At 31.0% G+C, this 126,333-nt stretch overlaps 5 protein-coding genes across 13 annotated transcripts; 4 read left to right on the plus strand and 1 right to left on the minus strand.

Moving 5' to 3' along the window:
* Positions 1 to 9,428: 9,428 nt before the first annotated feature.
* LOC143251646 (cell adhesion molecule DSCAM-like) lies at positions 9,429 to 20,831 on the plus strand. Its single transcript, XM_076502909.1, has 12 exons — positions 9,429 to 9,432; positions 9,888 to 10,175; positions 11,678 to 11,797; positions 11,891 to 12,051; positions 14,408 to 14,510; positions 15,275 to 15,559; positions 16,631 to 16,750; positions 17,184 to 17,366; positions 17,898 to 18,078; positions 19,460 to 19,518; positions 19,756 to 20,160; positions 20,623 to 20,831. Exons 1-12 carry the CDS (start codon positions 9,429 to 9,431, stop codon positions 20,829 to 20,831), a joined length of 2,118 nt encoding a protein of 705 aa, XP_076359024.1.
* A 717-nt stretch (positions 20,832 to 21,548) lies between these two features.
* On the plus strand, positions 21,549 to 28,770 carry LOC143251647 (uncharacterized). The gene is made up of 5 exons (XM_076502910.1): positions 21,549 to 22,204; positions 23,165 to 23,449; positions 24,748 to 24,890; positions 25,883 to 26,011; positions 28,735 to 28,770. The coding sequence occupies exons 1-5, from the start codon at positions 22,144 to 22,146 to the stop codon at positions 28,768 to 28,770; spliced, it is 654 nt and encodes a 217-aa protein (XP_076359025.1). The 5' UTR covers positions 21,549 to 22,143.
* On the plus strand, positions 24,692 to 48,011 carry LOC143252860 (dynein axonemal heavy chain 6-like). Its single transcript, XM_076505642.1, has 6 exons — positions 24,692 to 24,890; positions 25,883 to 26,011; positions 28,735 to 28,847; positions 32,756 to 32,899; positions 33,754 to 33,962; positions 37,633 to 48,011. The coding sequence occupies exons 3-6, from the start codon at positions 28,830 to 28,832 to the stop codon at positions 37,652 to 37,654; spliced, it is 393 nt and encodes a 130-aa protein (XP_076361757.1). The 5' UTR covers positions 24,692 to 24,890; positions 25,883 to 26,011; positions 28,735 to 28,829; the 3' UTR covers positions 37,655 to 48,011.
* A 7,271-nt stretch (positions 48,012 to 55,282) lies between these two features.
* Positions 55,283 to 66,009, plus strand: LOC143252861 (uncharacterized). 2 transcript variants are annotated; one of them, XM_076505643.1, is made up of 6 exons: positions 55,283 to 55,614; positions 60,888 to 60,950; positions 61,135 to 61,296; positions 62,748 to 62,865; positions 63,285 to 63,717; positions 65,357 to 66,007. In XM_076505643.1, exons 1-6 carry the CDS (start codon positions 55,314 to 55,316, stop codon positions 65,726 to 65,728), a joined length of 1,449 nt encoding a protein of 482 aa, XP_076361758.1. In that variant the 5' UTR covers positions 55,283 to 55,313; the 3' UTR covers positions 65,729 to 66,007. The 2 variants fall into 2 exon arrangements, with proteins under 2 accessions (XP_076361758.1, XP_076361759.1); XM_076505644.1 differs by lacking the exon at positions 61,135 to 61,296 and having other exon boundaries at positions 65,357 to 66,009.
* Positions 66,010 to 66,274: 265 nt separating this feature from the next.
* On the minus strand, positions 66,275 to 114,093 carry LOC143252862 (anoctamin-2-like). 8 transcript variants are annotated; one of them, XM_076505646.1, is made up of 15 exons: positions 114,040 to 114,093; positions 113,731 to 113,826; positions 107,095 to 107,243; positions 103,265 to 103,389; positions 98,436 to 98,589; positions 95,518 to 95,589; positions 81,085 to 81,181; positions 79,535 to 79,685; positions 78,038 to 78,090; positions 76,868 to 76,975; positions 74,845 to 74,950; positions 73,815 to 74,018; positions 72,966 to 73,108; positions 67,348 to 67,474; positions 66,275 to 66,826 (listed from the first exon to the last, which is right to left on the minus strand). In XM_076505646.1, coding segments are annotated over exons 9-13 (468 nt in total). In that variant the 5' UTR covers positions 78,040 to 78,090; positions 79,535 to 79,685; positions 81,085 to 81,181; positions 95,518 to 95,589; positions 98,436 to 98,589; positions 103,265 to 103,389; positions 107,095 to 107,243; positions 113,731 to 113,826; positions 114,040 to 114,093; the 3' UTR covers positions 66,275 to 66,826; positions 67,348 to 67,474; positions 72,966 to 73,060. The 8 variants fall into 8 exon arrangements, with proteins under 8 accessions (XP_076361761.1, XP_076361760.1, XP_076361762.1 ...); XM_076505645.1 differs by having other exon boundaries at positions 66,275 to 67,474; XM_076505647.1 differs by lacking the exons at positions 66,275 to 66,826; positions 67,348 to 67,474 and adding an exon at positions 69,186 to 69,325.
* Positions 114,094 to 126,333: the final 12,240 nt, after the last annotated feature.

Below are 126,333 nucleotides of genomic sequence, written 5' to 3' on the forward strand. Positions count from 1 at the left end.
AAAGGCACCACAAGTTACTATATTTTTATCTGAATATGTACTATTCTTTTATGCTTAAATACTCTTTATGTATAGTATAGTATTATGCAATGTTGTTTCTTACAAACAAATCAGGATTTCATGTAAACTTTAGTTCATCAAAAAGGTCGAAACATTTTACTGCAGTTTCACATTTTTACATATTATTACGCCTTGACTACATAAAGGTTCTCATTGTAAGTCGAAACTTATATTAAAACACAACTCTGATAAACTCTGAAAATTAGGGGAGGATATATATGAAATATAGGATTCCACAAATGGGCACAGTCTGAACATATTTATTGCATACCTGTTTTATGCTTAGAAATAATGCATATTAATCTGACAAAAATGCTTAGTCAATTTTCTTGACCAGCTTCTTGAGATTTAGGATTTAAGATCTATTATAAATGTTTGTGAAATTTTCTGATGTCACACAGTCGAGAAAGTAATTTGTTGATATTGTTTTCTTTCTTTCTCTCTTTTTCCTTTTCTTGCTTTATTTTCTTTAAGTTTTTATTGGAATTTCTATAAAATCTTAAGTAAGACAGAAAAGAAATCATTTAGAGTGTACTATTCAACAGAAAAATGGTTTGAATTGAACATAGTTCAATTATATTTTTAACCCTCTATTTCTTAGTGCACGAGTAGCATAGTTGGATTGAACAAGAAAAGTCAGTGCATAATGAATTTTTTATGTTTTAGTAGTAAAATAGTTGGTTTAGAATTAAATTAATTGTTTTACCCTTATAAACAGTGTTACATATTATAATTTGTTTCGTATGAGTCTCCGATTTATTATGTTATGTACGTTATGTATTATTATTTCAGATCATTTGAAATAGTTTGAATTTGAATTTAGAAGTTAATTAAATGTTAATATGTATTAAATTTGTACTACTTTCCAACACAAATTATACACATAATTTCCTTTTTTAACAGAAATATATTTTAATATACACACAAAAACAATATAATTTATAAAAAAGATTACTTATAGTTGTTACAAATGATGGTTTATATACAGGAGTTTTACAAAGTTACAAAAATACTGAGTCTTATATCCGCTCTAAAATTGAATATTTTATCGAAGATTCAGGTCCACAACAAGCAAATTAATTCTGAGTTGATTTTGTCACACCTCGCCCAAGCTAACGATGTCTTTTCTTGGATAGCCACAAACCGAGTACAAGCTGACTCCTTCCAGCTAAGATATTTAATGTTTTTATAAGTATTAACGTTGAAAGTAATTAACTGAAGTTGAAAGGTTTGTAATGTTCGAAATATATAAGCGTTCCTGTTCCAACTCTGCAGTTTTTCGAGTAATAATCGCCAATCACAATTATAGCTTACTAAGCCTATAGCACACTGACTGTAGCTGTCTGATAATATTTTTTTTCCATCTCTCGGCTAGCCGCTTTTTTTATAGGAATCACGCGAGTTTGTAGACATTTCGGCATTGTTCCAGCGCGCTTTAGACAAACAAGTATTGTTGATTTTTACCCTCAAGAACGTTGTACAAATTTTGAGAACAGATGGTACTTGCACAATACATTCAAGAATATACGTTATATGCAAAAAAGAAAATTATACAGAAACAAACGTGGGTGCTAAAATAAATGTACCACACTAAATCTGTTACAAGAGTTTGTAATCTACACATTCCTTAAAATAGAAAGGTATGAAAAATCTTTACGAAATCAACAATTTCCACGATAACTTTCAGATCTATTCAAACTAGTAAATTATTAACAATTCAAACAGTTTAGCTCGTTATACTTCAGTATTTACAGACATTTGAGCTGGCAATTTTTTAAAAAATGTTTAATTAGAAACTTAGATAGGGTGTAATATAGTGATTAGCATGCTTCTACAATGAATCAGTGTTTATGGTTTCCAGCTCTCTGCCTCAAAACAAGTCACACTTTAGATTTGTGAGTGCGCTATAATAATTGATGGCTATAGAACACTATTTGTTCGAATAAGAATATTCCCAAGATATTCAACAATTATCCCAAGTGGATGGTGTTGAATATCCACCTTTCATCTAGTCATTGTATGGTATACTGTGAACATTCTGAAAGAAATGGACAGATTAATCAACTTTAAATTTCTGTTATGGAAGAACATGTAGTTAACACAGTCAATAATTGTTTGTTTTTTTTGTTTTGAATTTCGCGCAAAACTACACAAGGAATATCTGTTTAGCCGTCCCTAATTTAGCAGTGTAAGACCAGAGGGGAGGCAGCTAGTCGTCACCACCCACCGCTGACTTTTGGGCTACTCTTTTACCAACGAATAATTAGAGTGACAGTCCCATTATAACGCTCCCACGAATGAAAGGGTGAGCATGTTTAGTATGATGGGGATTTGAACCTGCGACCATCGAATTACGAGTCGAGCGCCCTAACCATCTGATCATGCCGGGCCGATACAGTCAACTAAATGAAGTGGAAAGCTGTTATTAGAAAGAATCAAATGGAAGAGGTTGAAATACAGCATGCTATAGCGATAAATCTACACATATGTTTTAGTTTCCAAATAATTTCATTAACTAATTGTACATGTATCTATTGTTTATCAACACGAAAAGGCCCGGCCTCTTTCTAAAATATATAATGCCGACATAGTATGATATATGTTTATGCAAAAGAGAAATAAAAGGTTTATATTGAATTTTGTTATTAGGTTCTTTTTTCAGAGACACATTTGATCAATACTTGAGTAAAAATATTTTTATTGGTCAGGGACAAATAGTGCTCTCTAGTGAAAACTTACATCTTGTTATGGGGGACTCCATCTACATAATATGACGAGTGTAATAATTTTTCGGCTTTTATGCTATCTTTTAATGCTAGACTGTGAAAAATTAAATAATCTGTAAAATGACACTGGCCTTCCTCCTACGCAGCATCACATTAATACAGATGAGCATTAACCAACTTTTACGTACATTGTAAAAAGAACCTAAACTTTAGAATATGTTGAATCTGAAATAAGAAAGAAACTTTCCATTGTTTATTAACCTGTAAAATTTAAAAATTCTAAAGTGAAATGCACAATTGTTGCTAAGAGGTAACAAAACAAAGAGGGGTAATTTACTTAAATTATACAGGTTTAATCTTAGAAGCTCTTTCTGTCAAGATAGTTTCCATATTATCGCACTATAAAATATAAAAATATATATCAGAGAAAAATAATTTATGCTACTCGAACAGTTTATTGATATCTTTTGATAACAAAAAGAACTATCACCATAACAGCACGAAATAAAAATTAGGACTCTGAAGTGCTTATTTGCTAAAATAAAATTGAAAAAGACCAGAAAAATATTATTAGTAGTATTTATACAAAAGTTTAGAAAGAAAGAAAATTCGCTACGGACATCAATAATTTGAAACTTAATGTTGTTGTTTTAAATTTTGTGAAATTAATCTTACCGTTTTTCACGAAAGAAACAAAAGGTAAACATTTCAAGATAGCATCATGTATGGTAAAAAACAAAAATATTTTGTAAAATAGCATTATATGTAGAACTAAACGATAATCCAAGTTATGTTATCGGCTTGGAAATAAACAAGGATTCAACCCTAAATCCTGAATTTACAATTACTAGGAAGAAAAATATCTTTACCGTGAATATTGTAGTAGTATTTTGTTAAAATTCCTTTATTGATAAACGCTTTCATACACGAATAATTTGCTTTGATGTAAAATACATTTATGTTGCTCAGATTATGTGTTAAATGGAGGTTGATATACATTTAGATCACACATTATCAAATTAAAATTATTATTGACATTGGCATCGGAACCGTTGGTACTGCAGCACCCCACTTTTACGTATTTGACTTGTACACAAACTGTAAATTGTATTACATTATTATTTTTTTACGAAACTTGCCCTAGATTTCCCTTGGTTGAGTTGCCTATGGTAACTCTTTATACTTTCGGTGTCTCTTTGTAAAATCTGCATATCTGGCCAAACGCCCTCGCTTTGCAATTCTTTCTTACACCATTGCTTAGAGATACAAAAGAGAACGATGTAAATCATAATAGCATGAAGCCTACTTCCCATAAGTATTATTAAAGATTCTAAGAAAATGCTAAAACTTTAACTTTTTTCCAGTCATGATAATTTTGATTTTAACAATGTGTAGTGCTGCTGTCACTTGTGGTAGAAAATATAATTTTGACGTCATTACGTTATTTAGTTCCCTTTTATAGCCAAGGAGAGGCTAAGAAATACTTAACTGTATTTGATATAAAACTGGGTATCCTCAATACGATAATAACCATAGGAAAAAACTGATTAATTTGATTAGTGATTGCACTGCACAACAAAGTTTTTGCTTCTTGAATACTATTGGGTGCTCCTTATAGATTTTTTGGCTGCTGATCATGAAAATCACGTCCAAATTTGCCCATCACGTACCGTTTCATTGTAATCTTGTTTTGACATATTTTTTCTTATATTTATGTCCAAAAATTTTCGTTTCTGTAAGAGACCTATGAACAATGTTTTTTGCAGTCTGGGTATGTTCAGACATGAAATCAGGCTAGGTTGGAAGCTGTTCTGTGGAAGTATGCAGCCTGGGCAGGCCGAAGCCAGCTTGACACTATCTCAGCAGGCTATAAAAGTGGCTTGCATATACAAATGCTGCTCATTGGATTAATATAGACCTTATAGTGTGTCTATATTATTTCAGAATATAGCATTACCTCAGTAGCACTGTAAAAAGTAAGTTAGGTGTTATAGACGTTTCACAGGACAATTGGTGTCAGTCAATATGTCTCGTCAATGTCGTAGCAGCCTCGATACATTCTGCTATATTTGTGGCGAGTATACGATTGTTCATCAGAGACGCTCAATGACTGCTCTTGTGAAGAAAGCGTATTATCTGTAATTCGTCTGTAAAATTGGTGATCAAGACCAGGAATGGGCGCCTCACATTTGTTGTGCGACATGTGCTATCTGTCTGAGAGCTTGGCTCAGAGGAACTCGAAAGACAAGTGTCTTGTCCCAATTTGCTGTCCCGATGATATGGCGAGAACAGAAAGACCATGTGACGGACTGTTACTTCTGTTTGACTAATATGTCTGGTTTCTCTGCCAAAAACAAGAAGTCAATTGAATACCCTAATCTGCCTTCAGCAATGAGACCCGTGCCACATGACGACAGTTTTCCAATTCCGAAACCACCAGAGGAATGGACCATAGACGAACCAGATGAAGAAACTGCAATGCAGGGAACTAGCAGTGACATTGATCCGGATTTTGAACCGTGCTCCTCAGGCGATCCACATCTCATAACACAGTCAGAATTAAACGATCTGGTCAGAGATTTGGGTTTGTCAAAAGCAAAAGCCGAATTGCTGGGTTGGAGACTGCAAGAATGGCGTTTGTTGTCACCAGGTACGAATTTTTTTTTTTGAAGCCGCCAAGATAATATAACCAAATTTTTTGCACAAGTTGACAGTCTCTGTTTCTCTGTTGACATCGAACGATTGTTCTCTGATTTGGATTGTGACCATGACCCGCAAGAGTGGCGTCTCTTTATTGATTCATCAGTGTTAATCCTCAAAGCTATTCTGTTACACATTGACAACGTTCACCCTTCAATACCTGCAGCAAACATGAAAGAAACGTACGAGAACATGGAAATGTTGCTGCAGCATATCCGGTACAGTAAGTACAACCGGAATATCTGAGGAGATCTGAAAGTCGCTGCTCTGTTACTGGGACTGCAGCTCGGCTATACAAAGTATTGTTTTTTCATCTGTGAATGGGACAGTTGTACCAAAGAGTCAAATTATTCTAGACAGAGCTGGCCACTCCGTAAAAAGTTAGTTCCAGGACAGAAAAATGTGGCGCATGAACCGCTTGTCGACCTGGCAAAGATTATTTTGCCTCCTCTTTACATAAAATTGGGACTTATGAAAAATTTCGTGAAAGCAATGAACAAAGAAGGCAAAGATTTTCGTTATTTAAGACAGATGTTCCCAAGAATAACTGAGGCCAAGATCAAAGAGGGCATTTATGTTGGTCCTCAAATCAGACATGTTGTGAGTGACAAGCGGTTCGAAGATCTGTTAGTTGGGCCGGAAAAGATTGCCTGGAAAGCCTTCAAAGACGTTGTTGACAATTTTCTTGGCAATTACAGAGCCCCACATTACCTTCAGCTGGTAGACAAACTTTTCAAAGCATACAAAACAATGAAGTGCAACATGTCACTCAAGATTCATTTCCTTCACTCACACTTGGACATCTTCCCCGCAAATCTCGGTGCTGTCAGTGACGAACACGGTCAAAGGTCTCACCAGAACATTGCTACAATGGAAAAACTATATCAGGGCAATTGGAAACCGTCAATGTTTGCTGACTACTGTTGGACACTGCAACGTGATACACCGGACATTGAATAAAAACGAAAATCAGGAGCAACACTTTTAATTATGTTGAACTTAATAACGTATTAGAAACATAAACGCAATTAAATACGTTATTGCCGGTTAAGAGTTAACTGTCTATTTCTCAGACTTCCGACGTGATGAAGCAAAACCAAAACTATATTTGTGCATACCCCCCAGGTACCTGTCACAATCAGCAAAACCTTTTCAGGAAGCAAACTTTTTAAAAAAATTGTTGTGCAGTGTTGTTAGAGGTTAAAGAGGCCTGGCATGGCCAGGTGGGTTAAGGCGTTTGACTCGTAATTTGAGATCATGGGTTCAAATCCCCGTCGCACCAAACATGCTCGCCCTTTCAGCAGTGGGGGCGTTATAACGTGACTGTCAATGCCATTATTCGTAGTTAAAGTAATAGCTCAAGAGTTGGCGGTGGGCGGTGATGACTATCTGCCTTCCCTCTAGTCTTACACTGCTAAATTAGGGACGGCTAGCGCAGATATCCCTCGTGTAGCTTTTTGTGAAATTCAAAGACAAAGTAAAGAGGCTAAAACATATATTTATAGAATTGCTTATGCAGCTATTGTAACTTCACATATTGTTTTATTTATTATTTTAAAACTTAAAACGAAATGATAATATTTTGGTCTTAAATACCGAAAGAAAACTACTTGCCCTTCACCCTGGCTCAACGGCAATTTTGAAGACTCATGCCCCTGAAAATCAAATTTCGTTATTTGTGGTGAACAAAAACAGATAGAATATTGAGTAATTTTGTACTCAACAATGAATAAAGATTACTGTAAGAACGTCATAAAAATCTGTGAAAAGTAGTGAAATTGTTGAAGAAGTACATGCTATCAAATTTTTCTTTACGTTTCAAACGTTTATATTTATTTGTATAAGGAACAGAACAGTTTATCTCATTTGATACTTCAGAAAGGAAAATGATACCTCTTGGTTTTAAAGTACAAAATTGAATAAAATATGTCTCAAGAATAAGTAATATGGATTTCTTTAAAATTTAAGTATTATTTTGTTTGTTTAGAATTAACCCAGTTTTTAGTAATGCGAATCTGCAGACACACCGCTGTGCCACTTGGGTACCAGTATTATTTAAAACTATTAATCTAGACAATGTAACACCACAATTTCAGTAAAAAATAAAGGAAGCATATGAAGATTCTGTATAAAAGTACAAATGTTCATTCTCGTATAAGCTATTATGCCATTATCAATAGTAGGGCTGGACAGTACTTTAACTAAACAAACTCACTTGTAATGTTAAACAGTTTTGCTACTTGAAGTGAAGCATGTGTACTACCAATAACATAGTATATAACTTTTTTTTGTGCTGTGCATTGACGTAATGTGTAAAATTATCCCAGTGATATTGCTGCTAATATATCAGTAGCTAACTTTTTTAGATTTATCTGGTTGAAAACTATGTCAAAATTTTAAGGCGTAAGTGGAATAGAGTTTCTGTTTTAGATAAAACATTCGTTATTGGTACAGAAGGAGTATATGTGAAATACAGTTATTATATATTTATAATATTCTTATTTTAAAGAGGAGACTACTTTTATAATGACTACTAATCTCCAGACATTAGATTTAGAATATTATTTATGTGTTGATATTAAAATATTACCATAATAAAGAAATAAAATGTTTTATATTAAATGGTATTTTATTCTGAAAAGTGAAAGTATCGATATTGCCAATAATTTTCTTAATGTAATGAAAACTACAGATCTATAGTTAATTATTTATCATGTTGTGTACATTATTACCATTATTTTATTATACTAGGTTTGGTGTTATTAAGGATGTAATTGTACTTTGAATAAAAACACGCAAAGAAAAGTCAAATGAATAGATTTTACTTTTAGCGCCATCTAGTATTAATAGATAGAACACTATCTCCACGTCATCACGAAATCAGAATTAGGAGTTTGAAATGTTTATTTGTGTTAAAATACATTTTGAAAAAAAACAACAACAAGAAAACGTGATTATTTTTTATGCCGACAAACCTAGAGGAAAAAATGAAATATGCCTGAAGTTAAAACAGTTCGAAGCAATCATTAGTAATTTCAAACTTGAAGATGTTTGCTGTAATGCTGTGAAAACTAGCTTTGTGGTTTCATGGAAAATACAACGAGAAACTACTTTTTTTTTAAATAACAAAACAGATAATAAGACAGAATAAAAACTGAAAACTTTGTAAAACAGTATATTGTGTAGTAATATATAGAACCAAAGTATTATTTAATTACTTTTGCGTTTGAAAGTAAACAAAGACTTGACATTAAATCTTGCACTTACAACTGCTATTTCTTTGTCGGCAAATATGATAGTAGTATATTGTAAACATTTCTTTATAAGATAAATATTTTATTCCACCAATACTTTGTTATTACATAAACCAAATTTTCGTTGCTCTAAATCTGTGTTAAAAGATGTTTGATATATATTTAGATAACGTATTTTTAACCAAAGATATCGTCACAGATTTCAATAACGTTGATAGTAACAGAATACTGCCTAACGACCCAAAAAGTACAAAAGTAAGTTTCATCTGTCTGGTAATAAAATCAAATCACATTTCCTAAATAATTCTTAATATATCTGAAAACGACATAATTTTTTTAAATATCGTCCGTCAAACATAGTTTTGACTTCTTACAATGTGCGGCGCTGTTGTTATAAGCGTTAACAATCTATCATGAATACCACACAGTAAATTTTGACGCCATTAAGTCATTTAACATCCTTTAGCATAAGAAGAAGCTTAATACCATATAAGTACGTGTTTACAGGAACTGTTTTGATAATTTGTCTTGATTTTACTTATATGTTATACACTTTTTTTTTACGATTTCATGAGCAGTCTTATTCGTTTTGAATCGCAACTCAGCTGCATCGATGGACATCACTATGACAAAGGAAAAATATTGGTATATTCTTATTCTAACAGTACTGTTTTGGACAAGAGTTATGATGGGTAAGTAGCATTTTTGTATCAGTATAGTATTAAATGTTTATATAAGTTGCCAAAGCTTAACTGCTTCTAACGAAAAAAAACTTATTAAAACACCTTAATTAAAAAATAAATACAATATACTGAGTTCAGAAGTTTCAGATATGTCTGACTGTGTACTTTAACGCAACATTGCAGTTTGTATTTTAATGGTTTTCAAAACTTAAATGAAATAATGTTAGAGATTGAAAAACACTCAAAGGCATTAGTACTTAGTACGTGGTCCTAGGCCAGTGTTGTAGGTTATTAATATCACATAACTGATATTCTTGTTAATTTCTGAAAATTTTTATTAAGCAAAATATTGGCGCTACACTTTTTCTGAAGGTACAAATTCTATCATTATAATGTTCTGTGCCAATTTAAGAAAACTAAGATTAACTCTTTTAAAATTTTATTTTTAATGCTATTCTGTATAGGTCCTGTGAAAATACAGCCAATTAGATTTCCTGAACAAATTAAAATAGGAAGCTCCATAACCATACTATGCCAAATAGAAGCAGGAACACGACCGTTTGAGTTTCAGTGGTTGAAAGATAATAGAACAATCAACAAGAAGAAAGATCATTTAAAGATCAACTCTCACAATCAATTCTCAACGTTAACACTAGATCCTGTGAACATAGAAGATGAGGGACAATATACTTGTGTTGTAAAGAGTTCTGATAATACTTTTGCTAATTCTTCTGCAAGACTTTCAGTTTCATGTGAGTATTGGTATTAACATGTCCTAAAGTAGCGATGTACGTAAAAGCGATGAGATACAAACAATATTTTTAATTACAAGTTATAGGATCTCCCCAAAAGCACTATGTCTGGCTTTGGCTTCCCTTGAAAGCTGTGTTTAATATGAAAGGAAGTTGTCAACTAATATTTAAGTAACATATAGTAAGATGAAATAAATGTTCTCGTCATATATTTCTCTTAAAATCTTAGGAAAATCTTAAATACAAAATCAACAATTACGTTTGTATGAAGTGCTGAAATATTATTACAACGTCATTTAGTTTGCGAATAACTGTACCTTAAAACATGTTATTTACCGCCTATAAAACACAATTATTATGTTAAATGCATTTCAGCATATATATTAGAATATTCATACCACACCTGTTACGTAAAATGTAAAACGTAAGTTGAACTAGTTCCTGTCAAAAATCTAGGATTTCTCAAAAATATTGGTCTTTCTAAATTGGTAAATGAATGGTTAGGTGATTAAGTTATCAGTTAAGACATGAATTATTATCCATTGTAATTTATCAAAAGAGTGGATTTGAAGAAATATTATTAAGAAAAAAAAGAGAGTTTGTTGTGTAGAAATATACATTGACCGTGCTTTACGTACACATAAGACTTTGTGACTTTGTTCAGACGTTTTTAACTATAAATCATAAACTGCTCTTAACATTTGGTTTATGAAGTTCTCTTAGTTGATTACATATTTTGATTTTTTTTTGCAGTAACAGATTTAGCATTATAAGCATTATATTTCGAAACGTTCAACAGCAAAGAAACCGTCATGGTGTTGGTTAACTTTATGTTGGGAATACGCACGATCTCAAAATTGTCTGATTTCAGAAACAAACATTCGTTAACCTTTGAAAGTTGAGCATATTCTTATTTAACGAATTCTGGATTTTGTGCGCTAACTTATTTCTAATGCTTATAGTACTCTCACTAAATAAGTATCTAACATTAGTTTTTTTAAAGAAGAACTTGCTTAACTATCGAAAGCATAAAGTTTTGAAACAACTACTTGCTCTATGTGAATGTGCCTCACTGTTAAAGTAACGTTGTACTGAAATAAATCTATTGCACCACATATAACTGTTTCAGTACTTTATAAATCCATCATTAGATTTTTATATGTAGAAAATTTGGCAAAACCTGCACTTTAACAACAAAAAATTTTCCATGATTGACACGGCTTTCTTAAAATGATTTATAGTTGCAGTGTTTCAAAAACAACTGCTTAAATTAACATCTTATTTAAATAAAATATTTACATGTGTTTTTTGTAAACAAGTTTAGAAACTAAGCTGATAAGAATGGTATATAACTTAACGGTGACTAAGTAAAAACCGTAAGGACTAAATGACACTTTATACCATATATATTTGCTTATTTTGACGTGGCATGTTTATCAACTGTTTTAACAAATAAGATATTTTTTATAATTAAGAAGAGTAAAAATGTTGTTCATCTACAGCTTCCCCAAGTTGGGTGAAAAGACCGAAAGACAAGAAAGCAGTAGTTGGTAGTCAGGTGATATTTTCCTGTCAAGCAGAAGGGTATCCTGAACCGCGTGTTTCTTGGACTAAAGTTAGTGGTAAGATTATTATAAGTTTTAAAAAAGGTGTTATTTATTGAAAGTATGACTCCTATTGTTTTCTTGTTTATTTTTTACGATCTGGTCTTTTAGGGTCCCATTCCGATCTGTTACAATTCGGAGGCATCCAGACACGTATTCTGTCCAATGTTTCGTTTGTAATCCACGATATCCGTGTTTCTGATGCTGGCCACTACAAGTGTGAAGTTGAAAATGGTGTTGGCAAAACACTCTCCGCAGTAGCAACATTAACCGTAATTTGTAAGAAGTGTTTCATTAGTCAGTTTTCTGTATTTATTAAATAATTGCTTTTACACATAAGATATACTAATGCTTTTAGTTTATTTATATCTAGCTAAATTGAAAATAGCTAATCTACGAACAATAATTAATTTATTAAAGTTTTCTTCATCAGAAAAGTAGCTGTTGATATGGTGACTTTATTTAATAAAACAAAGTATATTACTAAACAAAAATATTTCTGTTAATAAACTCTTAATATATTTTCACAGTGAGAATGTAAGAAATAACCAAACAATGAAATTTGTAAGGTTTTTAACTTCAATCTATTGTTTCCACAAAATCTAAGTATGTGTATTTTTATTAAGCATCAATTTGTTGTTTTAACATGAAAAAATATACATACAATGAAATTTGTAAGGCTTTAACTTCAATACATTGTTTCCATAAATTCTCAGTATGTGTATTTTTATTAAGCATCAATTTGTTGTTTTAATACGAAAAAAGAGTAAAATAGGCCCTTTCTAAAACCGTAACCTAATGACAGTCAGTACAAGCTTTCATACAGCTTGTTCTTGATTATTACTCATTTGTAAACAATGAATGGACTTGTCTGCAACCAAATCTAACTGATTAATTTTTAATCCATAAAATTAATAAGGGTAATTACATCAATATTATCTAGCATATACAACTATAATTTAATTTTAATATTGACTTGTACTTGTAATATCTTAACATAAACAGTTCATTAAAATATTTCACAACAACAGATTATCAAATCAGGACACAAATTACAAAAAAAATATTAAAAATGCTTGGTAATACATGACAAAAATCATCATTATAAAGTAGTCATGCTGTAACGAAGTTTCCAATTATATTTTAATAATAATGTTAAATAGTAATAATAATAATAAATATTACATTATTTCTCGTGTTGCAAAAACACATATTTGCAGGCATCCCATGGAATGTAATTTTTGAAGTTTTTATATCTAAAGTGTATGATTACAAACTTTTTAGATAAAATGTTATTTACCAAGTTTCGAATCACTCATTGTCCAGATCTCTATTAAAGATATAGAGATGCATATTACACTACTGCTAACCTCAGATTCTCAGTACCATTTGGTGAGTGAAGAAAAAAGTGTTCATAAATCTTAGTTTTGTTGAGCACAAAGCTATACATTGGGCTATCTATGCTGTGTCAACATTTTAGCATTATAAGCCCTGAAGCCGACTGATGACCATTGAAAGGCCATAACTTCTTCATTAATTTAACCATCTTGGTACTCACAATAGTAGCTGAGAAATATTTAGACTTCTATCATTGTTAACCTCATCAACTGAAAAATACTCTAATATATATACATATATATGTGTCTATGTGTGTGTGTACTTATCGTTGATTGTAAAGAAACACCTGACGCAAAACTTCTACAAGTTTACGAAGTTCACTGATGATCAGCTATTGTTAATAAAATATCTCTTCTGATTGTTCCGAATTCCGTGTACATTCTTAAGACCTCCCATAAATAAATTTTTATCTATAAAGAGCATTGATCTCGCTACAAGTAATCAAGCTTTCTATCCTACCGTTCAAATGCTAAGACTCTCTTACATTAGCAAATAATAATTCTCTTACACACAAACACTGGGAAACTGTTCTGTAAGTATCTCAGGTGTAACTTATTCTGGCAGAGCATATCATTGTTCTTATAATTCTGAAATATTACGTATTTCATTCATTATATTTCATGTATTATTTTTAACAAATCGGACGCTTAAGGATAAGTCTACAAATAATTATTGAAAATTCTTATAAGGAATTTATCAGTTTATATGTTTCTTAATTTTCACTCTCATTCAGGCATGAGTTGCATTGATATCTAGTAGTTAATATTACCTTCTCTGTCACTTAGAGAATTGTCTATGTTCCTGATATAAGTGTGCCTTTTCCACGATATTTTGATGTGATGACTTATTTCATAAGCTAATAATGGTTTGCACTTAAAATAATTCCTACACGGTGCGTTATAACAACACTTAATGCTTCATGAAAATAATAGGATTTTTGATAGTCGTTTGTGGCGCTTCAGTCGGATTTTGCTTTGTGTATTTTGCAGCACAGACGCCATCATTTCCAAGCTTTATGTTGGAAAGCCGCATTTTGGAGCCGATATATTTCCTGTGAACTAACTTTGTAATGCTTGTCCTTCGAGGTTATGATGTAGAAACGGGTTAAATAACCTACGACTCTGACGTTATATGTTTTTCCAGAGGTGTCCAATGTTCACTTTGAATGTGAGAAAATTTCGGCAACCTGCTATATATATATATTGTGTGTAACCTGTAAGTTTTTTACAGATGACTAATGGCAGAAAACTTCGCGTTTCTGTCATGACTGTTCTAATGCACTTGTTTGTAAACATGGCCGTTCTTCTAGTTTGGGTTAATGACGTAAAAGGAGGTAAGTCGGATAGTTTTGGTTAAATTCTAAAATGCTTAATGTAGAATTAAATGTCCTAAACATAATCATGAGATCTAAGATACGTAATGTTGCAGTAACTTAGGAAAATAAGGTCCATTCTAAGCTAAGATAAAGCTGCTTTGAATAATAGAAGAGAATATTTTCATTTCCTTAAAGCAGACACGACTTCTTGATTTAAGACTTAACTCATAACGATATCAGAAAGTCATATTTTTTTCGTAACTTTTCACAGTGTCATAACAAACTTTACTTATCACCAAATGAAAAAGTTACGACAGAAATGCTTTGTTTTTGGACTACCAACTGCAACACATTTTTTGAGTTCAGTTTTTGAGTTTCGTGTTCAAACATTATATCGTAAGGGAGAAGCTTGAACTAAGTTAATAATAAAAACTAAAACACTTTGGTTGCTTTAAAAGTGCCAAAACTAAACAACAAATGTCAATTCCAGAGTTGACTAAACTATACTTGTTAAATGAATATAACAATTTATAAGAATTCTGTAATTGCTTTACATAATGATATATAAACTTTTAATTTTTATTCTTAGCACAATGAATGGTCAAAATAATTTCATATTACTTAGCTACATAGCTTACATTTATTTCAAACCAAAGGCACATGTTGTTTTTGGAACATTTAATAGTACTTAAAATGTTCTACATCTAAACATATAATTATCAAAAACTTATCCTTATCGTGCAATTATTTGTTTTTAATGTGTTTGTTCCCCCTTTCTTTAGAACTGTTTGAAATAATCCCCTTTTCCTTTCCTGACAATGTGAGAGTTGGGGGAAGCACTACTGTTTTATGTACTGTGAACGAAGGAAAATCGGGGATTCAATTCCAATGGTTTTATGGAGAAAAAGAAATTGGAGCTAAAATGCATAAAGTGAAAATTGTAAATTCAGAGACATTTTCAGCATTGGAAATAAACCCTGTTGAAGTTCAAAATCAGGGAAATTACACTTGTGTTGCTCGTACTGCTAAAAATGTCAGCAGATACACGACAGTTTTAGCCTTGAAAGGTAAGTGTAACAGCAGTTTGTTAGATATTCCAGATATTCATTTATGCTAATGTTTTGTAGTATTGAAACCGTTAACCCTATAAACAGTTATTGATATAGATAATTCGCTACAATTGGAACAGTTCGAAAAACTGTATATCTCTAACAGGAAAGTACACACATCTCTTGTCGGTAAAATTATGTTCTTTTATGTTAGAGGTTAAGGTAAATTTGTAACAAAGAAATCTTTGTATTCCAAGTACTTTACTGCCACTACAAAAAATGTGTAAATGCAACTTTTTAAAATAATAGAAACAGTTAATCTGAGGTCAAGTTCTGCTGCTAAAATATCTATCTGACTACGAAAAACATAAACGTACAAACCAAGACAAGTTTACAAACAAAATAATCACCCGCATACAATATAATGTACTGTATATAATGTAATCGTGTTAAATGATGATAAATTTAGACATCCCATGATGACGATGAATAAAACGCAGCCTTTTTTAAAATTAGTTTGGACAAAATCTGCTTGATAATCATTTGATAAAAAGTTATTTTGCTTCTCGAGTAGTGTTATAACAATATATTAACTAGTGTTGTATGATAATACTAGAAATAAGTGGCCTTCTGACATCAAATCGTCGTTTTTATTTAAGTAAATACTCAACGTTTCGCTTTACAGCTTCTTGAGGAGCGTTTCACTAATACAAAAACCGTAATTGACAGTAAACAGCTTCAAAAAGCCACTGAAGAAGCTGTATAGTGAAACGTTGAGTCTCTAATTAAATAAATTCAACAATTAGGTGTTATAAGATATTTTATTTCTAGTATTAAAATGTTTTCTGTATTCCAATATGCTCTACAGAAATCAAATAATTAGTTTTGTATGATTGCATCTGATTCTGTTAAGCTGTTGAATGAAAAAATTAAGTCTGTACTACATTTTTCTAAGGATATTTAAACTTTTTTTTCTCTACTTATAGTTCTTAACCTTAGTTTGGCGTAGTTTAAATATATATATGAGAAAAGAGCCATTTAGGTTTCTTAGATGTAACGAATTATAGTTTTGTTTTGTTTATATACAAGCATCACCAGAATGGAAGCATGAACCTATGGACGTAAGGATAAAGCAACTTTCACATCTACGATTAGAGTGTTCAGCGACTGGTTATCCTATTCCTACTGTTAGATGGACACGTAACAAAGGTAGGGAAATGTAACAAATTATTGTCTCCTTACTGTATTTTGTCAGTGTATATGATGTTAATTGTACGTTTCTCCTTAAATATTGTAATTTGAGAAATATTAACTTAAAAAACTCTAAATAACTCCATTAATAAAAAAAATCACTATGAAACTAATTCAGATATGCAATTGATGTTAAAAGGCCTCTCTTGTTTGTTCTAATTCCTGGATTGCAAAAGTAGGAGCTAAAAATAGTTTTTGCATCTATAGATTAAAAGAACAAAAATGCATTTCTCAAAATGCCTCTCAGTGGCTCAGCGGTATATCTGCAGACGTACAACACTAAACACCGGGTTTCGATACCCGTGGTGGGCAGAGCACAGATAGTCCATTGTGTAACTTTGTGCTTAATTAAAAATAACAATAACAACAATAACAATTTTTCAAAATATAGAATCTTCCTTGGAAAATCTTTCAGCGACAAAGTTTTCTGAAGAAAATTTGGATGTTTCGCACAATGGAAAGGCAGTTCTAGAGGTTAAAAAAACGACAGAAAAAGATGAAGGATTTTATATCTGCACAGCAGACAACGGTGTTGCTGAACCACTACGCAAAAGTGTGAGAGTAACTGTTATAGGTAAATTATTATATATTCATTTAGAAATAAACAGACTGATTTTTATTACTAATTTTAAAATTTATACTTACGAATGTTTCGTAAAATATTCTAAGAGACACTAGTATGAGACCTAACGAGCAAATAAGCTCTTTTTTTGTGATTTGTTCAAAGTCCACAAAATGCAAATTTTGAAACTGGTCAAAAAGCATTGTGCATATTTCAATATCTAAGTTTTGAATTTATCAATGGTACGTTCAACAAATTAATATTTAGTTGTAATGCTTTATGCTTTGAAACATAGTGTATAATCACTATTGCGTATAATGTCTAAAGAATATCCTCTTTATGATTTTATTTCTAACCAACGTTATTTATAATAATCAAAAAGAGACTATTTGATTCCGGTTGGTGGTGTTACCGTCGAAAAGAAGCCCTTTGCTTTGTTTAGTGAACCAGTATGTATAATTCTATGAAAGACAGTTGCCGAGGGGAAATATCATTAGGCAATGGTATTTTGAAAAGATTTGAATTTATTTCTTACTAATGAAGTTTCAAAGTTTTTAGAAAATATCGAATTTATCACTCCACCAAGGTTGGCACAGAAGTCGTACTCAGAATATGAGAGTCTGTGTTCTCTTGGTTACAACGTATTAAACAATGGAGTTCGAAACGATTCAACAAACTGTGCTAATGGCGTCTGTTTTACTTCTAGTTGCAGCCCCAGCAAAAGGTAAGCATTTAAAGTTGAAAAATTAAACAAGTTTCGTTATGTAGCTGTTTTATAGAACTTTAAAGTAAGATAATTATATTAGAGTCGAAATGAGTAAATTAGTATATTTTAAAAGAAAAAATCGGTTTATTGTATAATTATTTATTTAAGTGGCTGTATTTGAATAAATGTATATAAATATATTACTGTGTATTTACCAAAGTATATACATTTACTACTGTGCAGTTTGTGTTTTGTATAACACTGCCATTATACGTACATTCATAAATTTTTGTGTTCATTTGTGTTTATTTTATGTAATGCATATGAAAGTGTGTTCACTTTCTCGAAATAAATACAATTTTGAAATTTATTTACTCTTTACCATTTATTGAAAATACTTTCAAAGTTTGCTTAATACTAGTATTTCTATGTTAGTAAAACATACTTAAACAGATCATTTTCCATCATACAAATTATATAAAACCTATATTACCAACTGTTACCTATTATAGTTAACATGCCAGAGTTCGTAGTTTTTCGTCATTGCTGGTTTACTTAAAGCAGCAAGATATATATTACACGAGTCGAAAAGCTGTAGGGCTGAAGAACACATCAATAGTTGATAGCGGAAGGTATACTATGGTAAGAAAAGGGAAAGAAGGGGTATACATTTAAACTAGTTTTTAGACAAATGAAAAAATAGGACTTAAGACTTTGGTAACTAATCAAAAACCATATGATTTCTTGTTCACGAATCTGGGCATATTACACTGGACATCAGAACATAGTGCATTCAAATTACACCTGCGAAAGGTTGTAAAACTGGGTTTAATATCACATCAGTATAATTTATCACAAAATAATGAACCTGTTCTTTCGAAACAGCATTTTTACAGTCACTTATTCGATAAGAAATTCACACTCAAAACAGTTATATTGAAGGACGTTGCACTGCACTAGCCGTATGGTTTAATTTTGACTCTACAAGCTTAAAATAATGAATCATTGGTGTTTGGATTAAATGCGACCAGTGGTAGTGTTACTGACTTCAATTATATTTACGAAAATAAAAAAGTCATACAAATTGTGTGGTTCTTATAACTGGATATTGAAACCTATTCTTTATCACATGGTCATCAACAAGCATTCTAGATGCTGTCTTAAAATTTATTTCGAGTCCATAAATGATTCGCAATTATGATGATGTGCTATAATAACAGTATTTGGTAACACTCCACGAATTTGTTCAAGTTCTGATAGTAAGTCCACAACCATCCTAGAACTAACTGCTTAAATAAAATGCTCCACTTCTCATCTTTTTGTTTCTGGTTTTCAATGTTTGGACAGCTTGTGCTTTATTTCAAAGCAATTGGCATACACTTCTATCACCATTCCACAGCCAGGTAACACTAAACTATGGGGAACAAGAACAAGAACTGAAGCCAGAACAGCAAATAAGTAAATGATTGATTTCTAAGATGTAATATTGGTTTACCATCCAGTTACATCTAGCTTAGGAGCTCCCTGTTCTAAATAGTAGTAGTAATATATTTTTAACTCTATAACACATATTAAAACAAGCTACATGTAAGAGGTTTAGAAATGCAAACGTTTTTTTTCACAAACAAATGTCAATGGTATAAATATTTTATATAAATGAGACACCTAAGTTACATAAAATGTTTTATTTTTCAGAGATCCCAACTATCATGCCATTTTCCTTTCCGCAAAACATGACTGTTGGAGGATATGCTAAAGTATTTTGTGCTGTACAGATCGACACAAAACAGCTTAGTTTTAAATGGATGAAAAATGGTGAAGTTTTGACTAATGCAAGAGAAAGGGTTTACATTACAAACAACTTTGATTACTCAGCCTTAGAATTAAGTAATGCCCAAATTGAAGATAATGGAAATTATACTTGTCAGGTGAAGAGTCCTGGTGGCATAAGTCAGTTTACTGTCGCTCTGAATTTGAAAGGTGCTCCACTATGGATAAAAAAACCAACAGACAAAACTGTAGAAAAAAATTCTGATGTTTATCTAGACTGTCTGGCCCGAGGTTCTCCACAACCTTCTGTTACATGGTTTATAAAAAAAGGTAGGTTCTACCATGGTATTGAAAATGATAAATAAGGTATGTCTGATAAATATTAGAAATGGCTATTGATGTTTAACGTTTTTGAGTTATTTATGAACAAAATAAACGAGAGTATTGTCAGACTAACAAAACCTGAACCATTCTTATCCTGATTGACAGCAAAGCATAATTTTTCGTTTTAATTACAATATGTACATGTATATATGATACAATTTCATAATAAATGGCAAAATTAAAAGTCCAGATTTATCGAATATATCTGATGTATTAATTTGTTAGAACTAAATCTAGAATTGCTTAAATTGTTTTGATCTCAGTTATAGCTCTTGCAGTAAATGCTTGCAGGAAGAATATCATTTCTATGTAAAATCTTAAACAAATAAATGTTTGTTTACCTTAAACGTATTTAAAAATAAAAGTTAGCTAACATAATGTGGATACATTTATTACTGTTCTTTTAAGGAAATTCCTCCATAAAATTTTCATCCTCTATCACAAATCTGAGGACAAGGTGGAAGATATTTGAGAATGGCACCCTTCGAATACGGAATTCCCAGAAGAAAGATGAAGGAGAATATTCTTGTATTGTGAGAAATGACATTGGAAAAGATCTTCGACAAACTGCAGTTATCAGAATCAGTGGTAGGAAAGAACTGTATTTAAGTGTCTAATTCCAAATTATGTAGCATCGTTGTAAAAGAAGTAAGTTAACCCAATAAAGTTCCAAAAAACAGTAAAGGAAAAATGCAGTTATTTGTTATTTAAATACTACATTCAGCATTTTTAAACTTTTACATCACAAACAACCCTCAGAAAATGAAATACATACCATTTCAGTTTAAATCATTTACAATGATTACAAAATTCATCGTGAGTATATTGAAGGAAGTATTTAGCAGGTTGCTGATACAAAGGGCTGTTCTCCATCTTTGTTTATTATATTTTGTTACTTTATTGTTATTTAAAAGCGAGTTAGGTGTCTAGATTAGAAATACTCATTTCAGATATTATACATCTGAAACGAAACACATTGCTTTGTACCTGCAACGAGAAACCTTTGTATGCCCTACAGTAGGGAGGTATATTTGTTCGATTTTTTTGATGTGATGAGTATATTGTAATAAATTAGATGATTATGTAATCTTGCAACTCTCTCACAAAAGTACTAATAAAACCGAAGTAGTATAATATCATTAAATGTAATATGTAATAATTTGTTGAAACTATTTCTTTAAGAAATATCTTCGTTACATTGAATGCTTCAAAGTAATAATAATGTTGTTTCTTATAAGCTTCTCACTCTAATAAAGGAACCAGTATGAAAAAAAAACAACATAACATAAATGTAATTAATATAATATCACTTACGCTCTTTTTAATATTCAAGGAATTCGCATGCCAGATTTTTCTTTTGTAAGTCTCATAAGATATCTTGGTAGTCTTTCAAATCAGCAAAAATTTAGTTATATACCTATTTTTACTAAAGAATGGTTTATTCATTTGTAATATTGTTTTGATTTTTGAAATATAACCTTTTGTTTAAGAAAATGGGAAAAGGAAGGATGTATGTCAACAAAATATTTCATATGGACAAAAGAGTTGTGGACTAAGTTTAAATGCTTGTCGTATTTTGAGTGATTTTCTTTCTCCGCTGCGGGGCACGCAAAACGCTGAAATATAGTAGCAGCCATTTTTAGGGCTTGTGTATGTGGGGGATACGCTAGTTTTCAATAGACAATACTCGCATAACAACGATGGTAGTTTAGTTTTTTTAGAAGAATTGTGTGCGGGTTCAGATAGTGGTCTCTCTTTTACTATGAGTATTTAGTATTGCATATTCGAGTTTCAACTAAAACCGGAAACTACTGTATATAACTAACTAAATCATTTTTTCTTCAATTACAAATTGTCGACGCCATTGTGGAAATAATGAATCGAACTGTTTTATAGAGCAGATGTGCTTTTCAGAAATTAGCGAAAACGATGACAGTAAGGATTGAAGTTGTCTGTCTCTTCATTGTGTATTTTTTACTTCAAGGAAAAGGTGAGTAATATTACATTTTTAACGTATTGACTAACAATATCTGCCATTTGCAGAATATTACTAAACTCCTCTAACTTTGTTTAAACAAAGTTATTCACCATTGTCCCTTATTTTCTCTAGTGGTTTTACTCTGTTTTATTTATTTATTATATGAATTAGTTTCTAGCAACAAGTGATGATTTTAATCTTCTGTATAGCATTTGTGAGGTCATAACACTTTGGACACAATAATCACTAAAAATCTTGAATATTTTCAAAATAAATGATAAGTACATGATAATGATTCCGAAATACATTTATTTGTTTGGTTCGGTTGTTGTTAAGCACAAAGTCATACAATGGGCTCTCTGTGTTCCGCTCACCATGAGAATTGGAACACGATTTTTAGAGTCATAAACCTGAAGACTTGGCGCTGAGGTGCTGGAAGGGGAAAAATTACGATAATATAAATTTTGAAAAAAAGGTTTTATTTTCTTATTCGAAAAGGAAAAAATAATTAACAAACCGAAGAAAATATTTTAATTTTAAATACTTTCATGAGGTTGAACATATTTTTAACAGAAACAGCTGGCCCCTGCTAGTACAGTGCTAGGTCTACGGATTAACAACGCTAAAATCACGGGTTCGATTCCCCTCGGTGGGATCAGCAGATAGCCCAATGTGGCTTTACTATAAGAAAAACACACACAGAAACAGCTGAAATTTAAAACCATTCGAAAAGGAAGAGGAGAAACTCACCATAAGATCAAAATAGATATTTATTCTTCCATGTTACTTTTAAATTTATTTCTCGTTATAAATTGACAATAAGTTAAATATATATATATATATATAAAACACATATTTAAAGTTACTCAGTGACTATAACTTTATTTTTAATTGCTAAATATTTTGGTAATTTCATAAATTTTATTCAATAACCTGCACTGACTTGTGTTTAACTTTTTTCTTTTTCTTCAGCTTTTCCAACTATAAAACCCTTTGCATTTCCTAAAAATATAACTTTAGGTAATGGATACCAAGTTATGTGTGCTGTTGACACAGGAATATCACCTTTTCGTTTTGAGTGGTTTAAGGATAGCGTTTATTTAGACATTGAGGACAAAAACAAACGTGTTATCACTGATGAGAAATTTTCAGTTCTTGTGATTGATCCTGTAACCTTGTCGGACCAAGGAAACTATACTTGTAAAGTAAAGAGTGAAAGAGGATCAACTAGTTTTTCAACGGAGTTGTATGTTAAAGGTAATTGCATTCATTGAACAGTTAATATTGTTTTCAGTTGACATGTAACACACTTAACGAGGAGCGTATGGAATACTGATATAGTAAATCGAACAAAGCAATTCCATCAGAACAGTAGGAGCCTAATACATGAATCTCTTACATTAATATGCACACCACCACTTCTGAATTCTGATAAAGCTTTGCTCGAGTGTTTTGGACTGAAAAGAAGAAGTTGTATAATTTACCTTTACTTTGTCTTCAAACTGACTGTGACCTCTTGACATTTGAGGTTGTATGTAATAATTAAAACTGCCTTTTTTTATATATGCCTTTAAGGAAACAAAATGAGAGAAAATGAGAAAATGTTATGTTAATAACCCTAAAACGTTTTTGTCCCAGTGAAGAGAGCATTCCTGCAAGAATAGAAATATGGTTAGAAACAGCAATGTTGAATATGTTAAACAAACCTTGACCATTAATCCAGCCAAAAAGAAGTATGTCACTTGAGCCAGATGGAAGAAAAACTATATCAAAGATAACAGCAAAAGCTAGGAAATGTTGAGAGATAGTCACAAGAAAAGTTACAAGAAGGATAGGCCTAGGGCTCAGTCGCTTTTGAGACTTAGTACAAAAAATGCCACAAGACAAATATGAAAAGTTTTAAATAAAAAGATTAGGAGGTAGAAATGGGATCACCAATAGAGTAAGAGAACAAATTAGGAATGGATGGGATAACATTACAATACTTGGTGGTTCTTGACATGGTGCAACCTAAAAAACTTAGCATGGTCATTGTTCTGCTTATATTTTATGTTTTATTGTGAACTTTGATCCAACTATAGGCATGAATTGGGTTTTATCAGTGACTAATTCTTTCTAAACAAGTGTCAAAAAAATTTAAAGGAAAAATTAGGAAGTAAGAATGGGAGCACAAAAAGTAAGAAAACAAGGCATCACTTTTAAAATAATTACTTTTAACACTTTTCTTATGAAAATTAAATAATCATTAATTATTAAATCACTAAGTTAGTTAAATAACAACTATTAAACTAAACAGTCTTGTATATCCAACATATTTACTTGATTTTTAATGCTGTGTCCTGTGACAGAAGACTGCCTCATTGGAGCAATAATTATTTTATAATGTAAGAATACTCAATCTGTATTGTTAGTGAAAAGGAATAACCAAAAATAAAAGAAAGAAAGCATAATTGAAAATCAGATGTTGTCCTTTAGAGCAAGATTTGTTATTTCAGGATTGCTGTGTGTTTGTAATCTAACTTAGGATGTTGTTTATGTTTTTTTATAGGCTTTAGGTGGTTTGCTCTGTCACTTGCAGAAAACTATCAAAAATGAATCATCAGAAAGAGAGACATATAAAACAAATTTGAATACATCACTTGTTAAAGATATTGATAAACTCAAGCAAGAGGTGAAAGATTTAAAAAGAGATGTTGAGGTAAGAAGGGTCAGGCATTGTAGCAAAGTCATGCATGCTCTACACATTATGGTTAGTGGTGCAGCATAAGCGACAGTCAATGCCTACTACTTGCTTGTAGCTCAAAGGTTAAATTTGAATGATATTGACTATCTGCCTTCCCTCTAGTCTTTCAATTTAAACATTAGAGATAGTTAGTGCAGATAATCCTTTTGTATCGATATCTGAAATAAACAAACCAGGAGAAATAAATTTTTACAGATGTTTTTTACTGACTAAGACAAGTCAAAAAGTAAATATTATATGTACAGAAAATCAGATTTGTCAGTTCTGTTTGCTTGATAAACAGAAAGTACTAAAACAATATACTTAGTTAAACAGATATCAAGCACAAACATTCATCTTTCCACCACAGTAAGGGCTGTTCTGTTATATGTTGTTATGTGACTGCTTTTATAATGTTATATGTCCTTAGTCTAATAAGCATGCTCTGAATGATACAAATTTTATTATTACAATGAACAAATGAAATATATTTGACAAAAATATCACTTTTTAAATATTTTTTATTGATTAATCCAGAATATGACACTCAAGTTCACACATTCTTCATATCATATGTTAACATTTTATACTAACTTGTAATTAAACCACAAGTTTCAGAACTCAAGATGATTTTAATGTAAAAATGTATGTTTTTAATTATTAGGTTTTAAAAATGAAATATTATGGCTATAATATCATCAAACACCTTCTTGCTGTTTCTTATATTATATATCAGTCATTCCCATAGTATCTCTATCTGTGTCAAAGTGAAAGAGTGGAAGTGTGTGTTTTGGGTGCCTGGAGATAGATTTTTGTTTGTATGTGCAACAGTTTTGGAATTGTGAGAGTCAATGACAAAATAAGTGCTTGAAGTATTATAATTTTCTTTGTTGTTTTTAACAAAATAAAATAAAAACAATTGTTCTTAAATACATTGTAGTTATTTTTGTGGAATGTATATATTTTAGGAGTCATTTCTTATGGACGTGAACTCTGAACCTCGGAAAGTTACAGACTTACTTTCTTCCTTGGCTGTGAGGTTAGAACAAATAACAGAACAGGCATCCCAATATAAACAATACCAAAGAGATTTTCAGGTTTGAAATTTAAGAGAAGAGAATGTTCACAATGACAGTAAAAATGGTAGCAATGAAAATGTTGTAGTATAAAAAACTTGCATGAAAGTGTTCATACATGAAATTTTAATGTTTTAGTTTCTAGATTCAGACATTTTGATATTTTAATTTCTCAGAGAAACATTAAACAGTTAAACATAGCATAAGCAATATCAATTTTACAGTTGTTTTTTTGTGTGTGTGAGTTGTGATAGTTCATGTGGGGTTAATCAGCCACACAAGTATTGGTATTTCTGCTTAGTCTATTGTATATTAGAATTGAAACTTTATAGCCTGCATTCTCATATTTATTCATACAATATATTACTATTTTTACAGCATCATTTATCAAATTTGAGTAAACACTTAGCAAGAAGAAAATTTAGTATTTTAAATCAGCTAATATGATTTTTTTTCTCTTCTCATCTCCGCCATAATAAATAAGTTCAATGTTTACATTATTCTTTATTATTGGTGTATTAATGTTAACTTATTCATAACAAAATGTATATCACCATTAAATCTAAAGTTGGACATGGTTTACATGAATAGCACAACCACTATTCCATGCTTGTAATGTGTTTCATCATTTTTTTATTTGTGCACTATTGTAGCTTAACAGCAATGGTTAGTGTTGACAGAGTACAATAAAGGCATAAGAAAATGACAAACAGCAAGAGGTGCAGCATATATCAGGTCATCCCATAAATAATGTCCAAAAATTTAATACAGAAAGTGCATCATCATTTCTGTCTTTGTAGAAGGCTTTAATGGCTAAAATATGTAATAGGATGTGTATAAAATATTCAAACAAATAAAAGAAACTAACCCAACTCCACTTTTTCAGATCATTAATCAAATGAACACTTATGAAGATGGATGTGTCTGGGTAGTACCTTAGGTATATAATGCTTTACAAATTTAAAAAATGCAATAGTGAAGCAGAAACTACCTGAAACATTCAAGGTGTTTATGGTGCAGTCTCTCTCAATGAAAGAAAATGTTGTAGGTGGTTTCAGAAGTTCAGATCAGATGACTACAGCTTAAGTGATGTGCCCCGTTCATGTTGTCCTGTTCAGTTTAATGACAACTTGCTGCTGGCTGCACTTGACGAAGATTGTTATGTAACAGTTGAAGAACTAGCACAGAAGCTTAATTCAACCCATTCAACAGTTCACCATCATTTGCAACATTTTGGAGAGGTGTTAAAACTTGGAACATGGGTCCCCATGATTTGACAGAAACCAACCTTTGAGCAGCGAGCTGACATTTGCACTTTTCTGCACTCTTGTGAATGTAACTTACCTTTTTTTTGGGCAGGATAGTGACTGGAGATGAAAAATGGATATTTTATAAAAATTTTAAGCATCGCAGACAATGGCTCAGTACATGTAAAATGGCTAAGGCACACTGCAAAATAGGAATGTCTTGTTAAACGTTTGGTGGGATATTGTTGGTGTGATCCACTTTGAGTTGCCCCCACTCAATGTAACATTCACACCAGACTTCTATTGTCAACAGTTAGAGCACTTGAATGTTGCACTAAAAGAAAAGAGGCCTGCTTTCATCATTTGTAAAGGTGTTGTGTTACACCAGGATAATGCACAGCCCATACAGCAAGGATCACATCTGCAAAGATTGAAGAGTTTGACTGGGAAAAACTTTCACATCCTCCTTATTCTCAGACCTTGCCCCATCTGATTATAATTTATTTCAAAGTACTCTCTCTACATTATTTTCCTTCAAACCCCAATAATTTTATAGAAGTGGCATTTAGAAGCTTGTGAATTGTTGGCAGGAAATAATTAATAATAATGGAACATGCATTATTGATTAAATAACAGTAAAAGCATTTTAAATACTTTCTCTTTTTCTGAACCTAAAATTGGACATTACTTAAGGGGTGACCTGATATATATATATATATAGAAACCACATTTCTATTTAGATGAACCTGACATTTTACAATCTCACATGAGTTTTGCATGTATTTGTTAGATATTTTATTGGAAACTCAATCCACTACACAAAAATTTCAACCCAACAGACCAAAATAAACTATATGATGACATTCACTTTCAATGATATAATTTAATGTGACTTTTATGGTTACTAGATGACATTCAGTTGTGCTATAAGTACAAACCAACTACAGTCTGCCCAGGACAAGTTACTAGTGTGAAAGATTTCTAATAGCATATTGGACATTTTTAACTGCAAGAATCACAATTAATCATTTATTTGTTTTAACTTATTCTAATTGCATTTTTCTTTTATTTATTTTTTGAAATGAAAACATAAATGACATCTAAAATTATTTTTATCTCCACTGAATTAAAATAAAAATATCAATGTGTGACCCTTTTCCACAAATTTACTGTTAAATTCAAAAGAATACTGCTCAATGTTTTTATTTTATTTATAGAATTTTGTATGATATTTTCTCAGTTATTCAATCATAATTTCTTTGTGTGGCAACAGAACAGAAGTTGAATATAATGATTGTATTACATTTTATTAAGCTTTTATATGATAAAAGTACAGGCTGAGAAATATTTTCAGTCATTTTAATACAGACAATAGTATAATATGCTGTCTAACCAAAATGTTTAGAAGTTATTAATTTAACCCTTAAGTATCTTGCATTTAGTAGTTTGAATTCAAGTTTCTTAATTTCTAATATCTTATAAATTTTTTTGTTGTAGTTTGAAGTCACCCACTATGAAGAACTGGAAAAGTAGCTTCTGAACTTCGTCTAAAACAGTTACTGTGGAATTCTTTCTTTACCTGGAATGCTTTAATGCAGGAATGGAGAGAGGTTTACACTTTGTTCTATTTTTTAAGAATGTTTTTATGTTTTATAAGTTCTTTATTGAAATGTGCTTGAGATTGTCTGAGACTTCTATTAAACTTTTTAAAAAAATTAAAATTGTTAGTTGTTTTAAACAATGCACATACGAATGTGTTATAAATAACAAAACATTTACACCAGTTTAGCATATAAACTTCAAATACCATAACATCATTTGATATTTGATACTTTTATATATTTTTAGTATTGATGGGATTGGTTTTAGTTTTCTCTGTGTATATTTTGTAATATACTTGACTGTTAAGGTTTATATATGTGTAATATTTAAATGAAATAATTTTTATTCCAAAACATACCATCAGCTGACAAAACAGCTATTCTTTGACATCAGCTTTGTCTATCTAATCATTGGTCTTGTATGCTCTTGTCTTTTACAACGCATTTAAATGCTTAGCAATATCTAATTTGCAAATTTCTCCTCCCTCTTCTATGCATTTTTTATCCTGGTACTGTATACAAGTACCTGACTTAGATAATTTAATCACTTATTCTTATGACAACAATGTGTTGCTTATCTTCCTATTGTGGAATGTGATTTTCACACCATCTTGTGGATTTCAGTATAATTATAATTAAAAAAACAGAAGTGATATTTACAGGTATGAATTCCCATATTACTGTTGCCAGCAAGGCAGCTAATCCAACTTTCCATACTCCTCCTTTGTTATATAGCATCTCTCTTTCCTTTGGTATGCAGTTGTCCATATTTTTATCCACTGAGAAATGGAAACTTTTATTTGTCCTGGGGTGTTTTATTTTAGGGCTTCTAAAATTGTCTTTTTGTTGATCCTGGAGAGAATTTGGATTATGTTTTCTGACATTTTTCTTTACTACATTGGCTTTTGAAGTCTGATTTGTAGAACTTTCTCTTCTCTCTGTAGGACTTTTCTTTCTAAGCCTGTGGCAACTATGGAAGGGAATACATCTATCTCAGCAATTCTTTTACTATCTATTTCTCACATTTCCAATTGATTGTAACCTGAAAATTTGTTTTGGTCTATCAGACCTGGAAGTGTTATGTGATTCACTTTTTTTTCCTTTTGTAGTGATCTTCTTGACTTCTTGAATTTCCCCATTTTTTTAGAGGTGGATTCCCAAATATTTATTTTGCATATTTTGGTTTATACAGATGAGGTATCTTCTGAATTACATCTCAACAGATTCAGCACATGTTTTTTGCTGGCCATTTCATTCATACAGTGGGGGACTTTTTACAGGCCAATATTCAGACTTCTTCCATTGCTTTTCTCTCATCTTCTTTACATGCTTGGGCAGCTTCCTTCTGGGTATTTTTCCTTACCCCATGGCTGTTTTTAACATCTGCTGGATTATAAGGAGGAAGGGGGTATATTTGTACACTCTTGTATCTTTATTTTCCAGGGTCCTCTACATATTGATTTCACTGGCTTCTACTTTGTGAAGAGTGTTGCCAAGACAAGTATGCTTCTCTCAGTCCATTTCTATACTAGCAACTGATTTGGTAATTCTTACTACTGATTTCAACAGGATCTGTAGAAATGATGTGTTCAGTAAGACCATCTATGTGCTTTCTAGATGATATTACTATATTATCATGGACAATCCTGAATAAAGCTAAAGGTGATTCTGCCTGTCCCTGCCGAACATCAGATTGAATAAATTGGGGTTGGTTTGTCTTTAAAATTTAGGGACCTATTGCACTGTTCCTCATAATTCCCACCTTACATTTCCCCACCCCAGATTTTACTAATGGAGCTAGGGAGTTCTTACCATACACAGTTTACAGTCCCTGTGGTATTGGACAGAGGCTTTTCCTTCAGAGTGTTTGATCTCCAGAAGAGAGCAAAGTTGGGGGTACTTCTACTTCGGTCCCTGGATGTTTTTCAAATGTCATTTAGAGTGGGACCAATCTTTGCAGGAACCTACTCATAATTTCAGTTCATAGTTGACATGAAGCTATCTGGTTGGGGGTGCATGGACCTTCTTTTTTGATCAATGTCAATTTTATATATTATTTATGGAAGTAGATCCACTATCTCCTCATAATTCCAAATGTGAAGTACTCTGATCTTAGGTCTTTAATTGAGCACAGGTTCCACATTCTCTACATAATTCCTGGGGCAAGCCAAATACTCCTTATCCATTTGGTTATGGAGAGAATGAGTGTTCATAATTCCATACTAGATGATTTCTGTTTCTTTGATTGAGTGTAGCATGCATGATCCTGTGATTCCAAACCTGGGGTGTTGACTTCTGGACTAGTTCAGGTGGAAGAGAAAGTTTGTCCACTTCAGTGTTGCTTACTTTTTTATTGTGGTTTTGGTGGTGCAAAACACATCATTCTATAACTACAGGTTGGGATTCAATCAAAAGTATATATATATATATATATGACATTGCAGTCTTATAGCCTTAGGTGCCAATGTGAGATATAGGAACCAAGACCCCTTAATTCCAACCCTGAGTTGTTGCAACTTTGACTGTCTGGTTGAGGCTGGCTTGTAATAATTACTCATGTACTATTCCACTCTTGATATAGGAGCTCAGTTCTGGGTGAAGAGCATACCTGTTCTGGATGTAGTGTAGTTTCCCCACTTGTGTTCCACTTTTTTCTTCATACACCACTGTTCTATGCAGACACTTTCTGTATGGATCATGCTCACACTGGCCCCTCTACCTTCTCAGGGTGGGATTCTAGTTATATTGTCAGCTGATGGTAAGTATGTTTTGGAAGTTAACATTTTCCTAAACGGAAAATGTATTTCCAATAATATTACCTTCATTGACTTCTCCTACCCTGCTTCCCCACTGAAAGCCAGTGTCAGTCTTGATAAAGTGATTACATTATATAAATCAGATACTTATATATATAGTACCAAGATAGAGGACACATTGACAATGGTGGAGAAATTTGCAAATTAGATATTGCCAGGGACATTTACATGGGTTACAAAAGACTGGAGCATGTGAGACCAGTGCTTAAAAGTGCTTGGACAAGCCGATGGCAAAGAATGACTAAATTGTCAGTGGCGGTTATTATTACTGAAAATACATTTTAAATTTACCAAAATGTTAACTTAAATGACTATGAGAACAAAATATCAATTTCAGGCAAAATGTTTTATATGATCATCTCTTCAATGATCTGCCTTTACCTGTTAGAGTGCAATTTATTTTCATTAATTTCAATTTAAGATAAAACAATAAGATTATAATATTTCAGGAGATCTTATTGTTCATGAAAAAAAAAGGCCTAATAACAGGTATACCCTAGTGGGTCAGCAGTAAATTTACAGATATGCAGTGCAAGAATCTGGGGTGTGATTACTCAGAGTGCAGTTAGCTCATTGTATTGCTTTGTGCTAAGAAAAACAACAAAGGCTAATACCTGAAATTAAATTTCTACTTGACCCATTATTTTCTGTAAATATGTATAGTAGTGTTATTATTTAATACAATATTTTATATGTGTATATATACTTATGTATGAATATTATTATTATATTGAAACCTTTAAGTTGAAATTTTACACTTATCATTTTATAAAACTGCTTTTACAGTTAATTTTTAACTTTCACTGAAACTTATAATCAGTTGTGTGTTGCAGGTATTCATACCTTTTCTTTTAAAGTTCTAATGTATCATATGATTAGGAGTTGTAGATAAATACAATTTTTGTTGAATATTTTTTTTGCTTTCTGTAGTAGATGAAGAAGTGGGAAAAGAAATATTTTGAACTTCTTTCTTAAAACATTTACTTGGATGATATGTCATCTGGCCATCAGGATGTTAAGTTAGATAACTATTTATTAAAATACAGATGTATATGGACTTCAACAGTTTTTATATATTTTTTTCTGGGTTATTTTTAACAGTGTGATTTTGAAAACATTAATCCAGAGCATCTAAGAACACAAACAACAGAGTATCTGAAAACTATTCATCAGATTGAAAGAGGTTTACCGGTTAATAGTGTTACTTTATCTCTGAAAGAAAAAGTTGAAGAAATGAAAGAAAAGGTATAGTCTGTTAGTTATATCATGAAAAATATAGAGATTTAATTTATTTGCCTTGTTTGTTTCACTGGTTTTTACGTGCTTTTTCCCTTCATTTATTACCCCAAAAAAAAAAAAACCTTCGAAGATTTTTTTTTTATCATATATTTTATTGGATGTTTTGTCTCTTTATTATTCTAAGAGTGCATACTAAAGAGCACATGAATTGAAGAGTATCAGATGTGCAGATGATATTATATGTATTGCTATAAAGATTTTAATAAGCCAGAAATATTTTTTAAGACTTTAATATTCAGTGTTGGTGGGAGGATAGAATCTTGTTAGAAATTATTTAGGTAATAATATTAATGAAACTTCTACTTAGGTTTTCTTATGTTAACTTTGCTCATTTCCAATTTGAGTTATGCTTTCAGATTGGTGGATCATTTTACTTCAACTCTTTACAATTTATTATATAATCATAGCATTTTATAAAATGTTTGTTACTTCTTGTTCATTTAATGTTCTGTTCCAGTAGCATATGATGGCTGTAAATATAACTTATATGATGAAACAAAAAGATTAAATTACATACAACACCAGATTCTTCAATTATGTAACATTTTGAGGTAAGTTATAGGCTTGAAGGAACTCTATATCAACAGCAATAAAAAAACAGCAAGGTCTTTTAAAAGGTTTCCCATTCGTTGTGATATTTTTGTATTTAAAATGTATATTTTAAATTACCTTTGAAATTTTGAAAACTGGTCCCACTTGTTGCTGTATTTCTAAGTTAATGGAAATAAACCTGCAAAAAGTGGATTAAAAATAAAGCAGTGAATTTTATTATAATTACTGAATACTTGTTTTATTTTTAGGTTTCAGTTATAACTTACCTACGTAGCCCAGCCATGAAATCGCATCATTGGGATTTGATTGAAGGTGTCCTACAACAAAAAATAACTACTGGTGGACCTCTTACTTTAAAGATATTAGAAAAATTTAATGTTTTTACTTTTCATGAGGCTATCCAAAAAATATCTAATCAAGCAAGTTCTGAAAACAAACTGGAAGTGATTTTAAAAAGGTATGTTTAAAGATGTTTCTCTGATAATGCATATTTTGGAGTATTAATTCTTTTAGTATTATTCACATATGCAAGTGTAAGTCTCCATGCTTAACAAAGAATTGAAATTTGAAACTACAAAATAAAGTCACAGAAAAGAGAACTGATGAGATTGGTGACCAATAATCAGTATCAGAATTGGCATTTAAGTAATATCTTATTACAAAACACAGAAAATATATAATTATTTGACACCAATTTCTGGTCAGTGGGACCAACAGAAATGAAAGGTTGGTGATTGTATTTTATTCTTATAGGCTGATTTTGAAAATAAAAAGTACACAAGTAAGATTATTATAAAAAGTAATTTTAATATGTACACTGTAATTTCTAATGGTAAGAAAATGTCATGTAGATTATGTTTCTGTTTCATTGTTTTGACTTTTTTAGTGTTATTTGTGATTAAAAACAAAACATTAATTTATTAATGAAAAGCAAATAATCCCTAGAATTTTCTCAGCATTTACAATAATACCAAATCTATAGTTTTAAATGTTCAAACTAGTTTCTTTAGCAAAAAATATCTTCTATGATTTAATTAAAATATGTAAGCAATACAAAGTGATGAGGGTTTGAAATACAAGAATCCAAGGTCAAGAGTCCTTTGTGAAGAAATAACACATTGCCATTACAAAATGGTTATTTCTATGAGATACAGTTAGAATACTAACTGTATTAGTGACTGTTAGTCATTGATCTTGCTGTTCCTCTTTTGTTTACATATCTTGATTTACATGTGTATAGTTTCTAAATACTTTTATGTGTAATACATTTTTCACTTGTTTTATTTTAAAATTATACTTCTTGAAAGTCACAGAAATCACTACTTTGAAACATAATTATTTTTGTTGTATAACATAATGAATAAATAAGTATTGTAATTAAAACTTCTGTATTTTATCACTTAAATTTAGTAATTCCAAAAAACAAACATATACAATAAATTAATTCTTAGGTTTACAACCTGAATACAGTAGTTTAGGGTTCTTGCCAAACTTTAATTTGTGGATTTCATCATGTGGTGACTTAGTTGGCTGAACATCTGCAATATTTGTAGAATTCTGGGTTTAAATTTCTCTTCTTAATTGAGATTATTATTTTTTACTAAAATTTTATTAATTTTCATAAAGTGTTTGTAAATGTTAAGTAACTGTCATCCCCCATCTTTGCTTATTTATATTGTTTTTTAGTATAAAATTGGGAAAATAGTTTGGTTATTTTCCTGTTATATGTTTTTCATAAAGTTATGAAAGAAAATATAGTATAATCATCTACAAATATATAGTAACAACTCATGACTGTCTTTTAGACTGTTACCATCAGGTGTGTAGTAACAATGTATAATAGTTTTTAGATTGTTATCATCACAGTAAGTGGTTAGTTGTTCATTTCCCACAAGAATATGTGTTAAGTATGTTTTAACTTACCTGTTATGATTTACTTTCTTGTGTTGTAGCCCTTTAAACAAACATTTTGAATTTTGGTCGCTCAAAGTAAGATGTTTAGGTGAATTGCCTTTCAGTGTAGTCACGAAGAAAATGTGTTCTGAAGCAGAAATTACAATTATATTGAGGTTTATTTATATACTGCTACTGTTCAGTGTTTAAATTACAACATAAAAATAGTACAGAAATGAGAAAGGAAATAACTACATTTTTTTACATAAAATGCACTAATTTGAAAATAAAATCCTAGAGCCTTGTTATAGGAAATTAAAAACATCAAAACAGAATTAAGCTGTGATATTCATACATAATGTTTGAGATACCGGAATAGAGGACGTAATATGTTCATAACTATATAAAACAAATATCTAGTTTAAGTAAACTTATGATGTGAAAATTCAGGCATAATCTGCTACATTAATTAAAGGTATCTTACATTGAGCTGGTCAGTTGAAAATATATTTAAAGGTAATTGAGAAAATTACTAGTGATAAAATCATCTCATAAACTTTGTTTAAAACTATAATGCCATAATAAATGTTGAGTGATGGGTACTTCTAAATAGATTCATTTGGAAGCATAGTATCCATAATTGGCTACATGTGTGTTACTATATGATTTAAAAATTGAGCAAATGTTGTCAAATTTTAATATTTAATTTTTAGTTTCTTTTGATCAAAAGGAAAATTAATTATGAGTTGTATTAAAGTGGTCCTGTTTTAATGTTTAGTTAAAATTAAAATTATTTTTGTAAATATATGTACACAAATAAAAAAACTGAACATAGCATTTAATATTTTTAATCAATAAATTGGAAACAAGTTCCAATAATGTTTAAAAACAGTTATTATAGTATCTCATTAACAGTAGCAAGCACAAAAAGTATGATTTATTTCTCTCATATTCTTCTAACTGTAAACCTACACTGGGTCAGCAAAGAAATATTTCTAAAAAATCATCAGTAGTTGTATTGTGTGTTGCTCAAAACCACCAGTCTATAAATCACTGATATAAATAGCATTTTGACTGAGGATAGTTGTGTCTCATGTCCAGATGACCTTGTGGGCCTTTGTTTTGAGTTAAAAAGCCTAACAGGCAACAGTGTGCAGCACACAAATTGTACTGTTGAGATGCTTTGTGTTTTTCTTACTGGCAAGTGGAAACCCATATAATGCCACCAAACAAATATTTGTTAAAATTATATTTTATTTTGTGACATAATTTTGCACAAACTACCAAACTGTAAATCATTTTTAAAATCTTTATAGAATTAGCTGCCAGTTTTATATAACTACAATAAAATTCTGTACAAACTGTAATTTTTTTTTCATACATTTAAAATAAAGACACATTTAGTAGTTGTAAATACAGTATCTGAAATCAGGACATTAAAAATTCTGCCCTAATGAGAACATGGCTCACACTCCTGTACTCAGCCTGATATTCTAAAAACAAAATATTCATGTCCCCATAAGTAATTCTGTTCTCACATAATAATTCTTCACTCATAAAAGGCTCATTACACAATACTTCATCTCTAGGTCACAAAAACACAGCATGTTATGACAATCTTGCATACTTTCATCTCATATACCACAACAAACCAAGTGTTGAGCCAAGTAATTACAAAGATGGTTTAATTTAGTATCTGCTCAGCTCAGATGTCCTTCATGAGGAGGAAGAACATATTGGTCACTATATTATGCTTTGGGAATAGTACCCCATCAAGTGAATTACCAGAATTCAAGTCAGGGAGATAACACCTATTCTGACCAACCACTACAACAGTGATCATGTTTTTCACCTTATTGATTCATGTGATCTGTTAGAACTAAGAAAGCTAGGCAAGAACCTAAATAAATCAATTTTCTAAAATATTATCATTTAGTTATATATATGTTTTAGGTTAAAAAAAATCACCAAAATGCATGCAATCACTGTATGTTTTAAAATTTTGTCAGCTCAATATATTACTTTTCATACTTATTTTTTATATTTGTGCAGCTAGTTTTGAAAAATACAACTGAAAACTATACAATTAATAAAAATGTATGTCAATATTTCAAATTTACAAGATTTTAAATTTCAATATGACAAATCTTGAATCTAAACAATATTTTTGACTTTAGGAATTAATAATGTCTTCTTTAGGCCTAATTTTAATCTTTCTTTAATTTTTTTCTTAGGTGTAACAACAGATATGTTTGAAGATTTTGAAGTGAATTCTTCATCTTTGTGTTTACTAGGAACTAATCTGATATTCTTGCACTACTATTATGCTTGAAAGTATCTACTGTGTGTATTCCTATACATAGACTGTGTAAATATATTTGCTGGCCTCTCGTGCATATCCCTGTGAATAGTGACTGCTATCATCTTTTCTCTGTACTTACCTGTGAAGATCTGTACTGTTTTCTTCAAAGTGTATGTTCTTCAGGTAAAAGAACTAACCATTTCCACATGTGCTGATATCAGGAGGCTACAGACTCTTATCTGTCTTTGTCTTTGAAATTCAACACTAAAGTTCTAAGCTAATTTTAATAATGAGTATACTTTGAAATATCTACATTTATTTTTTAATTTAATAAAATGTATGTTTATATTTACTGCATATAATTCTACTGTAACAGTGGATTTTAAGATAAAGGTTTGTATAAGTATGTACTTTTTCCATAGCTTTTAAACATCCTTACTTAACTATGTTCTCTATTTTAAATGTCTTTTATTATAAACTGTAATTGCACCAATTTCTTCTTTAAAATTTAAAGTTGCTTATCTTGCATTAATTTCCATACTATTAAATTTATTATAATATTTTAAATTAAGTGAATAAAATACATGTGGATAATTATTAATCTGTTTCAGAGTTATCCATAAACATCTTCACTAGAAATAATAGTAAAATTACTTAGTTTTCAGACATAAATATTTATCACAATTACAATTAATGAGTAAATCAAAATTGTAGTATCCAGATGTGACTAAATTGTATTTACATTCTGTGATTATGAGTAAATCAAAGTTGTAGTATCCAGATGTGACTAAATTGTATTTACATTCTGTGATTATGAGTAAATCAAAGTTGTAGTATCCAGATGTGACTAAATTGTATTTACATTCTGTGATTATGAGTAAATCAAAGTGGTAGTATCTAGATGTGACTAAATTGTATTTACATTCTGTGATTATGAGTAAATCAAAGTTGTTGTATCCAGATGTGACTAAATTGTATTTACATTCTGTGATTATGAGTAAATCAAAGTTGTAGTATCTAGATGTGACTAAATTGTATTTACATTCTGTGATTATGAGTAAATCAAAGTTGTAGTATCCAGATGTGACTAAATTGTATTTACATTCTGTGATTATGAGTAAATCAAAGTTGTAGTATCTAGATGTGACTAAATTGTATTTACATTCTGTGATTATGAGTAAATCAAAGTTGTAGTATCCAGATGTGACTAAATTGTATTTACATTCTGTGATTATGAGTAAATCAAAGTTGTAGTATCCAGATGTGACTAAATTGTATTTACATTCTGTAATTATGAGTAAATCAAAGTTGTAGTATCCAGATGTGACTAAATTGTATTTACATTCTGTGATTATGAGTAAATCAAAGTTGTAGTATCTAGATGTGACTAAATTGTATTTACATTCTGTGATTATGAGTAAATCAAAGTTGTTGTATCCAGATGTGACTAAATTGTATTTACATTCTGTGATTATGAGTAAATCAAAGTTGTTGTATCCAGATGTGACTAAATTGTATTTACATTCTGTGATTATGAGTAAATCAAAGTTGTAGTATTTAGATGTGACTAAATTGTATTTACATTCTGTGACTATGAGTAAATCAAAGTTGTAGTATCCAGATGTGACTAAATTGTATTTACATTCTGTGATTATGAGTAAATCAAAGTTGTAGTATCTAGATGTGACTAAATTGTATTTACATTCTGTGATTATGAGTAAATCAAAGTTGTTGTATCCAGATGTGACTAAATTGTATTTACATTCTGTGATTATGAGTAAATCAAAGTTGTAGTATCCAGATGTGACTAAATTGTATTTACATTCTGTGATTATGAGTAAATCAAAGTTGTAGTATCCAGATGTGACTAAATTGTATTTACATTCTGTGATTATGAGTAAATCAAAGTTGTAGTATCCAGATGTGACTAAATTGTATTTACATTCTGTGATTATGAGTAAATCAAAGTTGTAGTATCCAGATGTGACTAAATTGTATTTACATTCTGTGATTATGAGTAAATCAAAGTTGTTGTATCCAGATGTGACTAAATTGTATTTACATTCTGTGATTATGAGTAAATCAAAGTTGTTGTATCCAGATGTGACTAAATTGTATTTACATTCTGTGATTATGAGTAAATGAAAGTTGTAGTATTTAGATGTGACTAAATTGTACTTACATTCTGTGATTATGAGTAAATCAAAGTTGTAGTATCTAGATGTGACCAAATTGTATTTACATTCTGTGAGTATGAGTAAATCAAAGTTGTAGTATCTAGATGTGACCAAATTGTATTTACATTCTGTGATTAAGTGTTGTGCACATTTTTCTCTCTTTTTTTTCTGACAGCTAAATAATCCATTATATATCTAACCACCAATCCATCCAGTCACAAATATATCATATAACTTAATTTCTTTGTTTAATAATAATCTAAGATTTTAAAACATATGACAACAATATGTTATTAATATAGATATGAACGATTTCCACTTGTTGGGCAAAATTCACCAAAGCAAGTCTTCTCTGAGAAGAATATTATAAATTTGTTGATGAAATAATGAGATTTGGTGATAATTATTTGGAAGTCAGTTCATGGTGGCTTCTTTTTCTTCTGTGATCAATATTTAGGTTTTTCTGAAAAATGTCAGGCATATTTTAAGCCACTTATACTGACTGGAATATAGTGTACATTTCTGTGACTGTAAAAATCAAATAACCTTTAAATCTTAAAAGATTTGAAAATCTTCTAATTTTCCTAAAAGTTTGGCTTTTAGTTTATATATATTGTTATGATCCTGCATAATACTAATAATAAAAACATGATAATTCTGCAATTTTGTAGTTTTATAAATATATACTATAATATTAAAAAAATCAAATATTAATGTATATATAATGATTTACAAAAGTGTATAATATATGAAATCATTCTTTCTTGGTAGATCCACATAGAACTGTATCCATAATTCATTGTAATTACTTTAAATGTAATATTTTGTAATTCAGTTTCAGGTTATAAATTCAAAGTTGAAATTCTTACTAGATGTACAGTTACAAAAGTTAACTGTTCCAAGATCAGTTGCACCAAAACTTGTTTATATTTTAAAAATGGTTTTCAGCAGTTCTAAAGAAGAACAAAGCTTACAGAAGTTAAAACTAATTATTAACCTTAAACTTACTAACTGTTTAGATTCATAAAACAAACTAATAATAGCTTATAACAGAAACCTACAATTAAAATCTGGTTCAAAAACTTTTTTTAATTTGATACAAAAGATGTCTGTTTGAATGGCCACTCAAACTAAACTAAAACAAACTTCTAAAAAAATACTTTTTTCTCTCTCTTCCTAATGGAAATTTGAGACCTTTTATATTGGACCCCAGAAAACATTATAGAGAGTGCATGTGATAAAAAAAAAAACATTAGTTTTACATCAATGATCAGAAAATACTTCAGTGTCTCTTGATTAACTACTTACAAAAGTACGGCATCATTGCAATATTGTTTCCATTACTGAAAAGGTACTTGGTTACCTGATCTCTGTATGTAGTAAATATAAGTTTCACAACCTAAAAGGGACACTAAAAGGTATACTTACACTGTCTTATCCACTAAATTGAACTAAACACTTAAAAAAAAATACCTGAAAGCCAGACACTTTTATTCAAATATTTATCAAACTTTCTCTTAAACTCCAATTAACTACATCCATCACATCTTAAGGTAAACCACTCCAGAGGCTAACCACCCTAGTATTCCCTAGTCTCAACTTTTTCACTTTTAAATATGAAAAATGAAAATGCACCAGCAGTATGAATTTGTTTTACAATCTTAATTATGCTCAATAAGATCTTTGAACATGTATTATAACCTCTTTCAGACTTTCACTCACTATTTTTGTAGATGCAGTCTATAATCCTATTTGCCCTGCCACTGATTAGCAACAGTATATTGTGATGTTGTTAAGTGATGGATCAGCCAGAACACAAAGAAAATAAAAGATTTTGCGAGAATACAGGCAAAAACAAATACTTTTTTTAACTAAAGGTGAACAAATGGTATACTATCTGATGGTGTTATTGTGTTATGATTTATTTGTTTGAATGAGTGTTGTTCCATTAGTTGTTGTTTTTCTAGGGTTTTTGTTCAATGTTTTAGCTGATTCCCTTCATCAGGCAGTAAAGAACATGTTGCAGTAGAATATATATGAATAATGTATATATTGTATTTTATATTGTGTCATATAAACTATCAGTAATTATTAACATATTACTTATTTTATAACAGTTCCTGTGTAATCTAACCTGAAAACCTAATTATCATAGTTTTTTCAGGGTGTGCTATTTGAGGTACTTTCAGAACAGTTCACAACTATTTACAGTTGTTCCAGTTTTGATGTATGTGTTGAAGGTTTTAACATCTGACTTCAACTCTCTTCATCAAATACTTTTAATATTTTGTACTGCTGCCTTGTGTATGATGAAATGTGGAATATAAAAAAAAACTGGAGAATAAAACATTGGAAAATGTCCAGAATAATAAGTTTTCATTGATAATTGATAAATCACCAACCAATAACTTTAAAAATTGTTGGATGTTTTAGTTGATTATCTTGCCCCTAAAGCTAAATATTTAAGTGAAACACAATGAACCATTGAGTATGATAAAAGCTGATATTGAGTCCTTGTATTATGAAAGTATTAAGCTATGGGAAAAGCAAAGATTTATACACATGGTAGAACATAACATTATTTATAGGACTAAAGAATGTATTAAAGACAAGGTTATAAGGTTATATGAGTTTATTTACAGTAGGCAATAACTTTCAACAACAAACAAGCAGCACACAGTCCACTTGTTTTAAAATAATGTATTAAAACAAGTCAAACATATATACAAATGTTCAGTATACTCTTGCATTGCAGTTGTATTCAATGCTTTAAATAATTGTCCCTTTTTAATCATAACTCTACACAAGCTGGTTTATTTACTTTAGAACATAGTTTGACAAGATGCATTATTATTGTCTGAAATTTTTACAACTAATAGAATGACAGATTTTCAACAAAAGACAATTTTATCCCAACCCCATGTACACATATTCATAAAAATCTTGAATCACACCTGTGGAAAATATATTTTATTTGTCAATAACCTTGTGTGTATATAAAGCATTTTATAAATCTTTTATAAAGATTTGGTTGGTTAAAGTAGTGGCTGTACACAAGGTTTAAGGCATTATGAGAAATGTGATGAGATGTTCCTTTGTAATTTGTGTGTTGTTTGGAGTCAGTAATCAATATGTAAATAATATTTAGGATATAAAAATAAGGGATAATGAACATATCTTTATTGTTCCACCATTTTCTGTAGTCTTGTACCCACTCTTTAAAAACAGTTTTTCAATTTTTTAAATTCTTGAACACTTAAGATAGTGTGCTAAAGTTTTGTAGGCTTTTTATGTAAATTAGAACATTTTTCTAGATGTCTTAATCATATGTAGAAACAAAAAATATTATTGAATTTTGTTGTGTATTGATTTCATAAATTTCGTATTTTATTTTAATGATGAGCATATAAGACCTTATTTGGAAATTAATATAACGACAGTCAATGAACTTTTGTACAAATGTTTTGTCAGCTTTGTTTAAGTCATTAAAAAAATTAGTATTACATGTATGATTTTTTTTAACATCAAATTATGTACCTTACTTTAAAATAAAATTGTTTAGTATTAATATTATTTATTTAAAACTAGTATATTAATATTGGATTACCTAGGATTGAATTAATGAATGTGATATAGCTTTTTTTTATTTAGTTTTTAACATACAAAATAGTAATATAGATGCATGTAACAGAATTTAACAAATACCATTACCAAATTAAAGTTTCATTATTTTAGAAAACCTTTTTAATTATGAAATAAAATTACGGGAAACTATTATACTTTTAAATTTGCAATGCATGCTTGAAATAAATATTAAGAAAGAATAAAAACAATTAGCTGTGCAAACTTCATGGTTTATTTTATGTGAGTATTGAAAATTACCTTGTAATTTAAATAATTCAGTATGTATCATGTAAAAAAAAAATTAAACACTGGTGTAGGAATCCAGATTTTAAAGGCCATTTTCTTAGCTTAGAATATGGATAATCCACCTAAAATGTTGCTTATTCTGCTTTCCCAGCTTCTGTCCTTAGAAATTGTTTTGTAATTTAAATGATCCAGCAGGTATAACATGTGTAAAAAAAATTAAATAATATCCATGTTTCCTTGAGATCATCAGGAATGACAGTTTTGAGTGGTTGAAACAGTTGAGATACTACTGGGATGTGTATGCTGATATTGGAAGTGCAATATTCCAACATGTATCTCTTGTAGGTCATCATGTATCAACTCTTCACTAGTAAGAGTATGACATAATCATGTGATGCATGTGACTTCCTCTGCATTCATCTACTGTATTATCATTTCTTGGTTAGCAGCATTTGAGCTCAGGCATGCTCACTTGTTTGTTTATTGCTGTATGTACAATTTTGTTTTTCTCATGTAGTTATTCTTTGCCTTAATCTTATTTCTTCAACCTGATTTTTATGTTCATATTTATCCTATACCTTTGGTTTTTCCCATACTGTAGGACTTTTACTTTCCCTATTCTTAACATTATTATGCTTTCTTTCTGGATACATCACCCTCCCAGACATCTTATCCTTCTAGATTGGGGCATTAATGTGGTTCAAATTTCCTTTACTCTACCCCTGTTTAAACCATTTTTCTCATTTTCCAGGTTTAATTTTTCCCTTAAATCATATTTCCTTTTTCTCCTATCCTGTGGATGCTAAAGATCAGATTTGTTTACCACTGAAGTTTCACCTATCCTTTATTAACCTACCTATATTCTCCTTTATTCAGATTTTTTTTCTCTCAAAGACTTTAGCAACTTAGGAGAGATGTTCTTTCTTTTCTTCTATTCCCATCTTTGTTTTTGACCAAAATTAAAATGTGCTTCTGTGTCTGGTCAAGGCTCTTCATTCTTATATAGCCTATACTACTAACTTGCAGAGTACAGTTTCCACCTCTTTATCCTCTGACAATCCTCCACCCTTCATATCTTTCATCCTCTACTCTTACCAGTTGGGTCCACCCTATGGTTAGGTTGGCCTATTCTTCCCTACCTCCTTCCTCCCAGACTTTGTCCTCATTGTTCTCTCAACAGATTTGACATCTCACTTTTTCCATTGGTTTTCATCTGCATTGTCCAGTGGAGAAGAATATCCAATCTGACATATGGACCATTACCTGTACAGGTTCACCTCTCACTATCCCTATCATATCATGTTTTTCTCTTCACTGGCGTCTTGTGTACCACTTGTGGCTGTTATTCAGGCTTTGGTGCAACTCTAGCTGGTAAGTATTTATTCATACTTTCTTTCTTTCAAGGGGACCTTTATTTACTTTTTATCACATGGATTCAACTCTGTGGTGAATGATGCCTAACAAGATATTCTTGACTCTAAATCCACATTGTACAGCCATGTTGACTTGCACTTTATCTTCCATGCTTTGCATACTGACTGCAAAAATGTGTACCACAAGATTGCTTAAACGTGAATAACTTTGCAGTATTTTGCTTTGTAGACATGTCTGTCTCGGACTGGTACTATCCATGGACTGTGTGGGTAAAGCAGAAGGAGATTGTAGTCCATGCCTAGAGGGAATGACTCATTATGGTCTGTTTTTGAAAATAAGGTTTTGTGGTCACCCATCACAATGTTTCCTGTGATAACATTCCTCTGGACTATCTGATGCATTGTCACCTTCCTTTCTTCAAGTGGAATATGGGATTCATTGACACATTCCAGTTCCAAGTTGCTGGAATGGTTGTGGATCCTCACTGTGGAGATGGGGTGTTCCACAAGATTGCTTGAAGGTGAATATCTTTGCAATATTTTGCTTCATAAACATGTATGTCTCAGATTGTATTGCCAATAGACTGCATGAGTAAAGCAGAAGAAGATTGCTATCCATGCCAAGAGTGAATAACTCATTATGATCTGTTTTTGAAAGTAATGCTTAGTGGTCACTCATTGCAATGTTTCTTGTAATAAATTCCTCTGTACTCTCGAATGCATTCTCACCTTCCTTTCATCATGTGGAGTATTAGAATCTTTGTCACATTTCAATTCCAAGTTACTAGGGTGGTGGACCCTTGAGCACCATGCTGAACAAGCTTTGCACAATAACCATCCAGTTACAGAGTAGGTAGGTGGTGCTTTGCAGGTGTTGATGATATAATAGCACCAATTTTGCAATAATCCTTACAATTGAGTGAGAAGTCAAAATGTAGTTCACCTGTTTTGATTGGGAACCATCTTTTTATCCTAGTGTGGATGTCTGTACCCTATGAACAGGTTTTGAATTTAGAGTGAATCAGTCAATGTAAGCCTTCATACAGGTTTCAGGTTGTCTTTCTTCCTCACTTGATTTCTTCCGTATGTGTTGTGGGTCACAGCAGTGATAAGTGGGATTGTTCCAGAGTATCCCTTGTCCTCTCTTTTATAGGGATGTTATTGCTATTTGGATGGTCTCATTCTGTTTCACAGTTGGAGGAGTTGATTACATGCAATAGACATCCTTTTGATACCAAATGTCAAGTATCTGGACTGATAGCTCAGAGCTAACCCTTGTCTCATACCCAAGAATCAGAGTGGTTTTCACTCTCCCAGTTCTTGGGTTTGAGATGAAGATGATATGATCCTCTCCTTACCCTCACATAAATATCTGTACCCCACAAAAAGAATTTGGATGTAGTGGGCTTACTGAGTATGGTCCACTGTACCATAGCCACTTTTACCCACTCATCGTGGGATTGAGTTACAATATCTTTTGCTGGTTAGGATCACCTTCCTACAACATTCTGTCCCACTTGGATGTGCTCTTCTTAATTTCCACCCTTATATCTTACACAGTTCACACATGGGTGAAAAGTATATGTGACTCAGAAATGGTGTGCTTCTCCTCTTCTAGTCTTTAAATCTCTCATTTTCAGGGGTATACATCATATGCTTGCACTGATCCTTTTTTTATTTTCAATATGGATTCTAACTTATTTTGTGAAAGGAGGTATATAATGTATCAGAAGTTATAATTTTCGTACACTGAAAATGTATTTCTTATGAGTAATTACCACTTCCTCCACACTTTTCTCCAGTGCTGACATTTCAAAGTGGTAGTTTGTTAGAGGACTGAAGAGAGAATCACACATGTCATGTGAGCATATCATTATCCTATTAGTGAAGAGGCTACACATGATGATTTTCATGAGACACATTTTGGAATCATGCAATGTGAATATGGAAAGGAGGGGGAACAAAAGGCTTGTGGCATGCATTATTACCTGTGACCCTTGGAAGTCAACGTGTATGCGTTTTGTCTGTTTTTGTCACACTTAAAAGTGAATGTTTATCTTGTTTAGGTGAACAAGAATAGCTAATCTTGTGAGAGAAGTATAAGTGTGTATCAGAAGAACATTTTCAGAATAGGAAATTATAACTTGTAACTATCATGTGTGTTGACAAAAACAGATACAGCTTTTTAAAATATTTAATTAGAGTTTGATTATCAGTATCTAATAATAATAACTTTTAAGACCACCTATTATTAAATGATCATAGTTTATGTCTGTTCTTTCCTTACATTTTTACAATTGAAAATATAGTGGCACTGCTATCATTTTTTAGTAACGAGCTCTTATTAGCTAACCATCTCTCCACTGACATTTTTTACTTTGCATGTCACAAGATGTTAGGAAGTTACAATTAAAATGTAATTAGACTACATTTTTTCTTGGTATAGCAATAAATATAGCTTAAAAATGTAGCTCATAATCCATATTTTAATAATGTAATAATACTTTCAAGTTTTTAATTTTATAAGGCAGTATTAAAAAAATTTCTGAATTTCTCCATTTGTGATAATTGAGTCATTTTCTTTCTTGGCATTCTTTTATCTCTAATTTATTCACCACCTCTGGAAAAATATGAAATTTAACTTAAATTGCTTGGTATAACATTGTTGTCATTCAGGTAATGCATAACTTTTAAAGCTTTCAATCTTATTTGATTACAGACCACAAAATAAACAATCAGCCTCTTCTTTCAACACTCACCTATCACATCCTCTTCTACAGATATTTCCAAGAGTTCTCTCTGGTGTTCAGTACTATATTTTCTTTAATCAGTAGAAAGCCAAGGGTTTACTTTATCAAACAATGCATTATATTATCTTCTTTACTGTAAATTATCAATTTTGCTTTCAATTAAAGTTTCATTTTCAAGGAAAACATACTGACAAGCTTAAATGAATTTTTAGTGACTTTTGTCACATAGTTAGCAAGCAAAAAAATTGTGATTGTGATAGTTATAGGGCATTGACTATTTTTTGCATGCTATTATTCTGTGTTATTTGGTGCGTTATTTAGAGTAATACTATTGTTACCATAAAAATGTAGAGTTAAATATCATTCTTTTACTGTGTTGTGAAAGATATATAGAGCTATTGAAACTGTTTATAGGAAGTAATTCTTGATGACAAGAAACCAACTTGAAATAAAAATGTATCTAAGAACAGCTGGTATGAGTATTAACACTGTTATTGATAAGGAGAGAACAGCATTTTGACCTTCCTAGGTCATCTTCAGGTTAAGAAAGAAAGAGTTTGAATGTGACTGTTGACGGACACGTCTTAGGGACGAGAGTATAAATGGGTACAGGATTGTAGGGGCGTTGCACGTGGATGTTAGGTTATTAATTAGTATAGGTATAAAGGTTTTCCTTTATATTGGTTTAATTTTGGTTTTAGTTGCTGTACAAGTAGGGCATCTTTGATTTTGCATTTGTTTATATTTGTAAATGGGTGTTTTCTATGGTTATGTTGTGTTTATTTGATTTGCAGTGTTCAAAAACGTGTTTTGTTCTTTGAATCTAATTTCCATTTTTCTGCTTATTTCTCCAGTATAGAAGTCATGGAGGTTGTTGCATTGTATTTTATAAATTATGTTGGTGTTGTGTTTGTCAGTGTAGTTTTTACATAGTATGGACTTTAGTTTTGTACCTTGTTTTTGAATAAATTTGGTGTTTACTGAAATGTTGTGTTTTGTTATAAGTTTTTTCCAAATGTTGGTTATTTTTTTGCTGATGTCTGTAACATATGGTATGCAGCAGTACAAGGTTTTGTAGTCTGTTGTATCTTGGGATTTATTATTGTTTGTTTGTTGTTGGTCTAGGTGTATGCATATAATTTTTTCCACAGTTTTTTAAGGAAACTTGTTGATGTTGATGAAGTGTTGTTTTATTTTGTTTATTTCATCGTTAATTTTATTGGATGAACATAGTTTTGTGGTTTTGTTTAGTTGGTTTCTTAATATGTTGAGTGTTTGTTTTGTTTCATGTGCTGAGTCCCAAATTACTAGAACTGATACACAATTCAAAACAGAAATCCACAGAAAAATCACCCATACTGGATTATACATTATACCATTCAAGGAGTAATAAATAATACACTTAAGTAGATGTATACTGTTACAAGCTATAAGGTATTTAAAATAAACATACTTACTCCATATACTTATGGAAAAATGTTAATAAAAATACTTAATTGAAAATTCTGATTTTTTTTTTGTCTACAAAGGACTTGTATATTCTTTGCCAAGTTTTGTGAAGTCACGTTAGGTACTATCACTGTTATGGTGCATATATATATATTCCTAGTTACATGATGGTTACAAGTTCATGTTAAATACACAAACCAGTTATGGAAGCATTAATTTCAATTTCTGCATTATATCTTGTGTAACAGTATTCTTCTGTAAAATCTGGCAAAGAATTTTGATTTGAAGAGATTTTAATGTAGTATTTCTACTTCTTATAAAGCAGAAACAATATACTTGAAATTTGTGCTATCCTAAAGAGAAATTTTGAAAGATATAAATGTATGGGAGGAGTGGTTGTATCATGATTTAAGGTAGTTTTACCTTTGTAGTTTTAAGTGTTGTTTTTTCTCGTGAATTTCAGTTCAGCTTTATTATTTTTCATATTTTTTTACATTCATTTACAGCTATAATCAGAATTACCATATCTCTCTGAATATTTAAGATACACTGATTTCAAAATTAAAGAAAACCAATAAGAATCCATTGTATTTATTAATGTACACCAGGTGACAGCTGTCTTGTTCCAGGTAAATGGATAAAATTATAATTGAGTTTGTTTTTAAGTTAAATATGGAAAGAAACGTTTTGTACAAGTATAAATCAATTACAAGTAAGACATCAGTTAAAAACTAATTCTGAGGAAACTCTAGCATAGTTATATTATTCAGTAAAACATTTGTTTCCCTGGTTAATAATATTTCCCCAGTGCAAGAATATGTCTGTGTTTACATATAATGCATGACTAAACATTAAAATAACAAAAGTAACATGATAAACTTTAAAACAATGTGGTCTTAATGAACTAAAAGCCTGTATTTCTCTTAATTCTATAACTAGTAGTGAAAATGAACCTGTTTACATTAAGTAATCTGTCTTACCCTGTTAACACAATTATAGTTTTATATTTAGTTCAAGAACAGCACTGTTATTGACAATTTAAAAAATACTAAATGTATTTGAAATGTGACTGTTTTGCACTATTTAACATACAGGAGACATGATTTCTGACAGTTGAAAAATTTACGAAAGGATATTTTTAGTGTAATTTATGGTGTGCATCTTTAAAAAATATTGTTAATTGTTAAGTTTTAGCATGGAGGCAGACAGTTATCTGGAATTTACTTGCTTTGATTAATCATAGAAAGACATTGCTATAAAAATTGTATTGGCTCTTTAGACCACCATTGTAAATGGTATCTAACATGGTCCATCCCCATGTCTATTGTGTTCCAGTCTAGAGTGCCAGTATTATATTGACCTTCAATGTTTTTTTCCAATCAGTAGAAAACGTATATAAAGAAATTATGTTTCTTTTATTTATTATACCATATATTTTACTGTCTTCTGTGTAAAACGTTTTTAATTTTTAATATGGAGTAAAGCACAGTAGAATGTGAAAATCATATCCATTACTTTGTTATATTACACTAGTCTTCCATATTGATATTAAGCTTGGAGCCTGAAGCATGAAAACTCATTATTTTAATTTTAACCAGTACAATCTGGTACAGAACTAACATATAAGTCATTTTTGAGTTAAAGCTCACATTATGAAACCAATCTGTAAAATGTTTTGTGAATTTTTTCTTTCAAAATGAATTTTAAAACAAGTGCATTTTTGAAGTAATATTGTCATTAGGCCAAAATATTTGATATGTGATGATGATAAAATTAACTTTAAGAAATATGAAACAAGGCCTGAAAGTTAGGAGCCATATTTCTTGCCTTTTGATTTTTGGCATCAGATAAAATCCTTTGTAAATTGATATCAGTTGACACCACAGTTTACACTGCACAACAAAGTTTTTGCTTCTTGAACACTGTTGGGTGTTCCTTATAGATTTTTGGCTGCTGATCACGAAAATCACATCCAAATTTGCCCATCATGTACCGTTTCATGGAAATCTTGGTTTCACCAGGACATTGTTACAATGTAAAAACTTTGTTGAATTGTAACATTTCCTAAACAGAATTGCCAATAGATATTTACCTTTACAATTGATTGTGGTGTGATTTCAATACTGAATAAAATCCAAGAACTAGACTAAGAACCAGAGTCAGTTTATCATTTCAAGTTTTGTGTGAACTGTAATTAGGGTTTTTTAGATCAGGAGGTTTTATTTTATTGTTACCGTATAGGTGTTAAAGAAAGACAAATTTATATGCCTATTAATCAAACACTTAGTGTAAAGTAGACTAATTAGGTTATAAATGATTTTAATAAATAACTTTATTAAACAATACATTTTAGATTCATCAGTTCAATTCACTTGTTACTTATTTTCAGCTAACACTGATTATATAGTTTTGTGTGTAGGAAAAGTTTTAAAAGTTTGATAGTAAAGATTATTATAGTGAAACTAGAACATAATATTTTCATAAATCACTGTGACAGCCTCAGAGACAAATATATCACAGCCATACTCAGGTTCACATGTTAGGTCAGGTTGGTTCAGTATCTTAATAAGAATTTATACATTCATCTTAAAAATAATATAAACAAGGTTAATCATATGAAACATGGTATGCTAATTATCAGCAGAATGCAAAAAAAATAAACTGATAAATAACATAATATTATGCAAGTGTGATGCAGTAATAATAACTTTGAAGTTTTCTCTCAGAAAAGTCTGATTGTTGAATCTGGTAGTGTTAATTCTTTGTTCAGATAATAAACAAACAGTTCATTAAGAAAAACAGTAAATTCTTATAATTCTACATACAGGTATTAGTATTTGTTTATTGAAATTAGGTATGGTAATTTTTTTGTTAAGATGGTGTGGACAAATGTCACCAAAGAGAAACAGTTGATACTTATAGTTCTACTTATTACTGTGGTCATCTGATTGTTGAATCCAGGAGTGTTAATATTTTATTTGGACTACATGCAGACAATTAATTAAAGAGAAGCAACAGATACTTACAGTTTTACATACTAATGTCATTTTAAGAGTAATGGGGACAGACTGTTACAATTTTTGCAGAATACTGAACAACCATTAAAATCATTACTATAGAACTTTGAATCATAAAAACACAGGCTCAAGAAGTCTTGATACAAAATGATACTAATTTTGATTTCCAGTTTGCTCCTGAAGAAGGAAGTTCCACCTTTTAAAAGTGCTTTGATTGTAGGGTTTTTTATTATTTTATAGAGCTTTGAGTTTATTATTTAAATTACTGTTCTGTATACTGAGAATCATCAGTTAAGTATGTAACAGTTATAAACACTTATCGTAAATCCTGTAACACCTCTTGAACTTAGAAATACTTGTGACGCAACCACAATAGTTCACAAAGTCTCAAGAAAATGAACTATTTCTATTAATATGATTTGTATATTTGACACTGGATCAGTCTGTACACTTACAGCCTTCACCATTGTTTTTGTACAGTATTTATATTTGTAAGTAACATTATTTTAATTTAACTTTACATTGATACATACTACTAAAGATACTTGTATAAAATACATGTGAAAATCTTCTTGTAGGCAGTTATTTGTTATATTTGAAATCAATTTTTAAAAATGCACTAAATGTGCCTAAGGGTGATGTTGTCATGAACAACAAAAACTTTATGTTCCTTAGATCTGCTATTTAAATGTTAATATTAAAACAGATTTCTAAATATTGGTGTTTGTCACATAGTTCACTGAATGCTTATTTGGCTTAAATGAAATGTTTGTGATGTTTAATAGCAAAATAAATTAGTTCCTTAAGAAATAGAATTTCAAATTACCAATATCAACAAACTAGAATATAATATCAGAACCTCTTATTTTATGTATTTTCTGAGATATATTTACAAAATCAAACTAGTTGGCCCTGCCCATCTATTATGTCTTTGGAAGTGTTTGTTTACATATACTTACTTCACTGTATGAAGTGTTTATAACCAATGAAAAAGTCAGAATTTCCCTTACATGATTTTTATGCTTTTATAATGGGTTTACTCATGAAGATACTTTATTTTTGTGTTGTAGACGTGAAATAATTATTTTGTTTTATATACTACACTTGCATAACTCAAAAGGCTTAGCAGGTTGTAACATGTGAATACAAATTATGTAAAGAGAGAATATCATTGTTTTCTATGCTTATTTATTGTTCTGTGTTTTAAGACAAGTGACTGAAATTTAAAGATGTATTTGTGAATAATGATGATAATTATTATATAAATATACATGTGTAATGTAGTACAACTGAAATGTGATTGTATTCTACAAAATACTGGTCATACGAACATTATGAAAACCAGTGTTTTTTTTTCAAACGAAAGAACCAATCACGGCTTGCCGAAAATATTTCATTAGTTCCCCATCGTTCTCTTTTAAGGCGTTTAAAAGACTCGTAGCTTTCGTTTGAATTTCCATTTAAATTGAAGGAATTCGCTTCTGATTGCAATCTTCTATCCATACTGACAACAGACATTCCATATTTACCATTAGAGAGCTCCTTTTCTTTACGATTGCTTTCGAGGCAAAACAGTTGGTAGCCATTCAACATTGTTTTAACTGGTTCTTTTATTTTTCAGGCTTACAGATGATTCATTTATTCCTTCGTCTCGTGCGGGTTAGGTTTCTTTGGCTCGGTATCAACACACATTCTTTTCTCACGCAAGATGAAAGGTTCTCTGTAAAAAGTATACACCAATATACTGAACTGCCGCTGACAGCAAGTGATGCTCAGATTTATACTGTGCAGTATATAAATGTGCATGCGCATTGTATAGGCTTGCAGAAAGATCTAGAATAAGCGAATGACACAAATTCGTAGACATCTTTTTAGAAATATTTATTAAAATGTCAGCCATAATAAAAATGACCCAAAGACTTATACGAATATAAATAAAGTCTCCCTATAGAGAATCCCATACTGTTAAGCTGCATTGTGGACCTCCTTTAATATCCAAGAACACATTTCAAAGACGAAGAGAAATACGTAACAAGGTATTTATGAAATTGAACATTTATAGAAATATAAATCTACGTTTCAAAAACCGAAGTGTCACAGTAACAAGAATTACATTCAACAAAGGATTTCATTCATGTACTATCTTGTAATTGATTTATACGTTAGTTTTGCATGCTATTCTTCTCAGTTTTTGGTAGATTAACTGAGAAATGAACAACTTAAAAATCTAGAAGCAAATGTATCTTAACGTCAAATTAAGAGATAGGTTTGTTTGTTTTTGAATCTCGCGTAAAGCTACGCGAGGGCTATCTGCGCTAGCCGTCCCTAATTTAGCAATGTATCTATTCATCATCACTTACCGTAACTCTTGGGTTACTCTTTCACCAACGAATAGTGGGATTGATCGTCACATTATCACGGGGATTTGAACTCGCGACTGTTGAATCGAATGCCTTAACCACCTGGCCATGCTGGGCCTGAGGGGAAAGTAGCATTTGCAATTTATATATTATTTATTATAAATCTTAGGCCTATCATATTAACTACTCAATTATAATTTATATGTATCATGAGACATCTGTTAGCAGTCTTATTATGGTTGAAATCATAAATACCGACTAAGACTTGTACAAGTATTGTCAAAAAAAATTGCAAAGCGATATTTCGTATAAATTTTATTTGCTTTCACCTAAATTTCAAGTTGAAATCTTAGGCAAATGTTGTTATTGTTTATTAAATCTAAATTATGCATAACATAAACATGATTATAATTTCTCAATTCAAGCGTCTTTCACACAACAGAAAGCAATAACCTTTGCAATCATTATTGTTAGTAAAACTTTTTTCCACCTAACAATGTCACTTCAGTTCATGACGTCATTCAAACAAGAATACTTTGTGCCACGGTAACACTGATATTTCACCTAGAAACAATACAGAAAGTGATTTACAAAGCGTACAGTGCAGAGAGAATTCAATGGCTAATTACACTCAATTATTTTATATTTTCGGTAGTTTCCTGCTTGTTTCAGGTTTTAGATTCGTCTACGAAACTGAACGTGGTTCTACTCTTACATTAATTTGTTCAAACCAAGCTTATAAAAGAGCGAGAGAAGAACCAGTAATTTGGTTCTCAAATCTCAATGAACAAGTTATTAATAGTGAGAGAACGCAAATAAAATACGGTGGCGAATTAGTGCTAACCAACATCCAATTTGAAGACGCGGGAATTTACACATGCAAAAATCGTGAAGGTGATTACAAACATGATGTCAGAGGTAAATTCAAAGTTTTTTTTTTAGGCCATATTTTCATTTATTAACCGATACTAATTTAACAGATATAACATCTAAATCGAAATCGTCCATCTTGCTTTTAAATTTCTTTCAGCCATAACCTTTTCGTTTGATATTTCACCATGTGTATTGATTATAAAAATAATTGCCTGTGTATACGTAAGATTACACTATGTAACAAAAATTTTACCTTTTCTTGTACCTGGGCACAAAATGTTATTTCCTAATTGCTTATGCCAAGAGTAAATGGAAAAGGCTTATTCTTCTCTTCAAACTTTAACGTATAACGAAATCATAATGGGAGAATATATTTGGGGGCTGATACGTGAAAGGGATTGATATTACAGTCGCAAATCTCGAAAAAGTACTTCATTTTAAATATTTTTGTATAACTTTAGTATAAATACATGTAAATCATATGTTGTTTTATTCAGACATTATGTAAATTTGCCCGTTTCTACATGTGTATTGACTACAAAATTATTTATATTGCCCATGTATACGTGAGATTATGATGACAATAGTATCACTTTTAACTTAATTATTTCACAATAAAATTTTATATCAATGTGTTATGTTTTAGTAAACAACCAAGCCGGATGTTCATACAAAGAAAAAAGAAAATTAATTCTGTCATTAATTATCGTTTGTAAAACATTTGAAATATACTTTAACTGCCACTAAAATTTCGATAACCAATATTTTATCAATCTTACTGTATGTTTGTGATATTTATTTGTATTCATTGGTTGGAGCTATGGAATTCCTTATTTTTCCCTTACAGAGAGAGCTTGGTAGTTAACGAGGCTAAAAGTAAACAAGATACTCTCTGACAAATCAGCCTTAGGAATTCAAAGATTTGGTTAGAAATTTGTAACCGTAAAGATATCTTACTGATACACTACACTTTCAATCTTTTTAAAGTTTCTGTACAGTAGTTTCAAACTGTTAATACCACTGCTGTTCGATTCTTTTTTTTCCTTCTGACTTAGCTCTGCCCCACTCTAGTACAGAGGTAAGTCTACGGGTTTACAATGTTAAAATCAGAGGTTCGAATCCCCTCTGTGAGCTTAGCGGATAGCCCGATGTGGCTTTGCAAAAGAAAACACACAGACATAAACAACTCAGCTCTACATTTATTTTTACATATACAAATTAGATATTTTCGTTCTTACCATAAACGGATATTTATTTAATAGTATAAGGTTTTGATGGGGAGTGAAGAGGCAAGTGAAGCCTAATAATTATGTTTAACGTTACATTTGCTCGCAAATATTTCTGCCTCATTTTTCTCAATTTGCTCATTACCGATTTTTAAGTCAGTGGTGTGCGAAAATCTCGTTTTAGATTTCTTTAATACTAGAACCCGTTAATCGGTCTTATCTATAGCGATCAAAAATATTTTTTCTTTATTCGTTGTAAAATATGTATAGGATGGGTAGAAAATGTTTAAGTTGGAGAAGCAATGATATTACACTCCCGATGATTTAATGTTTAAACTGGAATAAATGCGACTGAATAATTTCTTTGGTTAAAAGGAATTTTGATTAAAACTTCATTTGTTAAAACTGGTGTTTTCTTTTAAATTGATCCTCTTATTCTTGTGATTCAGTATTTTCAAATGACTTGCAAATACGTTGTTTTTTTCACAATCTTTATGAGTAGATTTAAATCCAAGTCATATAACTTATAAGTATGTGTTTAGTTTAAGTAGAGTGCATATTTACAGAGAAAAATAGAAACAAAAACTCACAGCTTAAAAAACGTGTAGTATAATCTACTGTACCATTTAATCATTCATTAAAAAAACGTTATGATTATAGCCTTATAATCGAACTGATAAGCAACCAGTTTTGAACTGACAACAGATAAAATCAGTTAACACTTAACATTAAATAACTATGATCATGGAGTTATTGTTTTAATGAAATAGTCTCCCGATGGGACAGCGGTAAGTCTATGGATTTACAACGCTAAGATCAGGAGTTCGATTGCCCTCGGTGGACACAGTAAATAGCCCGATGTGGTTTGGCTATAAGAATAACTATGTGTGCTTGATCATTCGAAAAGCTTTTCATTCTCTACAGTTAATTAGAAAGTTAAGTTCTTGCTTTCTTCTCCAAGTTAGCTATCAAATATATTAGACAAAAGCGAAAGATTACATCACACTTACAGTTTAAAGTCCCTACATATAGTTGTCAGATTTTCATGTATTGCACGTGGACTGGTATTAATACAGCTACAATAAATACATTTCTATATAATTTGTCTAAACATTTTCAAGGTATCTCTTATTGTAGCTGTATTAATACCAGTCCACATGTAATAAATGAAAATCTGATAACTATGTGTAGGGACCACAAACTGTAAGTGTGAGGTAATATTTCTCTTTTGTTTAATAGATTTGATAGCTTACTTAGAGTAGAAAGCAAGAACTTAACTTTCTATTTGCAGTCACATACAGTGCTTGTACTAACTCAGCTAACTCCCATCTACTGTTTTCCACTGTAAGAGCTAACTACTGTCAATTATTCTGAATTTTGTCATTGAAAATATATTTTATTTTGTTTTTCTCTGATATATATTGATATATTAGTGATACTTACCAATGATCTGGATACGTTTCTAATCATGGTTTCCTGTTGGTTGAGTCAAATAATTCATATTATTCGTTTGTTCACCTACAAAGTAAATAATTTCTTCATGGAATTGTCTCTGCTGATTAAACTGTTGTTACTGCACCAGATAGGAATTTTAAAGTACTCCCATCTACGTTAATTAAACTGTGTTTTTATCGCTTTCGTTCAGAAAACGATACGTTATATTTTATATCATTTAATCATAATGAAAATTGAACTATCTTATTTTTATATGATAGTTTTTAACAACCTTCGTGTAATTTCCTATTAATACTATCTGCATTACTCTTAGTACTCTCAGAATATTTTGTAAATTATAAAATCTTGTAAATTATAAGTATCATCTTCAAATCATAATACATCGAACAAGATTTTATAACAATATAGATATAAAAGTGTTTCTTTATATTGGTTTAATGTGTTTGCTCTTGTATTACAAGGAATTATTTGGTTTATTGTCTGGTGATGTTGGAATCTCTGTTTAGTATTTAAATGTTACCTGAAGAATATTTATTTGAGTTGCAGTGTTAAATTTAAAAACGTGACATTCTATTTTTTTTGTGTTACATGAATGTTGTTTTGAGTTTCGGGCTTGTTTCTCCGACGTAAAATACGTGGAAGTTGCCATAAAGTATTTTATAAATGACATTAGTATTGTATTTGCTTTATTTTTTTACAAGAATTTAAGTATTTTGTTTGTTGTATTTGGGGTTTTTGACTGGGTGAGTATCGTGTTGTTGACTGAGGTTTCTCTATATCACCGTTGTTTCAAATCTCCTTCCTCATTGCTTTATAACCTAGAGACGTCGAATTGTATATGAATTCTGTAATAAAACGTTTTAAATTACCCATTGTAGAATGTCTGCAAAATTTGTTAGCTTCAAGTGGGTTCCTCAGAAATATAAATGCATGAAATAGATTATGACAACAATGTTAAAAGTACTTACAATGAATTATTACATTAGAGATAACATGAAATCAGTTTTTCTTAATTTTCATGAGAGGAAGTGTCGATGTTGAAGTGTGGTATGAATAAGTATTGGTAAACATATCGACATATAATTACTATAAATGTTACCATCAATACTACACATTCTAAAGATAAACCTTACTCTTTGTTCGTCCATATACTGGTCCAACTAATAAGGACTCCAGTAATGGTTGCCCAACTCCAAGGTGCAGATGTTGATATTGACAGCTATAATATACTCTTGGAAGATGCATCACATTCCATTAGTTGATGCTGAAGATGCCCTGAAATAACTTTTCAGGGCAGTGATGAAGACGAACTCGTAATATTATCGGTACTCCTGTAATAAACATACAGTATTAGTCAGAGGCTGCCACTGATGTTCATAGCAATAATAGTTTATAGGGATTAGTAAGCCATACCAAAACAGTTTTGAATATGCAACCTGGCATATAATGTGACTCAATCTGATATAAAGTTACGGCAGAACAGAATTTATCAGAACAACTTCATGACATAGCTTAACATTTCGTAAATGGTGTAATGTAACCGAAAATTGGTTGCTTTTGGGAAAGGTATGTAACAGACCTTTTCAATGTAAATTTTTATATGCCCAAATCATGAAAATATATTCAAATGAGAATTTAAAATATTGGAAACAAAGATATTTATTGTACTTAAGAGCATCGAAAAATAATTTTGGTTTGCCAGAACAATTCGGAAAAAGACCTACAACAAGTCGTACGAACACAAATGTCAGAGATAAAAACCGCTGAGTAATTAGATAGATATGCATATTACTGTACACACAGACATACCAGTCACGTGACTGATGTAGTAATTATAGATCTCTATGTGATCAGAGACAAGATGGATTATGGAAAACCTGTAGAGAGAAGTGATGAGGCTCCAAAGTTATTTTGATATAATGAACTCAACTTGTGAATGTTGAAGCAAAATCTTATGAACTGTAAAGATACAAATCATATCTACGAAGTTTCTTTAAGAACGTATTTTGAATAAACAATACTTTAAATTTACAGTGAAAGGTGTTAGATCGCAATATTATTTAGCTTGATAAATCCACAAAAAATTAAGTATTTGCTTTTATATTAACTTCAAATGGAAATTTTTTTCGGAATGCAAATCACGCATTTTCTGCATTATACGGATATTATTTGATATTTTGTTGTTTGCAAGACACAATCATATACTGATACATTTTACCAACGTAATATTCCCAAAAGAACCTGTATTTTCATACCTGATATTAACATAAACAGTGACAACGGTTTCACGTTTAACTGTGACAAATAAGAATTTTGCAAGGGAAACACCAACGGAAATCTAATGTATCAATAAAAAAACCATCGTGTGTAATTTTATAAATTTCCAAGTTTGTGTGATTAGTTTCATTAGTTAACTCCATCAGGAAGTACATAAAGAAACAAAAGTCTACTGTTAAGAAACTGTTTTGACACGTTTTATTTTTCTCACGAAAAGTAACATTAATGTTGTTATTTTACAGAGTGAGTCATAATTAATATTATAACTAGTGCGTCGTGCTCATTGTGAAAAACCTTAAAATTCCAACGGTGACACAAAAGGTGCTTACAAAAATACTAACTCTCTGTTGTTTTCCCCAGTGTATGTTCCAGCCGAGAATCTCAACTGTACTCGAGGATACCAAAGAGATGTTTACAGGTGTTGTAAGTATATATGATACTCAATTACTTTAAACTGTTCACATTAAACACAAATAGATGAAAGACTTTTAAAAATATGGAATTTTAGTTAAACAAATACTATTGTTAATATTAAAGTTGTTGTTAGAACAATAACAATTAACACTGGGAAAGTAAATGTTTAGCTATGTACTTTTAACGCTTTTAGATCCATGTCCTCCTGGTCACTATGACAACGGATTCCAAACTCACTGCCTGCCGTGTCCAGGAGGGACTTACATGACATCATTTGGTGCTGACGCCTGTATACCTTGTCCTGGAGATAAAATTACTGATGAAGAAGGAGCTGATAATAAAGATCTTTGTAGAAGTAATGAAACAAAATGGTTTTAAAGTTTTCTTTTATTGTTTCTTTAACATTTTAAAGATGTTTATTTTTGTTCAGGCAGATTGTTATAATACGATACTTCTTCATAACTTTCATGGTTTTTAATACATTAAAAAGCTTTGCTTTTACTGAGAAATCATACTACTCTTTTTAAAGATGAGCTCAATACTATTTACGACAAATAGTATTGAATAGCTGTCTTACCTCCAGTGTATCATTTCAAAATTAGGAACGGCTAGCGCTGAAAGCCCTCGTTCAGCTATCCGCGAATTTGAAAAACAAATATAACGGTGTCTCGATAGCACATCTGCGTGCGTCACATAATTACTAAAAAGACCAAAGATATTTAACTAAAACAGTGTATGTCCCAAAACATAATTTAAATCTATGTTTAATATGTTTATTTTGTGTACATAATGTCGTTTTTGTAATAAAAGAAAGTAATTTGTCCAAATACAAAACAGATGTTTTAATATAAGATTATAATAACATTGGATTATCAAAACGTTAGCACCGTCTCGTAAGTTCTGAACAAAACTATTAGAAAGAATTGTTACAAAGTAAGCGAAAAAACTTCATGAGCATTGACGTACGACGTTCAGTGTTTGTGGTCAAAATGGTGTTCTTTATCTGGGAAATTTACAGTAAAGACAAATTTGTAAAAAATTACAATTGTTAATAGTGTTATAAAAACGCAGAAACTACCATTCAGTGGATACGATTCGATAGCAAAATATAATTGTGTACCATAATAAGTGAAGAAGCTAATTATAAAACTTAATTCAGTAAATGAATAGCGATTAAACAAACTGGCTTTATTAAGTAGTCAATGGAAAGACGGTTTGTTTAATTTGTGTTATATATTCTTACAATTTAAGTGAATCGAAGTTGATTTTACTCACTGTGTTATACTGAGTTGTATAATAGGTCAATTATCGTAAAGAAAATGTCGAGATTTTTCTTATATAGTCTGATCACGTGTGTTTGGAATGGGAAGTCAGTAAGTTTCGTGATATATCGTCTCACAATGTAAATATGTTGGAAAACCTAATTGATTTTTCGTTATATAACTATATAGTTGTTGTTATTACACAACTGTACTATTTGTCTACTAGTAAGGAGCTCAAATAATATAACAGGCGTCATTTTTCTTTGATAAGTATCTGTTTAATGTATAAAGAAAATGTATATTTACAGTTGTCAAATTGTAAAGGTTGTTATCAATGTTTAATATGAAAATATATTATAAATGTAAGAAATATCATATTTATTTAATTGAAATTTTTAATATGTTAAATCAAGTTTATATTTGAGCTTAAAGAATTATACACTTCCCTATTATTATGAAGTTACATTTGAAGTATTCTTTCTGTTTTATGTAATCGATACAATGTGTAAAACTGTTTTAAAAACAACTCTCTCTCTCTCTTAAGATCCAACTGATATGGTTCTCAAGGTCACTTTCCCCTGGGCGACCAAACGTACAGTTGTAAGGTATCCTTGGTGGATGGAAGAGCTGACACTAATTTCGATTTGTCTTATTGCTTTGTGGTAAGTTACAAGTTATCTTCCAGTTCTTTCTAATTAAAGTATGTGGAACAGGGGGTGAGAGAGCATCTGACCTCAATACCCAATTATCTTTTAATTGAATAGTAGGGTTGGATATTTGAAAATGTCAAGTGTTTTCAGTGCCCCTTTGGTAGTTAATTTGTGAAAACACAAATGTGAACCTTGTAAAGCTGAATATGTTTAATTAACCTTACAAATGAGGTCAAAATAACTTTTCAATTGTAGTTAACATTTCTACATGGTGGTTTATCAAGTGTTTTTGTAGATCTGTTTGCTAACGATAAAACCAACAAAAAAGACAACTATTTAGAGTTAATCTTTAATAGTATTGTTTATATAGAAAACTGAAAGAAAAGATCGCGTTTTTATTTCTCATTTATTTTTTATTTATTATTATTTAGTGTTCTTTGTTGTTTCTGCAATGTGAATGAAAAAGCCCGGGGCAAATGGAAAGCTCTAAAAAACCGCATCCTCGGGTCTTGTGGTGTTTTTGCTTACACAAAGCTAGAAGACCAGGAGCTTGAAACTAAAAAGATCACCCCCAGTGAATTAGACATTTTGGAAGCTGTTTCCATGATCCCTGAGTGTGAGAAGGCCCCAACAAATAAGTTCAATAAAAGAGAAACTAATGTGGTATTAAAGGAAAATCAAACAGAACCAACCATATTGCAGACAATAAATGAAAATCACTCAGTAGAAAAGAAACCAGAAAGAGCAGAAAACGTGAGCAAGCCTGCTTCAAGTCCTGATAAAACTGAATTAAAGACACGCGTTGAGACAACCGTGAATGATGAGAAACCTGAAGAGACATTAAAATCTGATTCACTGACAACGGTTCGTATACGTTTAAAATTCTTTTACTTTATAGTACTCAGTATTATACAGCATAAGTATATAACCATTAATAAATAGGATGCGCTCTTAATATTAAACTTTCACTTCGTACAAGTTAATTTATACCTACATATATATATATATATATATGCAAGAAGCAACTGAAATATAATGGAATTAATAGCACATTATTAATGTTAATGCAAAATTACTGTTATAAAATAATTACAACCATTCTGATACTTAATTTATGTGAATATCTGTATCTGGTTCAAAATTGAATTAATTTCTCATTCATATTACGTTTATGATTAATATTTGGTAGAGTTAAAAACATTTCACTTTAATGTAATGTATACTGTGTCAAACTGTGTGATCAATATGATATGCTTGCTTACAATGAGTGTTGTTAAGACATCCACAACTACAGAAAAACATGCGTTCAGAGTCATTTGAATACATGTAATTCTTCTTCCAAAAGAGACCTATACATGTTCGATACTATTGAGGTTTGATAGGTCTGTACCCTAGTTAAACTGGTCAATTACCTCTTCTTCAATGTTATTACATGTGGCAAGACAATTATCATCCATTTAGCTAAAGCCAGAACCAAACATTACAATATATGACAATGTAAGAGGTACTTCCATTGCTGTTATGACATCTGGAAAACATAAAGGTCTGATTGTCGGTTCATGATTTTTCATTACCACACATACTTCCACTACTGATATTAAAGTGAGTTATTTTGTGTCTTACTATAACTAAAATTTACCTTTCGTTGTTAATATTACCAAACTTTATGAGTTTTTAACCGTACATACACTGAAATGACGTTCTGTTGAAGCTGCGAACATCTGATTCTGTTTTTAACAGTTATCACATAATTGCTGCGAATCGTTAGATCACGGTAACTTCTTAAAATGTGGATTTTATTATTCTTAGTTTAGTACCAGTGTATTTGTACCATTTTGTAACAAGTGATTCCACCATATCTTGTTAATAACACCTTGATACATTTTACAACAGTTTGTTTTTTATAGTCAGCCAAATTTCACTGGTCTGACAGACATTTAGTGAAATATCCAATTGTCTTCTTTTGGACTAAGATTATTGAATATTTTAAAGTACTATAAACTCCGTGATTTACTTCAGTGTTACAACTATGATAAGACAGTTTGAAAACTCTTTCTCTTTATAGTCATTTGTAGTTCAGATTACATAACTTTTCATGTTTAATTTATATAACAATGAAATGAGGAAAATAACTAACATTTATTTATAACAGTAGTTTTATCTTGTTTTAACAAGTTAGTTTTTGTGAACTTACAAAACATAAATGTTAAACATTATTTAAAGCTCTTGTTTGCTCTATATTACCTTCCTCACTATTTGGGACAATGCTTGAGATATATTTCGAGTTTCGAGAAAACGTTTATCAGATATCTTAACCCAATTTCATAACATACAATTTTCATATAAACACTTATTTGGTTTTACTCATATTATAGTAAAATGATTGTTACATAAAGAATAAATTATATATTTTTAAAATGTTTATTAACTGATTATTGTTATTAAAACAGTTTTTTTTCCGATTGATGAGTGTTCCCTCACTAATTATGATTTACATCTTCAGGCAGAAACACCAGCTTCGAAAGAAATTAAAGACGTTGATTGTATCCAGAGGGAGGTGTCAAGCAACATCAGGCCTCCCTCAACGAGACTTTTCCACAATGTTGATAAAATTATTACTGTAAGACTTGGGAGTAAGCCAGAATATCATCAGAGAAACGTTTTTATTGTTATTGAAAATAGTGAAAACCGAAACAAATTTGTTATTGGTAGAGCTCCAAAATCAACACCTACGTGTCAATTGAAACGTTGCAAAAGCGAACATAAACTTATTGTACAGAAACCTAAAAAGAATAATCAAATTAAACACGTTGACAGCCCTCACAAGATTGTTTTCACAAGAGATCCGAAACTGGAACCAAAGCCCAAAAATTAAATAACCCATGAGTTGCATACCATATTAAAAAGAATTACTTTACCTTATCTCATAAGTTACTTTTTTTTACATTTTACTCACTGATATAAATAATAAATAAAACATACTCATGAAAAACAAAAAATATGATATTCGCCTGGGTCTTCTCTTTTTTGCTGTCAACTGTCATGAAACTTAAGCTCACTTTTTGATGTACTAAAGGTATTGATACAATCAATAATGCTTTAATGTAATTAAATGATACATCTGGGAACGGAGAATAATAATACACAGAAAACACTGTCCTATAAATGTGATAATTTTCTGGCTTTTTAACTATGTGATAATTTCCTTAAAGAAATTAAGCTTTAGAAAACTTTAGTTTTCTATTGGGTATAAATAATATAGTGTAAAACACTAAAGATAACTATTAGCATTTGTGAAAGATGGAATTGTAGGACGTTGGTCTGATTACCTAGTTAATGGTTTGCAGACGAATAACAAATAGAACTTTATCACTGTGTTAAATTTTGTGTTAATTGAACAAGAAACGTGGAGACGTATAAGAAACAAACACATACAGACATTTATTTATATAGATTCAATGACAGTGAACATTTTAAAAATTCAACTAAAGCCCAGTAAAGTATGGCTGAAAACTCAATTGTCGAAAACAATAGGTCGTAATGAAACTCCTTCTTTACAAATATTAGGTAAAATTCAAATTGTGCTTATAATTAAGAATGTCATCTTTATTAATTTCAATGAATATATTGGCAGTTTTGTTCACTTTTATTAATAGCGTTACTATGCAGTTCCTCTGCCTTTACTTTTAACGAAAGTTAAATGTTTATAAAAACTGGATAGCTCACACATCTATCTTGTTTGATATATTAGAATAAATACTGTATTTCTTTTCATGTTAAAAAACTGCTGAATTTATAACGACTTATATTCGTACATTAATTTAACTTGAAAACTAAGTCGACCACAGATATAAAACAATAAATGTGTATTCGTAACATTTTTTTTTAAAGATTCGATGGTCTGAAAAGGACCTTTAATTGTAACTCAGTAACTAGGAAAAATCATTATCACCTTGTACAGATCCTTTTGGACCTGTAAAGCAGAAAAAGAACATTTTATATTTGAACGATTCTAGGCCCTGTTTATACACCCCCTTTCAGCTTGTAAGCCCCATTTTACTTTTAAAAGATGCTGTCATATAGTAATCATAAGGTGGCGTGTTATACTTACCGTCAAAATCATGGACCGCTTAGTGATAAATTTCATAGCTTCCTTTATTAGTGTCAAAATCTAATGTTTGTAAAATATCTGTAACATCCCTAAACTGAAGAACATACAAATCATTTGGTTCTATGAAAGTAAATTTTACAGCCGTCATTTTTCCACACCAATGATTCTCTGATAAACATTGTTTTTATTGGTTTTTTCAAGATTTTGAAATAATATCTGTATTGATAAAACCCGAGATGGTATAGTTTGACTTTAATCTATAATTTATACCTCTTACATCAGCCCACCGATTTGAAAAATGCATAGGGTGACACGAAACAGTTTTTTCAGGAAGATGTAGATAACACACTATCTATCCTCTGGTTTCACTTCATAGAACTTACATTCACTATCAAATTCTTCTTCTTTATCTGAATTCGGTCCATGTTTTGGATCAGAGAGAGACAGATTTAGTGAAGACCTCTTCCTCCTTCTCTGGGAACTGCTATTTTATCTGCACTGCTTCTAAATCTTGAGTAATTAATTAGCATTGTTACTTTTTTGTTGTATTACTTACAGTATATTAAATTTCGTCTATTGTCTGCTGTTTTAATTAACATAACATTTTCATGGAGTAATATTAATTCATATGGTTTTATAGCTTCTCTTTTTTATGATCCAACTGGCAGTCATATACAAACAAACGCATAATACTATTTTTTCACACAAAACTTTTAAAATAGAGCTACGTTTGTATCTGACTCTTTTAGCCTAGCACTGTACTGAATTTTAAGTTTTGTATTTGTGACGTTCAGAGTGGAAAGGTACTTAGGGCTAAGTTCATCATGTATTATGTAACTCTTTAGTTTGCTTACCAGTTCATTTGTATTGATATGTTTTTATAATATTGAAGCAAGTTATCCAGAGGTCTGTTTAATAGAATTGGCATGTTTCAATAGTTGTGAAGAAATATTTAGTTTGTTGATCGTGGAACTGCAAATGCTTTTGTTAAAATACAATGCTGTAGTTTGTTGATGTGTGTTTTTGACATATTTATCCACGTTATTCAAACATATTCTTCGGCTGGTTTTATGTATGTTCTGTTAAGCTTTAATATGTTTCCTATTGAAACTTCTTGTTTGATCATTCAAATTCCTAATGTAACTCGCTATTTTCCAAATTCTGGTTTTTCTGCTATTAATGTGTGGTATCTCGTTTAATTTTGAGTCAAAGTAATCCCTAAGAATTTTGCTGATATTGTTACCTGTAAGAGTCATGTCTAGATGTAACTGTAATATTAATTTGGTTTCCTTTCTTACAATTTTGTAAATAATATGGCTTGTATTTTGTACGTATTTATTGTAATTCTCCACTTCTGCAGTGAAAATTCTAGATTGTTTAGTAATGGTGGTTTGTTGTTGTTATTGGTTTGTCGGCACTCTTCCAGCTTTCAAAATCACCTGTCAACTGTGAGAGAAAAGTGTAGTTTGGGTCTTTGAGAGGCTTTTTGCTGACACGCCCCCTATCAAAACGCTCCTAGTAATACAACTCCTACTAATATTATATCTTTGTTAACATGAAGATAACCAAAGAATGTCGAAATGTTGTTTTGTGCTTTATTAGTAAAGTGTTAATATCCACACCAACTGTCCTGAGACACGTTTTTTACTTCAAGTGGGTTTCTCGTCATCACGAATTAAACCTTCTGATACTGCCTTCTGGTAACAGTTTATGAAACAATGACTCACATGACCTGCTAGACTCCCTGATTTATAAGTTTCGACAAGTTAATGACTTAAGTGGTTAGAGAAAAGTTTTTTTACTTCATTACATAATAAACAAGGATATGTTTGACTTGATATGAACGTCAGGCAGATTGGTATTAAGGATAAAAAGAAAAGATACTTTATAAGCGCAAAACACTATTACACAGAATTTCATATCAGTCAATGTTTACAAATACATATATTTGAAGATTTTCTAAAGTTTGACACAGGAAGTTTATATCTACTTTTCAACTTTCAAAATTATAGACAGTAAATGTAAAACTAAATTTCAAGATTAACAAATCTGTAGCAGACAAAGGCAGAAATAAATTGATTTTTGTAATACATAATTAAACCGAACGTGACATAATTTTAACAGGTAATACAAAAAGCAACTAAAGATATAATATGTAAATGAAGTTCAGAACTAGGATTATTTTGGTGAAATTAGAATATAATATTAATTAAAATTTAACCTTTGAGATGACCTCATGAGTGTTACTGGAGTTGTTTGTTGATTTGTAGTTAAACACAAAGCTACAGAGTGGGATATCCGTGCTGTGTCCATCAACCTTATATTAAGTGTCCGAAAACATGCTGCTGAGTTACTAGGTGGCTAATTGAAGAAACAGTGAAAGGAAATCAAGAAGAAATAAAATAAAAATAGTAGAACGAGGCAAAAAATTAAAATATTATAGAAAAAAGTAAAATAGAAATAGTAAATTATATTAATGAGCAAGAAAAGTCAAATATCGGGAAGAAAAGTGTTTCAAAATTAACAGGTTTAATACTAATATTGTGTTACAAGTGTAATTGTAATCATTTTTTGACAGCTTTTGGAAGTCGAACACGACATAAAATATGTCGGTATGTATGGACATATTTTGGGGTTTGATTCAGCTAGAACAGTTATACTGAAACCATATCTTACAGTTACAAAGCCACAGTAGTGCTTTAACAACATAACTTTAAAACATTAATTCTAGCAATAAAAATCTGAGGAACGCATATATCTAGTTGTAAAATAAGATGAATACTTTAAAAGACGCGTTCAGAAATGGTTCCAGTATTTAATTCCATCTTGATATGTATTGATTTATTCATTCAACTTTCAGGCCCGGCATGGCCAAGTGTGTTAAGACGAATAGTGGTATTGACCATCATATTATAACACCCCCACGGCTGAAAGAGCGAGTTGTTAGATGTGACTGAGATTCGAACCCGTGACCCTCAGCTGACGAGTCGAGTGCCTTAACTACCTGGCTGTCATTTGGAGGGAAGGAAAACAAAAAAATTCAGAGAAGGGTGTGGATGATAAAAAGGTTATTGTGATTCATTGACAACACGTAGGTAAAATGGGAGAAAAGAATCAGCTTATGCTACCCGAGAGAACAGATAAGGGACACAACTGGCAGAACAGGCGATATAAAGGGGTTAGCAGTTATAACGTTTTTGCCTTGCATATATACTAGGTGTAAAAATAGAGGCAGAGAAAAGCTTAGCATAGGAAATGAGTGTAGAAGCAGTTACAATGGTAGATGTATAACAAATAAAATTGATGACTTCAGGAAAGTGCATGGTTGGAATAGAGAAATTTGATACGAGACAACTGAAAAATGGTTTTCATGACACAAAATCTTTGAAATATAGGGTTACAGGCTATTTAATAGGAATAGAGTACAAAAGAGGGGGAGGGGTGGCATTATATGTAATATCTGATTTAGATCCTGTAGAGATTGAGGATATCAAAGACAATACCAAGGAGATTGAATTAATCAGGATTTTTATTAATCATTATAAAGCGAAAAAAAACTTAGCGAGAATCTGTTATAGACCATTAAATGATACTTGAGAAATTAGTGAGAAACTTTCATTGAAATTAAGATTTCAACTGCGAACTCTACAACATGGTTTTGTTAAAATATACATATTTATATATAAATATATTAAATATTCGGAAATTCTTCTGAAAATAAGTAGCTAATTAAATATTGATATGTATCAAATTTATGATATTTGCTAACAAGATTGATAAAAACATTTTTCTGTCCCAACACCAATATATTTTGTTTGTTTATTTGTTTTGAATTAGGCCCAAAGCTACACAATGAACTATCTGTGCTCTGCTAACTAGAGGTATCAAAACCGGGTTTTTAGCGTTGTAATTCCGCAGGCATACCGCTGAGCCACTGGAGAGCGTAATTATAAGAATTGTGATACTTTTATATAATTTGTTTCCTCACGTAAAGTGTGAACCATCTTTGATCTGTAACTACAGGAAAGGCAGTTATTTAACAGTACTCACCGCCAACTCTTTAGCTACTCTAATCGAATAGAAATATTTGGTAACTTTTATAACGCATACAGGGCACGTTTTGTGATAAATAAGAGTTAACATAAAAAGAATGTGGTTTGTGTAATTAGTTCGATGTTTCACAAAAATCAATGAAAGTAGGTCAGGTGGCCCCGCAAGAACAAAGATTAGGAAATTATTACACGAATTTCGTCATATAAATTAATTAGAAGTGTGCAGTTTGTAATAGTGATGTATATTAGATAATGTACATTTCCTATCCCTCCAGGACCTGGCATGGCCTATCGCGTTAACACGTGCGATTCGTAATCTGAGGGTCGCGGGTTTGCGCCCGAGTCGCGCCAAAACATGCTCGCTCTCCCAGCCGTGGGGGCGTTATAATGTGACGGTCAATCCCACTATTCGTTGGTAATAGAGTAGCCCAAGAGTTGGCGGTGGGTGGTGATGACTAGCTGCCTTCCCACTAGTCTTACACTGCTAAATTAGTGACAGCTAGCACAGATAGTCCTCGTATAGTTTATCTCGAAATTCATGACAAACCAAACCAATAGTTCTAAATTGGGGATGATGGCAGAAAGCATTTGTACCTTTGTTAAAAATATATATTCCCCAATGCATTGTTACGCGAAAATTCTGAAATGGGTGAACAATGTTAATGAAAGTAAGTAAATAAAAAATAGTAAATTATGTATTCTATCTTATTAATGTTAAGAATAAATAACAAATCTCTTCAGCTGTATAAGAATCTATAAATATTCGCTGGATCTAAAATTAACTTTCCCTCTCAAACCTCTTTCTTACTGTATCTTGCAGTTGTTAGCTCCACTGAAAAGTATTGCTATTTTACAAACACTTTTATTCACTTGATGTGAGTTCTCCTTTAGGGCTCTACGGCTGGTGAGTACATAATATAAATATAGATATTCTAATTTATAATTTTCGTCTAATTGAAGTGGATTTTATGGAATTATACGATTAATCGCTGTAAAGTGGGCTGTAGTTATCTTTCGGGATGGGAGAGAGCTTCGTTGGTCGTTTCGTCACATATAAAATTGTAGACTGACAATTTATGATCTGAACATTAGCCCGGCATGACCAGGTGGGTTAAGGCGGGCAATTCGTAATCTGAGGGACGCGGGCTCGTATCCCCGTCGCGCCAAACATGCTCGCCCCTTTTAGCCGTGGGGGCGTTATAATGTGACGGTCAATCCCACTATTCGTTGATAAAAGAATAGCCCAAGAGTTGGCGATGAGTGATGATAACTATCTGTCTTCCCTCTGGTCTTACACTGCTAAATTAGGGACGGCTAGCGCAGATATCCCTCGAAAAGCTTTACACGAAATTCAAAACAAACATCCAAATATTATTGTTTCAGTCTGTTGGTAATACATAATTACATTAATTTGAAAGGTTAATTGCTAAACAGAAATGGTCTGGGGGCGAATTTTCTAATTTGAAATTTAGAAGAAAAAAAATCACTGGTTTTTTCCTAATGTTGAAACATGGCGATTGTTGGAGCATTAATATTAGCTCTTCTTTTCTTAAATGACGAAATAATATATTTCTGAGACGTTTTTAGGTTTTATTGTGTAACTTCTAGTTCACGATTTAGTTTTCACATATTTTATTTTTCGCACGCAGTTTTCTGTAATTTAATGTATTCACATTTGCTACGGAATTTTTGCTCAATTTCAGAATGTACAAGTTTTTTTCATGATTAACTGGAGTGTCACTACATTAGTTAACTGGACTACTTTCTATCTATGGCATTTTGGTAAGGTAACTATTATTTGTTTTAATAAACAAAAAAATAACAAAGCTGCTGACAATTTGACAACTGGGAGGTTAGACATCATCACAGTATAGCAGAATCATCAAAAATTGATTGTTCTCAAAGATGGTAAAAGAAATCTCACTCATGAAAGGGAATATTGAACTTACGGTTATGAACTCTCTTGGATACCGAATTTGCAATGTAAAACGGTGTTCTGTACATCACTGGAGGCGGTTCGACGAGAAGAAATAAAACACTTCTTTTAAATGCGCCTCCGGTGGGTCAGCGGCATGTCTGCAGACTTACAACGCTAAAACCTGGGTTTCGATAAAGAGAAGTAACAAAACTAAAGATCCATTACTTTAAAAAATGAGTTTTGTACTTCATAATTTTCATTCACCCTCATGAGTGATTCAAATTATTATTAAAGGATGTAAACAGGTACATAATTTAACACAAATCTGTTCAAAAACTGAAGTTGTATCCAATACATCTAGATAAATGTTCAATATTTTTTAATAATGCACACATTTATAATAGTAAGTACCAATTCATAAACTGAAGTTTTCACTAAGTTCAAATAATTTTCTTTCGAGTAAATATTAATGTTTGGAGTTAATCAAATAACTTTAGTTTCTCTTCATTACAATTATATAAAGAAATTTAATCTGTTGATAATCTGACAGAATACTTAAAAAAAACAACTGATAACCAATGTATACTGAACACTGATAAAAACAACAACACACACACACAAAACCAGCATATTCACAAACTTACCACTGGTATACTTGTATCTTCCTACCTGGCTATTTTATTTTTTAGAATGACCCACCAACCTTATTGCCTTACTGAAGTTTAGAATCTTGTTTTACCAAGTTTTGATCAGTTGAAGAACCTGCTAACATGCAGTATGCACACTTACACAAGCCATAACCTCTAACTATACTCTCTTACTTATTCACACACAAATAAAAATATATACTAAGTAACAAACAGAATATTCACAAACTTACCTTTGGTCTACTTACTTGTATCTTCCAACCTGGCTCCTTTTTTTTTTTTTTTTCATTCAAAGCAAGATACTTTGCTTTTCTTAGTTCATGTTCAATAATCATATCATTGATGACATGATTTTCATGCCTGATCTGAAGATTCACAGACTTTGGAATGTCAGGGATCAACCAACAAATCAAAGATGAGATGATAAATACAAGACACTAAAAACAAGTAAAAACATGATAAGTTTCACTGGAGCAATTTTTAAAACATAATCCTTTTACATAACATTGTTTAACCATTACAGATTATAAAACTTTATGAACAATGATTATATCATGAATTTTTCTTAAATTACTAATGAGCATGTACAGTCATTCAGAACAGTATCAGTGCTACACAATTAGAAAAACATTACACTGGATGAACAGAAGCCACAAAAAACATCTAACACTTTTAGAATTTGGTAATAAAAAAGGATAGTTTCATAACAAAAATGAGTAATCCATCCATTTTGTGAAGGATAACTTAGTAAATGTTACTGAAGCTTTTAAAAACATTCTAGGATTGTCCTGGCTGTAGTAAAATGTATTACTTATTATAGCCTATTTATGTTGCTTCATTAAAAACAACTGTACATCGTTATAATGTTTATATATTTTCAGTTGCAGTAAATGTTAAAAAGTTTCCAACTCCCTTCAAGTTAATTTAATACAGCATTTCTCAACTGGCCCTGTGGGTTTATGTACATCAAAACATGTGCTGAGCTTCCTCAAAAAAATTTAAATTACAAATAAAAGGTGATTTAGTAAAAGCTATTCACACTTTATATCTGTTTTGAAAACTTTGGTTAAATAAAAGTCTCAGGTTTGTTCTACAATTAGCATTTAAAAATATTCCATATTTTGAAGAAAGAAAGTTGTATTTTATGTCCTAAAGTGAAAGATACTGTAAATTGATTTATTTTAATATAAACTAAAAATGAACTGTAAATGTAATTAAGTTTGATTAAAAATAAGATCTATAATTTGAAAAATTGTTTCCAACCGTAAAATTAAAAACGAACATCAAGCAAGTTGTAGCAAACTGCCAATATATTGACTTATATTCATATTTGTTGTTTGCTGTTGGAGGCTCTCTATGGTCTTGGTACCTGAATGAAGAAATCATGAAATAAAATGACCTTAAAATAGAAGCCAGCACTTTAAACAATTTATTTTATAGAGGATGTTTTGCATTTTATAAATTTTCAACTTTACCTTAAAACTGTTATCTGTACTCAGTCAAGTTTTTTGAAATAAAGTTAACTTTCTAACTTAAACAACTAAGTACATATTGTGCTCTTATATGAACAGCAATATGCAAGTTTGCATATGCAATATCTAATTGTTAGAAATTAATTCTACAGTTTTCTTCCAAAAAAGTTTCTTTGAAATCCTATTGAGTGAGGAGATTTTGCTGGAATTTTGTGAATCTGATGTCTGGAAAATTTTAATAGATTTGTACCAGCAGAAAAGTAATTTCATCATCCAAGTGTTTTGTCTTCAAGTTCTATTTATGTTTTATTTGAACAATTTTTGTGTATCAATCCTGAAATACAGTCATTAAAAGAGTTAGTGTAGTTGTTTCAAATGTTGCTGAAGTCAGTAAAGTTCTCTCTCTTGAAGATGTATAACTTTTTTACTGCACAGAAAACAGAATCTAGAAACAAACCTTCCATCTTCCTTGGATAAAAATATGTTAAAGTTTTGTACAAATGTTACTTCTTTTAGAATAAAAAATAAAACCAATGGTGAATATTATGAAATCTCTTGTAATTATTTTTATGTTTATAGAAGGATAATAAAATTTGTTTTGTACTATGAATAATTATGTTACATTAAAAAATATTGAATAATGCACTTGACAACATTTTTTGTCTAAACCCATCAGGCAAGCTTCATGAAGTATTGGCTTTGACTGCCAAAACAAAAAAGAAACTTGCCTGATTTATGCATAGAAAACACTCTTTTTCTTAGTTTTATAAATACAACCAATTGTCCAACAGCAATATAAAAGAGAGTTACACAGATTTCTTGAAAAACAGAAGATAACAGAAGGGTTTGTCATTTGGGTTGAAATTTTATGTTCTGGGTTGTTAGTATCTACTATATATATGTTTCTAACTGGTTGAACAATCTGAAACCCTCACAAGAGAAGAGAAAAAAACTTGTAAATGAAAAGTCAGAACATCACCAGATTGTGTGGAGAAGTACAGACTGAGAACATATTTAAATATTCATTTTTTAAGTTAAGAATTAAATTTTATGTAATACTAATATTTAAGTTATAAAGTATCTTTTTGTACCAAGTTTAAAAATATATATTGATATTAAGTAGTTTAATTAACCCTTTATTGTCTCCACCCATATATCTACACATGCTAGATATCATCTACAGCATTATATTTGCACATGCCAAACATCATTTCCATCCATACGTCAATGCATACGAGACATAATCTTCATCAAAATATCTATGCATACTAGATATCATCTTTACCAATACATTTAACCATGCTAGACATCATTTCCACCCATACATTTTACATGATAGACATCATCTGTACCCATCTATCTATGCATGCTAGGCATAATTTCCACCCACTTATACATGCCAAATGTATCATGTTGCATTCAATTGCCTTGCATCTGGTTCATTATGGTCAAAATGTTGTTGCAGTGATGGAAAATACTTCCATGGATGATAACTTTGAAACTAATTCAATAAAATGGTTGCCCCTTGCACAATTTGATATCCCATGTCAATAGGGTTAAAGTTTGAATCTATGTAAAATGGTTGTAACTTGTGCACTTTCATATCCCATGTCAGTAGGATTAATGTTTGAATCTATGTAAAATGGTTGTGATTTGTGCACTTTGATATCCCATGTCAGTAGGGTTAAAGAGACACCACACTGGTATCCCATGCCAGTTGGGTTAAAGAGACACCACATTGGTTCTTAATCACACATACATTGTTTTTTATTCTCAGTTACTTTGAAACAATAAAGCAAAAAATTAACACTTACTTGCAGTATTCCACACTGGTGTCAGTTTCAGAAAGAATATTCATATCAACAGAAAAGTTACTGATACTAAAATCTGACAGAGTAAAGTTCAGAAATCCATTCAGTGACCTATCTGGTGAAATGAAAAATGTATAGAATATTTTATCAACCAAACTCGAAGTAAAGGTGATGATCAATGTCCGAAAAGTGAGAATATAGAATTAACAGTTCAGAAAATAACATATTTTCACCTTAAATAACATACTGTATCATTATTTAGTTTGATAGTGTAGGAACAAACCTTATTAAGTGTTTCACACCATTAAGTAGATTTGACAATGTAGAAAAAAATATTCACATATGTAAACGTCATAGTACACAGTTAACTAGGTTTGACATTGTGGGTAATGATGAAATTCACTGTGTTAAATGTCTATTGCATCACTAACCATGCTTGATAGAACAGAAAATAATATCATTTTCATCTTAAATTTTTTACTACATCATTGCTTTTATATTAAATGAACATCAATTTACTATATAGAATTATTATACTATATAATTCCAACATGGAATAAAAATATGGTGACACTGTACTTCAAGTGATTAGAAAGGTTAAAAATCATTTATTGTTTCTGTTGACATTAATTGTAAAACATTATAAACTCCTGTCTCTTCATGATAGTAACAATTAAGTCTTCATATTACACCAAAATTGTGATGGATCAACACCATGACAATTCTTTGATGCACAAAATTTGGTCTTTAATTAACAACAACCGATAGTCAGTAGGTGTAAACCTGTAAACTGACTCATAAAAAAGAAATCACATCAATGTATTTTATAAACCCACTAAAGGTGCTTTAGAAAATCATTGCAGAAAAAATACAAGTACACAGAAATTCTAAAAGAAATCATATTGAGTAACAGTTTTGGAACTGACCTATACTTATAACATTAACTACAGTAATTTAATAGTCACCTTATGAACATCAAATGTTTTTAAAAATAATTTTATAATTTAGATAAAATTTGAAAGGAAATGCAGAGAGTTTATTTCACTTATAATGATTCCAATATCATACATGTGTATGAAGTTTTCCTTTATCACTGTAATCAATGTACGTGGTATTACTAACAGTTAGTGTTAAGAACAAGTACAAACATTGCTCATAATTCTCTGTACTTACATTTGTGATGACAGAAATCTTTCCAACAGAATTAAGAATTCTGTACCATATTCCTATCAAAATAGAATCAACCTATTAGGATAACTGGAATATATTTCAATAACTTTACTCTCTAAATCTTTTTATTATTTTTTTGCTTACAAAACAATTCTCTTTCATTAACATTATATTCATGTATAAAATGGATTATATACAAATATATCTCAGCTAAGTTATGAATTAAGACTTGTCACTAAAGACTAATCAGAAGTTATTAACTCTAATAACTCTTCTGTGTATATTTAGTGTAAAAAAAATCAAGGTTTGAAATAAAACAAACTTCAAAGTATGAATATTACATTAATTCACTATCTGGGTAAGTTGAATGTCATAATGAAAATACCTAAAAGGCTAAAATCCAAATATTTCTTACAACTGATGGGTTTACACATGACTGTCAGAGTGATTGTTATTATTTACTAATATCAGGCCTCACTCAGTTAATGGAAAAGTGTTTGTATGTTATGAAGTTTTGTATCACAACATTATTGTCTACATTTTAAGAGCTTCAGACTGTCATTTCTCTGTTTTAACAGATTTACCATTATACATTTGTTTTAGTACCTACGCTTGTTTCATAATAGTTTTCTTTTTTGCATGTGATGTATATTGTTGGCCATGTATTGCACAAGTCCCATCTGTTCTTGAAATTTGTAGAAGATTTTCAAGAGTAAGATTTAATATTTATTTATTCAATGAAAATACTAGCATCTTCCAACTTTGGTGAGTATTCTAGAAACTCACAATAAACTATATAACCCAACATGCCAAGAGCAGGAAGAATATTATTAGTCAGTTAAAGTCAGTGTGATATAGGCCTCAGAAGAAAAAATTGTGATTAACACCAATTAATCACAAAACTACAAAACTGGAGACCAGGTACGTAGTAGATTTTGAACATTACAAACCATTCAATTTCAGCACATTAATTTGGGATATTATTTTTTTTACAAGAACATTAAATACCATTCTTGGAAAAAGTCAGCTTTTAACCAGTGCAAAGTCATCCAAGATAGCCAGCTTAAGTGAGGTGTGACAGTCTCAACTTGGATTGAATTTCCTTGTTATGGGCCTGGACTGTCGATAAAACATCGAGTTCTAGATCATATATAAAACTCAGAATTGTTGCTAAACCTCTTGTACCTAAACCCTAATTTGTAATAACTGTTACTATAAATTGTATCGTTTTTCTATTTTTTTATATTTTCAATAGAATTGTGTCAAAAAAGAGAATAGTACATGTCAATCTTGTTGGCAAATATATTTTAATACATACTAACATCTAAATAACAACTACATTCAAATTACTGATTATTTAGAGCAATAATACATAATGTATGTAACATGATAAATCAAGAGACTTGTCTGAAATAAAAAATGTGTAACATTGTTAATTTAACTTCATCTTAACAGACTTAAACCAAACAGCTTACTGTATTCACCACACTGTGCACTCACCAATGTTCTTAACTCTTTCTGCCACAGGTTGTCGTAATAAGCGAAAAAACTTCCTAGCACCGAGCCTGATTTTTATGATGAAGTTCAGCATAGCAAACAATGGTGCGAGGAAATGTAGCCACAAAAATTGTGGAAAATCCAAACTGCAACACTACAGAAGGATAATAAATTACAAAAACGTTTATTAACTAAACTGTACATTTAATGTTTAAGGAAGTTCTTATGATTTAGACAGTTAAATATAGTCTAAAGTTACTGTAATTAATGGACTACAATAACTATAATACATGTGGTGACTCCTGGAAGTATCAAACTTTAATAATAGAGAAAATCTAACCTAATGTAGTAGATTCAGGTCTAGAGGTGGTTGAATAAGAGATTTAATTTCTAGTTTGACATAAAAGTCAATACAGAAACATTAATGTCAAAATCAAGTAGCATATTAATAATGTTTCATTTAAAAAACAAACAAACTAAAACACAGACAAGGACCTTTAAAATTGCTGTTCCAGAAAATACTAATCATTGAGGTGGTGTAACTGTTTTACAGGTATTTAATAAATGTTTCCTCTATACATTACACTGTTCTGAAAAACAAGCTGAAACCCATAAAATTAAAAAAAAATTTCTTTGTTTGTTGTTAAATGTGAAGTTGTACAATATGGAATTTGACCCATAACCACAGCAGGAATCAAATGATTAATCTTAGCATTATAACCCTTCAGGCTTAGCAATGAACACAGTTCATATCAATTTCTACATCATCAAAAACTTTCTAAATGCTGCTCCAACTACTGTTTTCACATACATTATTATCATATCACACATTTAATATTTACTGTTAATTATACATTAACTACTTAAAAATATTTTAAACTATGTTGGAGGAACTTAAAATAATATATCATTCATTTCCATAGCAGCCAATTACTCAGTTAACTTGAATAAGAATAACTTGATTTTAAGGCTGTTGAATAATGTACAAACTACAAGGTGATTGTCAAAGATTTAACATTTTTCACAGACATGGAAAAAGTACCATTTTAACGTGTTCAAGTTTTTATGTACAACATATTTATCTATTAATGTAATTATTTTCATATCATTATTTTAGTTCAACTTAAGCCTTACTCATTTTCAGATATACACCAAAAAGACCAATTTGTTCTTGGTTTATTAAGTTGTAGTCACTCTCCCACTGAGTGGGTGCATGGTTTACATGAACACACTCACCCTTTTTACACACTGACCATTTCTTGTAAAGCCGTAACAGCCATCTTGATAAATACAAAAATATTTTTACCTAGTTCTAAAATAAAAACAGGTTTTGTTGCTGACATGAATGTATAAATAATGTAATTTTACATACAATCTGACTTATTACATGTTTGACTGAACATTAATGAACTTCAAATCTTGAAAACATCAAAATGACTTTTTGCAAAAAAACTACAACACAGTTCGTAAGTCTCAAAATGAGCCAACTGTCATAGAAAATGCTCTTACATGCAATTATTACAATAAATATCTATTTAAACTAAAAATCTTACAGAACACCCATTTCCACCACGCGTTAACGAACTGCTTCCCTACCACAATTATAGATAACTGCAAAGAGAGTTCAAACAAACACCATCCTGTTCCACACTTGAAGGAAATGTAGAAAATCAGTTTCAAAATTATTGTGGCAATACCACTTTATAAAATATCTAAGAAAGAACACAAGACTGAAAAGTACAATAAGATATAAGTTGGTGAGCAAGAGTACTCATAACTTGTTCAGGACCAAATGGTCCAAAAAAATAAAGTTTCAAACCTAAAAATTTAAAGAATATGTGTGTCTAACATGAAAAACTGTGCAGAGATTGATTCTTCATAGTTTAACTTTCTCACAACAGGCTCAATCCCAGGAACTGACCTAATAATTATTCTGTGCTTGTTAAAGTATTACGATATATTCACATCATTTGGCAGGCTTTATGTAAACATAAAAAGTTTTTTGCACACCAAAGATTATATTTTTTAATGGAGTATTTTTACTAAAAATGTATCTGTGAATACTTACATATGTATAGATATATAAATAGAGAGTTTCTGTATACTAGTCTGAGTGTTGATTTCCATGTTTAGATTAAAAATACTTTTCTTAGACTAAAAAATGTCTGACTTTTTTCGTGTAATATTTAAACCTAAAGCCTTGTCACTGGTGTAACCCCTGAAGCAGTAAAGAAACACTGTCTGGAAGGAATTTAAATTGTGATATTAAACTACTTAGGTTTATACTAAATAGTTTTATGATCATAATAGTGTGTGTATGTATATACATTGTTAAATTTTATTGTTTTATTGCCTTTATAACCCCTGACTAATTACTATTCATGCCTTAATAAGTTGTAAATCATATGACAAATATGCAGCTCTTGTTATGCTTTTGAATTCCATAATGCACGAGCTACTCATGAACAATTTTTTAAAATATTATTATTGTTAGTTTTTTCTTTGTTTGTGTTTTTGGTGTTTTTTTTTAATTTTGTGCACAAGGGCTATCTGCACTAACTGTCCCTAATTTAGCAGTGCAAAACTAGAGGGAAAGGACAGCTAGTCATCACCACCCACCACCAATTCTTGGGCTACTCTTTTACCAACGAATAGTGGGATTGACCGTCACATTATAATGTCACAACAGCTGAAAGGGTGAGCATGTTTGGTGTAACAGGGATTTGAACCTGCAACCCTCAGATTGTGAGTCGAACGCCTTAACCCACCTGGCCAAACCAGGCTTGTTATTATTAGTAGTAACAGAAGTACTTATTTTACTTAATCTAACCTAACTGATCTCAAGAGATTCTTATTTTTACACATTGAATTTCCCATGGTAATCAAGGTTGAATTGAAAGCAAAATATGGAATTATATTTACAGAAAACATTGCAATATGATAAATCACTTGACAGATGAAAACCATGGCTTTCTATTGGTTTTTAAGTAACACCTTATTGAGTGGCTTAAACAGTTATTGGTAATTTCTAATAAAGAGGGCATCACAGATGGGTGTTGCAAGATGGATTTGATTTCATGTCTCCGAGACCAAGTAATATTAAAGGTTATGAAAATTATAGTATGCCTAAGCAAAATTATATCATAATAAGTGATTTACATTAAATTTCATTTTTTACTTCTTGGAGGGGTGGTAAATAAATTAAAGAAGAAAAAGCCTAGAGAAAAAATGTTACAATTCTTACACTAGAAAATTCTAGTTTTTCTATTTTAAATATTGCCTTCTGAAAGTAAAATCTTTAAACTTGTATACTATTAAAACATGGATTATGAGCTATGTTTTCAGGGTTTATTTATCAGTATATCATAAAAAGAAAATAGTATAATCAACTTTTGAATGTAACTCATCAAAACCTTGAGGCACGCACAGAAAAAGTTGTCTACAGAAAAAGGGTTAAATAATGCTATTTTTTGCCAGCCAACAAGAAGTGTACTTTGAATAAAAATCAAGATTTCATGTTTTTTTGCCATGAATTTATGACTTCAGGTCCCAAATATCAGTGCAAATGCAGGACTTCTTATAGTTATTTGGTTGATTGCTATTATGTTATTGAGCAAAACATTGTCTAACCAGGTTTCTTCAGATTGAGCATATACATATTGATAAAGTATACATATTTAGAAAATAATGAAGTTAATGGCCATTTTTGCTAACTGACCACCATTTTTGCATACAATCTTCACATGACTATATCAACTTTAAAGACACTTTAAAACATTCATGTTTCAATATTACCAGGAGATATAAATGAAAGTCTGAAAATGACAAGTTGTCTCAATTATTTTAGTAGTGCAAAAGTATATAAAAAAGTAGGATTTTATAAATAATAACTGCAAACAAAGAAAACAGCAACATGCTATTTATTATGACTTAAAAAACAGAAAAGTGGCAATTACATTCCAGATTTAGTTTCTTAAAAATTACAAGATTACTGGGAAATTAGAAGCCTCAAGGAGGCTTATTTTCTGAAATTATCTAAAAATAAAAGTTAGCATTTTTCTTAAACTGAAAATGGTTTCCAATAATACTTACCATCCACCAACACTACAGCTAGAATCTCACATTGATAAAAGTGTAGTTGGCAATGCAGGCTTGATCCACAAACAAAGCATTTGTACAGAACAGGAATGTACCAAGAGAAAAAAATGGTAAAAGAGTGTGGAAATTACACCCTACCTCCAGAACAGATATGCTCTTCACTTGGAGCTTAGTTCCTATATCAAAGGCAGAACAGAATATGAGTAATAATCAGGTAGGCCACCCCTGACCAGACAGCCAAGATTCTATGACTCAGGGTTGGAATTATGGGGTTGTAGTACCTATATCCCATGTTGCTGGCAATGGCTGTTAGACCACAATATTATATGTATATATATATACTGTAACCACAGAATGTTGCATTCGGCACCATCAGAACAATGACAAGAAAGTAAGCAATACTTAAGTGGACAGATTCTCTTCTCCACCTGAACGACTCCAAAAGGTAACATCTGAGGCTCGGAATGATGGGATCCCGTATGCCATACTCAACAAAGGAACAGGACTCATCTGGTTTGGAATTATGAACATTCATTCTCAGTCCCTAACCAAGTGGGTAAGGTGTATTCTTCTTAACCCTCGAATTATGTGGAACCTACACTCAACCAAGGACTTAGGATGGAACTGCTTTGGTTTCAGAATTACAATATAGTGAACTAACTTCCATGAATGATAACTGAAACTGGCACTGATCAAAGAGAAGGGTTTTGCACTCCCCAACTGGATAACTGTTTGCAAAATATGAACCAAAATTATGAGTTGGTTCCCAGGAAGACTGGAGCCACTCTTACTGAAATATGAAAAAAACATCCAGGAACCCTAGAAGGAGGACCCCTGACTTTGCCCTCTTCTCCAAGAGTGGTTGAACACACTCAAAAACTTTGGTGGAAAAGCCTCTTGTCTACCACAGATTCTCAAGCTCCACTAATAAAGCCTGGGGTGCTAAAATGCACTGGGGAGTCCTGAAAAATGGAGCTTTGGAAACTTTGCAATTGGTGAATCAAATTCACTACATTTTTTTCAAAGCAAACCGATCACAATTTATTCAACATGAAGAATAGTAAGATTCTCATCAGCTGTTTTCATGAATGTCCATGAGTGGCAATCCATAATAAGATAATATCATCTGGTAGGTGCCTAAATGATCTTACAGGGCACCTCATTTTGACAGAACCTGTTGCATACTGGTGGTAGTAATTATAATGAAAGTAGTTGCGAGTATGAAGTTGAAAAGAAAAAGCATACCTGCCTCAGAAGCACTCACCCCAGAATGGTATACCATGAAAAATAAAGGGACCCTGGAAATAAAAGAGTATATGACTGAGGAAAATACTCATTTCTAGTGAAAACCTAGCAGATGTGGTAAAAAATCCACAGGAAGTAGTGGAAAACCATCAGAAGAGGAATCGGTCATATCATGTAAGCAACAAGTTAGGAGAGTAACAGAAGTATTCCACATACCAGCTGATAATATGTCTTCAAAGAACCACTGAACTGGGCAGCTAATGACACTGGAGATTGAGAAATAGCTACTGTGTCAACAGATGTTAGTATGTTTTGGAATTATTATACAGTACTATGAATAAACTGTGTACAAAAAAAATGTTTTTTAAAGAACAGTTTAACAGCTGAACTTTTATGTAACAAAAAAACTGACAATGTTATAAATGCTTCCTCTTGTTGATATCCAAACAATGAATTGTAATGTCCTGGATACCCAACAAACCTGTTGCATCAAAAGATAAATTTTAACATAAACAGCTGTCTTCACATGTAACTTAAAGATAAAAATAAAATCTAAAAAAGTCAATTCTGTATTGATAAACTATTGACACTTACTTGATTGTCCTTTTACATTTTCAAGTCTCCCAAAATTTCAAAAGTAAAATCACGAGTTTGTGGGAAATTATGCACAAAGCTACACAATGAGTTACCTGTGCTCTGCCCACCACCAGTATCAAAACCTAGTTTCTAGCAATGTAAGTTTGCAGACATACTGCTGTGTCATTGGGGGGAAGAAGTAAAAGTTTAGGATATTTTGAAAAAATAAAGAATTCTATGGCATTTCAATAAGTTATTATTAAATTTTCCATGACCATTTAATTCACTGTAAACACAATCAATGGAAAAAACATTTTAGCTCTGTCAAAATAACATGTAAGTTTGTTTCTTTTTCTCACCTAGATATTACGTGCTAACCAATACTTTGTTTAAGGGTTAAGGGGTCATCTGAAAATTCATTTCCAGCATCTTCTGTCATGCTGCACTAGACCTTAAGTGCCAATCAGCACAATTCACCAAGTAAGTATGTGCCATTTAGGAAAATGTTTTATCAAAACAACTGATTACCATCTAAGGGCTGGGACTAACTTCGTCCAAAACTGTAAAGTGGCTGGATAATTATAATTTGTAAAATAAGCCTTGTTACACAATATGTCAACTACATAAATGTAGCCTGTTTTGATCAGCTGATTGAATAACTTGAAAAACAACACAAAATCATTTCACATTCTATTTTGCAATCACGATTAAAAGAATAACAACAACAACAACAACAAAAATATCTATAAGAAACCAATTTCCACACTACCACAGTCTGAATTACCCACTGCTACACGAAAATGGGGGGAAGAAAATGTAACACGATCATATGCTATAATTATACAACATGCACTTTCTGAAAGAAGCTTGTCCTCTATTTGAAATTCATGAAAATTCTCTGATTTTTCAAGTTCTATAAAACATTTTATCTTGACTTTCCACAAATTTCATGACACATACAGAACCTGTACAGACTTTGTTTTATTTAAAATGAAAACTTGTTATATTTAGATTGGTACATCAATAAATTATATTATTCAGTTTAGACATAAATATAATCTGCAATATTTATAAATAAAGAGCCCTCATAATGCTAAGTTTATTTATAAATAAACAAAAATAATGTGCTTCAATATTTGATTACTTACCTAGAATCTGAATTTGAAAGGGAATATTCATTTTTGTGGTGTTACAAGTTTTTTATTGCTTAAGACAGATTTTTCTTACATATGAATTGTAATAATATCTTTGTATTAAAAACTAAAAACCAACAAAAGTAGAAAAAAATAAACACATAAAGGTAAACACAAGTTTAGCACATTGCTCGAATAATTTAAACATCTACTTCAACCTACACATACAGATATTAAAATGTTTCAGAAATCATGTTATGCATGATTCTTAAGCACTTCTATCAACAGTGATAAGTTGGTCTACAAAACAACTTAAAATGTTAGTTTTTATGACTATGTATTATTAGCTGTCTTTTTGTACCATTTAATTTGAGTTCACTGTGGATCTTTTTTTACTTTGTAAACTACTACATTTCATATTTTAACTCAAATTAGTCACCTTCCTTTGAAGAATGTAATATAAAAAACTGATGACAAACTTCAACATGTACATCTTCAAAATCAAACTATTTTACTATTCAGTCTGAGTGTGATGTATTTCTATGTACAATATTTCACAACAGTATTAACTATTTTACAAAACGAATATTAACATACAGAAAAAGGTTGACTTAAATAAAAACTGTTTGTTTGATAAACTGTACCTTAACACTAATGATATCCAATTGATAATACTATTAAACTTGTCATTTAACATCAGAGATGTTTAGAGCTCTTAGGTGAAACATTAAGTTCTATTCTTCAAATCAAATCTTTAGTGTATAAATATCTTGCTGTCTGAAAGTGTATTATTTCTTATTTACAAAATTCATTACTTTCCATAGTGATAAATATCAAACTTTCTATGTCTGGTTCAGGTCCAGCTTTTAAGTTACTCTGCTGCTGTCACATGGAGCAGAGATATTTCTGCAATGTACTTTTGCACAATTAGAAATACTATGGCCAAATATTTTTGTATTGAGGGAGAGGAAGTCATAATAAAATACAAATCATAAGAATTGAAGACAAATTTTCCATTTTCTTCTTAATTTGTCTATGATCTAAATAAATGTTAAGCCTTATCTTAGCTTCCACCATTTTCTTTGTTGTTATTGTTGTCAGAAGTAGGATACCAATGACTGTTAATCAAGACACTTGTGGTCCAGATACACTAGTTTTCATGAAATTAGCAAACACATGTTAATCTTTAAATCCAAACGATTAACTTCATTCCATATTGCAACAGAAAAAAAGAGCTTTACATTCTAGTTTTACAGTGGAAATATCTTTTTATGGTAGTTTTTATACATTTTAAAGAGACATTTTCAGTACTCTTTGACAATTTTAAAATATATAAGATACAGTAGTGAAGCCAATTTATGTAATATCTCTACAAAAACTGGCTGCATTAATAAGAGATGTTTTATTATTAATTTTAACATGATTTTATCTCATATTTTTATTTCAAAATGGAATTTATATTTTAAATTTTATTTTATTAGTAGCCTTCATACACAAGCCTTGAAGTTATAAAAAATTATGTTAAAACACACATATATCCTTAACATAAAATGCATGGGGTCAGTTTATTGGACGAATGCCATATTACAGATGGAATGTTCACTATATTTCTGAATTTATTATGCATATCTACACAAGATGTTGCAAGCTGTTAGTAGAATGTACAAGTCTGTTATATGCTAAATATCAAATACAATGGAAAAGTATTTCTAATCAAGAAAGGATGGTAAAATTGAGGATGGCAATCTGAGTTACATATTAATATGTTAATGTTTATGTAAAAACTAAAAATACTATATCCATGGCACTGTTTGCATATTGTGCTTGCATTGCCTTTAGAGCCTCTAAAATGTATATTTACAAATTTTCCTTTTCAGTATCCCAGTACACTGTATGATATTTACTCTTCTTCATCATGAGCTGTCATTAAATCAAATACATACCAAATTAAAAGTTACAAATAACCTTAAAACTATCATAAGTATATTTATTTAAATACTATACGATTTTTCATGTATTGCTGTATATATTTGTTAGAAATGTGAACAGTTTTCACTACTTTGATCACAAGACTATATGGTATTACAACTAAATATACTTTACTGTGTTTCATACTGATCCACTAGTTTATTCAACAAAACATTCAGACTTGAACAATAATAAAACTAAGACTGGTAAAGTGATAAGAAAGTGTGCTGTTAGTAATGTTTAATATACTTATGTATAATTACTTTCTAATGTTATTTTATTACATTCTGTACAAACAGAAAAGTTAATTAAAAATTTAGATAACATGAATAATGTGGCATAAATTAATTTTTTAAAGAAATAAGTTCTATTTTGATAAATGTGCATAATTTGGGTTCATTCACCAATAAAATGTATATGTTTTTTCAAGATGTATAAATTATTCTGATAAACTTTGTATGACTGTAACAGTATTTATCTGGCACTAAAATAAATAGGGATAAAAACTTTTGCAGTCAGATTCTGGTTACATTTTGTTATTTTAAATGATGAACAAAATAACCTATGTCCATTTGGAATTGCCAAAATTAGAAACAGGTAAAACTTACCCAATTCAGTAAGGAAGGTGGCAATTCTTCTATAAATCTAGAAAAGGTTAACAGTTAGTCAGTTGTTTCAGAAACAATAGTACACTAGCCATTCCTAACTTTAAACTGATAAGACTATGAAATGGCACCTATTGCCAATTCTTGGGTTACTCTAATCAAATAGCAGGATTTGACAATCACTTTTACAACATTCCCATAATCCCAAGGTTGAAGAGCATTTTTGCTGCAACAGGATTAGAACCATAAACCCCCAGGTTCAGAGTTCAGCACACTGACCACTAGGCCTAACATACAAATAATGAAACAATACTAAAATGTGTCAGATATCAGTGTGATATGAATATGGTAATTTTATCCCTGGTTCAGTGTTCATTCTCTTTTGATTTTTTTACTCTGGTTTGTAATGTTTGGTGTTTAAATAAAGTTTTTCTAATCCAAACTCACATACATGCTCAGCCCAAAGGTAAAAGAACAAATACATAATTAACATACACTAATTCCTGTGCCCGGTATTTCACCATTAAAAGATGACAGGTGTGATTATAAAAAAAATTGAAAAGTTATTTGGTTTGGTCTGTTTTGAAGTTTGCACAAAGCTACACAAAGGCTATCTGTACTAGAAGTCCTTAATTTAGCAGTGTAAGACTAGAGGGAAGGCAGTTAGTTATCATCACCCATAGCCACACCTGAGGCTACTCTTTTACCAATGAATAGTAGGGATTGACTGTCATATTATAATGCTCCCATGGCCTGAAATGGCCAAAACTGAAAAGTACTACTGAAGATCTTACAAAACAAATATATAGTAGTGTTACTTGCATCTGAACTTAAATACTGAGGTTTTGTCATTATTTTAATAATTTAACTAGCATGCAAAGTATAAAGATTTTCTTATGATTATTTTGGTGCATTCATGAAAAAATTCCAAGCTATATTAATTTCATTCTTGAAAATACAAACATAAAAAAAATCCTTACATTATTTACAGCTGAACAGAAAACAAGAAATAGCCTTAAAAAATTACACATAAATACATATAACATTTCCTTTTATTCATTAAGAAATCGAAGTAAAAAATAAATAAATAAACAACAAAACTAATATGCTTACATACCACTATAAATATGTATATATACACACATACCACTATAAACAGGAACTTGATACATATGTATATATATATATAAACACACACACACATACCACTACAAGCAGGTATTTGATCCATATCATCTTGAATAAAGCCATAAAAATTACATTTTACACAACTAGAAATAGGTGAATTTCTTATCCCTAACTTTTCTTATTTAAGTGACCAACCAGGTTAAAGGTCATGATGCACACAAGGTTCAACAGTGCAGCTGTGACTGAGGTAGTGAGAGATACCATGCTGATAAGTGTCTGATTGCCATTCAATGTGAAGTACAGAACAGTTTGAATGGATATTCTGTAAACAATCACACCAACCATAGCAACAAGAGCTACTGTAACCTAAAGAACAAAACATAATTTGTTAAGCCTGTAAAGAAATAGCTACTGTAACCTGAAGAATAAGAAGTTAGTTAAAACTATACAGAAAGAGCTACTGTAACCTAAAGAATAAAAACATATGTTAGGTCTGTAAAGAAAGAGCTACTGTAACCTGAAGAATAAAAACAGTCTGTTAAATCTATACAGAAAGAGCTACTGTAACCGAAAGAATAAAAACATAATCTCTTAAGTCTATAAAGAATCACTGCATCAAGAGTTAGTGTAACAGAGAATATACTCGTAAATTTAAAATAGTTTTAGGGAACTTAAAAAAACAAAACACTTTGCTGTAGCAAACTATAACTGGAGTCTGGCAGTTAAAGTCCAGATTTCTTCACAAAATTGCAGGTTGTTTGTCCTTTTACAGAGTGGTTTACTAAATCTTTACCTAGAGTTTCTAGGCAGAAAATTGTTTTGTGGGATATAATAAAACAAAAACCACGAAACCTGCAACTGATCATACAACTCTAAAGTTATGCTTTTTTGTGGCATCTTAACCCATTTTATAATTACTAAAAATGGGCAATTTCACAATTTTTTGTTTGTTAATGTTTGGGACCTGTACAAAAATATCTTTGTACCAGATGCCATGTAAATTGGTCAAAATATGCCTTAGTAAATGATCAGAAATATCTCTAAATTATGCGTTTTTGGATCTCTTACTGTCCAAAAAGATTTGAAATGAGCAAATCTAGCTATTTTTGTTTGTCACTGTGTTGAGCTCATGAATATTTAAATTTGTGCCAGTTGTCTTCTAGACTGCTGTAAATATAACCACACAAGAGTTCAAAATATATATTTTTGAGTTGTTTGACATCTGACCCCTTAAAAAAGCCTAAATAAAAAAAATGAAACTACTGACTGGACGTACTGGACCAAAGTATGACCCTACCAACTTTCAAGATAATCTGCCAAGATATGTTGGTATGGCAGTCGACTGAAAAGGGTTTGAAAGAAGATGAAACAACAGAAAAACTATATCTCTCTCATGATGATGAGAAACCCACGTGAAGTAAAAATGTATCTCAAGATGGCTGGTATGGGTATTAAAACTCTTTTTGTTAACCTGAAGACCTAAGAAGGTTGAAACATTGTTCTCTATTTATTTTAATAAAAGTTTTAATACCCATACCAGCCATCTTGAAATACAGTACACCTCTCTGTGGAGACATAATTATGAGAAATAACTGTTTTGTATACTATATTGCAAAAAATTGGAAACTGGATTCACTGAAAATAATAAAAAGTCCTCCCAAGTTTACAAAATACATCTTTTAAAAACAATTTTACTTTAGACATAGAACCAAAAATCAATGACCATAAAGTTATAAAAAAGACATAGAACCAAAAATCAATGACCATAAAGTTATAAAAATCATCTTAATTTAAGAACACAGCCTTACTCTAAAACAGTACCACCTGTTGTATTAGGATATCTTTATTAAGCCTTTTACTGATCTCTAATTATTTGGAAAAAAAAAACAACTTTAAAAGTAGACTCATTCTTGAAACACCACCTTTCATGTAAATAGATTGGACCACCAAAAGACTGATAATAAGCAAAATACATGATTTCATGATTGTTGAGACAAAATTAAAATTTGCCTACTTAATCGCATTATGTTTATTCATGTTATTGTTACACAAAACTACAGCAAAATCGACTCAGCATTTTGAAGCACAACATAGACAGATATGCTATATGGAATGCTGTGAATGTCCATGACTTACTTAAAAATTAATCATTTTTCAGTGAAAGATGCTTTATGTAGTTGTAAGTACATAACAGATGCAACGTTGTTCTGAGTGGCTGCTTTTATATTGGACTCACATTAAAAAGTTTACCTAAAACTTTGATAAATAATTACTTCAAAAGACACAAATCTTTATTTAAAGAGATTTTTTAAACACACCTGTTTTATTCGAAAGGCTTGTTTTTCTACTGGAATAATTTTATACGTGCCTAGTAGGGGTCGTGTCTCACTCTAAACAGTTATTTTCTCATTGCTGTGCATTAAAAAAGTCAACATAGCAGATAATTAAAAACTAGGTATTTAAAATCCACAAAAAGGGATCACAAAAAATGTAAGCAAACAAAACTGTAGATTTATTGCTGACAACTTACTCAAGCAACAAATCACCATTTTGATTCCACTATAAAATTATTTCAAATGATATTTATTGTGTTACAGAACTCCACTGACATTTCTGCAAGAAAATGACAGTACTTTTAAACTCACTTCCCCATCCTTAATTACATCATGCTGTGAAATTTTATAAGTCCTTCATTTTTAGCCATCAAAAACTCCAGTGTTTTACTAGTATGTGCATTAGTTGGAAACTACAGCTTGTGTTTTTAGTTGGAAAACTAAATGTATTTTCTAGTGTTTTTATTGGAAACAGCCACAACAAAATTAGGGGATTCTGATGTTGGATATTGTTATTCAAGCCACTGTTGTTCTTCATTACTCAAGTTTATTTTCCTGACAATATTTCAACAAGTTTCTGACACTGGATGATTACCATAACAGATGTCACTGTTCAATATCACATCAGCGATTCTTTCTACTGTTTATTGTACTTAGCAGAAGTCACAAGTACATATTCAGTATTTATTACCACTGCATATACCACTCTTCCACATAGCTATTGCAATTTTAAATAGGTAGTGGTAGTAAATGTTATTGATAATTGGCAATTTAGCAAAGGGTGCCACTGAATGAATTATTTGTGTTGCCTTATTCTAACAAACACTTGTACACAGCAGGCTATTGAAGAACAAACACATTTGTTATGTAAACCTATCAAAGTTAGCATGTGACTGTGTCTGTTTATGTTGAATTAACCTTTGTTGTATAATATTAAAAGAAACATTATTCCATTCTGATGAGATTCCTTTGTTGCTGTTCATCTTTTGTTACATAATAGTGCAAGTTGATGGAAGCTAGTCATTAAATTTGTGATCATACAATATTTGCCTTCACAATGGTCCTTTGAGAACAACTTTACAGTTTGTTTGTTACAGGTGTATACCAGTAAATATGTTTATTCTCTCTTGCACATTTGTTATTTATTTTTAATATGTGGTGATGAGTGGAACATAAAGCAGAACCAACAGTAAACTGTTAAAAAAATATGTAACATTCAACTGAATTCACATGCACTTATGAAGTTTAGAATGTATTTTCTATAAATGAATATAAACAACAACTTAAGTAACAATATAATTAAAACTCATTCTAGACTGTCAGAAAAATAAAGAAACAACATGAATCAAAATACAAAGACTGTATTGTCAAGCCTACAGCTAAAGACTCTAAAAAAATAAATAAATACAGCTGGAAGTAATGTCTGTATTATTTACTTAAGCCATAAATCCCTCTTTTAACTCCATGCCTACAGTACTTATCAACTTTAGTGGAGACAAAATAGTTTGTTTATTTTTTAAGAGTCCCTAGTTGCCCCTTTCTAAATTAATAATTTTTTAACAATAATGTACACATACACATACATACATATTCCTGTATATAGATCAATTTCTCATTCCCACTGAAGACCAAATACCGTTACTGTGTTAAATAAAGTCTTCATTACCTATTGAACCTGTTTCTAAACTTCATTGTTCTCAAAATTGGTTCTTCTTTAAATCTGAAATCTTAAATGTTCACATAACTTTAGTGTACACACCTATATACTTCAAATTAATTCATAAATAAATACTCTCAAGTAGTAACATCAGAGACCAGGAAAATATGGTGCATGAGACTCGTTTCTTCCAAATGGAAACACATGGTTCGTTTTCCTGTTACAGTGTACATCACAGAAGCATTTAGAAAAACACATCAGTAAAAAACTAATTAATAAATTTTCATAACTTGTAAGAAATAAACTTCAAACACGTGGCCTTAGACAAAGAACCAGAACTGATAAAAAACTACTGTAATATTCCTTCTGAAGTTCAATTTACATTATTTCTGAAGGGGATAATAAAACCACAACTTAGGTATTGGAACATCTAACCTGTTTGTTTGTTTTTTAAAAAAGGGGATAAAATTTAATGAGCTTTAAATGATTTGCTTCGTTTGAATTTCACACAAATCTACACAAGGGCTATCTGTGCTAGTTGTCTCTAATTTAGCAGTATAAGACAAGAGGGAAGGCAGCTAGTCATCACCACCCACTGCCAACTCTTGAGCTACTCTTTGACGAACAAATAATGGGATTGACCATCACATTTTAATTACGAGTCAAGTGCCTTAACCACCTGGCAGCCAGGCCAGGAACTTTAAATGAGAATATTTCAAACAAGCATAAACGTTGACATTTTAAATTTTCAATCTTAAACAATGTTCTATCAAGATCTTTTAACTTTTATTATTAACATCGATTTTTTATACTTTGCCATCTTTTAAACGACATGTGGTGCATTTACACTGAAGTACTTAAAAAAAAGTGTTTTATTACCCTTTTTAAATTATACCTTTGAAGACCATTTACCCAAAATAATTGTATTTTTCAAGAAGAAGAAGCCATTTTTTTAAGTTTATTAATTTTAAGAAAGAATTCATACAAAAGATACATAGCTTGTTAATTTTGTTTGATAGAGTATATTTAGTTACAGTTTTGTTGTAAAACCAATACCAAACACTTTTAGTGTCATCATAAAACTTATAATCTGATAATCAACTACAACACTGTAAAATCATCATCAACAGATAGATCTGGACTTGTATAAAAAAAAACAAGACAAATTGTGGAAACAACTGAGCAAAAAACTCAGATGTTTGTTTTTATGTTTATTATAAATTGATAATAGTGCTATTCTTACCCCTGTAATAAATTTTACTTTCCTTTTCTTTACTGTTGATAACTTAGCTAAATATTCTGGCCTTGGATGTTCCTGGTGATATAAAAAAAAAAACACACATTATGATCAACAGTTCAGGTAAAACATCATATCTGTGTGTTAAGAAATTTACATTTTTAAACATGTATTTTTGAGAAATTTTCTCAAAAGAATACCTTTAGGGAACATTCAAACATTATTTTTATAAGACAAAGTTTGAAAATATGTTCAAAGGGAAATACTAGAGAGTAACTGTAAGTATCATACTGGAAACAAACAAACTTGTCCTGAGCACCCACTCAAGGCAGGAAAACAAGGTCATTAACCCTTTCACATCAAGTAGGTCAAACTGCATATGTCACAACCTTTTACAGAGTTAAATTCAAAATGTAATTAAACAAGTTTATTATCGATGTATACAAGTAAACTTTGTATCACAATGTTATTACTGAATCAAATTTTAATAGGATTTAAGTTCTTAGATTCTTTCTTCTTCTAGAATTTACTTATCACCCCTCCAAGAATTGAATAATTTTATGTAAATTAGTTATTACTCAGGCAAGGCAAAAATTTTACACCTTTCTATCTTATTCATTTATGATATCATACACTAGGCATGCACACCTATCACAGCCTCTTTTTTACAAGCTACCAATAGTTCTCTCTGCTGTTGTATATCCATAGACTTACTGCTGTACTAGCAGGGGCATTTAGTGTGGTAGTGCCATTAGTAAAGAACAAAAAAAGATGCTGGTAAACAGTACATTTTATGTTTTTCATGAATATTCTTTATTTATTACTATAAAAGTAACTAAAATGAAAAAACAAGAAAGTTGTTAGGTTAGATTAGCTAAAATAAAGAATAGCAATAATAAATTCATATTGTTTAATGTAATTCAATAAGGTAACATGAGTTGAATGTTCACCAAGTGATTTAAAACTTGTGAGGATGGATTAATAGTTACACGTGGTTCAAAAGTCGATAAAACTATAACATTAAGAATAAACAGATGTATATTGTCACAAGTTTTTAGTTATTTAGGATAAACTATCATAGTTTCAGGTCACAATTTGCTGTCATTCAAGCACAATAAAAAAAGTAATTTACAATTATTTCACAATTTCTTATGGTGGTTATGAGGGTGTTTGAATTGACTGATCATTTAAAGAGTTATAGTTTGTAAAACAACAGATAAAATAAACTTTTTACTGACAGCAAACAACATCTGATATTTATGAAGGAGGTTTAAAGAACTACATAAGCAAAAGTTGAAAATTTTCAAATGAAGTATTTTTAATTTTAACATGAAAAATCACTTTGCAATCATAACAGTCAACACTGACAACATATAATTAAAATACTTGTATGATTACTGTCAAAGTTTGTGATGACACAACTAGTTCCTTCAGAATCACAGTAGGTATACTGCCATGGTTAAAAGTTCATGTTCAATACACAAGCCCATTGTGACAAAGTTAATTTCCCAAGGTAAAAGTACACATTACTTCTAAAGTATCAAAACTAGTCATATCCCAGTGGTGGGTAATTATTTCCAAATACCTTTTCCACAATTCAAGAAATATTACAGCTGAAAGCAAATAAAAACAAAGTGACAAAGTTTATCATTAGTAAATACAGAAATTGCAACAGAATATAAATTACTCTTTAAACTGACATGACTTATGAGAATTAATTCAACTATTTTTGTTCACCAAAGTGTCAGTAATTAAAAAGCTTGTAAAGTGTTTTCCTTTTTTCTTGAAAAAATTACAGATGAAGAAATCTCAAAGTAATAACATGCTTTTGGAATTAGTTTGAAGTGTTTGATGTGTGATTTCAGTTATAGAAGTTTAAAGTCTTGGATGTGTAGCAAATTTGATGTGCTTTATGTTGGTTTGAAATTAAGGCCATTTCAAGTATTGCAGAAATACAATGCTGGACATTTTTATGTTGAAGTAACCCTTTTGTTATGGGCATCCATTACTACACATCTCATGAGGATTTTCTTAGTGAGTTACTTTCCCAAAATTCAGGTCCTTTGTAAAGGTCAGTTTCATATTACTGGATATGGTAGCATGAGCACACATGCACCTTGTCATTGTAACTTCTATACTGTTATCCAGGCACAGTTGAAAGATCAATATAATAAAAATAATATATATATATATACACACACACACACACATACATATATATATATATATATACACACACGCACACATACATACATACATATATATATACACAAATATATATACAGGGGGTGGACAAGAAAAGTGGCCCCCTTGAAAGTGCTGTTAATTTGTTATATATTTCATTAGATAACAAAGAAAACGTGTAAAATGCACTTCACGAGATCTGTTCAAATATGATATCAAATAAATTAACAACATTTTCAAGGGAGGGACACTTTTTTGTCCTCCCCCTTGTACATAAATGTATAATGTTATCAAATTTAAGCTATTTTACATGAGTTATAGTTTGTAGTTATTCCAGAATGAGAAAAAGCATTATTTATATTAATTTCCTAATTGTTTATAGTGGTCAAATCTATCAAGCCCATACAGAATTTCATTAGTAAGGATAACAGACAAAACATTAAGTTTTTTCTGTACAAAAATGTTTGATAATTATTTGGAGGTTATAAAAATTTTGTATGTGAAATTTGAACATTTTCTGATGCATACAAGTATTTTTAATCTTAAAATCAAAATTACTATGCATGTTCGATAGTCAACATGCAAAAGAAAACAGGCACAAGAAAACATTACTTGAAAAAGTCTTAAAACTAAATAACAAAAATTTGATATTTTGTGTATGAAATCTCTAACAGAGTCTAAAGAAGAGAATATTATTTATTCTTCCTCAGCTTTTACATGTAAATCTATATAATACTTACCCCAGAGTGACATAAAAACAGCAAAAAATACATCAGCACAACTGTCGAAAAGATAAGTTATTCTGACAAAAGTACATGTCTGGCCTAATCTTCCATATCTACATCACACAGAGGACATAAAATGGTGTCCTTGTAGTCTTTACAAATGTCCTTACTGTAAAAAAAAATGCAATTTTGTTTTAAGTTTATAGAATAAACACAGTACAGCTGAACATTTAAATCAATCATAATACACAACTATCAATTTCAATGATAATGCCACATAAAATAACTGATTAACTGAAATTTTGTTTAAATCAATTTATTACAAAAAATATTACAAATATTTTAATTGTTCAATAAAAATTAATGGTTCCAATTATTATTCTTTGCAATTATTCCAGCTACAAATAGCTTGTGTGAAAATAATTAATTACCTAAACACTGATTAATTAGTCCTGTGATTAATCACTTACCACATTCCATCAATCACATGGCTCAAAGTAACTGATTTATCTGAGGTATAATTTAGAAAATAATCAAACATGAGTGATAAAAATAATAAACTGTTTGGTAACTCTTTTATATTTTTCTTCCCCTTATTCATACCTGTGAGCATCACCCAACAAAGTAAGGTACCCATAAAGAAAACACAACAATCCAAATTTTCAATGGGGCTGTTTTAATTTTTTCCCAAATTATTTATTAATTTCAAACACACAATTTAGAGCACAAACAATAATAAACACAAAGCATACAATGTCCAATAATTATTACAATTTAACTGGTTTTCTAACCAAACATTGTGCATCAAAACAATTTCCTTAGCTGGTTAAACTAAATTTAGTGATAGCGGATTTGAATCTATGTTCCGAAAAACTTAAAAGCCATCCTGTGAACGAGATGGCATTATACATAAAACAGAAGATTAAATATTTATTTTCTGATGGTTATCAATAATGTAATAGCAAATGTCAAAGACAGAATGAGAGAGAGAAAGAATTATTTACATTTCTGAAAGACTGTATGTAAGAGAAGAGAGCTTTATGGGTTGGCTTGGTAACTATAACATTATGTTTTGTATTAGGAAAATCTGCAAGTCTGAAAGTTGTATTCGATCTCAGTTAATCAAATACAAGTGAAAAGACTATCTAAGTTGAGCAATTTGAAACAAACAATTGCCATCATGTGATACAGAAATGTGAACACTAAGACGTTACAAATTAAATTTTACTTTTGAAATTCAGAAATTGAAACTATATTATATAATAGAAACATTTGATTAACTACATACTAATACTATTAGATCTACATATATTTTGGTTATTACCACATCTTTATAGAATTTTATAGCTCAATAAAAATAATACATTAGCAACATGAGAGAATTCTCTGCCTCCTATCATGACTGACTCTCCTTATATATAATTATTGTATTTGGAATGAACTCTTTCAAAACACAACCAGTATGAATAAAACTCCAACCGAGACTCTAAACATGGCATACAAATATAAGATGTTTTTTTTTGGTAATTTCAATCTTTAGGTTGAACTCAAAACTTTTACCAAGTGATTTTTTATATTAAAAAAAATTCTGTCCAGGTAATTACTTATTAACACTCATTTGATGTCATCAAGAGGTTGTTTTTATATATTGCCGAAAATGAAGCCCAGTTGTTCAATAACCATTTCCGAGGAGCTTCGTCATCTGAAGAATCACATTCCCCCTAATAATATGTCAAAGTAAATTATCAACATAACTATTATTTTACTGATACAGGAAGTGAAATATCTCCAAGTATAATGACAACTAATAAAAATATGTTAAAGTGCACTTTACTGGAAAATAATATTAATTACAAACTACAGGAAAAACCCTATCACAAAATTATTTTTATTCTTTGCTTATTTCTTCTTGTATTGTAAAAGCTGAATTTACTAAAACATACCATTTTTCATATACTTTTTTTACAAACTGATTAGTATATCTTTTCCAACCTGTCTCCAGGTGTCACCTTTACTTTACTTAAATGTTTAAATACAGTTTTAAATGCACACATATTCAGCCATTTCTAAAGTAAAATATTCCTAACACCCTTTCACATACATTCTCACCATTGGCTACATTATACTGGAAATGAGACCTTTACACCAGAACATAGAGAAATAGACATTTCTTGACAAACCAGATGACCTTCCTGATGTTACTAAACTAACTTTATATGTATATCACTCATTTGATTACACCACCATTTCCAATTTGTAAGTGAAGAAAGGTCCACCTTTCAAAAGTGCTCAAATTATGGGGTTTTTATTCATTTCTATCAAGACATCTTGAACCTACATGTTTTTATAGCATCTTGAATGACCTGTACAGTATATTGTCCAAATACAAAAGCACACACACCTTCAATACTTATAGTGGGTTACAGTCTAAGAGTAGACTTCTTTCCAAACTGTTTATTATCAAAAGACTCTATGTATTATATCACAACACATAACGTCATATTTTTGCCTGTTACAATGCTAACTATATAGGACTGACTTAAACATTAGGGAAAGTTGCTTACTTTCTACATAAAATACAGAGTAGACCATAGCTGAAATTATTTGAATTAACTGTGCACTTGTTTCCATTTCTGTGTGATTGTATCAGGAATAACCAGGGTCACAAAGATTTTATTCATTTCTATTAAGACTTCTTGAACTTGCATGTTTTTCTAACACCATAATTATACTGTTCTCATAACGTCTTTAGTTTTCCACTGATGTACTGCTATTTCTTTATACATCAGTTAATGTGTCAATATTACAACTTCCTAAGCTTTAGACAGGAGACAGTGGTTCTATGTACAGGCAATAAAACCATAAAATTAAAAGAGTATGGGAAAATGCCAAGTTGAAACTTTGAAGAAAATAGAAAACCTGGAATTCAAGTAGGAAAAAACATATTTGTTCATTACATTTCATATTTTTCAGTTTCTCACTTCACTGCACATTGGTAATTTTATTACTATTTGTATTAGGGTTGAAAAATAGTAGATAAAATATAAAGTTTTGTCTTAAAAATAGCTTTGAAAAGAAGTATTTTTTTACTTTTTTAGCATAGAAACTTTCACTCAGACTGATTCATTTAAGGCTTTGGAAATTCACAGACAGATCTTTATGAGAAATATTTTAATAGAAATGTTGATTACTTGTGTACAATACAGTAATGGCTACTGAAAAATTGACAAATTTCATGAATGAATGTGTTATAAATTTAGAATTAGGGCTAAAACTTAATCCAGTTGAACCTTATGAGAGTGTTAATAAGCAAAGGTAGCCAATTGATCAATCAGTACATTTTAATAATTATAGCTTCTTGTTTTCTGTGTATTAACTTATGAATATTAAACACTTCTTGTCAGTTTGCTATATAAAATTAGATTCATTAACTATTCACATCATGTGATAAATAACACAATTTCTAGTACACACAAACAGTCTTATGTCAAACTACATTAAAAATACAAGTCTCTAAATTTATATTGTAAAGTTTAATATGACAGAAAAGTTCAGGTGGACATTCCATCTTGGGATTTTATATATACATGAGAAAATAAATCAGCAGCTGGTCAGTGCAAGGTCAAAACAAAATATAATGATGATAAGTATGAATCATTATAACCCAAAGAGTATTTTAAGACACAGATATTTAAATGTTAGCCCTAAAAATACACACTGTAACTTTTAATTAACAGATTTCTTACAATTATTTCTACTAAATATTTGAGGGCTATCTGTGCTAGATGTCCCTAATTTAGACTAGAGGGAAGGCAGCTAGTCATCACTGCCCACTACTAACTCTTGAGCTACTCTTTTACCGATGAATAGTGGGATTGACTGTTACACTATAATGCCCCCACAGTTGAAAGGCAAGCATATTTGGTGTGACAGGAATTTAAATCTACAATCCTCAGACTGTGGTTCAAGTGCCCTGTCCATCTGACCATGCTGGACTAAATAATTTAAGGACATATCAGTAAATCAAAAGGTAAGCTCTGCAAGTTTCAGATTCTTACTTGTGATTATGTTTAGCTCATGTTTCTATCTTAATGTAAATTTTAGTAGCTTACTGTTCGTGTTAGTAAATCCTAACATGATATAGAAAAGTTACATCTTACAACCTTTGTCATGTTACTTGTACAAATTTAGAAGTTAAAACTGATTGGCCAAAACATAAAAGTGAACTAAAAACTAAATTTATTAACATAGACTCTTCATAAAAGTGTTTAATTCATTTTTGTGCACAACATGGTAGGCAATTTTGGCACGAGCACTTTGAATCACCCACAGCAGAGCTCACAGCAAAAGAGTAAACATAATTTATGAAAGCTACTCTGTACTCAAAAATGAAATTTGTATCACCACTTATATATGATGGTACTTTGTGTAAAACTTTATTACAAGTAAACATAATGAGCTACCTTTTAGAATAGTTGGAAGACTCACAGAAATTATTACAAAAGTCAATTAAAAAAGTTTACTTTGTTTGGAAACTTTTTTTATACTTTTAGCACCTCTCAGAAAAAGCTAACTACATGCATTTTAATTATTATAAACTCATCACTAAATGTTATCATTTTAAACTGCAAGAAAAAACATATAAGCATGAAACATAAAAGTAATAGAAAAAAATTCAGTTTTCTCTTCCAGATTATCTAATGACTCAGTTCATAATAAAGAAATTTATTTTCAAAAAGTATAAATTTAGCTCATGAAAGTTTTCAGTAATTCTGATGCACAGTAAATTAAACACATGTTATGTTAAAATATATTGTCAGAAATAATATATTTTTTTCACTTGCCAAATGCATAAGATTCTCCTGTATTATTACTGAATTTTTTCCACTTCAAAATAAAATTCACAATTTGAGCACGTTGGGCTGGGTTAAAGAAATCTTCTTTCCTCACTGGAACATCAAATCTTTAACTAAACCAGTAAAAATAACTTTTACACAAATATGAACATACATGAACAAAATATTTTTAAAATTACAAACCTCTTTCATCTGTTAGAGCAACAAGTCACATTTACAAAGTAATTAACTATTAGAGTTCCTTAAGATGTATAACACATTAAATAATGATGCACTACATTTATTAAGAGATACAGATGTAGTGATATGACAATACTCTTTTCTTACTGGAAACCTGTACTGGGCCAGTAAAAGATGTTATGATTTATGTTACTAATCTTATTCTGATGTAACATTACATGCACTATTATATAGATCTTACTTGTCAATCTAAAATCTTTAATATAGAAGCTGATGAACCATACAGGCTTAATAATAAAGACAAATCCTTTGTTACATCTAAATTCCTTTCTAACTAACATTACAGATGACAGTTTTACACAACATTATAACAACCAAGTTATTAGTTTCTTGAAGTAAATTGTGATTTATTACTCTGTATTTTTTTTAAATCATAAGGGGCAAGTTATATCAAAAGTACCATTACTGACTGACTCATGAGTTCACTTATGAAAAACAAAAACTTATCATAAAGCAAAACATTAAACCACAATGTACATTCATGAACATCTCACGTATCACATCATTCATAATGACAACATGAGCTATATCTTCCCTGAGTTATTTATAACTTGTGTGGTGGGTGTATTTATGTTGACATAGATCAAGGGCAACAAAACTATATACACTGCTGGCCAAAATTTTAAGGCCAGTGAACATAAAGAAAAAATATGCCTTTTGCATTGTTAGACTAAACCACTTATTTGAGTAGAGCTTCAAAATATGAAAATAAGAAAAGGAAAAATAAAAATAAAAAACGTTTTTAGCATTTAATAGGCAAAATGTGAATACTATGAAATTAGCCTAAATACCAGCTGGTCGAAAGTTTAAGACCATACTGAAACGAAGCGTTAATTGGTAAACACGTCACAAAATTTAGTTGTGTTCAAGCATTAGTGTTCTCAACACCTCCCACTGACATCTCCTGTGTTACATTGGGTAAAAACATGACAAAGGCTAAAAAGCTGACAGAGTTTTAATGTGGCAGAATTGTTGAGCTGCAAAAGCAAGATCTCTCTCAACGTGCCATCGCTAGTGAGATTGAGCAGAGTAAAACTGCTGTTGTAAATTCTTAAAAATCCTGGAGGATACAGAACAAGAATTTCAAGTGGTCGGCCCAAGAAACTTTCACTGGTGTTGAGCAGGAGGATTCAAAAGGTTGTCCAGCAACACACCAGCCAACTGTCAAACCAGATAAGGCCTTTATAGATGCAGAGTGCAGCTTAAGAACAATAAGACGGCATCTACGAGAGAAAGGCTTTAAAAACCATAAATGCCTCAAAAAGCCATGCCTCCTTCCATACCACAAAACAGTTTGGTTAAACTTTGCTGAGAAGCACCAAACATGGGATGTAGAAAAGCAGACAATGGTTTTGTTCTCTGATGAGAAACAATTTAACCTGGATGGTCCAGATGGCTTCCAACATTACTGGTACAATAAGGATATTACACCAGAGACACTTTCTACTCGACACAGTGGAGGAGGTTCCATCATGATCTGGGGTGCTTTATCCTTCCATGGAACAATGGAGCTTCAGGTTATACAGGGGTATCAAACAGCAGCTGGCTATATTGGCATGTTGGAGAGAGCATCCTTATTGACTGAAGACCCATGCTTGTGTGGAAATGACTGGATCTTTCAGCAGAGCAATGCTGCAATCCACAATGCCTGCAGGACAAAGGACTTTTCAATGGCAAATAATATGATTCTTTTGGACCATCCAGCAAATTTGCCCAAACTGAACCCCATTGAAAATGTTTGGGGGTAGATGGAAAGGGAAGTCTATAAAAATAGACACCATTTCCAAAAAGTGCGTGATCATTGTGAAGCTGTTTTCACCACTTGGAATAACATTCCAGCCAGCCTTCTGCAAACGCTTATATCAACCATGCAAAAGTGAATGTAAGAAATTACTTGCAATGACGGCCGTGCAACTCACTACTGAGACCTCTTGTTGGGCATTTCCTACCCTGTTTAGGACTTCTTTTTGGTATTGTCTCAAACTTTTGACCAGCTAGTATTTAGGCTAATTCCATAGTGTTCACATTTCCTCTATTGAATGCTAAAAAGTTTTTTATTTTTATTTTCCATTTTCTTATTTTCATCTTTCAAAGCTCTACACAAACAAGTGGTTGAGTCTAACAATGCAAAATGCATATTTTTTCTTTATATTCATTGGCCTAAGATTTTGGCCAGCAGTGTAATTACGTATACATGAATGTAGACTGTTACAAACTTTAAAAGCTATTTAAGTTAAATGATTGTTATTTTCTGTTACAATCTGCAGTCATTTTAGACAGAAAGAAAAAAAATGATAAGTCAGATTTGTATTTTTGTTGAATGGCTTACAAGGTTTGTCAAATTGGCTGAATTCACAGAGTTAGAAGTAAAGAAAATCAAACTATAAAGTTTTACTGAAAATAATATATTTGACATTTCCCTTGGAGATTCTAGACATTATACAAATGACACCTGAAGCTTTTCACAGAAAGAACAATATTTTGTTTTTCACATCCATTCATAAACAAATCTTCAGTATGTGTAGTAATATTTTAAAAAAATATTATATTTTGTGTACAAAGAATTTGAGATGTTTACTGAGAGCTTGCAAAAATTTGTGAATATGCACAAAACATATTAGAACTTATAGTATGAAAACTCTGGCAGTTATTACTTTGTGATTCCAGTGAATTTTTCCTGAGGAACACTCAAAAAATTTGTGAGTAGTTCATGCACATTATGTAGTTCATTAAGATAATGTGAGCTACACGTTTTCCAAGTGATTTACAACCTATTTGGTAGGCATATTAGTTAAACGTAGTTCAGAGGGCAATAAAACTGTTACAAAAAAGCTATTTAGAATAAACAAATGTAGTTTCATGTTACAATCTGAAGACATTATAGAAAAAAAAAGATAATTTTGATTTATTTTAATGGTTTCAAGATTGGTCATATTGACAAACCTCATACAGAGTTTGGGTAGAATAATACAAAATACAGTATAGTTTTACTGACTTAAATGTTTCAAGTTTATTTGTGATGTTTAAATTTAAATTTCAGATGATTTAAGTGTTTTTAATCTACATGAAAATCACTTTGCACCCACAGTAGTCAATTTTCTGATTCCACATATTCACAGACTCTTGCAGTGAAAGAGACTTCATTATAAATTATGTTTTTCTCAACAAATGATTTAGTGATTATTTACAGTTGATGAAATTTTTATGAAGATACACAAAACGTATTAGAAATTATTGTGGTGAAACTATAAAGATAAATTTGGGTTCACAAACTTGACTGATTCAACCAAGCCCATAGTGAAAAGAAATGGTAATGGTTTGACTCACTATCTGTTGGTTATGGGTTCAAATTCAAGAGTGGGTAGTAGTTGGTACTAACTAGCTTTCTTCTCTTTTGTATGTCATTGCTAAATTAGGGATGGCTAATGCAGTTAGCCCTTAAGTTGCTTTGACCAAAATACAAAACTAATCAAACATTAAAAAATATTAAAACACTAAATGTACAGAGTATCACCTAACCAAAAATTACAAAGATTTACAGCAAATAAAATCCAAAAAGCCTAAACATGTGTACTTACAAGTATTCCCTAGCTCTTCTGTATTCAGTTGTAAACTGTTGCCTCTTTGATATTTTGGAGGCAAAGAGGTTTGAAACTGTATGGTAAACACCACTTATACCTCTTTTTAATTGTTTACCATCACCCCTTGAACACTGAAATACTGGTACCTAAAAGAAATACAAAATTAAACTTTTTTAACTGGTGTATGATTTTAGAAATGCTGAACTCCTCAGAAATACATGTGAAATGTATAACAAATTTATCACAGCATAATTTATAACCAGTAAAAAATCTGTTGAAAAACTGAAACTATTCTTCAAAAGAGAGAGAGAGAGAAAGGAAGAAATATATATCAAAATAATTTATGTTTGAAGCAAGATATACCCAGTTTGCCATTGAGAAAATATCTCGCTGTCTCTGGCTCTCTAATTAGCTAAATTTATGAATTATCTGTAAGATCATATAGGATGAATCATACTTTAATCAATCATTTGTATTCTAGACTTCCTGTTGGTTATAAATTTAATAAGACTTAGCCTCAGAAAAATGTATTAGCAATTTGAAGGTGGGTGTGGCAAGAGGTTCTTGCATTTTCATTGGTTGCTCTGCAGTTCCATATGATTGAAGGATATAAGATAAAGATTTAGAAGATTAATGACATTTTACATAACATTTCATAGTTTAAGGGGAAAGTTCAAAAGAGGAAATAACTGAAGAACAAATATTCAAATTCTCACACTAGGGTAATTTAAAATTGTTTTTAAATATTTTCTTATACTATTAAGAACTTCAAATTTATATAATATTAAAATCTGCATTATCATCTATGGTTTGTTGTCAAGTTTGTTCGTACATCATAGTAGTTAAGTGGTTTAATTATATTTTGAATGTAACTTGCTGAAACATCATGACATGTCAGTTCAACCAGCCCATGTGCTAAGAGTTCATACATCCCAAGTGTCTTGTTTGAATTGTGAAAGGTGTAAACCAATGTACTCTGCCTTTAAATACAAAATGATTAGTGAGCATACTGCAAGTGATTCCAGTGCCAGCAGTAAGCCAAAAAACTGCGAGAAAAGCCATTTCAGTAACAACAAAACTGGAAACCATCAAGAAGTTTGATGAAAGCCAGAGACTTGCAATAAATTCCAAAGCATTTAAGTTCTCACAATCAACTACAGTAACTATTAGGAAAGAAAAAATTATCCAAAGTGCTAAGTCTTCCACACCTGCATCTGTTAAGTTACTAAATCGGTATTGCCCTAAGATAATGGATAGCAAAGGCTGACTTGACAGATTAAAAAAAAGAGAGCATAATTTACACAGCCTAAAGGCAGCAAGTGCTGACATGGAAGCAACATCAATGTACCAACCAGTTTTAAAAGATATTATTGAACAAAGAGGATATATGACCCATCAAGCTTTCAACATTTGAGAGATGCCAGACAGAACAGGTTTAAACATATTATTACTTATGACAAATCTTCAGATAAATGATCAGGGGCAGTGGACAGCAACAGAAACACCTAGATCAGAGGTTTCTGGAAAACATTCAACATCAGGAATGTAAAGAGGTTACTACCTCAAATATGAATGCAGTTTGTAAAAGAAACTGGCTAGAATGTGTACACAATTTTCAATCTCTTGTTAAAAAAAATCACATTATTAGCACATCAGTTTGGATTTTAATGGAATTGAAGAGCAACTGATCAATGACTTACTGAAATCATACTATAAACAAATGACCAATGAAAAACTAATAAAACACTGACAAAAAATTGGCTGCTTATAAACAAAAAGACGACTAAGAACCAGAACCACAATTTTTTTTTTAAACAGAAAAAGCTGTCAAATTCATTTTTACTATTTTGTCAAACTGTGAAAATCTGGACTAAGAATGACTAAAATTGTGATTGAAGCCTTAATAATTGAACACAATGTTGAAAGTGCCCTAATCTTGTATAAAGAACTTTATGGAGATAAACAGTGAGCATGATAGACAAACAACATTGACAGCATTCTTCAATCAGTCTACACTACTGCTTCCTAGCCATGATGATGTTGACACTCCCACTCGGTCCGGTATGGCCAGGTTGTTAAGGCACTCGACTCGTAATTCAAGGGTTGCAGGTTCAAATCCCCATTACACTAAACATGCTCACTATTTCAGTTGTGGGGGCATTATAATGTGACAGTTCATAAAAAGAGTAGCCCAAGAGTTGGCAGTGGGTGGTGATGACTAGCTGCCTCTCCTCTAGTCTTACACTACTAAACTAGGGACAGCTAACACAAATAGCCCTCGTGTAGCTTTGTGCAAAATTCAAAAACCCAAACCAAATAAAAACATTTGATAATAGTAATAATTACACCATTCTCTTTTAATTAAAATTTAAAAAATATCATTCATAAATAATTTCAATATATTTTACAAACTACAGGAATTAATACTCAATGTAAGATCTTTCTATGATAATATTTTCCATTAAAGTTATCACAAGCTATGATGTATTTTTACTTAACATGTACAGTTTGTCCAACATGTTTCCCAACAAATACAGGAAATAGCTATAGGAATTATTTCCACAAGTTTCAGATTTATATTTCTTCAAACTTCAATATTTTACACAATAAATCTAAGTAAGAAAGACTATAATAAATCTTTGCATATTAGTTGTGTTTGTGAAAGTAATAATCAGAGTTCTAAACACTATTAAACATATTAACCAGAATTCACTTTGGGAAAAGAAAAAAAAATCAAAGCATATTAATCTGTATTAACAAATAACAGTTTGGTTAAACAACATTACAGGATTCAGAGCTCATATGCTCACTCTACTGTTTCACAAATGATGTTTCCCCTATCACAAGGCAAACACCATATTTTTTCAACATTGTTAGAAATCCAATAATCTTTTTTGCCACCAATAACACGAATAACAGTTTTACAGAATAATAAAACTTTTTTCAAATCTTTCACACATCATGCAACAGATTTACTGTATTGCATTTGTTCTGATGCCTATGTTTGTTTCAATTTGATGCTTTTAGTGTATACTGTTGGATGTGTATTGTGCAAGTCCCAGCTGTTTTCTAACTTTGTAGAAGGTTCTTAAGAGTAAAAATCAACAATATTTGTTTTACAAAAATGCTTACACGTCTTTAAAAATGGTTTAACATTCAAGAATCTCTCCTTAAACCATATAAATTGATGCACCAAAAGGAAGAACAATTTTTTTATCACTACAATCAGTGTACTACAAGCCACAGAAGCAAAAATTGTGATTAATGCTTATTAATCAGAAAACTATAGAATTTGACCAGGAATGTTTATAGATATTGAACATCACAACCTGTTTAACTTCAGTGAATTAAGTTATGGCATTAGTATATCTACAAGGACACTAAATATCTTTTGTGTGTATCAATCTTGTTCACAAATGTCAAACTTAATACATGTCAAAATTTAATTAACATTTAAATTAAAATTTTCAGCTGTTTGAAATTGTAATACATTATGTATGTTACATAATAAATTGGAGACTGATATGAGATAAATTACAATACATAACAATCAACAATATAATTTATCTAAAATTAATTTTAAGGTAATAATGAATCACTGTTATGTTGCAGCCACGATTAGCTTTACTTCTCTTTAATAACTTACTATATATGTAATTAAAGCATGTTCTTTGCATGGTGAATTATTACAGTATTAACAGTAATTTTGTTACAGTAAATGTATTTACCATTAGTATTACATCTTGTCCTTAGTCATAATAATAATAATGATGTTAGTTTTCCAGCTACTTCTTATAGTTTGACTTTATTCATTACTTCCTGTACTTACACATTACATCAATAAAGATATAATCAAACACACATGTGCAGCTACAGTGAAGTAATGTTCTTGTCATCAGAGTATTTTTATTTGAAACTATGTTCTGTAATAAAGAAACAGTTGTTGCATAAATTTTAGTTATTTTTCTAATTTATTGAATCTTGAATCCACAAAGATTGGATTTCTGTGGTACCAGTACTACTGAGTTTGTTTTATAAATCTGTTTTTATTAGTACTAGCTTTGTAATTACATTTTAATTATAAAAATTAATTTACATTGCTAGCTTATTATACGGAATTAAGTCTATCATAAATCACCTAAGCTAATTATTATCATGAAGAATTACAGCCAAGAATATCACTAACTAACAACAATATTCAACTGAGGACAAAAAAAAACGAAAAAAAGTTTACAAGCAAAAATGTAAAACCGTATATTTAATTAGCAATATTTATTACTGAGTTGATTTTCATCTTTTTTATGTGGACAGCTGCCCTGTATCAGATATTCAAATTAATTACATTATGGTCTTGACTTTTATGTAGCCTTCTATTAAAATATTGTATCACAACAATTCCACATTGTACTGTTGACATCCTCCTATCATCCCTTCCTTGTAAACAGTGATGATGTAACATTGAATAAGTTCCCACCAGTGGAATGTATTATGCTACATAGCAATTAGGGATGGTACAAGGAGTGACAGTGATCTTTAGAATAATGTTGACTCTTTTTCTCATTATCATATATACATACCATATGTTTCAGCAAGTTTAAAAGCATTCAGCAATACCATGAAATCAATGTCTAATTACATGCAAAAGATGCAGCAATGCTGGAATTAAAGCAATTCCATTTAATAACATACCCATTATGTCCTTTAATTCAGAACCAATAATCACCATAAACTAAGTTTTTAAAACCCAATGTCCACAGATTCATCTGTTATTAATAAAAGCTTTCTTACTTGTCAAAAATAAATTATATACAAAGAAACTTAGCACCAATGCTACATTAAGAGTTTAGATCTCAAATCTATCCATATCTTAAGCCACAGGTTTATAGTGTTTTACATAACTTAGGTGGCAAGTAGTAGTTGATTCAGCATTATAAAGATTGTATAAAGTGTTATCATAACAGTAAAGAAAGAACTGACAATATTTCAATTATTTGAAACACTCCTCAAATATATTAATATAAATATATTTATTTTTATACATTTTTGTTCTAAGGAAGACATTTACAGGCACTGACCTTTAAATTTTGCTTCCAAAATTTACATTAATCTCTAAAATGAAAGGAGAGCAAGAAAGAACACTTTTTTCTAACTTATGATTCATCAGAATTCACGTATCTGAGTATTTTGTGTCCTATCTGATGTGTAATATTTCAGTATTGATGTATACAAAATATCAAAGAAATACGATAACAACATGATCATTTTCAAAATAATAAAAGAATGTTATAATTATCATTTTAATCCAAACAAAAATGCACAAATTTTGCCAAACATTTTGAAAATTATTTCAAACTGTCACTGCTATAGTTGTTATATAATCAGTAAAGTTTTATAGTAGACAATTGTATGTAAAATATTGTGGAACAAATAAAACTCGTTAAAATTTCATAAAAAGTAATTGATCCTGTTATGTATATGAAAAAAATTAGCAAACTATAATTGCTATGATATACCCTTTACAATTTCATAAGTTAGTACTGTTCCACTGACCTCTTCATTACACATACATTTAACATTAAGATATCTCAGAAGCAGCAAAGACTGGGAATATAACCACTATGTGGAATTTCATGAAGAAATTTTTCATGTCACACTAAACTATAAATTTTTCTTAATTAGTTTATTATAGATTCCAAATTAAAAGTATGTAAAAACTGGATTTTAAATCCATCTTTTGTGTGTAACATTTCTGTGCCAACACAAACATTTTTTCAACACAAGGATTTATCAACTAGAATGGATGTGATGGTAGACAAAAAAAAACCTATCCAAATATGTAATATTTCTTTTCTACAAAATGAAACATTTAAGACATAAGTGATTTCAACTCCCTTGATATGTTACTTTAAAATTACATCTTCAGAAATGACTGTAAATGCTCAGAATTTATTTGCATTTTACTTTACTTAATCCAAAAATGAGAAAATCGAAAGTTGTTCTCTTCTTAACACCCTTATCAGCCTTTTAGTGCAACCATAAGATCAAATTAAAAAATTACTTCAAGTGGTGGATTAATAATATGTAGTGTCACACAGCTGTTGAACATCATTTAAGAAAGAACATCATACTGTGTTTTATGGTCATGCAAAGCAAACATACTTAACACATTCCACCAGACAAAAAGGGAAATCCATGAATATACAAAGAAATAAATGTATTACAACAAAATACAGTAATAGTATAATAACTTCAGCTTTGATTAATAATATCAGTGATGCTGTATTTTGTTTGGGAGGTACAAACGATAACAAGCCATTAATGAAGATAGTTTATTAATCACATCATAAATATACTTAACTTATGTAAATTAATTAATTTTTTAATATTTTTTCGTTGAAACTTGCATATAGTTGAAGCAGTAAGACAATTTGAAGTAGAATATACAAAGTTGAAAAAGAATAATTACATAAATATTTGGTTATAATTTATATAAGTTTTAACATAATTCTAAATACTGGTAAAACTTCCATCACATTTTCGTCAGTCTGTCATAATAAGCTGACATATCTTTACAAAACAATGAACAAATACTCCTTGTAAACTATATAACGAGCTATCACTAAATTATCTTACCTCCTTCATTGGCATTTTCATCTTTATTATTTCAGCATATCAAGTTAAAACTTCCCATTGGGCATGAATTTTCACAAAGTTTACACCAACTGAGCACTATTGAAACATAAAAAATAAGATGTAACCTTACAGAGGTTTTCTTATTATCTATTCTCAATACAAATGGTATTGTGAGTAAAAATATAAATAAATATATGATTTAAAACATATTTCACACAATTCAAAAAGTTTGAAAATTTTAAGATAATAGTCCAAAAATATGTTATTCAGTAATATAAATAACTTTTTTTCATATTTTTACACTCTTACCTACGAGATAAAACTTCAGTTAAGCTCATCAAAATGTTTCACACAGAAATAACGTTTGAACTGGAGAGAAAATAACAATTCTATGGAGAAAAAAACGATGTAATATAATATATAATTTATTAGATTACATCTTTAACTTTTTTATTGCATATAAATAAATATAGTTTATGAAATCAGAAAAAAACTACTGCTAATTTGTGAAAGAATGAATGTGAAAGGCAGGTGTTATAAGTGAGTCTGATTTTATTATTTATGACTCTGTAAACTAACTTTATTCAAGGCTTTAAAAATATGCTTTGCTTGAACGATAACTATGTTACAACAAATAATTTCTACCACATCTACTTTTAGGTTTGTTTGTTTGTTTTGGAATTTCGCACAAAGCTACTCGAGGGCTATCTGTGCTAGCCGTCCCTAATTTAGCAGTGTAAGACTAGAGGGAAGGCAGCTAGTCATCACCACCCACCGCCAACTCTTGGGCTACTCTTTTACCAACGAAAAGTGGGATTGACCGTCACATTATACGCCCCCACGGCTGGGAGGGCGAGCATGTTTAGCGCGACGCGGGCGCGACCCTCGGATTACGAGTCGCACGCCTTACGCGTTTCTACTTTTAGGAGAAAAAAATTACATAAGAGAAGAGACAAGTACTAGAGGGTAAATTACACAATTTTCATACTATGGGAGCTTGAGGATTTTTTAAAGTATTTCCTTATAAAATTAAGAATTTAAAACTTATGTAACATTAATATTTTAATTATTAAACATGTTTTGATGTCACGTTTATTCATATACAATGATATTAAAGTAAGATAGTTACACTTTAAATATAACTGAAAATGTGACATAAGCCCTGTGACCTATTCTCAAAATGAGGATTAACCAATTTACCACATGCTGTATTTCATTTATTTTTAACTCATTTTGAAACAGCCCATAAAAGGTCTCAAAAGGAGAAAAGTTGGTTGGTTGGTTGATTTAGTGTGTTATGGCACAAAGCAGCTAGCCTATCTGCGCCAAACGTCCGGTAAAAAGGTAAAATTAATTAAATGTAGTAAAATACATAAAAGGAAATGAAGGTAAAACAAAACAGCATTAAAAAACAGAAAAGGCATAAAACCATAGTTGACACCTAGTCTACAATGTTAAGGGAGAAAGCAGAGTAAGAGAAGTTGTAAAGGACTCTCTCTAGCATAATGGTAATGGTCATAACCCACAAGGAAGACCAATAGGTAAGTATAAGAATCAACGTCAGTCACCTGAAGTTGGCTTTTCCAGTCCTGGTTCCGGGTTATGTGTCATAAGAGCCATTATTAAAAGGTAAAATAATAAAAGTTTAAAAAGACATGTAGAAAATTCGTAATAATAATTAGCCAAATGTCCAGTAAAAGGTAAAAGTAAAGCAAATGTAGTAAAATTCATAAAAAGAAATGAAGGTGAAAACAAAATAACAATTAAAAACATGAAATGGCATAAAAGTAATGTTGACATCCAGTCTTCAAAGTTGTAAAGGACTTCCTGTAGCAGAATGGTAATGATCATAACCCGCCAGGGAGACTAACAAGTAAGCACAAGAACCACCGTCAGTCACCTGATATTGGCCTTTCCAGTCCTGGCTCCGGGTTATGTGTCATTATAGCCAGTATCAAAAAGTAAAGTAATAAAAGTGTTAAAAGACATGCAGCAAAATTGTAATAACAACTCGACAGGACGACTAATGGGTAGTTCAAACGGATAGTTCAAACAGCAGCGTTAGTCACTTGAAGTTGGCCTTTTCTGTCCTGGTGTCGAGTTATTTAATGTTCAGGCCATTTTCCAATTTTAAATTGAACTAAAGAGATTGAGACTCTTAAAAGGGAACCATAATTAAAAAGGTGCAATGAATAAATATCAAACACTTAAATGAGACTAAAAAGATTAATGGCCATTAAAAAAATAAAAACTTTATCAAGGTGGACAGTGTTACCATCACCAATAACACTGTCCAATGTAACGGACAAACCTAGGGACAGAACACATTTAATATAGTGCCGTCGTTAAGAGTCGTAACAACGACAACAAAGTAAAATGTGGCTTACAGTGATTTCAGTGTTACACAAACTACACACTGGTGCAACAGTTCCGGATAAAAGAAAACGATGAGTGAAAAAACTGTGACCAATGCGTAGTCTAGTCAGAACAACTTCCTCCTTCCGAACCTTACGGAAGGTAGACGGCCAAAGCCCAATATAGGGTTTTATTTGGAAAAGCCTGTTGTCGCGTTGCTCACTCCAAGTGGACTGCCAGCTAGCACGGAACCGAGCCTTGAATACAGGACCATAGTCCATGTACGAAATTGGCACAGTGGTGATAGTGCCAGAGCAGATAGATTTAGCTGCCGTGTCTGCAAGCTCGTTCCCGCGAATACCAACGTGGCCTGGTATCCAGAAAAACTGGATATAAGTAGATGTTAATGAGAAATGGGCCAGTCGGTTTTGAATATCAGCGAGAATAGGGTGTGAGCCAACGTTAAGCGATTCCAGGGCCAGGAGAGAACTAAGAGAGTCAGTATAAATAGTGCAGTTGGAGTACTGCTTAGCTTCAATATGATCCAGGGCGAGAGATATGGCATACAGTTCATCAGTGAACACAGAAGCTGTAGAGGGGATTCTGCACGCAACCACCAAACTGCAAATAACCATGGCAGAGCCCACAGAGTTATCTGATTTGGAACCATCCGTATAAATTAGAATGGAAAGATTGTTCAAAAGAAGTTCAGTAAATAAAAGACGGTACTTCCAATCAGGAGTATCTGCCTTTCTCAGATGACTTAAAGAAAGATCACATTTGGGGACTGTAATAAGCCATGGTGGGATGGGCTGACCAGTGGATTCTGCAATGTTATCCAAAATCAGACCCAATTCATCCAATTATGCCTGGATGAGAAGGCCAAAAGGAGCAATGGCAGATCGTCTGTTCAGAAAAATTATGGCCCACTGAGAAAGGAAAACACATCCCCAGGTGGGATGCTTTGGTAAGGAACGAAGCTTCAAAGAATAAAGTAAAGACAGTTGCAAACGGCGAAGATGCAGAGAAGGCTCATGAGATTCTATGTATAAGCTTTAAACTGGAGAGGTGCAGAAAGCCCCAGTGCAGAGTTGAAGTCCTTGATGATGAATGGGATCCAGCACCTTTAAGGCCGAGGGTCTGGCAGATCCATAGACCATTGATCCATAGTCGAGTTTTTATCGAATTAGAGCACGATAAATCTTTAACATAGAACATTGATCCACTCCAAAACTGGTGGTAGAGAGGACACGGAGGATGTTCAGTGCTCTTGTGCATTTGACCCGTAGCTGATTTAAGTGTGGTATAAAGGTCAGCTTACAGTCAAAGATAAGCCCCAAGAACTTGGTCTCAGGTACCACTGGCAGCGAAACTTCACCAACACGGAGTTCAGGATCAGGTTGAATGCCCCATTGGCGGCAAAAGTGCATCCAAACGGTTTTAGAGAGAGAGAAGTTAAAACTGATCGCAGTGGTCCACTTCAGTACACGATTGAGGGCAGTTTGTAGTTGCCGCTCATTATATCTCATGTTTGACGACTGACACGAGATGTGAAAGTCGTCGACATAGAGCCCGTTTGCAACAGTGATGGCATTAATCTATATACTGAAAAGTGTGACACTCAAAACTCAGCCCTGAGGGACCCCAGGTTCCTGTAGAAAAGAACGGGAAAGTGTCGAACCCACACGAACCTGGAATCTCCTGTCCATTAAAAACATTTTAATAAACGTGTAAATGGCCACGTAACACATATATGTGGAAGTCTTGCAAAATCCCATACCTCCATGTTGTGTCATAAGCCTTCTCAATGTCAAAGAATATTGATACAATATGTTGTTGTTTGAGAAAGGTTTCTCTGATTGATGTTTCAAGTCGAATCAGGTGGTCCATGGTGGAGTGCTGTCGTCGGAACCCACACGGAGTGGGCGAGAGGAGGTTGTTTGATTCGACGAACCAAACAAGACGAGCATTAACCATCCTCTCTAAGGCCTTACAGAGACAGCTCATCAAAGCAATTGGACGGTAGTTTGAAGGAATATTGGGATATTTCCCAGGCTTAGAAAAAGGTAAGATAATAGCCTGGTGCCAGGCATTAGGAAAAACATTCTCCTGCCAGATCCGGTTAAAAATAATTAGAAGAATATCAAGTATCATGTCATAGTGTACATCATCAGGTCCAACAGATGTACTGCCAGACCAATGAAGGGCCATTTTCAGTTCCACCAGTGTGAAGGGATGATTATTATCAAAGAGGCAGTCAGTTCGAAAGGAAAGAGGTGAATGCTCTGCCTGAGTCTTGATGGCCAAGAAGGTGAAAGAACAAGCAGAAGTGCTAGATACCCGACAAAAGCTTTCACCAAGAGTATCGGCAATGCTCCGGACATCAGCTACCTCTTGGCCATCAGAGAGTAAGATCAAGAGGGGGACAGAATTGTAGTGCCCACTGACCTTTCGAACCCTGTCCCATATGACCTTGAAACTGGTGGTAGAAGATATGCTAGTTGTGAACTTACTTAATCCGAGATTCCTTCTGGCTTTGGCGTCTCACCCATCTAGCATGTGCATGGGCCGTTGGAAAGCGATGTGGTTGGAAAGCGTGGAATATCTACGAAAAGTATCCCAGGCCCGTTTTTGAGCCTTCCGTGCCATGTGGTCGGCAGGATTCCACCACGGATGAGAATATCGTAAAAAACGTGTCGAGGTTTTAGGGATACACTGAGCAGCTGCTTGTATAACACAGTCAGTTACTGCTGCCACACAGTCGTCTATTGATGGATGACTGAAAATGGCAGGATCAAGTTCTGCGAAAGAAGTGAATGTGGGGAATTGAAGAGAAACCCTTTTGAAAAGTGAAAACATTTTCATCAAATAGCACTTTGCACTACATTTAATTTGTTGTAGCATTTAATGATGATTAGAGTTAACTGTTCTAGTTTCTATATCTTTACACTTGGCAAAAACTACGTGACATTTTGACAATATGAGGTAGTTAATTGCTGTGGTGAGGAAGACAATTGTTTTGATAAAAGTTCATAAAAATTGACTTTTACACTTCAGATAAATAACAATGAATATATTTATATTTTAATCAACGTTTCACTTTCATGGATTCACCAGAGTTAATATATACAATTATTTGATATTAGAATATTTGTTAAATTATAAAATTGCTTGTAATGTTCTATTTCTCCAATCTGTTGTAACGTGTGTCTGACAATGTATAACTTATTATTTATGTTTCTTTATTGTACTAATATTATAATTGGTTTAAAACTGTAGAAAATTATGTGTGGTGGTTGTGAAGGGAGATAAAAGAAAATGTTGAAGACAGAATTACCAAAAAGTTAACTTCAGACATGTATATTGTTTAATATATGTACTTTTGTTGCTACAATATTTCAGGCAATGAACTTTTTCATTTATCGCTTCCTAAATAACAAGTTGGTAAACAAAAACACAAAATCAAATGCTATTTGACAATACAACGAATAAATGTGTATAACAAAGCTCACTAACATCTGTAACAACAGGACGTTGTGTGTGCATATATGTAAACATACACACACACCGCTCCCTGTATTTACACACATATATATATATATATATACACTAGTGTAACAAACTTGTGTTGTTAATACAAGTGATCACTGCTGTATTAAGTTTGATGTTTTCTTGCATATTGAAATCAGAAATAACAATGTTTTGATTCTAAATTTTAAAAACCAAATTTTCAAGGGAAGCAACAAGAATTATCTATTGTGAATTGGGCAGCTGTGTTTTGCTGATACACAAAGCAAATGTGGAAAATCTTTAAAGAAAAATTTTTCAATATTCAAGGGAAACATTTTTCTTACAGAAAGAATTGGGTAACAGCAAAGAAAAACAATGTTGGCTCACAAACAGTATTGGAAGTAAAATTAATGAGAAACATAATAAATTGAAAATTAGCTAATGTAACTCCTCTTTTCAACAGAGCTGACGAAAATTGTCCCAATACTTATAGACCCATTAGTCTTACATCAGTTGTGGAACATATTTTGAAGAGTGTGATGAAAAGAAACTTCGAAAAGTTATTAAACCGTGTGTAAAATTTTATTAGATAGCTAACGTGGTTTCACTGGTGGAAAACCTTGCCTTACGAAATCTTTTGACATTCTTTTAAAAGGTTACTATTTATGTTAATGAGAACAAGAGTATATCTGGAAAAAAGGATTGTCACAAATGCAGTTCAACCAAACTAGATTAATGTCACAAATGAGGTACCTCAGGGTTCAAGTCTTAGAACCTTTGATCTTTTTTATTTGCATCCATGACACAGATGAAGGAATGGTCAATAAATTACTTAAATGTGCAGATTACATTACGACATAGAGTGTTACTACCTGTGAAGAGAATGCTGCTGATTTACAGAAAGATTTATATCATTCAGTGAATTGGACAAATAAATGGAATATGGGATTTAATTATAATAAATGCAAAATAATGCTACTGGGTTGTCATAATCTGAATAATAATTTGGATGGGAATAATCAAAACAGTATCATGAAAAATGGTATCTTGATGTAATAGCTGATCAGTCTCAGAATTACTAGGGTTACTAGAATGGTGTGTGGGATGGAGGAGTTGTCATATGAGGAGTGGATGAAATCTCTCATACTGCTTTCTCTTCAGAAAAGAAGAATTGAAGGAAGAGTGTGATATGATTGAGGTGTTGAAGATTGTAAAGGGAATTGATGATGTTGATGCATCATCATTGTCCATACTTAGTAGTGAGAATAGTAGGGCTAAGGGACTCGAGTATAAACACTGGCAGAGTAGAAGTCACCTTCAGCTGAGATAACTTTATTTTTCTAACAAGATAGTTGGCCTTTGGAGTGGGTTGTCTTTGGATGTTGTGTCGCAGAAAATTTAAACGAGTTTAACAGAAAGCTTGATAAGTATATGAATGATAAGCATTGGTTTTAAGATTTTTAAACATTTATTAATATTTACACTTTAAACTGGAGGATGTAAGAGCCAGGAAGGACCAATAGATCCCACACTGTTCCAAACCGTTATGTATTATGTCTAATGCTTCAGACTGCAGTTTAATTCCAGAAGATTTAATGCATTTCTAATGCAACAATAAAACTTTTGCAATAATGTAGCTTCTAACTCACCTTTATTGTTAGTATTACATGCTTCACTATGGTTCTATGAGTGAGAGTATGACCATACAACATAGAAGAATATGGTATTGGGAAAACTAACTTCTAAAAAGTTCTATTCTAATACCTAACTTTGTTTTTGTTTGATTGTCCCAGTATGATTCTATTTCGGTTCATCTGTCCACTTGATTGCACACATATCTTTATACTGATGTTTATGTGTTAATGGTCGATGTTGTGTTTATTTCTGCAACATACTAGACTAGGACCAACAAGGTATAGCAAAAATATATTTTGTCTTTCTAAGAGTAACCTGATCCTGAATTAAGTTGTTGAGTTGGCTACATTACAAAAACCTGTCTGCATACTGCCTACCATGAATATCAAAAACCGATTTTAAAAGTTATAAGCTCCCAGAATTTCCTCTTAGCCGCTGGGAAAATAACACATGAACGACGATTGTGTATAGCAATGCACAGTAAGGACACTCATTTGGTAAGAAATGAGCTTTAATGAAGGTTCCTGTAGTAAATTAGAGCCATGTTTGTGATTTCAGTAAAATACTACCAAGCAAATAAACAAGCAAAACCTTTAATTTTATTTATGTACAGTTTTATAAATTATTATGGAAAAGTAAGTAAAACACAAGTGGTAAGTGACTGACTACTCTCCTTTAAATGTGTGGAAATGTCCCACACCAGAGCACAGTCATGGGTTGATAGTTTGCACTGTTGTTGACTATCATTTAACAGTCATAAACTTCGGTACGGGTGGCCCAACTACTTCTACATCTAGTGTATTGTATACACACGATATTCCCGTGCTTCACTTCTGAAAACCACTTCATATGATAGTTTGAGAGAAATTTTCATGTTTTTGTAAGAACTGTATGGAAACTCCAAACAAAGTAGGTGAAAGTTACACTGTTAAAAACAAAATACTTCAAGATAGAAAGTATAAACTCTTCAAAAGAATAACTACAGATATGGTCTTTACATACAATACGACAATTCAGGTAGAATTTTGTTAATGACTTAACTGTTTCTTTGTTGTTTTTTTCAATTTCGCAAAAGCTACTCGAGGGCTATCTGCACTCAATGTCAAAGTTTGCTTCAACAACAACCCCACTGATAAACAACAGTTCATGGCTACATACAGGGTAGCCCATAAGTCCCTTCCCATCCATATGTAATTATGTTATATTCAATTATGTATGTGTTATTAATTTGTTTCTTTTTTTTCAGAGAAATATGGCTGATGTAAGCCCATGTTGAGGAAAATGTCTCACAGAACATAACGTCGCATAATATTATGCAGCAAGAATGAGGGACAGCACACAGATACACTAGATACATAAGATATATGGATGGGTAGGGACTTACAGGCCACCCTGTACAAAAGACTACTTTTGCATCACAGTATAATAGCAGACTTGGGAAATTATACACTCAACAACATAAACATTTTTACTGTGCTACTTGATGTTGATGTTGTAGCTGATGCTCCCACTGTCACTGCATCTTCAGATATTAGAGTCATCAAAAAATATGACTTACTTTATTCAAAGTCAGTCATAAATGGGCATAATTATACTGAAGCACCAAATTTAATAAACTGTATTTCTACAAGATGATATCAGTGTTCTACATTGCAGAGTATAAAGTTTATATGGTCAGCAAAAAAACTATAAAGCTTGTGTTCTGTGTACGCATTGTTTAATATTAAAAGAAAATCTTTTTTACTTATGAAGGACAGAGAGGCTTGAAAAAGATATCTTCAAGTGTTGTAAAAATATGTAAAGAAACTGAAGAATGTGTTCATCATTTATTAAAGTCTGCATGTGATAACCTTTCATAACCAAATTGTATTTTGTCTCTAATTTCATCTGGTGTACTCTCCAATCTTTCAAATGTGAATCTGTTTCTACCACTTAATGACTGCATGTTTGATACTGTTAGAAATGATACTGTTGTGTGTGCATGTTAGAAATAAAAACATGCACACACAAAAATTTCAATGATTCATTTGTAATACTAAATTATTTATTATGGTAATGAACACTCTTTTACTTCATTTAGGCTTAGATAAGATATAATTAAAACTGTTTCCATACAAAATAAAACTACAGTGTTCATACATATAAGTAATGTTAAATTTCAACAATAATACAAAGAACAGTATAATAAACAAAACAAAATATGATGCATTTATTCTGTGGGTTTTTGTTTTATGATGATGACATATTTTCTCCAACTGATGGTATGTAGCAGCCAATATATCCACCTAATTTACAGTTGTATCCAACTCCACGTTTAGAACAACCACCCACCTCACATCTTTAGTAATCTTTAAAGTTATTAACTCCAGAACTACAGATTATGAACACATTACTTTTGAAAAAGGCTCTCAATTTTTAATGATTTCTAAACATTAATAATACAAACTCCTCCATGTTTTCATTAATATAATGAATTCCAGATTTTCAGTGTTTTTAATTTATTTTACTTGAAATGGGTGGTAATGTTAAATTAAGAAAGTTTTGAGACACATGCCTTTGTACACATGTGTAGTTTCAAATGGAGAAGACAAAACATCTGCAATTTACTTGTTTCATATCAATGTTTAACTTACAATATTTCAGTGGCCTACAACATTTAAATTATTGTATTACATGTGTAGATAACCTTTAGTAGAAACTTTGTCTCTCATTGGTTTGGCTAGAATATATCCTTGTTTTTATTTTATTTATTTAAATAGTTGCTGCTATATTTTTATTTTTATTTTATGCTGTTGTTCTTCATGTCTTCATTTTTACTTTAATATTAAATTTTTAAATATTAATAAAAAGTAAGCTCTTTTTTCATTTGTGTAAAACATTGAGTATTGTTTAATCTTAAATTGATTATTTTGTGGTAAACTTATGATATGCTATGAAGTAAAACCAACTACATCACATAGCTATGTATTGTACTGTTATAACTTGACATAAAAACCTGGTTTTACATATGCTTATTAGCAAAAATACAATCACATGCCAAATGACCTACCAGCACACTTTGTTGAAATAAATTATTATAGATTATTTGAAGGTGTATAAACAAGAATTATTTCTGGTTGAAATGTATAATCAATACGAGGAAGAAAGGAAGTTTCACAGCAAAAAGAAAATAATGTCACTCTCAAACTGTATTTATGACTGTTGGCTTTAGATATTTGGAAATTAGAAAATAAATTGTGTATGGCAGTAAATTTTACATTTTTTAAACACAATATTAATTTTGGAACTAAGCAACAAACATATATAAAATGAACAGATTTGTAGCAATGAAAATCCTCTCAGGGTAGGTGTTGTCAACCAGTATTACAGCCAAAGAATAAGAGTAAATAGAATTTCAACTTTCTCATTATTTGAATGTCTCCCCTTTTCTTTTTTTGTAAATGTTTAGGTTTTAAAATTTATAAAACAATTGAATTAAAAACAAGATTATAGAATCTGGGAAAAAATAAAATCAAAATTGATTAATAAATCTAATGGAATCTTCCTGTCGATAAAATTTCAGCAACTTCAAGATATTTATTTGCCTTGCTTTATAAACAAAAATGGTTCTACATTAATATTGCTCATAAACGTTATCATTGTTTGGCAATACCCAGATTCTTAATAGCTATATTTTTTACTTGAAAACACAGTTGTATGCTTCACCTAAAATGTTTTCCAGCAACTATAGAGTAAAGCTGTAATGAAGATAAAAACAAGGCTTTGAATAATATTCATACAAAAAATGTATTGAAAATATTGATGAACAATGGCAGCAAAAATCAATATTTGACCAGTGTGTTTACAGCAACAAACATTTAATTCTTGAAGTTTACAAAAGTATATATTTCACCTTCACCAAACTATACTGAATAGTGTAATATATTAGGTATAGAATTTTATCAAGTTCAAAATTTTATAAATGAACCCACAACTTTAAATAATAACATAGCTTTGCTACAATTACATATGGTCTTAAATTGTTGCAATCTTTGCATCATCCTATCATTTCTGTTTGCTTTTATAAACTGACTTCATCTGTTTTCTGTGTAACTTAATTTTTTCTTAAATGTTTGAGTTTTATAAATTTTTATGTCTAATATTTTACCATCTTCAATATAGCTTCCTGAAAAATGATTAGCTATGTTACAGTGCTTACTACATTCAGCTTTTTATACACACATGAATTTGTTCATCATTACAAGGAATTGAGAACAAAGCTTGTAAGGCTTCTTTATTTTGTCACAAATGAGTTTCTTCGACCTTATTTTGAGCATTGTTTGTTCAGATTTGCTGTAAGTTCACAGTTCTTGCTGTAGATTATGGGATTAATTATTTTTGCAATGAATTTGGAACAATTTAGACATTATTTGTGTGGGCTTCCCAAATGTTTGTACATACTGATATCATGGTTATCAAGGGTCAGGAATCCAGTGATAGTACATGAAGTAGACAGTTTGTATATTTTGTACATAAGGTATGTTACCTCTGTAATGGTAATGTTAGTGACAGTATTGGTTAAATTGTTTAATACTTATGTATTTTTTATATTATCAGAATTATTTAGTCACCAATTTACACTTCTTATTCAGGCATTGTATCATACTGTAACAAATGGAAAGCCAGACATTAAAGAAAAACAATAATATGTTTACAGTCTTCCAAGATATCCAAGAGAAGTGTTTAGAAGTGATGTAGATAAATAATACACAGCCTCTGAACTGTGAAAGATATGGTATAAATTGTTATTATTTTGCAAGGCTATTTTGTTTTACTTTAAACCTATCATCCTAATGAAACACAACAAAAATAATATCAGTAAATATAAAAATTCACTGTTATGCATGGCTGTTCATCTGACGTGTAAGTTTTAACAATTCTGGTAACTTTACACACCACAAATGTATCTGCATACGACCCATGAGCTCATTGAGATGGATAGGGTGTCTATGGGTTTGAACACGCTTTTAATTTTAAATGCTGACTTAAATCCTAAATGTAGTGTAATTTGTGGGTAACATATCTTGATTGTATCCATATTTGGGTTTGAAACTTTCTTTGGTC

This window comes from Tachypleus tridentatus, chromosome 6, assembly GCF_004210375.1.
Source record: "Tachypleus tridentatus isolate NWPU-2018 chromosome 6, ASM421037v1, whole genome shotgun sequence".
NCBI classification, from domain to species: domain Eukaryota; kingdom Metazoa; phylum Arthropoda; class Merostomata; order Xiphosura; family Limulidae; genus Tachypleus; species Tachypleus tridentatus.

Bases quoted from the DNA above. Each gene is read 5' to 3' on its own strand.
- LOC143251646 (XM_076502909.1), top strand. The intron at 11,798-11,890 runs GTAAGATTATTA...CTGGTCTTTTAG, and splicing joins TTCTTGGACTAAAGTTAGTG to GGTCCCATTCCGATCTGTTA. The intron at 18,079-19,459 runs GTAAGCATTTAA...ACCATTCCACAG, and splicing joins AGTTGCAGCCCCAGCAAAAG to CCAGGTAACACTAAACTATG.
- LOC143251647 (XM_076502910.1), top strand. From the start codon at position 22,144: ATGACAGTAAGGATTGAAGTTGTCTGTCTCTTCATTGTGTATTTTTTA. The intron at 22,205-23,164 runs GTGAGTAATATT...CTTTTTCTTCAG, and splicing joins TTTTTTACTTCAAGGAAAAG to CTTTTCCAACTATAAAACCC. The intron at 24,891-25,882 runs GTAAGAAGGGTC...TATATATTTTAG, and splicing joins ATTTAAAAAGAGATGTTGAG to GAGTCATTTCTTATGGACGT.
- LOC143252860 (XM_076505642.1), top strand. The intron at 32,900-33,753 runs GTATAGTCTGTT...TTTTATTTTTAG, and splicing joins TTGAAGAAATGAAAGAAAAG to GTTTCAGTTATAACTTACCT. The intron at 33,963-37,632 runs GTATGTTTAAAG...TTTTTTTCTTAG, and splicing joins CTGGAAGTGATTTTAAAAAG to GTGTAACAACAGATATGTTT.
- LOC143252861 (XM_076505643.1), top strand. From the start codon at position 55,314: ATGGCTAATTACACTCAATTATTTTATATTTTCGGTAGTTTCCTGCTT. The intron at 55,615-60,887 runs GTAAATTCAAAG...TGTTTTCCCCAG, and splicing joins TTACAAACATGATGTCAGAG to TGTATGTTCCAGCCGAGAAT. The intron at 60,951-61,134 runs GTAAGTATATAT...TAACGCTTTTAG, and splicing joins AAGAGATGTTTACAGGTGTT to ATCCATGTCCTCCTGGTCAC.
- LOC143252862 (XM_076505646.1), bottom strand. The intron at 74,951-76,867 runs GTAAGTGTTAAT...TTCTTCATTCAG, and splicing joins ACCAGTGTGGAATACTGCAA to GTACCAAGACCATAGAGAGC. The intron at 74,019-74,844 runs GTTGGAAACAAT...ACTTGTTTTTAG, and splicing joins TGTTCGTTTTTAATTTTACG to TGTCTTGTATTTATCATCTC.